The sequence below is a fragment of the Musca domestica genome, unplaced genomic scaffold (genome assembly GCF_030504385.1).
Source record: "Musca domestica strain aabys unplaced genomic scaffold, Musca_domestica.polishedcontigs.V.1.1 3, whole genome shotgun sequence".
NCBI lineage: Eukaryota > Metazoa > Arthropoda > Insecta > Diptera > Muscidae > Musca > Musca domestica.
Window position 1 is genome coordinate 17,325,463 of NW_026712299.1, and position 144,179 is coordinate 17,469,641.

General features: G+C 34.0%; 2 long non-coding RNA genes across 2 annotated transcripts in view; one reads left to right on the top strand and one right to left on the bottom strand.

Moving 5' to 3' along the window:
- Positions 1-42,598: 42,598 nt before the first annotated feature.
- LOC131803454 (uncharacterized) lies at positions 42,599-121,324 on the bottom strand. Its single transcript, XR_009342589.1, has 4 exons — positions 121,021-121,324; positions 44,690-45,003; positions 44,439-44,616; positions 42,599-42,716 (listed from the first exon to the last, which is right to left on the bottom strand). It is a non-coding gene; the product is annotated as an uncharacterized LOC131803454 (long non-coding RNA).
- Positions 121,325-128,502: 7,178 nt separating this feature from the next.
- LOC131803423 (uncharacterized) overlaps positions 128,503-144,179 on the top strand; it is a 16,427-nt gene continuing 750 nt past the window's right edge. Inside the window, exon 1 of the long non-coding RNA XR_009342567.1 lies at positions 128,503-129,507. This is a non-coding gene — a long non-coding RNA (uncharacterized LOC131803423). The remainder of the gene's footprint in view (positions 129,508-144,179) is intronic.

Here is a 144,179-nt window from a genome sequence, read left to right on the forward strand (position 1 = left end):
ACGAATAGAGACAATGCGACATTGTGAACAGAAAAACAGCAAATTTCATACAGTATAAGGAAAGCTATTTTAAAAGCTATAAACGAAACAAAATCCGTACTATTGGCAAAAATAGCTATGGCTTTTTTTGCAGCTGTTAAATTATTTTTTTCTCAAAAACCTCATATTTGTTGATACAAATGCCAAGGCTCATACACTTAGATTCATGCAAATTAGTAAATTCTATACAAATAAAAGATATTAAGTCGTTTGTGATTGTTCCTTCGGAAGAGGAACAATAACACAATCAAATAGAGAACACTGACGTTTTACCAATATATTTTTTCGTTATCATCCCAAGCTTCTATTCAATTAAAAAAAATATTTTAAATTTATCTTAATCATTTATGTATTCATATTTGTTTTCTTTTGCATCATACACATTGTAATGGTTTCTTGGATAATTTAAAATCAAATGAATTACAACCTAACATTTCGAATCCTCGTGAGGTATATTTTCTGCTTCCAAAGCTGTACGATACAGGTCCATGATTGGGTATAACTCACATACCTGATGATTTCCTGCATTCTAAAGTTTTATGCCCAAATTTCCAACGAAATCAGCTGTAATTTGATGAGTCCAGTTTACTTTAGTTAATATTAATTTTTCCGTTATCATCCACAGCTTCCATTCCATTAAAAAAAATATTTTAAATTTATCTTAATAATTTATATATTCATATTTGTTTTCTCTTGCATGCAACGTGTATGTGTGATCAGTTGGCTTTATCCTTTCACCTATGTTAACCATTGCAGTTGGTGTATTTTACAATCCGCCAATTTTTTGTAAAATTGTTTTCATTTGGAGGGATTTATTGTTGGGTAAATATTTTTCGAAATCTCTGCATATTTATTGTGTACAACACATGACACAGGCAGACAGAGAGGCCGACCAACAGACAGACATATGCCAAAGCTGTTGCCATGGTTGTCGAATTTTATACACACATAGTACATATGCAGACTGGTAGAGTGGCTGAAGGGATGCTTGATTAATATTTGTCCAGAACCATATTGACAATGGCGGATTGTCGCCAATTGCTGTCACATAAATTGTATTCGATATGAAAATGTAAACATTTTTGCAGATGAGCGCACATGTCAAAAATGTAACGTGTGCTGAGAAATTGTATTCATATCCTTCGAAGTGGAAATGCGGTACAATAAACGAATAACTTTACTGATAGATAGTTTCAATTTGAATAAGTGGTCAGGGGGTATACGTGTATGGAATTGACATATTGTTGTAAAAGTGTGACGTGGTATTGACGAGAATGGTGGTTTCCTTTGTGGGGAAGAATGTTAAATAAAAAGAGTGGAAAAATAATGAGGATTGGCCTTCTTTACTCCTTGTAAACATTACTGTCTTTTTTCACTAATAAATAAACGATGTTTTTATAAAAACTAGAATGGTTTATGAATTATATTTTCTTCAGTTCGTCGAATTGATTTTCCTAAAGAAGAAATGTTTTTTTGGAACTTTCTTCTTAATTAATATATATTTTTTAATTCACAACATTAATTGTTAAACAAAAAGTTAGCTCAGTTGACTTTGTCTACTAAAAATTCTCCAAATTGACCACAGGCTTGACATTTTCTGTAAAAAGTTCACAGCCTTGACTTTTTCTATAGAAAAAGTTCATTGGCTTTATTTTTGCCAAAATAAGTAAGACAACATTAAGTTCGACCGGGCCGAACTATTAATACCTTCCACCATTGGGTAAAAATGTTTTTATATAAAAGAACCTCAATTCAAACGTGTCCCACTTTAAACTACAAATACAAACATGACCGTTTGGATAATGCTATTAAACTTCCCAAAAAAAAAAAAAAAAATAACATAAAGTGGGTTAGGCGGTTATATCACGGAAGTATCAAAACGGAACCTCTATAGACAATTTTATGCTTCAAGGATTGTCATCTACCAAATCTTTTTAAACAGCAAATTTGGAACAATTTCGTGGGTAAATATGACTAGGATAATCAAAATACCGAATATAGGTGGGTATCGTTATATTTGCGCTATAGAAAAACGTGGACCTGAATATTTAATGTTCTGCCACCGAAGCTAGAACCCATTATGAAATACAAATACCATTTTTAAGACAAATCCGTTGAAAAATGTGGCAAAAATCATCAAAATAATGAATATTCAGAGGTGCCTATAGGAAAACGTGGATTAATACATACTATGTTCCGCAACAGGAGCTATAACCCATTACGAACTACAAATCCGTACAAAAATGTGGCAAAAATCATGAAAATACCGAATATCCGGAGGTACCGTTATATGGGTGCTATACAAAAACGTGAACCTATACATACAATGTTTCGCCAAACGAGCTAGAACTTATTATGACCCACAAATACCAATTTTAGACAAATCTATACAAAAACGTGGACCTACACCCATTAACCCACCACAACTTACAACTACCAATTTTTAGACAAATTCGTAAAAAAATATGTCAAAAATCCATACCATTACATGGCGGCTGTACAAAACGTGTATTTATATATCTCATTTTCAATACCTACCATCCTAGGCACAATACAAATTTTGAGTATGAACGTCAAATAATGTGGGCAGTATCGTTATTTCAACAGAGAGACAGACGGAGATCGTTAAATCGACTTAGAATTTTAAGTTGATCATGAATATATATGCTTTATGTAATCTACAATGAATATTTAGGGATGTTACCAACGGAATGACAAAGTTAATATACCTTCCTTTTCAAGGTGGAGGTATACAAATATTATTTAAAATGTTCACCTCATGAAGAATGTTTAAGAACCAGTGAGGTAATATTTATCATGATCACTTCTGACCTAAGCTTGATATAAATATTATATTATCAGTATAGACAAAAATATTGGGTTTTTTTAAAAAAATAATAAAAACCGTCATTGAGTTCCCGCCCTAAGGGATATTTTATTATTCAAAATATTAACGTTTTGAGGGGGATACAGGAATGAGTGGACCAATATTATATATTTTCAATCCTGACACATGTCTTATCTAAATATTATGTTGTACGTTTTTGATGTTTCATATTAGTAATTTTCTTCAATTTAAGGCGGAAGGTACAACGAAAAGTGGACCGATATGGTCCATCTTCGCTCTGGATCTACTGCTGATAGAAGTATTTGAACTCCATCTAGGTTTTGCGGTATAATATTTGGTTATGTTATGTTGGATCGAATCAAGAGTTATCAAGTAATAAATTCCCTTTTCAACCGTATTGTTAAGGGTACAAATTCTAATAATTCATATTCTATAAAATTTATTTTTTCTAAAAAAAAGTTTGGTGTATGGATATTTTCTGTTTTTTCCTGAATATAATATGAACATGATCTTAAATGTGCTTTCTTTAAATAATCCTTTTAGACCCCCACACTATTATGATTAATATATCAATATACAGGGTGAGATGAAAAAATTTCAACCAACTTGAAACTGCTGTCATTTCTAAGCCACTCGTTCAAGAGCTGTTAAAAGTATTCCAGTGACAGCTCATTATATTGTATGCAAGCGTACAAAAGCATTTTGCTGAGAATTTTTCCAGAAAATAAGTTATTTGTGATGGAATTCTAGCGTGATAGTGATGATAGTGTGATTTCTTTATAATTGGCTGGAAAACCACAAGTGGCTATCGTTAGAGCACTCCAGCATTTAAATGTTATCGCTCGTTACCGTAATACTGGTAGCGTAGCCCGACGTCAAGGAGTGGAAAAAAAGACGGAAGAAAATAGCAACATTAGCAGAAACGAAGCGACTTGATCGAAACCCACGTCGCAGAGGCCGAAAAATGGTTCGTGAACATATCGCAATATTCCATTTGGCAAATATTGAAAAATGAGCTCGGAGTAAAGCCATTGAAATTCCAAAAAGTGCAAAAGCTTACACCGCAACAGAAAGAAAATAGACTCAAAAGAGCTAAAGAGTTGCTTCGCTTGGCCGAAAGTGGTGAACTGCCGAATTTGGTTTTCTAAGATGAGAAAACATTCGTTGTCCAGCAGTTTGTAAACAAACAAAATGATCGTGTTTATTTGCCAAAGATGCCAGCTGAAAACGTGCAGCTTCTGTTGGCCACCAGAACTCAAGCGCCGGCCATGGTGATGGTGTGGGCCGCCATAACAGCCGATGGTCGCTCTCCGCTCGTATTAATCGACCGTGGCATCAAAATAAATGCCGAATATTATCGCGAAAATATTTTGGAGGTTTCATTAAAGCCTTGGGCACACAAACATTTTTGCCGCAGTCCTTGGACATTTCAACAGGACTCAACACCATCGCACTCAGCACGCACCAAACAAGAATGGTTACAAAATGAGGTTCCTCGTTTCATTTCCAGCGCACAATGGTCACCAAAATCTCCGGATACCAATTCATTGGGCTATTGTGTCTGGAGTATTGTGGAAAGCAAGGTTGGCACTAAAAAATACCAAATACCGGACGGACGGACAGACGAACGGACAGGGCTTAATCGTCTTAGAATTTTACGCTGATCAAGAATATATATACTTTGTTGGGTCTAAAATGATTATTTCGATGAGTTACAAACGGAATGGCGAACTTAATGTACCCTCCATTCTATGTATGGTGGAGGGTATAAAAATATAATTTTACAAGGTAACTTACGGACCAGTTGAAATTTAAATTTGTTTTACAACAACATGCTCAACGAACAGTACAACTTGAAAACAATGGCGCAAAATATGACTTACAAAAGATGCTTTTTCAGCAAAATGAAAACCGCATCAAAATACTGCCGAAACTTGCAGCACGTATTCCACTGCTACCGCAATAAGAAATTTTGAAATATGCTCAGATAACATCTTCCAAAACCATTAAAGGCATGTGTACAAACTATCCATGTCCAGGGATAAATGCGAACATTAACATGCCTGTTTCATGCAGTGTACATAACAAGCAATGAGAATTGCTAACTGACAACAAGTTTCTTTCAAAAACCAGCAAGCAGACATGCTTTCTTCGTCGTAAAACCCAAACAAACAAGCGTTTGTTTCAATGAAATGTCGTAGATTTCCGAAATGTCCAATTATAGTGACTTCTGAAGTTTAAGCATAACAAGCCAAACGCCATTGAGTTTTTAAGTAATTTATAATGGATACATAACTTAGGTTAGTTTGATTCAAAGAAATCGTCGATTTTATTACTGGAAACATTTTGTATTCGTCAAAATTAATGATTTGGACAGTCCTGGATTGTAAAAGTCATAACTGTTAACCACAAGGACAATGAATGAAAAATATTGCTGATGGCATAGCAAAACTCTTAAAGGCAATCAAGTGGACGCATTGGATTGATGATGAGAGAGACAGCAGGCAACAAAGCTAGTGTAGTGAAAACATACATTTTTTATAGAACCAGTAATAAAAGGTCAAAAATCGGGTGGGCCGACATATATGATACCCAACACCACTATGCATATTTAAAAGAGCTGCAAGTAACAAAAAAAAAAAAAGAAAACGTTTCTATTGGGAATTTACATAAAGTAGATCATACCAACTATAAACCTTTTTCGAATGTATGTGATGCCCTCAGAGGAGTTATAATTTGGAATCAGAAGGAACTAATATGTGCGAGTTGTATCGAACTCTGAAACAATTTCCATTAAATTTGACGGAGGCATCGAAGATATCGAAGAATATGGCGTTAGTTTAATAGAACTGGTTCCCTCTATATCTCATGCGAAACCTCTTTATCGAGGTTTTAAGAGGACGAACAATGCGTTTTGTATTTTTTGGGAAATGCTTTCGATTTGTTACTATTTAAACATTTATGCACGCGTTTTCTGTTTTCTTGTTTTCCAATTCCACTGGTGCACAATTTCCCTGTAAATATAATTTTCAATTCAATAACTTTCCATTAAAATCGCATGTTTTTTTAACCAGCTAGTGTTTTTTACAAGTTTTTTCTGTATCACATGTAAATAGGAATATACGATTACAACCACTGTTTCTTTATACCCTACCCTAAGGTATTATGCCTTTGTGCATTTGTTTGTAACAGGCAAAAGGAAACGAGATAGTTCCTTTTGATGATCTGATAGTTCCTTTTGATGATCTGCATAGAATCACATTGAGTCTAGAAGCTAGTATGCCAAATTTGATCGAAATCGGTTCAGATATAGCTATAGCTCCTATATATATTGTTCATCCGATTTTTCATATCAAATGCAGCTCAGAAATATCTTTGCCAAATTTTATCGGGATCGGTTCCGATTTGGATATAGCTCCCATATACATTTTTATCCGATTTCAAATTAATTGTGCACCAAATGGGCAATACAAGTCCGAATTTAAAAGATACATTTTAGTCCTTTGAACTTTAAATTATAATTATAATCATAGCGTGTATGATTGAATTCTCTCATAAAACTTTTAATTGTTACTTGGAGCTCTACTAAATTAGCAAAGTGGTGTAGGGTATCATAAAGTCGGCCCAGCCCGACTTTAAGACCTTCTTTACTGTTTATACCCTACAACACAATGTGTTGGGGGTATTATAAGTTTGATTGGGCCAAAAATTATGTAACACCTCGCAATGTTGGTTTCCCACATTGGAAAGTATATATGGATCTTCCTATCTCGCCGAGCTGAGTCGATCTATCTATGTATGTCCGTCTGTCCATGTTAATTTTTAATCACTCTACAGGTCGCAATTGTGGCCCGATCTTCACGAAATTTTGAATGGAGGTGGGGCTAGGATCAGGATAGAACCCTATTTTATTTGGAGATGATCGCATAATATTTAGGGGTCGAAATGGACCAAAAACTGAAAAAAATCCTGATTTTGCAGTTGTCCTACAGGTCGCAATTATGGACCAATCGTCGCGCAAATTAGGAAGGGGCTAGAGGTTCGGGCTGGACAGAAGCCTCACATTTTGATGGCCATCGGGTAATATTTAGTGGGTGAAAAAGACTATAACATTTGTGTTAAATAAAAGTCAAATTTCCATCAAACCGCGAATATTTTTAATCACGGCGAAAACATAAGTAGACGAACAGGTCAATTCTGACCGTTACGTAGATGCCGAAAGTAAATATATCGGATATATATAGCGAAATATATACAATGTGTATATACAAAGGAAAGGAATGTTAGATAGAATGCTTATATCTCAAGAATGGCTGGACCGATTTTGACAAATTTCGTCAATTCAGAATGCCCTCTTGACATAAAAGTATAAAATCTAAAAAAATCGCATAAAAATAAGTTAAAAATGATGTAAATTTAGATTTTGTAGTATTTTGTGACATTTTTTTTTATTTTTTCATATTTTTTATCGCATGCGATTTTTTCAATTTGACTTATAATATTAAGGTGTACATTTTGTAATATTTTTCCACCTTACAACACAGGTTTGGGATATTATATAAGTATTGCAAATATCGTCCGATCCTCACGAAAATTTTCACAAGGGTAGGGTTGGGCTCAGAAGGGCTAGGCCTATTGTTTTCAAAGATGTCCGGGGTTGAAATGGACCAACAACTAAGCATTTTCCTGATTTTGCAGCCGTTATAAAGGTCAAAAATAGAAACCAGAGGACTCGAAATCTCGCATAAAGTTATAGTTTTATGTGGAAAAATACCAGCATTACTTACAGGCGATATCCGAAATACACAAAAGGCGAACTTCAGGCTTGTTTATGCTGATTTCGTTGACGAATATCGTAGAGAAGCAAATGATATTGATGAGTCTCAATTTGGATATAAAAAGGGGTATCTTGCTTTTGGAGATGATCGTAAAATATTTTGGGGTTCAAATGAACCAAAAACCGAAAAAAATCCAGATCACACAATTGAAGACAATCGACACGCCTGAGAAGAAAGTTAAGGACAGCAAAGAATTCTAGCATTTTTGATGACCTCTGGATTATATTTAGCTTTAAAGTGGACCACACAACTAAAAGCACGACGGAGAGCGTACATATTGGCCTAATGTCCCTGGTGACATAATTTCAAAAGTGAAATTTTCCAAAATGGATTTGGACATAAATGGGCTTCTAACTTATTGTAGTGTTGTAGGGTATCACATGGTTGGCCCCGCACGACTATAGGCTTTGCTTACTTGTTTTTTTTTTTGTCTGCACATTTATGCATCCGCTTGCATTGTGCAACTGCGAAATATTCACGTTCTTTATGCGGAGCATATGATCCCACATTTTTATTGCCATTGTTGTCGGCGAATATTTGCCAAATGTGTTTTCTTCTTTGTTCGGGCATTACCAGTAACAACAAACTTCACTCATTTTTGGAAGAAAACCTTTTAATAGGTGGCAAAGTCAATGTTTGTATGCCGAACAACATTGTTTGCAATAGAAGCGGCAAACTGCCTAACAAACAAAATAGCTACAGTGCAAAATGTGAGAGTCCCTTATAAGGGACACTGCCCACTAATGGGTTAAGTTTCTGGCACAGGTTGTCCTTACAAAACTCGGCACTTTCTAGGTGTTCAAGGAGGGAGGACATGATTTTCGGCACATCTAAAAGGCGATACTAAGGCTAACGACAATAAATTGGATTTAAAAATTAAATTCACTTATATTTCATCATAACTCGACAAATTTGCTTTACGTTTTTCAGATCAGTATTTTGTATGCAGGCAGGCCCATCTTCGAAGGGCTACATCGTATAGCCCCTATATAACGGTACCACCCGATAATCGGTATTTTGATTATTTTAGCTACCTTTTTCAACGGAATTGTCTGAAAATCCACACACGGAGTTCCTTCTTAGTACCTTATCCCTGGAAAAGAATGTTCTATATAACTCCCACACAACGGTACTCTCCGATAATCGCTATTTTAATTTTAACGACATTTCTATCGGAATTGTTTCAAATTTCGAATTTAAAGTTCGTAATACATCTTAAATAGTTTTCAGTAAGAATATATTAAAAGAGATACTGTGACTTATTTTAAATACCCGAGAAACATATACTTACAATTATAAGCACGTGCGTTTTTCTTAAATCACGGATATTCACGTGTTGTCACACACGTCTTCAAAACTAGCTGCGAAATACAATACACAAGGGAAATAACAATCAAAATACAATGACACGGACGAACTATGTCGAAAGTACATAATCTTTACACTTGAAGATATGTTACAACTTAAAACCAGTAAAGAAAGACTTAACTAATTTAGTTGAGCTCCACATAACAATTAAAAGTTTTTATGGGAGAATTCAATCATACGCCCTATGATTATAATTATAATTTAAAAGTCAAAGGACTAAATATGCCGAAGCATTTGTATCTTCAAAATTCGTACTTATATTGCCCTTTTGGTGAAAAAATTAATTTGAAATCAGATAAGGATATATATGGGAGCCTTATCCAAATCTGAACCGATCTCGATAAAATTTGGCAAAGATATTTCTGAGCTGTATTCGATATATTTCCCTGAATATCGTTGTTACGGAGTGCATATTACGGCCGCGGAGGACAAAATACATGGACAGACGGACTGACATGCATAAATGAACTCAGAAAGTGATTCTATGCAGATCATCAAAAGGAACTGTGGGTCTATCCCGTTTCCTTTTGCCTGTTACAAACAAATTTAACTTTGATTCTGAGCATTTTAGAGGGTGAATGCGGCATTATGACTATGCTATTATGTTCAGTTTCATTCTGTGCTTAGTTGAAGTTTCTTCTATTCACCTTCCTTTCTATACAAGGTTTTTGCAGCATTATTTTAAAATATATCAGCTATCCTTCCATTTTCACATCCTTCATTAGGAAAATATTTAATTTAATCAACATTTTCAGAGCAATATCAGACTATTTTAGTTTTTAGGTCTTTTCGAAAATTGTTATTGATAGGGCGATATATTAGGACATTTTAGTTTTTTCAATTGTAGCCTAAGTACAAAAATTGCCATCCATTTTTTTCTCTCTTTAAAATTTTCCGTCTTGAACATGATTTTCTCGACTACTACAGATATTTTGATTGATTGAGCAAATACATACATCATCCAAATCTTAACACATGGACTTGACTGGGGTATTTATACCCTTTGTGCATTTGTTTGTAATATTGAAAAGGAAGCAAGATAGACCCATAGTTACTTTTGAGGATCGACATAGAATCACTTTCTGAGTTCATTTATGCATGTCCGTCCGTCTGTCCATGTATTCTTGTGCACAAAATGCAGGTCGCATATAGTATCCGATTAAGATGAAATTTTCCAAACAACATTTGTTTGGCCCAAGGACGAACCCTATTGAAATTGCAGATAATCGGTAAAAATTTAGGTATATCTCCCATATATAACTTCGTCCGATTTACATTTTATTGTGCACCAAACGTCTAATATTTGTCCAAATGGTATGGAATTTGACATTTACGACCGAATTGAGTCTAGAAGGTAGTATGTTAAATTTGGTGAAGATCGGTTCAGATATAGCTATAGCTCCCATATATATTACTCATCCGATTTGTTATATTTGTTACCCACAGCCGTAGTATGAACTCCGTAACAACGATATTCAGGGAAATATATCAAATACAGCTCAGAAATATCTTTGCCAAATTTTATCGGGATTGGTTCTGATTTGGATATGTCTCTAATATATATATATTTATCAGATGTTAAATTAATTATGCACCAAATGGGCAATACAAGTCCGAATTTAAAAGATACAAATGCTTCGGCATATTTAGTCCTTTGAACTTTGAACTTTAAATTATAATTATAATCATAGCGTGTATGATTGAATTCTCCTATAAAAACTTTTAATTGTTATGTGGAGTTCTACTAAATTAGCAAAGAGGTGTAGGTTATCATAAAGTCGGCCCCGCCCAACTTTAATACTTTCTTTACTGGTTTTTAGACAAGACTTAGGGAAAATTATGTATATTAAATCCTTCTAAAAGTAATACATACAATATAAAAAAACCTTGGTTATCTTTAATGGTCTAATAAAGAATACCTAATGGTATTCTAAAAATGTTGGCAGGAATTATATATCTTTAATTTTGTGGAGATAGTTATATGATGATAATTTTTTATAACTTTGGTAAATGTTTTGTGTAAAATTTTCATTTTTCGTCCTTTTTTATATGAATATCAACACCATATAACGGGTTCGAAGGGCCCTTATGCATGTATATTGTTACAAAATATATTTGTGAAGCACCAAATATCTACCAAGTTTATTGGCTTTTGGATATTTATGTATAGTTATCACTTGAATGACTAATATTTCCGTCAACAAATACTACTCACATTTGAATATTCATATTCATTATATATATATATATATATATATATATATATATATATATATATATATATATATATATATATATATATATATATACGTCCATGAAATTTAATGAAAAGCATTTTGATTTTCTTTAATTTTCCATATAACAGTTTTTGCTGATTTTAAATTAATATTCCAACGAAAAAACTGCATGTTAAACATAACTAACAGACTAAATAATTTACACATAGATAAACTACCCCAAAAATCCGTTTTGCATTTGTTTAACCAAAAAGTTTAAGCCATTTTATTTAACCAGCACCAGCTAAAATAATTTTATGTTGCTCATTTCAAAAATAGCAAATTTTTGTGAAACTCCATCTCTTTCTCCCTCTCAGTACATCATTGTCATAATTTTACATTCGTTCGTTTATACCACAACTGATGGATGCACTGTCAGGCTGCACCATCCATTATCTGAAGTCATGTTAATGTTGTAGCCTTAAAATTGTTTCATAAAAATACCCGGCGACCACCCAGTCTCCTTTTACATAAATCCAGTTTAAATGGTTGTCACCAGAAACAACAGCAGTGAATATAATGAGACCGTGCTTTTTGATTAGAATCGGGACATTGTTATGAATTGCAGATTTTAAAGTTTCACAGGGCATAAATCTGTTTGTGGTAAAGTTGTTTTACATATTTATTTATCCACATACATACGTGCAACGATGAAATTCCAAAATTCCATCTACTTACAAACGAAATGATAAAACGTATCTCAGATAAACGTTTCCTCAGATGTATTCTAGGTTCGCAGGATTATTGGTACTGAATCTGTATCATACTAATCCATGTTTTGATATAGGTCTGATATAACTGCACCTACAATTTTAAAGTGTTTTAGCTACAATTTTAAACTGAATTTTTATTAAATTGGCAGTTTGCGTTTCCTATATATAGGGAACTTCCTTCTAGAGAATGGTATATATAAGACCAATTTTGTTAAAGTTCCCATATAACTGTACCTTACCATATTCGGTATTTGGATAATTTAACAGAATTATTTCAAATTCGGAATTAACTGTTTGCCATGAGGGAAAATTGCCCGTGTGGATCTACGTCTTCGTATAGCCAAAATATAACGGTATCTTTTAATATTCTATATTTTAATGAATTTGGATACATTTTTAAAATAATTATCTCAAACTAGGTGTTCGGAGTTTGTAGAAGGCATTACCTGGAAAACTTTATCATTTTTTCAAAGACTTATTTACACTTTGCAAGTTTCTTAAAAATGGTGAAGGATACTTGCTTATATTTGTTTCATCAAAGCATTGCTCTGTCCTCACGGAATTTAGTATAGAGGTAAGTGGATCAGAATTAAAATCCATTGTTTTTGGAGAGGATCGAAAAATATAAGGAGGGTGGTGTGGACCAAAAACAGAAAAAAAGATTGCAAGGAAAATAACTTTAAGATAGGGCAGAATCCTTCAAATTTGGAAAGTCACAAGATACAATTTAGAGGGTGAACAATGACCATCGAAATGACCGAAATCATATGCACGTGAAGATCACATCTGGCCGGTATTGTATATATAGTAAAATATGTTTAACCTATATATATGTAGAAATTGATGTTATTTACTACTTTTATAATTCGAGAACGGCTGACCTGATTTTGACGACTATCACAAATTCAGAATAGTTTCTACGCAGAAAAAGACAAAAGCTAATCCGTTGATGACTGTTCCTTACGAAATTTTGCATGGAGGTAGGTTTAGGTTAAAAAAAACCTTTAATTTTTGGAAATGTTCGCAAGATACTTGGGAGATCAAATGCACCAATTTTTTTTCCAGATTTTGTACTCGCTCTAAAGCTAACAATTATAGACCAATCGACAAAATTGACCAATATTTTCTTTAAAATTCAAATATTGTTATATCTGTACATAAAAGTTGCATATCTGACCTATAAATTGAAGCGGATTTCGTACACTTATATAGACTAAAATCGGAGACATAGCCTGACGTTGTGATTTGTTAAATATGTGTGTATATGTACCAGATTTCCCTTCATTTAGTAAATTTTCAATCAAACACTTGCTACAAGTTTTTTTTATAAACTCAGATTTTAGTATAACCAAATGACAATTCAGAAATTATCACGAAATTGAAAGAACCGAATCGGTTGCAATGAAATATAAACAAAGACCTAAAATGGTAAAGACTAGACAAAATGCATTTTGAGCAAATGGTTTGTGTCTACAATACATAGAGTAACAGTTCATGGCAAAGACATGTTAATATAAAAACCACTATTACAGAAAAGGATAACAAATAAAAATTTGAAAAATCCAAAATTTTGGTTTCAAAATTCTATTCCATGGGCCTTTCCTCAAATTTGCATATTGCCTTAGCTGTTTAAATCAGTTAACATTGGTAACTATGTTGTTATGATATCGTAACAACAGAGGTATTTTCTCAGGGTTACCATATTTTGACTCTGTCTTGTCCTATCTTTACATCTCTATGTCTTTGATATAAATTGAAACAAAAATGTATTTCGAACTCATTTCAATTTAATCACTCAGGTAATCGTTTATATATGGGTAATAATTACATAAAACAAATATTAAACAAGTAAGCAAAGGCTATAGTCGTGCGGGGCCGACCATGTGTTACCCTACAACACCACAATATTTTAGAAGACCCCTTATATCCAGATCGATTTTGGAAGATTTGCTTTTGAAATTATGTGACGAGACATTGACCAGGGACATTTGCCCAATATTTAAGCACTGCGTCATACTGTTAATTGTTGTGGTCCATTTTCCATCCAAAATGCTAGAATCCTTCCCTGTCCTTACCTCTTGTGTGATCAGATTTTTTTCTGTTTTTGGATCATTTGAACTCCTACATATTTTGCGATCATCTCCAAAAGCAAGAGGCCCCTCTGTATCTCCAAATTTAGACTCATCTATATGATTTGCTTGTCTACGATATTTGGCTATATTCGTCAACGAAATCAGCATAAAAAAGCCATAAGTTCGACTTTTGTGTATTTCAAATATCGCCTGTAAGTAATGTTGGTATTTTTGCACACAAAAGTAGTGGTCCATTCCACTCGCTGTCCTAAACTCTAACTTCGTGCAAGATTTCGCGTCCTTTGGTTTCTATTTGTGACCTTTATATCGGCTGCAAAATCAGGAACATTTTTAGTTGTTGGTCCATTTCAACCACATCTTTAAAACCAATATGCCTAGCCCTTTTGAGCCTAACTCTGCACTTATGAAAATTTTCGTGAGAATTGGACGATAATTGCAATCTGTATATAATAACCCCAACCTGTGTTGTAAGGCGAAAAAATATTACAAAATGCACACCTTAATATTATAATTAAAAAAATCGCTTGCGATAAAAATATGAAAAAATAAAAAAATGTCACGAAATACTACAAAACCTATATTAATGTCATTATTGACATCTTTTTATACGATTTCAATTTCGTGAGGATCGGACAATAATGGCGACCTGTAGAGTGATTACAAATTAACATGGACAGACGTACAGACGGGCATACATAGCTAGATCGACTCAGCTCGGCGAGATAGGAAGATCCATATATACTTTCCTATGTGGGAAATCAATATTTCGTGGTGTTACATAGTTTTTGGCCCAATCAAACTTATAATACCCCCAACACATAGTGTTGTAGGGAATAAAAAATAGAATTTTACTATTTTTTCAGATTTGGTAGCTGAAGCCCGTTGCTTATTATTAAAACAAGTAACAAAAGGCTACAGTCGAGCGGGGCCGACCGTTGAATACCCTACAACACTATAATAAACGATACAGTTTATATAGGCGAGATACTCGAAAGAATTCCACAAGATATTGTGACAAATAATAAAAGAAAACCATCAGGTTTCGTTCTCTAATTTTCGAATAATAGCAACGTTAAATAATTTCCTCATTTCCAAGTTATTGGTAGATGTTGCTCCAAAGACCTATAATCTCTCAGAAGTGGCAAAAGAAACGCACACATTGAATATTTTTGGATGGCCATCCAAAACTGCTTGGCTTTTGCAATGTCCGGTAACCCCCATTCAAATGTGCCTGAGGATCGGGCGATAATTACAACCTGCTGACAATTTTACAGTTTTTTGGTCCATTTCAACCCCTAAACATTTGGCGATCATCTCCAAAAGAAATAGGGTTCTATTCTGACCCTAGCTCCACCTCCATTCTAAATTTCGTAAAGATCGAGCCATAATTGCGACCTGTAGAGTGATTACAAATTAACATGGACAGACGGACAGACGGACAGACGGACGGACGGACATACATAGCTAGATCGACTCAGCTCGGCGAGATAGGAATATCCATATATACTTTCCTATGTGGGAAACCAATATTTCGTGGTGTTACATAATTTTTGGCCCAATCAAACTTATAATACCCCTAACACATTGTGTTGTAGGGTTTAAAAAGGAATATATATGACATCGTTAAATTTAATATTGTATTTACTGGCAATTGCCATGAGAAGTGTGGCAATATGCTCTTGCTTCGGAATCAGGCATCAACCAGTAACAATAGCACAGATAATGTAGTGAAATGTAATTTTCGAGAAAATTTAATTTCAATTGAATATTTATGAATTGATTGTAATGGGAGAACTTCTGATTTGACCGTTGGTGCTGCTGCTTTCATATTTTTTTCGTCAACGAATTTTTCTTTGCCATGCTTGCTGTGTGGTCATAAAATTGAATATCCCTAATAATTCTATTGTTATTGATGTTATATTGTTATCATATTCAATTGATTTTGGAAGAAGAAATTTGTTGTTACGATTTTACAATGAAAGGATAATAGTTTTAAAATGGATGATTGGCTATGACGTTTTTTATAGGTATTTGTATCAAATATGAAATACAAATTCTTTACGAAATTGAATTTGTTCAACCTTTTACCCCCAATATTATTTTGGGTTTATATTACTTCCATATTTGCATATTCTTTCATATAATACTGGATGTATAGTAAATATGTGTACGAAATATTTGCTACTACACTCAGCTTAGGAAGAAAATATGAGATCCAAAAATATCAAATGTTTTCCAAATTACATTTTCCGAATAAAAATTTTCCTATATTAAAAAATTTGTAGAACAATAACTGTACAAGTGAGAAGAGAAACCAACCACTCTGTGTTGAGATCAGTTCCAAATCTCAATCCTGAGAAATAAAACACAACCGCTCGTTTGGGTTGCTGATTTAAATCTGATTTTATTTAAAAAATATTGTTCTTAACTGCTACAAAAACTAATCTAACTTAACCTACGCGCAGCCACACAATTGTTTTTATCTATTTTTAGATTTAAAAAGGGAACATAACATGGCTGCTTGTCCCTTCATTTAAGTGATCTTGGCTACCTACTGGCGCATCGACATTTGTGTGTGTGTGTGTCATGGACTTTATTATTTACACATTACCATATGCGACAGCGAACAAGATCACTGAATTGTACACATGTGATATTTTATGACTGCTGGGAAATTGATAATGTTGAAATATTTATTTTTAATTGTTAGATTTTCCCAGCACCTCAAACGCACACAAAAGGATGTCCAAAGTATTTTGTACAATAACATAAACTGATTTCCTTTAAATATTAAAATTAAGCCACAATTACATTGAATTGTGAACATGAGAAATAATCCTATTGTTGTTGATGATTCAAAATCTTGTTAGTATTTTCATTGTGTCCGTAAAAAAACATTCTATACTTTTGAGAGAACTATTGCATGACATCCTTATATTAAAACACACACATGTACATTTTTATATATTGGCATATTAAACCATCATCAACAAACTTTACAAAATTATTATTGAAATTTTCAGTCATACTAAAGTCTATTTAGTCGATAAAGATGTATTTGTTGCTTTTTACAAAACTGTCTTAAACTACACTTATCGCCCGCTTAAACTATATTTAACAGCATTCGTTCTCAACATCCTCGGTCCTCTATGTATTGTCTACGTGCTGCAAATGCGGTTAGAGGTCGGCGGAACTGCATTTCCTTGGTGATTTTAGTGTTCTTTGCATTTCCCTATCCATGGTTCATTGTTTGTTGTGTTTTTTTTTCGAACATGGTCGTAACCAGGGTATTTCCTAACCATTGCTATACCTACTTCCGCACGAATGAACGTTTTGTTTTATGCACCCTGTGGTTGTAAAGCTTTCATATGCAACAATGCTTTTACTCACACAGTAACAAACATATATACGAACATATGTGGGCATTAAGCGGAAATATAATTACATTGTAAAGTATGCATAAATATGCATACTAAAGGCAATATAAAGGCCACCTCAAATGTGGCTTTCTTAGAATGTTTATATTAATAATGACATAAATGTGAATTTATGCGAACGATTTTTCTCTACGTGAAATGGTAGCAAATGCAAGAGAATGAAAGAGTGCAAAGAACGTTATTACGCCACACCATAGAACTATAGCCCATTTTTAATTATTCTCAAAAGGCAAATTTGCTGATCAGCATTTCATTCCATTTCTGTTTTCTATAAATTTCACTTTAAGCAAGTAAGCATTTTGACCAGAAGCATTTGCCCAATATTTACGGACTCCATCGCTAATTGGTCTGGTCCATTTTACAGCTAAATATAATACAATGGTCACCAAAAGTGTTAGACTTCTTTCCTATCCTTAACTCTCTTCTTATGCAAAATTTCGTGTCGATTATTTTCAATTGTGTGATCAGAAAAATGTTTGTGTTTTTGGTTAATTTGAACCCCTATTTATTTTGCGATCATCTCCAAATGCAAAAGGCCACTCTGTATCTTCAAATTTAGACTCATCTATATGATTTGCTTGTCTACGATATTTGGCTATATTCGTCAACGAAATCAGCATAAAAAGCCCAAAGTTTGCCACTTGTGTATTTTGGATTTTTCCTGTAAGTTATTTTCAGCATTTCGGTAGAATGGAAAAATTGGTATTTTTTCACACAAAAGTAGTGGTCCATTCTGCACCGCTGTCCTAAACTCTAACTTTATGTTAGATTTCGTGTCCTTTGGTTTATATTTTTGACCTTTGTGACGGTTGTTGTTGGTCCATTTCAACACCTAAATATATTGCGGACATCTTTGAAAGCAAAAGGCGTAGCCCTTCTGAGCCTAACCCTACCTTTGTGAAAAATTTCGTGCGATTCGGACGATAATTACACTCTGTACATAATAACCGCAAGGTGTTGTAAGGTGAAAAAATATTACAAAATATACACTTCAATATTAAAAGTCAAATTAAAAAAATCGGATGCGATAAAAAATATGAAAAAAATGTCACAAAATACTACAAAATCTATATTAACATCATTATTGGCCTCTTTTTATGCGATTTTTTTAGATTTTATACTTTTATGCCAAAAGGACATTCTAAATTTACAAAATTTGTCAAGATCGCTCCAGCCATTCTGAAGATATAAGCATTCTGGCCAACATTCCCTTCCTTTGTATATATAAATTGTATATATTTCGCTATATACATCCGATATATTTACTATCGGCATCTACGTAACGGTCAGAATTGACCTGTTCGTCTATTTGTGATTTCGCCGGCTTTAAAAATATTAGCGGTTTAATGAAAAATTTGACTTTTTATCACAAATGCTATGGTATATTTCAACCACTAGATATAACCCGATGCCCATCAAAATTGGAAGGCTTCTGCCCAGCCCAAAGCTCTAGCGCCATACTAACTTCCGCGGCGATTGATCTACCTTTGCGACCTGTAGAGCAACTGCAAAAGCAGGAAATTTTTTAGTTTTTGGTCCATTTCAACACCTAAATACTATGCGATCATCTCCAAAAGAAATAGGGTTCTATTCTGAACTTAACCCCACCTACATGTTTAATTTCGTTAAGATCGGGCCACAATTGCGACCTGTAGAGTGATTACAAATTAACATGGACAGACTGACAGACGGACGGACGGACATACATAGCTAGATCGACTCAGATCGGCTAGATAGGAAGATCCATATATACTTTGACCTCTTTATATGCCTTATCGCTTATTGTTCATCTCGTTTCGATATCTCTTGTGGTTACGTGGTTTGCAATACTTGCAACATGGTTCTATAAAATGGTTATTATGTTCATACCAACTTATTTTCCTAACACACCAATTAATATACAGAAAAGTTCAAAACATTAACCCTATATGCATTTTTTCTGAAGCATTTATCAATATTCTGTCTATGTGTGTGCACATAATTGTTGGGTGTCAATAAGATATTTTATATTGTTCATATTATTTTCAACGACAAGGAGGCTTTGATGCAACACTAATATCATTCAACTGTGACAGGTTTTATATATTACTTATATATCTATGAACTCTCTGTATGCAGCTTGATCACTATCTCTTTACAATGATGCACTGTTACCAACTTCTAAGAGCGGCACAAAACAAAAATTAAATGAAAATATGTTCGAGAATCTTAACCTAACCCTACATAATTCGACTTAGAATGCATATTACAAACAAATACACAAACACATAATACCTTGCACTTTCATCTAATGAGGGACAGCATACAAAAGAAGATTTATATATAACCCAACCATAATGAATACAACCTATTATTGTTGTTCTTTTCCTTGTTATAATCCATTAAATTTTTTTTTTGTTTATAAAAATATCTAACCCATATTTAACAATTGAATAACAAATACATTTAAATATTTATGCGTTTCAAACTTATTAATAATTCAGATAATATAATCAATAGTCGTGCGGGACGACCATGTGATACCCAACAACACTACAATATGTTAGAAGCCCCATTATGTCCAAATCCATATTGGAAGTTTTCGCTTTTGAAATTAGGATTTTGTCCAGGGACATTTGCCCAATATTTATGCACTAGTTCGGGCTTTTAGTTGTTGTGGTCCATTTTACAGCTCAATATAATCCAATGGATATCCAAAATGCTGGAATTCTTCCCTGTCCTTAACTCTCTTCACAGGGGTGTCGATTGGCTTCAATTGTGTGATCGGAAAACCATTCCTGTTTTTGGTTAATTTAAACCCCTAAGTATTTTGCAATCATCTCCAAAAGCAAGAATCCCCTCTGTATCCCTAAATTTCGACTCATCTGTATGATTTGCTTGTCTACGATATTTGGCTATATTCGTCAACGAAATCTGCATAAAAAAGACAGAAGTTCGCCTTTTGTGTATTTCGGATATCGCCTGTAAGTAATGCTGGTATTTTTTCACACAAAATTAGTGGTCCATTCTACCCACTGTCCTAAACTCTAACTTTGTGCGAGATTTCGTGTCCTTTGGTTTCTATTTGTGACTTTTATAACGGCTTCAAAAACGGGAAAATTTTTAGTTGTTGGTCCATTTCAACCCCTATATATTGCGGACATCTTTGAAATCAATAGGACTAGGATCGGGCTATATTTGCAATACTTATATAATATCCCCAACCTGTGTTGTAAGGTGAAAAAATATTAGAAAATATTATAAGTCAAATTGAAAAAATCGCATGTGAAAAAAATATAAAAAATTACAAATATGTCACAAAATACTTCAAAATTTATATTAACATCATTATTGGCATATTTTTCTGGGATTTTTTTTTTTTTTTGATTTTAAACTTTTATGCCATGAGGGCATTCTGGATTTACAAAATTTGTCAAAATCGGTCCAGCCATTCTTGAGATATAAGAATTCTAACTAACATCCCCTTCCTTTGTATATACACATAGTATATATTTCGCTATATATAACCAATATATTTACTATCGGTATCTACGTAACGGTCAGAATTGACCTGTTCGTCTATTTGTGATTTCGCCGGGATTAAAAATATTCGCAGTTTAATAGAAAATTTCACTTTTATTTAACCCAAATGTTGTGGCCTATTTCACCCACTAAATATTACCCGATGACCATCAAAATTGGAAGGCCCAGCCCTAAGCTCTAGCTCCATGATTGGTCTTCTTCGATTGGTCTATAATGGCGACCTGTAGAACAACTGCAAAATCAGGAATTTTTTCAGTTTTTGGTCCATTTCAACCCCTAAATATTATGCGATTATCTCCAAAAGAAATAGGGTTTTATTCTGACCCTATCTCCATTTTAAATTTCGTGAAGATCGGGTCATAATTGCGACCTGTAGAGTGATTACAAATTAACAGGGACAGACGGACGGACGGACATACATAGCTAGATCGACTCACCTCGGCGTGGTAGGAAGATCCATATATAGTTTCCTATGTGTGAAACCAGTATTTCGTGGTGTTACATAATTTTTGGCCCAATCAAACTTATAATACCCCCAACACATAGTTATGTTGGAAAAAAAAATGATGTTAAAATTTGAAATGGGCGAATTTGCAAAAAATGGTCAATAATTTTGTACTCTATTAGGTAAATCGGATTCTATTTGTTTAAATATGTAGAACCTTATAATTAAATCAACCTTTAAATACATTCATAACTATTTAAAATAGATTCTGGCATTGTTGTTCTTTTTCTGTGGAATCTATAAATAAATATTTGTGTATTTTAAATTCATTAATAATTCTAATAATATAATCAATACTATATATTTAAACAATACCAAACAATACTGCAATTATATAATTATAAACCGTTGTGTACTAGAGCAAACAATTTGAATTTGAAATACTTTTGATATTTTAATAATTACTTGTATAGGGTGGTACAAAATAAATCGACAGAGAAAACTGAAGGCATGTAAAGAGATACAATATAAGGTATTGTAATCGTATTGGGAAAATGTATTATTATTATAAAATACATTAAAACTGGAACGAATAACGTACCCTATTAATATATTGCCTTGTGTTTCTTCTTCTACAAACATAATAAGGTCCGGTAATAAACTGAAAATTTCAAATTTAAATTTATATTGTCTTTACATTCAATCTCCTGGCTTGACATATTCCATGGCAATTAAGACTCACATCCTATAAAAAGATTAGCACAATAATAGCACTTTACTGCATAGCACCCTGTACACTATGATTTCAGCCCACACTAATTGCAATTTTTTAGTGTAAATATATCAATTAGTTCAATCGTCGCTATACATACACACATACATACTCAAATATATAATTATTGTTATTATGGCAAATTAAACCCATTGCCGTTTTAAAATCTGCAGCCACAAAATCTGGAAAATTATCATTCGCAGAAAATTTCATTATAATTATTCACCAAAAATCCTCCCCCACTAAACGATTTTTAATTACATTTTTCAACAAATTCAATAAACTTAGCTTTGCTTTTAATTTGATTCGATTTTTTCTGTGCGTCAACTGTATTATGCTGGTCACCTGCAGTATTGTATACCGCGATTTTCATTAGTTTTTGCTGTGTTTGATATTTAACCTATATTTGCAATCAGTTATTTATACGATTATAATAATACAATGTTAATTACACATTTGCAATGTCAGGCACACAGAAGCAATTGGATATATAAATACAAGCGATTGTTAAATAACTAATTCACCAAATATCAAATTAGGTATGTTTTTATTTACAACAAATAAATTAATTGCGACAATATCTGCCAATATTAAAATCATTAATTCTAATTTGTGTTGAATGTGTGTTAAATAACAAAATATTTCTTTGTTAATAAAGAAATGAGATGATTGACTCACTGACGGACTTCTCAATGTCCAGCTAAACGACTGAACCAAGAACCTTGAAAATGGATTTGATAATATGGGATTTTTGAAAATTCGTACATAAAGGGTAGAAAATAAACAAACGCGGGAGATATTTGTTCGGCACCATTATTAAACGCTCGGTAAGATCTATAGCTTTGACATTTTGTGTCGCCATCATGCGTAGGGGTAATGTAAGCTGGTCTTTTTGAAAACTCATACATCAAGTGTACAACAATTACTAAATGGTCAGTCCGTACTTCAAGGCTACAATATATGTTGGATACCAATATTAATATATGTAGTATACCAAATATGGCAACATTTATATAGTGAACAATTGACAAGAGGTAGCACTTTGAAATTTTCCATGAGGGTCACTCGGGGGGAGAAGTGAGTACATAAGATATAATAAATTTTGAAATTAGTGCTTTGAAAATTCAAAAGACTCTATAAGTTACATAATTCGTATTATGTGGGATGGAATAACCATGGGTTATTTAGAAATTGGTTTAGTGAGCTATCGGTAGGATATAGGACGTTGACAGAAAATGCAGAAACCCAAATTTAAATCTGACAAGAAAGCAAAGGCTATAGACTACAATATGTTAGAAGCCTCCTTATGTCCAAATCTATTTTGGAAGATTTCGCTTTTGAAATTATGTCACCTAGCACTGCCCAGATATTACCCTTAGCATTTTGACCAGGGACATTTGCCCAACATTTACGCACTCCGTCGTGCTGTTAGTTTTTGTGGTCCATTTTACAGCTAAATATAATCCAATGTTCATCCAAAATGCCAGAATTCTTCCCTGTGCTTAACTATGTTTTCAGGCGTGTCGATTGGTGTCAATTGTGTGATCAGGATTTTTTTTCCTGTTTTTGGTTCATTTGAACCCCTAAATATTTTGCGATCATCTCCAAAAGCAAGAGGCCCTCTGTATCTCCAAATTTAAACTCATCTATATGATTTGCTTGCCTACGATATTTGGCTATATTCGTCCACGACATCAGCATAAAAAAGTCAGAAGTTCGCCTATTGTGTATTTTGGATATCGCCTGTAAGTATTTTTTTTCACACAAAAGTAGTGGTCTATTCTACCCGTTGTCTTAAATTCTAATTTCATGCGAGATTTCGTGTCCTTTGGTTTCTATTTGTGACCTTTATAACGCCTGCAAAATCAGGAACATTTTGAGTTGCTGGTCCATTTCAACCCCTAAATATTTTGCGGACATCTTTGCAAACAATAGGCTTAGCCTTTCAGAGCCTTACCCTACCTTTGTGAAAAATTTCGTGAGGATCGAACGGTAATTGCAGTCTGTATAATATATAATAACCCCAACCTGTGTTGTAAAGTGAAAAAATATTACAAAATATACACTTCAATATTATAAGTCAAATTGAAAAAATCGCATGCGATAAAAAATATGAAAAATAAACCAGTAAGGAAAGTTCAAAAGTCGGGCGGGGCCGACTATATGATACCCTACACCACTATGCATATTTAGTAGAGCTCTCGTAAAAAGGTTTATACAGGGCATTTCAGAGCTCTATGAGATATTTGGTACAAAATCAAAATCTATCTAATTCTATCGTGCATTTTACGAACTATAGCTATCTCTGAGCCGGGTTTCTCCAAATTTTACGTATTAGCTTCTAGACTGGTGATTTGGGCTGATATTGACCATTTAGTGCACATTTAACCCGAAATCGGATGAAGATATATATGAGAGCTATATCCAAATCTGAACCGATTTCGATAAAATTACAAACAGCTATTTCTGGGCTGTATCTTATATCTGGTACCAAATATCATTCTTGTGGAGTGCATATTACGAATGTGAGAGGCTTAAACACCAAATCGGATGAAAGATATATATGGGAGCTATAGCTATATCTGAACCGATTTTCACTAAATTTGATATACTTGCTTCTAGGCCGAACTCGGTTGGGTGTGCCAAAATTCAGGTAATTTGGACTGATAGTGGACATTTGGTGCACATTTAACCCGAAATCGGATGAAGGTATATATGGGAGCTATAGCTGTTTCTGAACCGATTTTCTTCAAATTTGTTGTATTTGCTTTAAGGCTAATCTCGGTCACATTTGCCAAAATTCGGGCCATTTGGGCTGATATTGGCCATTTGGTGGTCAATTAACCCGAAATCGGATGAAGATATATATGGGAGCTATATCCAAATCTGAACCGATTTCGATAAAATTTAAAACAGCTATTTCTGTGCTCCATCTAATACCTGGTACCAAATATCACGGTTGTGGAGTGCATAGTAGGAATGTGAGGGACTTAAAAATCAAATCGGATGAAAGATATATATGGGAGCTATAGCTATATCTGAACCGATTTTCTCCAAATTTGATATACTTGCTTCTAGGCCGAACTCGGTTGGGTGTGCCAAAATTTAGGTAATTTGGACTGATAGTGGATATTTGGTGCACATTTAACCCGAAATCGGATGAATATATATATGGGAGCTATATCTAAATTTGATCCGATTCTCACCAATTTCAATAGGGTTCGTCCTTGGCCAAAAAAATATTGTTTGGAAAATTTCATCTCAATCGGATAATAAATGCGACCTGCATTTTGTTCACAAGAATACATGGACAGACGGACGGACGGACGGACGGACGGACGGACAGACGGACTGACATGCATAAATCGACTCAGAAAGTGATTCTATGAAGGTTCTCAAAAGTAACTATGGGTCTATCTCGTTTCCTTCTCCATGTTACAAACAAATGCACAAAGACATAATACCCTTACCACTATGTGGTGTAGGGTATAAAAAATATCACAAAATACTACAAAATCTAAATTTACATCATTATTGGCATCTTTTTATGCGATTTTTTTTAGATATTATACTTTTATGCCAAAATGGCATTCTAAATTGACAAAATTTGTCTAAATCGCTCCAGCCATTCTTGAGATATACGCATTATATGTAACATCCCCTTCCTTTCTAGATATACATAGTATACATTTCGCTATATATATATCCGATATCTTTACTATAGTCATCTATGTAACGGTCAGAATTGACCTGTTCGTCTATTCATGATTTCGCCGGGATTAAAAATATTGGCGGTTTAATGGAAAATTTGACTTTTATTTAGCACAAATGTTATGGTCTATTTCACCCTCTAAATATTAACCAATGACCACCAAAATTGGAAGACTTCTGCCCAACCCTAAGCTCTAGGCCCATTGTAAATTCGGCGTCGATTGGCCTATAATTGCGACCCGTAGAGCAACTGCAAAATCATGAAATTTTGCAGTTTTTGATCCATTTCAACCCTTAGATATTATGCGATCATCTCCAAAAGCAATAGGGTTCTATTCTGGTTCCAGCCCCACCCCCATTCTAAATTTCGTGAAGATCGGGCCATGATTGCGACCTGTAGAGTGATTACAAATTAACATGGACAGACGGACGGACGGACATACATAGCCAGATCGACTCAGCTCGCGAGATAGGAAGATCCATACATACTTTCCTATGTGGGAAACGCGAAGGTTTCCATGACTATCCACCTTTATTTCAGTATTGAAAAAATAAAATAACTTTAATGCTTCGAATTATTTTATACATTTTAGACCCCATAAAGTATAAATATTCTTGATCAGCATACAATTCTATGTCGCTTTAGCGCTGTCCATCTGCGGAAATCACTCTAGCTTCTGAACGAGGTGATATAAGTTGATAAAATCTTACTCTACCTTTTCTAAGTCTGTTTTTGGTATTACAAATGGGCAGTATAGGTCCAAGTTTTGGTATAGCAGATTAAAGTCTTTTGGTTGCTCTAGTCACAATGCTTACCCTAGTTTACTGAAAATTGGCAGTTTGTGTTCTTCTTGTACAACAGAACTGGAATTGGTGTAATGGTGATTTTAGCCACATTTTCTACCAAAATTATTTAAAATGGCTATAGGTACTAATTCTTATGAAGCAACTTACCGGTACATATCCACACCTTCGAAAGTCGTGTTCCTCCCAATGTTCAGTATTTTGGAGATTTTTGTTACATTTCTCAACAGAAATATCTCAAACTTGGTGTTTGCAGTTCATAACAGTCACCATATTTTCTGGTAGGTAATTGGCTGCAGAGGTCCAAGTTAAACTGTTACGCCTGATATCCGGATTTTTTAAAATTATAGCTTTTAATGATTTTCTTTATATTTTGCAAATTTCCGTCAAATGGTGAAGGGTATTAAAGATCGGCTCGGCCGAGCATAGCTAGTCTTTTACTTGAGTTTATACCCTACACCACATAGTGGTAAGGGTATTATATCTTTGTTCATTAGTTTGTAACATGGAGAAGGAATCGAGATAGACCCATAGTTCTTTTTGAAGATCTTCAAAAATCATTTTCTGAGTCAAATTAGGCATGTCAGTCCATGTCCATGTATTTTTGTGAACAAAATGCAGGTCGCATTTATTATCCGATTGAGATGAAACTTTCCAAACAATATTTGTTTGACCCAAGGACAAAGCCTATTGATATTGGTGAGAATCGGTTCAAATTTAGATATAGCTCCCATAAATATCTTCAATTAATTGTGCATTTGTTGCACCCAATATCAGTCCAAATAATATGAATTTTAGCACATCCGACCGAATTCAGTCTATAAGCAAATATATCAAAATTGGAAGAATCGGTTCAGATATAGCTTTAGGTCCCATATATATGTTTCATACTATTTGGTTGTAAAGTCCCTCACATAATATGCATTCTCTGCCAAATTTTATCTAGATTTCAGGTTTTTATATACTTTCGAGTTACATCTTTATCTGAATTTACGGTTGTTATGGACCATATATGTAATATCAGCCCAAATTGGATGGATTTTTTCATATTCAATTTTTTCATAAATACGTATAGTGGTGTAGGGTATAATATAGTAGGTCCCGCCCGACTTTTAACCTTTCCTTACTAATTTATTAATTTATTTTGGTAGTTCAGTTATTTTTTCCAATGTCTTGAAGGATTCCTTTAATTAATCCATTTTTGACTTTTTTGACCAATATTACAAAAAAACACGAAATTTTTCTATTTTAGCCCTAATAGTTTATAATACCACCTGAGAAAATACTTCGCATCTATATTGATTTACATGCTACATCCAGAACCAATAAAGTTCGAATTTTAGAACAAAAATAGTGTTTTGACTTTCAGCAATTTTGGTACGAATTTTGCAAAACACCTCATTTTCCACCACCTACCATCAACTTGACAATATTGGAATAACATTTGTTAAGGCTAATAACTTTTAAATTCGATGTCTTCTATCTTCAGAGACTTCTATTTTTTCAAGATTCAGTCAGCGTTCAATAATCTATGGAATAGATTTAAAAATTGTATTTTCTAAAGAAATAAGTATTTCTATACCCTACAGCACTATGTGTTGGGGGTATTATAAGTTTGATTGGGCCAAAAATTATGTAACACCTCGAAATATTGGTTTCCCACATAGGAAAGTATATATGGGTCTTCCTAGCTCGCCGAGCTGAGTCGATCTAGCTATATATGCCCGTCCGTCCGTCTGTCTATGTTAATTTGTAATCAAGTTGCAGTTCGCAATTATGAACCGATCTTCACGAAATCGAAAATGGAGGTGGGGTTAGGGTCAGAATAGAACCCTATTGTTTTTGGAGATGATCGCACGATATTTAGGGGTTGAAATTTCCTGATTTTGCAGTTGCTCTATAGGTCATAATTATGAACCAATCGACGCGAATATTTACATGGAGTTAATGTTTGGGACTGGGCCGAAACCTCCCAATTTAAGCGGCCATCGGACAATAATTAGCGGGTAAAATAGACCCTAACTTTTATGTTAGAATATAGGAAAATTTCCAATAAACCGCGAATATTTTTAATCCCAGCCAAATCACAAATACATTAAAAGATTACTTCTGACCATTAGGATGATGCTAATAGCCAAGAAATCGGATATATAGCAAAATAGGTACAATACATATGTAAAAGAATTGATCTTATTTATTCTGCTTATAAATCAAGAACTGCTGGGCCGATTTTCACAATTCACATCAATTCGTAATGGTCTCTTGCCAGAAAAGGAAAAAATCTAAGAGAATCGCGGGATAATATACGAATAAAAAAGTTATATCTTTTGTTTCGTTTTTTTTTTTTTTTCATTTTTGTCATATTTTTTTATCGCATGCGATTTTTTCAATTTGACTTACAATTTTAAATTTAAAATTTTAAATTTTCTAAATTTTTACACCCCCCAACACTACGTTTTGAGGGTATTATATGTATGTCGCAACTATCGCCCGATCCTCACGAATTTTTGCATGGGGGTGGGTCGGATTTGAAGCCCATTGTTCTTAGGATGTGCATTTAGAGGTTTAAATGGCTAAAAAATTAAAAATTTTTCTAATTTTGTAGTCGTTCTATAGGCCACAATTGAAAACTAATTGACACGGAATTTCTCATCGGAAAAGAGTTGAGGACAGAGAAGAAGCCTAGCATTTTGGATGACCATTGGATTATAGTTAGCTGTAAAATGGACCACAACTTTCGTGTGCAATTGTTTTGAATACTTTAAATAAATAAATATCGGCCAAATTCTCCGGGTCAAAAACCTAAGGGTAACCTCTGGGCAGGGCTCTTTTTCATTATTTCAAAAACTAAATCTTTCAAAATGGATTTGGATATAAAGGGACTTCGAATATATTGTAGTGTTGTAGGGTATCACGTAGTCGGCCCCGCACGACTATAGCCTTTGCTTACTTGTTTCCTTATGAAAACGTTTTTTTTTTTTACCAATTTTTGACCGCACTATGTTCAGGATGTAAACATGTCTAAGGATTACCATAATATATAATCCTCATGCTGTGCGAATTTTTTTGTGCCAATTTGCAAACCAATTGGAATATTTCTCTATTAAAATATATAATTTTATATGTAAATCCCAAAAATCAGATGCATAGTTTATTGTCCAAAAAATAATGCAAATCAATTTCCTACACACCTGATTTCAGAGATATGTTGACCACACAAACTTATATCTCCTTATTCCTACCAATCGCAAAGAATATGAGCTATTTCTACTGACATGTATAAACATAATCTACCTAATTGACATTTTGATTTGAGATAATCAATTAAAACAGAAGAAGAAGACTTCTGAGGATTTTTGCCATGTCAACAACGGTTTCAACGGCAGCTCACAATAACAACACAAATACGAATGAGCTGAAGATATTAAATCAACACCACAGATATTTTAGGAGATTTGCCATGAGACTAGAAGAGACTTATTCCACCGAAATGTCTGCAACGATGAAATGCACAAATGAATTAGCAGAAATGTCTGATGATGAACGATGATGGTATTGCGAAATAAATGGTGGAATTCATAATGAGCATACTCTGCAGTGACGACGATGGTAATTATGGTAGAATCTTAAGAAGATGTTGGTCATAGCAAAATGTAATCCATTACAGAATACATTTTGCAATTGTAATAAAAATTGGCGCACATTAATTCAAAAATGTTGTGGATATGCTTCATTTTATCTTTTGTTTGTATTGTACATAATTTAGTCTAAATTGTACTTTTTCCACTCCCCACCACAGGGTGGAAGGTATATTAATGTACGTATTCCATACGTACCTCATTGGGATAATCATTTAAAACATTAAGAATTATTCGTACTTTTAGTGAAAGTAAAACGCTAAGATGATATGTGCATCCATTCTGTTCTAATCACTCTATCTTTGGAGGGGTTAATGTAGATGATAAAATTTTGGAGCTAAGAACTAGATCGGTTCATATTTTGAGTCTTTACTGTACACATCTATGTTCTATATATGCCTCATTGCGGTAGGAGTGAACCTTTTCGACTGCCTGAGCATCATGTAAAAATTTAATTTCTTTAAAAATAAAAAAAAACTTGCAATATTTCTAGGGATCGAAACTTACTTAGGTGGTAATCGTCGAACCACCTATGCGTTGCCCACTTTGATTTGATTAAAATTTCAATAACTTTCTACACTAAATCTCTATTGTATGTAGAGCTTATACTCATACATCTGATACATCTGACCCTCTCTTTAACTAGTAGGCTAAATTAATGCGTTAACAAGTACAAATATTACATTAAAGCTGGACATTACAAACTATACAGGGTGTGATGATAAAACTGCAATTGACTTCAGACTGCTGTCATTTCTAAGCCACTTGTCGACAGCTGTTAAAATTATTCCAGTGACAGTTCATTATATTGTTTACAAAAGCATTTTGGTGAGTATGTTCCAGAAAAAACAAGTAAAAAAGCAGTAAGTTCGGCCGGGCCGAACTTTTAATACCCTCCACCATTTGCAACGAATTTGGAAATTTTCAAAAAATAAAGTCCTTAAAAAATTCTGTTAAAATTTTAAAAATACCGAATATAGCCGTTATATTGGGGTCTATACGACGTGGACATACATATGCATTGTTTGTCATAAGCCATTACCATACTCAAATTCGAAACTGCACCCGCACCGACAATTTTCTGTCACAGACTGTAGTTCCCATAACGAACTTCAAATACCAAATTTTAAACAATTCCGGTTAATAATGTCGCTAAAATCATCAAAATACCGAACACAGCGAGGTGCCGTTATATGGGGGCTATACGAAGACGTGGACCTGCACAGACAATTTTCAGTGTCTCATACCCTCGCTCGTTACCGTGATAGTGGTAGCGTAGCCCGTCGTCAAGGAAGCAGAAATGGTTCGAAAAGAAAAGAAGCGACTTGATTTAAACCCGCTTCGCAGTGACCAAAAAATGTCTCGTGAGCTGAACATATCGCAATATTCCATTTGGTAAATATTGAAAAATGAGCTAGGGGTAAAGCCATTGAAATACCAAAAAGTTCAAGAACTTACTACGCTTGACTGAAAGTGGTGAACTGCCGAATTCGGGTTTTCTCCGGTGAGAAAACATTAGTTGTCCAGCAATTTGTAAACAAACAAAATGATCGTGTTTACTTGCCAATGAACTGAAAATGTACACCTTCGGTTGGATACGAGAACTCAAGCGCCGGCCATGGTGATGATGTGGGCCGCCATAACAGCCGATGGTCGCTCTCCGCTTTATTAATCGACCGTGGCAACAGAATAAATGCAAAATATTACAGCGAAAATATTCTGGAGGGTGTATTAAAGCCTTGGACACGCAAACATTTTGGCCGCAGACCTTGGACATTCCAACAGGACTCAGCACCATCGCACTCAGTACGCCAACGCCACCCAAGAATGGTTACAAAATGAGGTTCCCCGCGTGTGATGGTTTCATTGGCCGTTTGGCCGTGCAATGGTGACCAATTCGAACGAATCTAAACTTATTCTAAAATTTGATGCTATTTCCGACATTTTTTGCTTTCTTTCAATAAAATTTAAAAAAAATAAAAATTATGGCGTTTGAAATTGTTGCAGTTTTTTTATCTCACCCTGTATATCTATAGCCCCGATATAGATTTTATAATACAATCCTTTTCGAGATCATATCATGCTTTCTGTAGCAATATTATTTGGTACTTTAGGTACAAAAACCTCCCTCAAATTTGGTGGAAAGCGATTCAGAGTTGGATATACCTCCCATATATTGGTTGACTCTGAGTCCAAATTATACCTGCTCGAAAACCATAATACCATTTCAGAAATGGTTCAAAGTTCTTATGACTTACTTATTTCCAATGTTGTTACGGGTAAATCTACAAATATTTATAGTGGTGTAGGGAATCATATAGTCGGTCGGAAATCAACCTAAACTTATTCTAATTAATTAATGAAAATTTCTTGTATTATAAATTTGAGCATTAACCAATTACTAATACTTCAGCTTTGATTAGTAATTAACTCTCTGAAAAAATAAAAATATCCCTTTAAAAACCAACATTTGTGTTTGTATAATACTCTTATTTAAAAATGGAAAATATTAATTAACATTTCAAATACAAAACATAGCGGAATTACATCCATCATTAAACAAGTAAGCAAAGGCTACAGTCGAGCGGGGCCGAACGTTGAATACCCTACAACACTATAATAAACAATACTGTTTATATAGGCGAGATATTCGAAAGAATTCCACAAGATATTGTGACAAATTGTAAAAGAAAACCATCAGGTTTCGTTCTCTAATTTTCGAATAATAGCAACTTAAACTAATTTGTTCATTTCCAATTTATTGGTAGATGTTGCACGCAAATGGTCTTCCTAGATCTGGAACCATTATTTCCCAAAGACCTATAATCTCTCAGAAGTGGCAAAAGATTATCATTTATTATTGGTTTTTGACTGAAACGCATCTATATGAGATACAGACATTTGACTATATTCTTCAACGAAATCGGCGTTATCGAAATAGTCAGAAGTGTGTCTTTCCTGCATTTGTGAATTCTCCAAAATGTCACTGGAATGGACATTTTCGTATTTTGTCTACAAAAGTTGGCAAACTATTTCACACATTAAATAATTTTGGATGGCCATCCAAAACTGCTTGGCTTTTGCAATGTCCGGTAACTCTTATTCAAATGTGCGTAAGGATCGGGCGATAATTACGAACTGTCAGCAGTTTTTTGGTCCATTGAAATATATGGCGATCATCTCCAAAATGAGTAGGCTTCTATTCTGACCCATGCAAAAGTTCGTAAGGATCAGGCCATAAATGCGATCTGTATATGATATCCTGATATCCTAACTACTTAGTTTTGTTAGCTGTAGAAATATTACCAAATGTTTAATTCAAATTTAAAATATGCCAAAAATATGACAAAATTGAAAAAATATGAGAAAATTTACAAAATCAATATTTTCATCTTTAGAAAGATATTTTTATGCGACTTTTTAGGCGTTTTTTCTTTTCTGCCAAGAGGCCATTCAGAATTAATGAGAACTGTCGAAATCAGTTCAGCCGTTCTCGACATAAAATAGATCTTTCAAGCATATCTTCTTTGATAGACATATATACCGCACATATTTTGCTATATGTCCGATTTGTTGGATCTTAACATCAATGTAAAGATCAGAAGTAAACTTGTCATGGCTTTGTGATTTCGCCGGGATTTAAAATATTCGCGGTTTAATGAAAAATTTTGAATTTTTTCAACAAAAAATATATGGTCCATTTTAGCCGCTGAATATTATCCGATGACCACCCAAATTGGTAGGCTTCTTCCCCGCCCTAAACTCTAGCTACATGCGAAATTCCGTGTCGATTGGTCTATAATTGCGACCTGTATAGCTACTGCAAAATCCGACAGTTTTTCAGTATTTGGTCCATTTCAACCCCTAAACATTTGGCGATCATCTCCAAAAGAAATAGGGTTCTATTCTGACATTAACCCCACCGACATTTTAAATTTCGTGAAGATCGGGCCATAATTGCGACCTGTAGAGTGATTACAAATTAACATGGACAGACGGACAGACGGACGGACGGACATACATAGCTAGATCGACTCAGCTCGGCGAGCTAGGAAGATCCATAAATACTTTCCTATGTGGGAAATCAATATTTCGTGGTGTTACATAATTTTTGGCCCAATCAAACTTATAATACCCCCAACACATAGTGTTGTAGGGTATAAAAAGATTATTTGGACACAACAAAATCAACACTTACACATATTGCTATTACATTTACAATTTAATTTGCTATAGTTTACAAATGTCAAAAATCATGTAGGCACTAATAATACATTATTTATTGCAAGAATGAGCACGGGATACATGTTCCAGCTTGGCAATTATCCGGTATAAAGGAAATAAAAATCAATGGTTCAGTTTTGATTAGAAATTAACGTTCGTTCAAATAAAAAACTTTGTATATAATACCATACTATATTTCTGGAAAAATATTTATTTATAAAATGAAAATATTAATTAAAATATCAAATCTGTATGTTACTAAATTTCATCCATCATTAGAAAAATTTTTCGGCACATTAAACCACACACGCATATATTTCTATTACATTTTCAATTTAATGTACATAATTGGAGAAAAATGAAAGTCCTGTAGTCACTAGTAACTCAACGAATTTTTATTTGATGACAAAATAGGACTATCGTGGAATACATGTTCCAACTTCGTATATATAGAGGATACACACGAATTGTTGACATAAAAATATAATCTAGAAATTATCCCCACCCCCATACTAGATGTTTGCCGTGCTTCCTGCTACTGCTGTTGTCGCCACCATCATCATTACGGCTTTCCGCTTTGATTGATACAATGTCTATCGTAGTTTTTCTGTTACAATCAGGACAGCCGTGGGTGTGCGCATGGAGCTATGACCATAACCTACATCAACATTGTGCGAATGAGTTTGAATGAATTTTTACTTGGGACACAGATTTGACTAAATGTGTGCAAATATAGTCGACAGTGGATGCACTGTATATATCTCATGGACACGAGGCGAGTTTATGTGATTCCGATTTATTATTTGAGAAACTAGAGGACTTCCTAGACGAACGACGGGTATTTCGTCCATAAATCTCCAAAAGGAGAAAAATGAGATCATTCATTGTAAGACCAGAAACAAACTTCAAAGGAGTGTCGTCTTAAAAGCTGTTAAAGGAGTGTTTTCGTAAGAGCTGACAAATGATTTTCCACATAGATAATCGAAAAACCACATTTAAACCCCGGTATATCTCTGCCTTATTATACCAATCCTACATGTAATGTTGAACATATTATCCCCTACATTACAGCTCCCTATGAATTAATTCCCAGATTGACAAACATTTGAATGCTGAAAGCTGTGTGTTAAACGGATACGATTGTGTCATGTCACAATCATCGATCCATCCAGCCACACATGTCAGCCTTCGCATTTAGAACTAAGCGTTGATGACATCGTTAATAGAACGACAGGCTGGCAGGCAGGCAAATAACCAAAAATGACACCCTCACCGCAGAACCTCATGTGTCAACACAGGCACTCGCACACATACAAACATCTATACAAATAATTATGCAAACGCATTCAAATTTCACGGTTGTCGATGGAAGAATTGCGCATTTAAACACGAATTTTCAGTTCAATTATGTTGCATATTCCCCACTTGCAAATGGGTGGAAAGGGTTATCACAGTAGTTATTTTTTGTAATCAAAGATAAAAACTCTGACAGTTCTTCTAAAAATAACCTAATAATCCAGAATAGTCCTTTGTAAAAATAAAACAAGTAAAAACAAGTAAGCAGAGGCTATAGTCGTGCGGGGCCGACCATGTGATACCCTACAACACTACAATATGTTAGAAGCCTTTTTATGTCTAAATCCATTTTGGAAGATTTCGCTTTTGAAATTATGTCTCGGAGCACTGCCCAGATATTACCCTTAGCATTTTTACCAGGGACATTTGCCCAATATTTACGCACTCCGCTGTTAGTTGTTGTGGTTCATCTTACAACTAAATATAATCCAATAGTCATCCAAAATCCTAGAATTCTCCCCTGTCCCTAAGTCTCTTCTCAGGCGTGTCGATTGGCTTCAATTGTGTGATCAGGACATTTTTTGGTTTTGGTTCATTTGAACCCCTAAATACTTTGCGATCATCTCCAAGTGAAAGAGACCCCTCTGTATCTTCAAATTTAGACTCATCTATATGATTTGCTTATCTACGATGTTCGCCTTTTGTGTATTTCGGATTACATATGTAAGCAATATTGGTATTTTTTCACACATTCTACCCGCTGTCCTAAACTCTAACTTCATGCGAGATTTCGTGTCCCTTTGTTTCTATTTGTGACCTTTATAATGGCTGAAAAATCCGGAACATGTTTAGTTGTTGGTCCATTTCAACCCCCAAATATATGGCGGACATATTTAAAAAGAATTGGCCTAGCTCTTCGAAGCCTAACCCTACCCCTATGGAAATTTTCATGAGGATCGGACGATAATTGCAGATGAATATAATAACCCCAACCTGTGCTGTGAGGTGAAAAAAATATTACAAAATATACACTTCAATATTATGAGTTAAAATGAAAAAATCGCATGGGATAAAAAATATGAAAAAATAAAAAAAAAAATCACAAAATAGTACAAAATCTATATTAATATCATTATTGATACCTTTTTACGCGATTTTTTTTTTAGATTTTATTCCTATATGTCAAGAGGGCATTCTGAATTGACAAAATTTGTCAAAATCGGCCCAGCCATTCTTGAGATATAAGCATTCTAACTAACATCCCCTTCCTTTGTATGTACACATTGTATATATTTCGCTATAAATATCAGATATATTTACTAGCGACATCTATGAAACGGTCAGAATTGACCTGTTCGTCTATTTGTGATTTCGCCGGCATTAAAAATATTCGCGGTTTAATGGAAAATTTGACTTTTATTTAAAACAAATGTTGTGGCCTATTTCACCCACTAAATATTAACCGATGACCATCAAAATTGGAAAGCTTCTGCCCAGCCCTAAGCTCTAGCCCCATGATAAATTTCGCTTTGATTGGTCTATAATTGCGACCTGTAGAGCAACTGCAAAATCCGGCAATTTTTCAGTATTTGGTCCATTTCAACACTTAAACATTATGCGATCATCTCCAGAAGCAATAGGGTTCTATTCTGGCCCAAACCCCACCTCCATTCTAAATTTCGTGAAGATCGGGTAATAATTGGGACCTGTAGAGTGATTACAAATTAACATGGACAGACGGACAGGCGGACGGATCGACTCAGCTCGGCGAGATAGGAAGATCCATATATACTTTCCTATGTGGGAAGCCAATATTTCGAGGTGTTACATAATCTTTGGCCCAATCAAACTTATAATACCCCCAACACATAGTGTTGTAGGGTATAAAAACGAGAAACCACATTTAAAACCCGGTATATCTCTGTCTTATTATACCAATCCTACATGTAATGTTGAACATACTATCCTCTACATTAACGCTCCCTATGAATTAAGTCCCACATTGACAAACATTTGAATGCTGAAAGCTATCTGTTAAGCGGATAAGTTTATGTCATGTCACATTAATCGATCCATCCAGCCACACATGTCAGCCTTCGCATTTAGAACTAAGCGTTGATGACATCGTTAATAGGACGACAGGCTGGCAGGCAGGCAAATAACCAAAAATGACACCCTCACCACAGAACCTCATGTGTCAACACAGGCACTCGCACACATACAAACATCTATACAAATAATTATGCAAACGCATTCAAATTTCACGGTTGTCGATGGAAGAATTGCGCATTTAAACACGAATTTTCAGTTCAATTATGTTGCATATTCCCCACTTGCAAATGGGTGGAAAGGGTTATTACAGAAGTCATCAAAATTCCGAATATATGGACGTACCGTTATATTGGGGCTATACGAAGACGTGGATCTGCTCGGACAATTTTCTGCCATAGGCTGTAGCACCCATTACGAACTTCAAATACCAAATACCATTTCCGGTGAATAATGTCGCTTAAATCACCAAAATAACGAACGTGGACCCATTTTCAATACAAAGGTCCTGCAGACATAATACACACTTGAGTAAAATTTTATCAACCAACTAGAAGCTAGAGTGATTTCCACAGACGGACAGGCGGATAGACGATAGAGGGTATAAAAAATCCAACGACTATATCGCTGATGCTTAAAAGAAGCACAATCTTAGCTTTAAAACTATTTTGAAAACATGTTTGAAAAATCCACAATTACATTTCTTAAAAAAACAAGTAAGCAAAGGCTATAGTCGTGCGGTGTCGACCATGTGATACCCTACAACACTACAATATGTTCGAAGTCCCCTTATATCCAAATCCATTTTGAAAGATTTCGTTTTTTAAATAATGTCAAAGAGCCCTAGTTTTTTGGCCCAGAGAATTTGGCAAAAGTTGTTAAAGTACTCCAATGGTCATCCAGAATGCTAGGCTTCTTCCCTGTCCTTAACACTCTTCCCATGTGAAATTCCGTGTCGATTACTTTCAATTGTGGCCTATAGAGCGACTACAAAATTAGAAAAATTAAATATTTTTTAGTCCATTTGCACCTTTAAATGTACATCTTAAGAACAATAGACTTTAATTATGACCCTAACCCAAACCCCATGCCAAATTTCGTGAAGATCGGACGATAATTGCGACATGCATATAATACCCTCAAAACATATTGTTGGGGGAATTACTGTCCGATGACCACCCAAATTGGTAGGTTTCTGTCCACTCCTAAACTGTAACTCCATGTAAATTTTCGGGTCGATTGGTTCATAATTGTGACATATAGAGCAACTGCAAAATCAGGAAAATTTTCTGTTTTTGGTCCATTTTAACCCAAAATATCGTGCGATCATCTCCAAAAACAATAAGGTTCTATTCTGACCATAACCCCACCTCCATTTTCAATTTCGTGAAGATCGGGCCATAATTGCGACCTGTAGAGTGATTACAAATTAACATGGACAGACGGACGGACGGACATACATAGCTAGATCGACTCAGCTCGGCTAGCTAGGAAGACCCATATATACTTTCCTATGTGGGAAACCAATATTTCGTGGTGTTACATAATTTTTGGCCCAATCAAAGTTATAATACCCCCAACACATAATGTTGTAGGGTATAAATATGTTTTAAATTAATTACATGTTTTAAATTTTCAGTTATATCTAATAGACCATGAAAAGAGCTCTTTTGAATGGAAAAATATGCGTATACATACTTTCATAACCCTCTTCTCAGTCTCTGTTTTCTATGTAAATATTCAACAATCAATGTCCATTTGTAATCTGACATATGTGTTATCGTTGCACCGCCTCCTAGGATCCTGCGTTCATATCGAACCCGCCTGCAACTTGGTTTCTAGATAATGATAATGACTTTCTGGTTTTTACATAATTTGATTTTGTTCGAAACATGGGACCCATATTCAGCTTCCCTTTCAACACACATTCCAGGACTTATAAATGACAAGTGATTGATGAATGTTTGCAGCGTTTTTGTCGAATGTCAATCATGCAGCCACATACATACGGCTGTAATGTCAACACCACCACCACCACTAAAGAATTGGAATCGATTGTAGGTTCATGTAGTCGGTACAAAATATAAATTCGCCAACATAAATGCATCAATTTTATATGATTGGAAACATTTTTATGCCATGAATATTGCTGTATTCAGACATTTTCAGTATAATTCTTCTATATGAAATAATATACCTTAAATTAATTTTTAAATTTTATCCTATACTCAGAATAAATTGTAAATTATAATTTTTTTTCCAAGAACATCAGAAGTATAATAAGGAATTTTAAATGACTTTTAAAGCGATAGTCCTGATTTTTGCAAATGTTCATCTGAAAACTGTCAGAGCTACAATCGTATGTTTTTAGTCGTCTTTTATACCCTCAGTCACATGGCTTGAGAGTATCAGTTGATACTGCCAAAACGTGCCTCATCGAAATAACAATTTTAGACCCTAGGTCTCTTTGGCTCAAATCTGTTTCAGTACATTTGGAGTCGATCTAGCGATGTCCGTACGTGTGTCTGTCTGTCAGGCTGACTGGCTGGCTGGTGCAGACGATAACTCTCAAAGGGAGTATCGATTAGGTCCAAACTTGATACATCGTAATATTATTAAAGGGAAAGGATAATCCGATTTTGCTCCAACTTTGCAAATTCAAATATTTGCATCAGTACTAAATCGGGTGCGAAACTGAGTAATATCGCTCCACTCCATCGAGTATCTTTCCCACAAATGGTCAAAATTTCCGATTGTCTTCAAATTAAATACACCACAATATTAGGTGTGTCTGGTTACTTTTCCAGCAGGAATTGTCCAGCAACTTCTTTCTGAGAGAGTAAGGTAGTTTTATTCTCTTTTGCAAGGAAAATGCGAAAAGTAAACAGACGCTATTCCTGCAGAAGCTTGCAACCAATCAGCTGATTTGTCAAAACAAACCAATTTGTCCCCCATAAGGAGAATTAAAACAAAGGAACCAATACTAATTTTACAAGTTTTTTAAAAAAAAATGTTGGAAATAGTCTTATTACACATTAACATTTAAGTTTTTCACATTTTGTAAAGTTGTTCTCTAAAAACAATTAGTCTTGCTAATTCCAAAACAATATTTTCAAATTAAAATCACAAAAAGAAATAACAACCAGTAAGGAAAGCTCAAAAGTCGGGCGGGGCCGACTATATGATACCCTACACCACTATGCATATTTAGTAGAGCTCTCGTAAAAAGGTTTATACAGGGAATTTTAGAGCTCTATGAGATATTTGGTACAAAATCAAAATCTATATAATTCTATAGTGCATTTTACGAACTATAGCTATCTCTGAACCGGGTTTCTCCAAATTTGACGTATTAGCTTCTGGACTGAATTCGGTCTTATGTACGAAAATTCATGCCATTTGGGTTGATATAGGCCATTTGATGCACAATTAACACGAAATCGGATGAAGATATATATGGGAGGCATATCCAAATCGGAACAGATTTTAATAAAATTAAAATCAACTATTTTTGGGCTTTATCTGATATCTGGAACCAAATATCATTCCTGTGGAGTGCATATTACGAATGTGAGGGACTTAAAGACCAAATCGGATGAAAGATATATATGGGAGCTATAGCTATATCTGAACCGGTTTTTACTAAAATTGGTGTACTTGCTTCTAAGCTCGTTTCTGTCGCATTTGCCAAAATTGATGCTATTACGGCCATTTGGTGGTCAATCACCAGAAATCGGATGAAGATATATATGGGAGCTATATCCAAATCTGAACCGATTTCGATAAAATTTAAAACAGCTATTCCTGTGCTCCATCTAATACCTGGTACCAAATATCACGGTTGTGGAGTGCATAGTAGGAATGTGAGGGACTTAAAGATCAAATCGGATGAAAGATATATATGGGAGCTATAGCTATATCTGAACCGATTTTCTCCAAATTTAATATACTTGCTTCTAGGCCGAACTCGGTTGGGTGTGCCAAAATTCAGGTCATTTGGACTGATAGTGGACATTTGGTGCACATTTAACCCGAAATCGGATGAAGATATATATGGGAGCTATATCTAAATTTGATCCGATTCTCACCAATTTCAATAGGGTTCGTCCTTGGCCCAAAAAAAATTTTGTTTGGAAAATTTCATCTCAATCGGATAGTAAATGCGACCTGCATTTTGTTCACAAGAATACATGGACAGACGGACGGACGGACAGACGGACTGACATGCATAAATCGACTCAGAAAGTGATTCTATGAAGGTTCTCAAAAGTAACTATGGGTCTATCTCGTTTCCTTCTCCATGTTACAAACAAATGCACAAAGACATAATACCCTTACCACTATGTGGTGTAGGGTATAAAAACCCAACTTCATCTTATACCAAAAGTGATCTACACATCAAACTTGGTTTCTTATATAATCGAATATTTGATCTATTATTCTGACGTTATTAATAAATTCCAAAACTGACTCCATTCGACGAATATATATATAGACATCTCTCATTACAAAGATAAAAAAGGCACAGAGTTTTATTTTTATTTTAACTTTATTTCATTAATTATTTTCTACATATACTCTCAGTGTTCGCCATCATATGTCACATTTGTTCCACTCATCCTTGGTAGTCAAAATTGGGAACTCTAAAACAAATCAGAAACAGAAAACTTAAATTAGTACCATATAAATAAGCAAAAATATTTTATAAATTTGTTTATACGAATACTTTTAAAAAAATAATGTAAATCATTGTTATACTATCATTTTATTTCATCTTTTATTATTTTAGTGGGTAAAATATTGAAAATTTCTTCGTTTTTGATAAAAATTATTATTGTTTATTCATGGCATTTTAAAGTCCCCAACTATTTTCTCTTACTCAGCTTAACCAAACTCCAAACTTATTCAAATTTAATTTTCAGTAGTAATTTAATTGTAATTTCACCACTAAAGCAATTTGATATGCCACCCATATCCCGCTTATTTATACACGAAATTTTTTATACTTATTCCCAATTAGCACTTTACATATTTGGTATTCATACATTTACACCTTTTATTAATGTTTGCCGCCTACCTTTCGGCAACAAATACAGACCACAGTAAACATTTTGATATATGGCGTTGTGATTATGGAATTTCATTTAAACATTTTGATATCGGGTAAGTGTACCAGTAGTCGGCACTTTTAGGATTTTCAATTTTTCAATCTTTCAACACTCTGAGTGAAATCTTTCAATTGCAGAAAAATAAAGTTGTTCAGATTCCAAATTTTGTTTAGTTTTCGAAATAATAAATAAAAATTGAATTTTTTTTTACTAAATTGGCAAAATTTGCAATTTTACTAAAATAGTAGTTTTTTGCCAGTAGTCGGCAACATTTTCCAATGCTCGGTATGTCCATTTGCCAGTAGTCGGCATATGGTATTTCAGTAAAAAAAAATATTATTTTGTATATTTTTTATTTCAAACAGTATAAAACAATGCTATATTACTAATTCACAGTTTAATCCAGAATTTGAAATTAATCTCGTTTTTAAATAGTGTTTTATTTAATTTTCATTACCTTCAGTAAAGTATGGATTTTCAGTTAAAATAAAAATGAGATTTAATAAAAAGAGAAAAAATTACCATTCTTATATTTGGAATTTGTGAATTGATATTTTTCCATTAGATAGCCAGAATTTTTTTTAAATGCCACCGCTATCTGAAACGTCAAATTGCTGATGTAAAAAACCTCCTTAATTTAGAAAAGTTAGTCAAAAAGCACAAATAAAAGCAACTACCGACTCGAAACTATTTTTTAATTGAGTAGTTTTTGGATCATTTTTTAATATTTATCACAAGTTTTAGTGAAATTGGTCAAAAATTATATTTTTCTAGTAATCGGCACCCCCTGGCGACTACTGGCAAATCTCTTTTTTTCTGTTCCTAATGTCGGCATTAAATAATATAACAGAAAAATGCTTAATTTGTATATTTTTGAGTTATAAAATGATCTTTAGACTATTATTTACTTTAATAAAATATTTCTGATTCCAAAAGTATTAAATTTAATTTACTTAAATCGATTATTAAGTTGACGCCACCACTAATTTTTTCTTTACAAACAAGCACTATCGCACGCGTTGGAAGACACTCACTGACAAAAACCGTTATTCGCTCGTAATAAATGATCGGAGGTAATTGTTTTTTACAAAAAGGGAGCAGAGAACACTGTTGACGTTTTTTTTTTTTTTGTTTTTTAAGTTTAAATTTCAAAACTGACGACTACTGGGACATGCCGAACTTGGGCACACTTACCCTATGGCGTTGTGATTATGGAATTTCATTTAATACATTTTAATGTAATCTTTATCCACTTACCTTCTCGAAAAATTTTGCCCTTGTGACCCATTAGACAGTCAAGTTCACATCCGTTGACCAAAAGCACACTTCTCGATTCCTGCACACATGTATTGTTGAACCTGTAACAATTTTTTTGTATGTTGGGCATATAATGAACCATACCAAGCTACTGGCAAATGCAGTTGTGTGAGGAGGACTGGGGAGAGAAAGAAGAAAGGTCTCGAATAAATTACTGCAAAATTATTTCAATGTTCGTCGTCTGAACTTACATAAATGTTGATCCATACTGAAAACAGGCACCATCATGCTGATATGAATGTCAATGACTTTCACGGCATCCTCCAACCTGTATTTCATACTAGTAGCTTAACTAGTCTTAAGATGTACCTCGTGTATGCAGACTTGGAAACATGTTTGCATTTGGGGAGAATATCGAAATTGGAAATATCATGGCCACACAAAAATAAAATGAGTAAACCAACCATACGATATAGCACACATTGGACCCTTATAGATATAGAGACATTTGTATTACCATCCTTTTTACTGGCTTCAATGTTGTCGGAAAACATCTAATAAATCTCTGTAATAAGAATATATAAAATAAAAATTAATTAAAACAAGTAAGCAAAGGCTACAGTCGAGCGGGGCCGACCGTTGAATACCCTACAACACTATAATAAACTATACAGTTTATATAGGCGAGATACACGAAAGAATTCCACAAGATATTGTGACAAATAATAAAAGAAAACCATCAGGTTTCGTTCTCTAATTTTCGAATAATAGCAACTTTAACTAATTTGCTCATTTCCAATTTATTAGTAGATGTTGCACGCAAACGGCCTTCTTAGATCTGGAACCAATATTTCCCAAAGACCTATAATCTCTCAGAAGTGACAGAAGATTAACATTTATTATTGGTTTTTGACTGAAACGCATCTACATGAGATACAGACATTTGACTATATTCTTCAACGGAATCTGCGTTAACGAAATAGCCAGAAGTGTGTCTTTTCTGTATTTGTGAATTCTGCAAAAAGTCACTGGAATGGACATTTTCGTATTTTGTCTACAAAAGTTGGCAAACTATTTCATACATTGAATATTTTTGGATGGCCATCCAAAACTGCTTGGCTTTTGCAATGTCCGGTAATCCCCATTCAAATGTGGGTGAGGATCGGGCAATAATTACGAACTGCTGACAATTATGCATTTTTTGGTCCATTTCAACCCCTAAATATGTGGCAATTATCTCCAAAAAGAGTAGGCTTCTATTCTGGCCCTCATCTGATCCCCATGCAAAATTTCTCTAGGATCGGGCCATAAATGCGATCTGTATATGATATCCTAACTACTTAGTTTTGTTAGCTGTAGAAATATTAACAAATGTTTAATTCAAAATTAAAATATGCCAAAAATATGACAAAATTGAAAAATTATGAGAAAATTTTACAAAATCAATATTTTTATCTTTAGAGAGATATTTTTATGCGATTTTTTTAAGATGTTTTTTCTTTCCTGACAAGAGGCCATTCTGAATTAATGAGAACTGTCGAAATCAGTTCAGCCGTTCTCGACATATAAGAGATCTTTCAAGCATATCTTCTTTGATAGACATATATATCGCACATATTTTGCTATATATCCGATTAGATGGATGTTAACATCAATGTAAAGATCAGAAGTAACCTTGTCATGGCTTTGTGATTTCGCCGGGATTTAAAATATTCGCGGTTTAATGAAAAATTTTGAATTTTTTCAACACAAAAGATATGGTCTATTTTACCCGCTAAATATTATCCGATGATCACCAAAATTGGTAGGCTTCTTCCCCGCCCTAAACTCTAGCTACATGCGCGTCGATTGGTCTATAATTGCGACCTTTATAGCTACTGCAAAATCCGACATTTTTTCAGTTTTTGGTCTATTTCGACCCCTAAATATTATGCGATCATCTCCAAAAGAAATAGGGTTCTATTCTGACCCTACCCCCACCTCCATTCTAAATTTCGTGAAGATCGGGCCATAATTGCGACCTGTAGAGTGATTACAAATTAACATGGACAGACAGACGGACAGACGGACGGACGGACATACATAGCTAGATCGACTCAGCTCGGCGAGCTAGGAAGATCCATATATACTTTTCTATATGGGAAACCAATATTTCGAGGTGTTACATAAATTCTGGCCCAATTAAACTTATAATACCACCAACACATAGTGTTGTAGGGTATAATTATAAATATGAAAAAAGCAATCAATTAAACATATTTTAATGTCAATACATATTTAAATTTTGGGCACAACGGAATTTATCTCCAGCAACTTCCAAACATTAAGAGAAAGCATATGACTCGAACGAGCGAGAATCAAGCCACACGCAAAGCAAAAACTTAAAACGTACTACAACATTGACTAACGCATCAGCTAAAGAAAGATCCGGAACATTCCATCATAAACTTTTATGACATCTCTATACATAATTCCCGTCTAACCATCTATATCTGGCGATCTGAGTGTCCTATAGAAAGCTGTAGGGTCACCCACCACCGATTGTTAAATTGATTCTGTTTTGGTTGTTTGCAATTACAACAGTTATAGCTAAATTCAGTTTGCGTTTACTCCTGTTCTCCTGCTGCCGGTCTTTATGTTCCTAGTTAAGGCAGTCATGCAGTTTACGGATATATATTTATCGTACATATCCCTCGTATAAATTCACTTTTTTCTGTTATTACTATTGCTTTTGAGTGTATGTGTGTACAGGGTTGCCCATATTCGACGGACCTTTGGGCCCATTCCAATCGACGAGGCTTGTCCGCAGGCGTTTTTGGGATGTTCTTGGGGACCTCTCAACACTGGCTCGTACGGCAGTGATATTCTCGGCCGATCGCCTTGGTCGACTTTTATATGGCCTCTTCGGATTAGAAAGAGCCTTACCAGTCGAACATTTTTCGTATAAACGCTTAATGGTGTTCTTAGAAGGCGCATTTCTCACATTTTTTTCACAATTGACTTCTTCTGTTGAATGTAAATTTCAACTATTTCAGAGCGCTCGCGTGGCGTGTATTGGTTCATGGTAAAAAACTGCTTGGACTGACGCTTCAAACGCGGTATATCATTAAGCGATGTGACATCTCTGTCAGAAGTTATGGCGTTGCCAGATGTACATGTTCACCTTCGGGCTCCGTTTGAAGGATGCACCACCATGGTTTCACGGATAAATTCAGAATTACCTTCTTTTTGTAATAGGAAAGAAAATTTTCTCATGCTTTCACTGTCATTAAGAAAATCTGCTAGTTCTAGTGGAAACTGATTCTTTTCTGAGAGTAGGAAGAATAGAATTCCTAGTCTCAATAAAGAGTGAGTTTTGGTGGCGGCCAAGTGGTAGGTATTAGGCGCACATTTCTATCAGGTATTACTCAGCACAATTTTTGCAATATCTTTTACTAGCCTCCACATAATTCGACCTAAGCCCATTCCAATTTGTGGCATTTTTTTATTTTCTACTATTTTTCAGTTCATCCATTTATATTAACCATTCATGTTTTATGAGTTTATTTGTGTTTTTTTTATCTACCATTCCTTCTTGTGGTAGTTCGTTTCATCGGCCCTCGAGTAAAAGTTATTGTGATATTTTTTATTAGAAGTCCCTATCCTCAATGAACTTTATTCGTTATTGGGGTCATTTATTAGATAACGGCAAGAACAAATTGAAAACAAGTAAGCAAAGGCTACAGTCGAGCGGGGCCGACCGTTGAATACCCTACAACACTATAATAAATGATACAGTTTATGTAGGCCATATACTCGAAAGAATTCCACAAGATATTGTGACAAATAATAAAAGAAAATCATCAGGTTCCGTTCTCTAGTTTTCGAATAATAGCAACTTAAACTAATTTGCTCATTTCCGATTTATTGGTAGATGTTGTACGTAAATGGTCTTCCTAGATCTGGAACCAATATTTCCCAAAGACCTATAATATCTCAGAAGAGGCAAAAGATTAACATTTATTATTGGTTTTTGACTGAAACGCATCTATATGAGATACAGACATTTGACTATATTCTTCAACGAAATCAGCCTTAACGAAATAGTCAGAAGTGTGTCTTTCCTGCATTTGTGAATTCTCCAAAAAGACACTGGAATGGATATTTTCGTATTTTGTCTACAAAAGTTGGCAAACTATTTCACACATTGAATATTTTTGGATGGCCATCCAAAACTATTTGGCTTTTGCAATGTCCGGTAACCTCCATTCAAATGCGCGTGAGGATCGGGCGATAATTACGACTTGCTGACAATTTTGCAGTTTTTTTTTTTTGTCAATTTCAACCCCTAAATATATGGCGATTATCTCCAAAAAGAGTAGGCTTCTATTCTGACCCTCATCTTATCCCCATGCAAAACTTCGTAAGGATCGGGCCATAAATGCGATCTGTATACGATATCCTGATATCCTAACTACTTAGTTTTGTTAGCTGTAGACATATTAACAAATGTTTAATTCAAAATTAAAATATGCCAAAAATATGACAAAATTGAAAAATTATGAGAAAATTTTACAAAATCAATATTTTATCTTTAGAGAGATATTTTTATGCGATTTTTTTAAGATGTTTTTTCTTTCCTGTCAAGAGGCCATTCTGAATTAATGAGAAATGTCGAAATCAGTTCAGCAGTTCTCGACACATAAGAGATCTTTCAATCATATCTTCTTTGATAGACATATATATCGCACATATTTTGCTATATATCCGATTAGATGGATGTTAACATCAATGTAAAGATCAGAAGTAACCTTGTCATGGCTTTGTGATTTCGCCGGGATTTAAAATATTCGCGGTTTAATGAAAAATTTTGAATTTTTTCAACACAAAAGATATGGTCTATTTTACCCGCTAAATATTATCCGATGACCACCCAAATTGGTAGGCTTCTTCCCCGCCCTAAACTCTAGCTACATGCGAAATTCCGCGTCGATTGGTCTATAATTGCGACCTGTATAGCTACTGCAAAATCCGACATTTTTTTAGTATTTGGTCCATTTCAACACCTAAACATTTGGCGACCATCTCCAAAAGAAATAGGCATCTATTCTGACCCTAACCCCACATTGGTGCAAAATTTCGTATGGATCGGGTCATAATTGCGACCTGTAGCGTGATGATTTTTCAAAATGAGATATCTGTGTCCGAATTGCAAACCAATGAATCAAACAACCAACATTCACGGACACACACTCACACAAACAACCAAAAAAGTAACCAGCCATTTGGTAGACAAAAAGTCGGCAGCAGAGAAAATGTGACCACAAATACTATTAACACCTGTGCCAAGTTAAAAAATGAAACATACTTAAAATAATTGCCAGTTGTTTGGTCACTTGTGCTGATAATGTTGTTCCCTTTGGGGATCAACATTGTTGCCAACATGAACTCCGAAAACCCACTATCATTGCAATCTCTATCATCATCAAGCCACAATTACCACTGCCATCCAGCTCATGGATGTCGTTGGCTATCGGTTAGTTGGTTGGTCTGCTGGCTCAACCAGCCTTTGGGCTAAATGATCAAAATAACCGGAATAAAGCCATGCCCAGGGCCATTATTATTAGGCGATAATAATGTTAAATGCGGGCTCTCTGTCGGGACATGCATTGGCCCTGCTTATGCTTGCTTATCTAAAATAACTAAACCTCTATAAATACATACACACATAATAATAAATTTAGAGGTCATATATTTTGATATCTATCAATCTGTATCGCTAACTCGCTATGTATGTATCTGTGTCTATGTAAATTATCGACGTAATTTTAAATAAACACTTCAAATAGCCATCTAGACGGTTTATTGAAATTGACTAAATTGACAGAGAATTGAATAATAATTGACATTTGGTTTGGGGTAATTTCAATTTTGAGTATTTCTACGGTTCGGTTGGTTTCATAAATCATTTTTTGATTCACTACAAAGTTTTTTAAGGGATTTTTACAGTTATTTGATTATTTAAAGAATTTTTGAGCCCAGTGATGGCTGAGCCGTTGTTGATTTTGTAAAAAAACTATTGAACTCATTTACAGCGTAGACGTTTGAAATATATATTTACTAGCTGGCCCGGTCCGCGTTGCCGGCCCGTAGTTTTTGTCTATTATGCATAAATTCCCAAGCATAATTATTCACAGATATGACTGATATAAGTGTTCACGTACAGGTCGATTTAAAGTGTTTTAAAATACCTGTACCCATTTTTAACCAGTGGGCTTCAATATTTAAACCGTGGGCTTCAACTGTGTGGATGTGCTATACAAATCTATTAAAAAGTATATATCAATCTTATCGCCATATAAGGGATCAAATTAATTTTTAATATGGTAAAAATCGTAGCAAAATCTTCCAGTCAAATGAGCAGTAATTTGGAATTTGCTGTATTTTGTATACTACATAATTGAGGGCTGAATGTTTTAAGAATAGCCAAAGTTAATTACTTTTTTAAACCCATTAGCAACTTAGATTGTGCATTAGAGTCCTCATAAGTCCCCCTAACCATGTCAGTCTGTTTGTCCGCCAAAAGGTGGACTTGAGAGGGTATTATAACATGGATAAAAATTCTAAAATTTGTAGATATGTTGAAATTTTAGTGTAAGATTTTCACCCCCCTAATACGCATTATTAGCCAAATTCTTTGAAATGTGGTTAAATTAGGAGGTACCTTCTTTATATGGGCACTACTCCGAAACATCGACCTACATTGAAAACTTTCTTCTACCCCTTATAATCCAAGATGACAAATAGAGGCCAAATCAAAAATATAGCAGAACAATATAGCATGTCATAGCATTTCGCGTGATTTAAATAAGTAAAAATTGTTTTATCCACCTCATAATTGAGGGCAGAATGATAAGATGGGAATTAATTTTATTTGCCATTTAAATTGTAAGTTGGAGACCCCTTAAAGTCCATATTTTCATCATAGGATAATTCAATGATGATTAAACAAATATTCGGTCCCGTGGTACTTTCTTATATTTGTAATTTCTTCATGTTTCCACAATTTATTTCATATGGATGCACATCCCAAATCTACGTTCCCAACCAATATTCTCTTGGGGGTTAAAAATTCAATAGAATACAAAATTTTCTTTTCTGACCACACATTAGATGTGAAAGTGGACTTGGGGATACTCCAATGTGGGGACTTTACTTAAATAAATTCCTATGTGGCAATTATCTGTATGATGGTTCCCTACCCCAGGGTGGCATAAATAAAATTTTTTAGCCAAATCAATTGATGAATTTGGTCAATACCAATATGGGCCCTACTCTGAAAATTTCAAATTTTATGCGAAGAGGTTATCTACCTCCTTAGAAACAAAAATGTCAAATAAGGGCCAAAAAATGAAAAAAGTGGCCGGCCAAGACCCCAAAAATAACTTAAATCATAGATGGTTATATAAATATGAAATCGGGTTGTTCCCTTATCCGTGAGTTATGATCGATATAAAGACCTGCAAAAGTGATTTTAGGTATTTTGAATGTTTGGGAAGAATTTCTGGAAGGATATAAAACCTTTTCTTACTAAAAGTCCCATTCGCTCTACTATTTTGCACCTTTTATTTCAATATTGGAATATTACTTATTATTCTCCCAAAGAATTTTGCATTTTGAGCTCTCATTTGACGGATCATTGTCACGCTTTGAAATGAGCCCCATTAAGCTTTTTCGGTCATTTTTGTTTGTTTAAATGTGTTCGCATCTTTCAGCTAACCCACGATGTAGGCCCTGGAGTTGTTAACATCCTATTTCGCACTTATTTAATTTTTTTAGTGGAAAATTATTCTTTATTTTGTTCACAAAAAATCCACTGAATTAAATATGATAATACAAATTGAAAAAAAAAATTGACAAAAAAAAGAATAACAAATTTAAAAAGTCTTCAACTTTTTCTCTGATCTTTTACAGCAAATGTTTTAAGATCCTTCCTTACAAAGTTTGTCAATAGAATGTACTATTACTTTAAAATTCGATTCCATTGAAAATGTTTTTTTGATTTTTGCAATGAGATCTCTTTTTCATGATTTTTCAGCGATTTAGAAAAAGTAATTATCTTTTAACTTTGGTGTGACCGCGTTAAATTATTTCGATATCACCTATTCCGTTTCGCCACCACATAATTCGCTACTACACTTCCATGTAACCCGCCATCAATTTCAGTTCTCAAGAAATCAAGTCAATTAAATAAATTGGTATAAATATTCGAATTCAAAAATAAAATATAAAAAAAACACTACAAATGTACATTAGAAAAAAGTAAGTCAAAATGGAAAAAAATCATGCAAAATAAAACATTACTATTGTACATTTGAAAAGTCAAAATGAAAATGTTAATATATCACATTTTTACGCGATTTTTTTGGATATTATCCTTTTCGGAGAGTAGACAACTCCGAATTTGTGTGAATCGTTAAAATTAATCCAGCGGTTCTTAAGTTATAAGCGTAGTAACTAACACAACTTACATTTATATATATAGATTATATACTAAAAACATGCCAGAAAATCGATTAGAAAATGCACCCATAATCTACGATAGTTTACCACTGTGTCTATGTAAAATTCACACTTATTAAATGGAATGCGGCCTGGAAAAATCCCTTAAAGGATACAAGATCCAATATAAATCAAAGATGGAGGAACAGGATTCGTACTTTAAAATCTATATATATAAATGTAAGTTGTGTTAGTTACTACGCTTATAACTTAAGAACCGCTGGATTAATTTTAACGATTCACACAAATTCGGAGTTGTCTACTCTCCGAAAAGGATAATATCCAAAAAAATCGCGTAAAAATGTGATATATTAACATTTTCATTTTGACTTTTCAAATGTACAATAGTAATGTTTTATTTTGCATGATTTTTTTCCATTTTGACTTACTTTTTTCTAATGTACATTTGTAGTGTTTTTTTTATATTTTATTTTTGAATTCGAATATTTATACCAATTTATTTAATTGACTTGATTTCTTGAGAACTGAAATTGATGGCGGGTTACATGGAAGTGTAGTAGCGAATTATGTGGTGGCGAAACGGAATAGATGATATCGAAATAATTTAACGCGGTCACACCAAAGTTAAAAGATAATTACTTTTTCTAAATCGCTGAAAAATCATGAAAAAGAGATCTCATTGCAAAAATCAAAAAAACATTTTCAATGGAATCGAATTTTAAAGTAATAGTACATTCTATTGACAAACTTTGTAAGGAAGGATCTTAAAACATTTGCTGTAAAAGATCAGAGAAAAAGTTGAAGACTTTTTAAATTTGTTATTCTTTTTTTTTTGTCAATTTTTTTTTTCAATTTGTATTATCATATTGAATTCAGTGGATTTTTTGTGAACAAAATAAAGAATAATTTTTCACTAAAAAAATTAAATAAGTGCGAAATAGGATGTTAACAACTCCAGGGCCTACATCGTGGGTTAGCTGAAAGATGCGAACACATTTAAACAAACAAAAATGACCGAAAAAGCTTAATGTGGCTCATTTCAAAGCGTGACAATGATCCGTCAAATGAGAGCTCAAAATGCAAAATTCTTTGGGAGAATAATAAGTAATATTCCAATATTGAAATAAAAGGTGCAAAATAGTAGAGCGAATGGGACTTTTAGTAAGAAAAGGTTTTATATCCTTCCAGAAATTCTTCCCAAACATTCAAAATACCTAAAATCACTTTTGCAGGTCTTTATATCGATCATAACTCATGGATAAGGGAACAACCCGATTTCATATTTATATAACCATCTATGATTTAAGTTATTTTGGGGGTCTTGGCCGGCCACTTTTTTCATTTTTTGGCCCTTATTTGACATTTTTGTTTCTAAGGAGGTAGATAACCTCTTCGCATAAAATTTGAAATTTTCAGAGTAGGGCCCATATTGGTATTGACCAAATTCATCAATTGATTTGGCTAAAAAATTTTATTTATGCCACCCTGGGGTAGGGAACCATCATACAGATAATTGCCACATAGGAATTTATTTAAGTAAAGTCCCCACATTGGAGTATCCCCAAGTCCACTTTCACATCTAATGTGTGGTCAGAAAAGAAAATTTTGTATTCTATTGAATTTTTAACCCCCAAGAGAATATTGGTTGGGAACGTAGATTTGAGATGTGCATCCATATGAAATAAATTGTGGAAACATGAAGAAATTACAAATATAAGAAAGTACCACGGGACCGAATATTTGTTTAATCATCATTGAATTATCCTATGATGAAAATATGGACTTTAAGGGGTCTCCAACTTACAATTTAAATGGCAAATAAAATTAATTCCCATCTTATCATTCTGCCCTCAATTATGAGGTGGATAAAACAATTTTTACTTATTTAAATCACGCGAAATGCTATGACATGCTATATTGTTCTGCTATATTTTTGATTTGGCCTCTATTTGTCATCTTGGATTATAAGGGGTAGAAGAAAGTTTTCAATGTAGGTCGATGTTTCGGAGTAGTGCCCATATAAAGAAGGTACCTCCTAATTTAACCACATTTCAAAGAATTTGGCTAATAATGCGTATTAGGGGGGTGAAAATCTTACACTAAAATTTCAACATATCTACAAATTTTAGAATTTTTATCCATGTTATAATACCCTCTCAAGTCCACCTTTTGGCGGACAAACAGACTGACATGGTTAGGGGGACTTATGAGGACTCTAATGCACAATCTAAGTTGCTAATGGGTTTAAAAAAGTAATTAACTTTGGCTATTCTTAAAACATTCAGCCCTCAATTATGTAGTATACAAAATACAGCAAATTCCAAATTACTGCTCATTTGACTGGAAGATTTTGCTACGATTTTTACCATATTAAAAATTAATTTGATCCCTTATATGGCGATAAGATTGATATATACTTTTTAATAGATTTGTATAGCACATCCACACAGTTGAAGCCCACGGTTTAAATATTGAAGCCCACTGGTCAAAAATGGGTACAGGTATTTTAAAACACTTTAAATCGACCTGTACGTGAACACTTATATCAGTCATATCTGTGAATAATTATGCTTGGGAATTTATGCATAATAGACAAAAACTACGGGCCGGCAACGCGGACCGGGCCAGCTAGTACTTCATAAATCCTTAAGTTTGGACAAGCGAATATCCGGTCGACACATTTTGTAAAATATTCTTTAACAATTTCTCGCTGTAGAAAAGAATGTTTAATCTACAAAATAAGAATCTAAGACCAAAACATCCGCTGCAAATATTTTATGAAAAAATCAATTTATGGACCGGAACATTCCTTCAAGAAAAGCTTTCAAATGGTCTAGAATATGGTCTTTCGTAATAACTTAAATAATTCACAATTATGAACTGGAATATGGTCATATTATTCAAATTCCACAATTCTTTTGCGGCATATCGTTTTTTCCATAAAGACCTCAATTATCATTCAGATAATTATTTGGAATTGTTATACCCTACAACACCACAAAAATTATGTAAAACCTCGAAATATTGGTTTCTCACATATGAAAGTCTATATGGATCTTCCTATCTCGCCGAGCTGAGTCGATCTAGCTATGTATGTCAGTCCGTCTGTCCGTCCGTCTGTCCGTCCTTCCATGTTAATTTGTAATCACTCTGCAGGTCGCAATTATGATCCGATCCTCACGAAATTGAAAATGGAGGTGAAGATATGGCCAGAATAGAACACTATTGCTTTTTAGATGATTGCATAATATTTAGGGGTTGAAATGGACCAAAAACTGAAAAATTTCCTGATTTTGCAGTTGCTCTACAGGTCGCAATTATAGACCAATCGAAGCGGAAGTTAGCATGGGGCTAGAGCTTAGGGCTGGGGAGAAATGAATGAATGAGAATGAGAATGCTTATATCTCAAGAATGGCTGGACCTATTTTGACAAATTTTGTCAATTCAGAATGCCCTTTTGGCATAAAAAAAAATCTAAAAAAAAAAATCTAAAAAAAATCACTTAAAAAGATGCGAAGAATGATATTCATATAGATTTTGTAGTATTTTGTGACATATTTTTATTTTTTCATATTTTTTATCGCATGCGATTTTGTCACTTTGACTTAAAATATTGAATTGTATATTTTGTAATACTTTTTCACTTTGCAACACAGGATGGGGTTGTTATCCGATCGTCCGATCCTCGCGGAAATTTTCACAAATGTAGGGTTAGGCTGAGAAGGGATAGGCCTATTATTTTCAAAGATGTCCGCAATATATTTAGGGGTTGAAATGGACCAACAACTAAAAATGTTCCTGATTTTTCAGGCGTTATAAAGGTCGCAAATAGAAACCAAAGAACAAGAAATCTCGCATGAAGTTAGAGTTTGCGACAGCGGGTACAATGGACCACTACTTTTGTGAGACAACATTACTTACAGGCGATATCTGAAATACACAGAAGGCAAATTCTGGCTTATTATGCTGATTTCGTTGACGAATAGACATGCAAATCTTATATATGAGTATAAATTTGGAGATATAGAAGGCATCTTGCTTTTGGAGATGATCGCGACATATTAAGGGGTTCAAATGAACCAAAAACAGAAAAAAATCCTGGTCACACAATTGAAGCCAATTGACATGCCTGAGAAGAGAGTTAAGGACAGGGAAGAATTCTAGCATTTTGGATGACCATTGGATTATATTTAGCTGTAAAATAGACAACAATAACTAACAGTACGACGGAGGGCGAAAACATTGGGCAAATGTTCCTGGTCATTTCAAAAGCGATATGATTCAAAAGCGAAATCTTCCAAAATGGATTTAGACATAAGGGAGCTTCTAACATATTGTAGTGTTGCAGGGTATCACATGGTCGGCCCTGTACGACTATAGCCTTTGCTTACTTGTTTTTAAATACATTTCACTAGAATATGGTCACTTCAGATTTAAGAAAAAAGCAAAAAATCTATTATAATGAATCGGAGCATTACTTTAAGAAATTCCTCCAAAAATCCACGATTACCGAAGAGAGTAATGATTTAAGAATTACTTTAACAAATCCACAATTTTAGACCGATATATGGATGCTAAAATTTCTTAAAAAAATCCACGATTTTAGCTTAAAATATGGTTTCAAATAATGTTCTGTGGGTTTCTTAATAGTATTTAATCATTTCTTATCAAAGTCCGTTCGTTTCAGGATAGAACAAACCTACATCTTCATAATCTGTATAATCATATAATTTGTCGTCATGAACCTTTGCAACATTAACAAGTTTATTTCACGCGCGCTGTCTCTCTCCACCTGTCTCGCTTTAATGACTGTCATAGTTTTTCTTTAAACTTTTTCCGTTGCAACCAATTTCGGACTGATTTTAACGACTGATTTTAACGATTCACACAAATTCGGAATTGTCTCCTCTCCGAATATATCCAAAAAATCGCGTAAAAATGTGATATATTAACATTTTCATTTTGACTTTTGAAATGTACAATAGTAATGTTTTATTTTGCATGACTTTTTTCCATTTTGACTTATTTTTTCTAATGTACATTTGTAGTATTTTTATACCCTACAACACTATGTGTTGGGGGTATTATAAGTTTGATTGGGCCAAAAATTATGTAACACCTCGAAATATTGGTTTCCCACATAGGAAAGTATATATGGATCTTCCTAGCTCGCCGAGCTGAGTCGATCTAGCTATGTATGTCCGTCCGTCCGTCTGTCCGTCTGTCCGTCTGTCCGTCTGTCCATGTTAATTTGTAATCACTCTACAGGTCGCAATTATGGCCCGATCTTCACGAAATTTAGAATGGAAGTGGGGCTAGGGTCAGAATAGAACCCTATTTCTTTTGGAGATGATCGCAAAATATTTAGGGGTTGAAATGGACCAAATACTGAAAAATTTCTTGATTTTCCAGTTGCTCTACAGGTCGCAGTTATAGACCAATCGACACGGAATTTCGCATGTAGCTAGAGTTTAGGGCGGGGAAGAAGCCTACCAATTTGGGTGGTCATCGGGTAAAATTTAGAGAGCAAAATAGACCATATCTTTTGTGTTGAAAAAAAGCAACATTTTTCATTACAGTTCTCATTAATTCAGAATGGCCTCTTGGCAGGAAAGAAAAAACGTCTAAAAAATCGCATAAAAATATCTCTCTAAAGATGAAAATATTGATTTTGTAAATTTTCTCATATTTTTTTCAATTTTGTCATATTTTTGGCATATTTTCATTTTGAATTAAACATTTGGTAATATTTCTACAGCTAACAAAACTAAGTAGTTAGGATATCAGGATATCATATACAGATCGCATTTATGGCTCGATCCTTACGAAATTTTGCATGGGAATAAGATGAGGGTCAGAATAGAAGCCTACTCTTTTTGGAGATGATCGCCATATATTTAGGGGTTGAAATGGACCAAAAAACTGCAAAATTGTCAGCAGGTTGTAATTATCGCCCGATCCTCACGCACATTTGAATGAGGCTTACCGGACATTGCAAAAGCCAAGCAGTTTTGGATGACCATCCAAAAATATTCAATGTGTGAAATAGTTTGCCAACTTTTGTAGAAAAACACGAAAATGTCCATTCCAGTGACTTTTTGGAGAATTCACAAATACAGGAAAGACGCACTTCTGACTATTGCGTTAACGCTGATTTCGATGAAGAATATAGTTAAATGTCTGTATCTCATATAGATGCGTTTCAGTCAAAAACCAATAATAAATTTTAATCTTTTGCCACTTCTGAGAGATTATAGGTCTTTGGAAAATATTGGTTCCAGATCTAGGAAGACCATTTACGTGCAACATCTTCCAATAAATTGGAAATGAGCAAATTAGTTAAAGTTGCTATTATTCGAAAATTAGAGAACCAAACCTGGTGGTTTTCCTTTATTATTTGTCACAATGTCTTGTGGAATTCTTTTGAGTATCTCGCCTATATAATCTGTATCGTTTATTATAGTGTTGTAGGGTATTCAACGGTCGGCCCCGCTCGACTGTAGCCTTTGCTTACTTGTTTATATTTTATTTTTGAATTCGAATATTAATACCAATTAATTTAATTGACTTGATTTCTTGAGAACTGAAATTGATGGCAGCTTACATGGAAGTGATAGAATAGATGATATCGAAATAATTTAACCAAAGTTAAAAGATAACTACTTTTTCAAAATCGCTAAAAAATCACGAAAAAGAGATCTCATTGCAATCTCAAATCGGAAAAAATCGAAAAAAAATTCGACGGAATCGAATTTTAAAATAATAGTACATTCTATTGACAAAATTTGTAAGGATCTTTAAACATTTGCTGTAAAAAATCAGCGAACAAGTTGAAGATTTTTTAAATTTGTTATTCATCTTTTGTCAATTTTTTTTCAATTTGTATTATCATATTGAGAGCTCAAAATGCAAAATTATTTGGGAGTACAATCAGTAGAATACCAAGTTTAAAGGGTGCAAAATAGTAGAGAGAAACAAACATTTTTGATTCTGATTTTACCATATTTCAAAAGATTTTGCTAAAAATGTCAAAAATGTCAACATATCTACAAATTTTAGAATTTTCTCCATGTAATAGTACCCCCCAATTCCACCTTTTGGCGGACAAACAGAACGACATGATTAGGGGGACTTATGAGAACTCTAATGCACAATCTGAGGTACTATTGGGTTTAAAAAAAGTAATTAACTTCTTAACAAAATACAATAAATTCCAAATTACTGCTCATTTGACTGGAGAATTTTGCTACGATTTTTACCATACTAAAAATTAATTTGATCCCTTACATGGGGATAAGATTGATATATAATTTTTAATAGATTTGTATAGCACATCCACACGTTTAAAGCCCACGGTTTAAATATTGAATCCCACTGCTTAAATATGGGTACAGCTATTTTCAAACACTTTTAATCGACCAGTACGTGGACACTTATATCAGTCATATCTGTGAATAATTAAGCTTGGACAAATATGCATAATAGACAAAAACTACTACAAAAACTTTATAATCTGAGGAACTAATTCTAAAAAAAGAAGTGCTAAAGTCCTCATCCAAAGTCATTTTTTCTCAACATAGAAATTTCGGAGAGGTTTTGTTGTGTTTATGAAAGAAGTATTAGCGTTATATTAAAACAATAGGAAATACTTAAGACGTTGTCAATTAAGTAATGTTTGTATACCCCCTGTGGTCACATATCCATAAAAAATATTATTTCCAAATCGCCAAAAAAAAACTTTTGAATTATGTCCATTACAGAGTCATTGCCCCCTGTATTTTTTGGTGAACTGCAAATGTCTTTCTTTATTTGCAAATTGGAAAATAATTGAATCCTAATAATAAGTTCGATCAGGGACCGAAAAAAGCAAACCTCTAATAAACTTGCCAATACTTTTTTTGCCTTTCAACTTTACTTTTGGCATTCCAGTTGACGGGGTGGATAGCGGCTAACAGGAATTATCAAACTACTTAACCACAAACAGAAGAATAAACAAATGATATTTGAACTAATCTCGAGCTTTAGCCTTTGAATTGATTTTCTTATTTTTCAATAAAAAGTAAATATATCAAGAAAGCTAAAGTGAAGAAGTGAAAGTCTCAAGCTAATTTGATTAGAGGGAAACACAGAAATAAGAAGAAACAAATGTAAAAATCCTTTCTTATCGAAAGTTAAGAAAACAACTTAAGTAGGTAGCAAGCAAATTAACCAAGTTGAAGTAACAAATCCCATTGATTTCCAATGACCCTAGAGAAGGCACAATAATGGTATTGATTTGGATGTGAATGTAGAAAGTTTTCCTTTAATTTTCTCGTATTTTCTTAAAGAAAATTAAGGATTTCTATTCCTTTAAGATTTACAAGTTTTGTTTAATAATGATGTAGTCTAGTATGGGCTTGGTATTTTATTGAAAATCTTTATCTATGGACCATTAGATACGCTTTGAATTTTCCTACTATAGTTAGCCTTAATATGTGACTTTTATTTACAGATATTTTTTTACATTCCTTAATTTTTTTTAATCATCTACTCATCTTTTTTTAATCATCTAATATGTTTTATGAAAGAAGACATTCGAAAGGTGCGTTATTTAAAGCACCTTAACACTCTCGAACTAGTCTTTCATTTAGAGACTTTTTATAGGGAATCTTTTTAAAATCATTTATAACACCTTCATAAGATCTACCGTAGAAAAGCCAAATGTAAAAAAGAAGACTTTTTAAAGATCTTTCATAAATAGAAGAGAACTACTATATGATAAAAGACATTCAAGAGGATTTTATATAAATAAGTTCTGTCAATAGGTCTTCCGTGGAATCGAAGAAGCTAACAAGGTCTTCTATAGAAAAATATAATATATGGTATTGAGGATATTTAAGTTCGAATCTTGAAGGTGTAGAAATTTTAAATCTTTGAAACTTTGAAGATACCTCTGTGCCTATAAGCCAATGTGTGCACCTCCGTTTCCGTTTGACACATACACGAATTGATCCTATTTATGCATTCATCTCAACACATATGCTCCCTCAGTCATGAAACCAAACAACAATTGTCAAACAAGTCCAGGAGGAGTGCGAACAAAAAAAAAGTACTTCAGCTAAATTTGCAACTTTCCCACCTTTATTTGTATGCAAAATTTATGCCGATGTTGTTATACTTGATGTTGTCTTTGTTTGTTAACTATTTGACCATTCAGGTTAACCAAACATTTGAAATGGAGTTTGTTGGTTTACGCCTCGAACATCAAACTAAAAATGGCCAGGTGCATTGAAAATATTTACACAAGAAGAACCCGGAGGGTGCAACAGGACCAAGGCAAACAAACAAACAATCCTTTTCTTTGTCTGTTTGCTTGCCACGCTATACTGACATGGGGATTTTCGGTGTTTTGTTCAATTGTGTTTTATGTTAGAACTGTGTGACTCTGTGTGTGTAATTTTGGCTAAATATTTCTGTGTGTTTATGGAATGATTTTTGCTCAAAGTTTAATTAAAACGTGCAAAACAGCGGCAATATATTCTCTCTTTTTGGAACGTTTCATATCACTCCTTTCCTTTCATCTTTCTACCATTTATGTTCTTCAAAGTTTTTTGTTGAAGTGTAAATGTGTTTCAAGGGTGTGTGAATTGGAAAAATTTGCTGAATGAAAAGTTTTTGTTGGCTACATCAACTTCGCTTCATAATCCCCCAAAAATGTGTCGCGCCAGTTTGTAGTTTGGTACCTTGGCTGAAGTCTATCTCCCTAGGTGCGTTTAGATGTATTTTGTTCATTCATATTAAACATGGTGAGGAGTTTTGTAATAAAGGTAATATTTGTCTACAAAAGTCCTTTCATACGTATTTTATATTAGAACCTTTATAAATTATTCAGGAAATCTGTAGAGATGACACTCTATTCTAGAGGACGTTAATGTGTTGGCTATATGAAGGCAATTTAATGACAATATTTTCATGATCTATCGAGGATGTTTCGTTGATATATCCAAGATACGTCGAACATCTGTCGAAGAGCAACCGATGATATTTCGGCAAAAAAATCTATCATTTATAGGAAATGTATCGCTCCATAATCTATCTATGGATTTTCATTTGTGAAGTTCTTTTATTTATATATAGACGATCCTTCGACAAATGATCCACCATTCATTGACAACTTATGTAAAATATTCTAGAATCTGGCAACAATCAACTAAAGAGCAATCGAAGATTTAAGTGAAACTCAAAGACGATATATCTATCGATGATCTATCGAATACTTCCATATGAACCAACAATTACCTACAGAAAATCTATTTACTACTCATATACTATCTTTCACAAACTTATTGTCGATATTCTTTGGAGTCGATCTAGCGATGTCCGTCCGTCTGTCTGTCTGGCTGGCTGGTGCGCACGATAACTCTTAAAGGGAGTATCCGATTTGGTCCAAACTTGGTACATCGTAATATTGTTGTCAAACTTAGATCGAGTTCGGAGATGGGCAATACCGGTCCACTCCTTCTGGTACCTCCCACACAAAACGTCCAAATTTTCAAAAAATATATTTTTTGCACAGAAAGAGAAACGATAATCCGATTTTGCTCCAACTTTGCAAATCCTAATATTTAAGTCAGTGCTAGGTCACGTGTGAAAATGAACAATATCGGTCCACTCCATCAAGCACCTTCCCCACATATGGTCAAAATTTTGAATAATTACAACTCTCATAAAATGTGATCTAAGAGTTCCATTGTCTTCAAATTTCACATATCGCAGTATTTATATTAACGCAAGGTCTGGTGTTAAGACGGAATATATCGGTCTGCTACTTCTGGTACCTCCCCCAAACAAGGTCAAATTTTTCAAAAAAAACAAAAAAATCTTTTTTTCTGCACAGAGAGAAGCGATAATCCGGGTTTGCTCCAACTTGGCAAATCCAATATTTTCGTCAGTTCTAAGCCAGGTACAAAAATGGATAATATCGGTCTACTCCATCAAGTACCTCCCCCACAAAGGGTAAAAATTTTGAATAATTATAAGACTTATAAAATATGATGTAAGAATCCGATAATCTTAAAATTCCACACATCCCAATATTTTCATAAACCCAAGATCTGGTGTTAAGATGGAATATATTGCTCTACTCCTTCTGGTACCTCCCCCACAAAAGGTCGAAATTTTGAATATCCATTAAGCTCATAAAATGCGAAATTAACATCGGATTCCATTTAGATTTGACACATCTGAATATTTCTATCAACACAGGATCTGTTAAAAAATACGGTAGAAATCGGTCCATTCCTCCTGCTACCTCCCTCACAAAGGGTTAAAGTTTTGACTAACCAAAACTTTTATAAAATCCGAATAAGCATCAGGTTCTCTTTATATTTCACACATCCCAATATTTCCACTAACAAAAGATCCGTTGTGAAGATGGGATATATCGTTCCACTCCTTCTGGCACCTCCCCACAAAGGCTCAATATTTTGAATATCCATGAAGCTCATAAAAAGCAAAATTGACATCCGATTCTATTCAAGATTTGGTACATCCCAAAATTTCCATTTACACAACACAGTCCAAACCTCTCACGTAGTGTTTATATCATACTTGTTCAGGTCCGACATGAAATGGCCAAAATTGGCCAATTCCTTCGGAACCAACTGCAAAAGGTCTATTCATGTGAATAATCATAACAGAAGTCAAAATGTTTTTAAATAATCGAACATTGTCTGAGGGTATACATCTGTCCGCAAAACCGATACTTTTTTCCTTGTTTTTTTGTCAATTCGCCATAAATGGATTTCGATGGATCATCTATTTTCGACGAATGGTCAAAAAATTAGGGAAGTTAGTAAAACATTGCCGCTATGGATTTTCGAATATATCCTGCAAAGAAAAATTTTTAAAACTATTGCATAGTAACAACACTCAAACGAGGACTATACAATGATGGAAATATTAAAACTACTCTCATGTGCCCAATGTGGAATTACTACACGCACGCCAACAAATAAACACACATACATCAGACGGAAAATAGAATCTAGGAAAAGTCATAAATCTTTTGTGGAGTAAAAAACATCAACAAATACTACTATAACTACGACACACACCCTTCAACTTATGAGAGCTTTTCCAATTGTCGTAGTTGTTGCTATTTATGGTGGTGTTGCAGCCAAACAACGCCAACTACTACAGAAACCACATCGTAAGTTTCAAATCAAATAGAACAGTTTATGCATTCATCCATTCTTTCTTTCACTCAACAAGTTTCAGACTGCTAGTAAAGCTAAAAATACATCAAAAATAAGACCCCTACATCTTTTAAAGTTTTAACAGCCGGGGAAAACAACAAACCAAATAGTCAAAAGACAACGGCTTCTATACTCGCCAAAGCTATGTTTGGTGCTGCTGTGTCTGGGAAAATTATTTTTTTGATTGACAAATTAATTTTACTTCAAAACTATAAAACTTAAGCTATACTATCGTTTCAAAAGAACTTTCATGTATTTAAAGATACGTTGGAAAATTATTTATCAACATATTTCACCGAGATTTATTGCCAAAATAAAGAAGACTTTATCATAAAATGCTAAAAAATATTTCCATTGAAAATACATGATTAACTCCTTCAATTACATATCAACGATGTTTCAGATATTAACTTTGATCTATTGGAAAAATATCGTTGATTTCTGTCTGTCGACCATCTTTCAACACCTTTCAAAGACATTTCGATTATCAAAGGATAATCGAAATGTCTTTGAAAGGTGTTGAAAGATTTTATGATTTATCAAAGATTTAAGATTTTATGTTTAATCAAAGATTTATGGATGATCTCCCGATGACCTATTGACGATCTAAAAATCTTCATTTCAGCGGGCTGAATTATCTATAAGAATAAAATTATTAGTTCCTGAAGACTGATATTTTTATGATCTCACCATTCATAGTATGGAGCGTATATTAAGTTCGTCATTCCGTTTGTAACTCATCGAAATAATAATTTTATACCCAACAAAGTATATATATTTTGATCAGCGTAAAATTCTTAGAGGATTTAGCCCTGTCCTCCCGTCCGTCTGTTACAATCAAGCTATTTTTTCACCCGATTTTTTTATACCCTACACCACATAGTGGTAAGGGTATTATGTCTTTGTGCTATGGTTTGTAACATGAAGAAGGAAGCGAGATAGACCCATAGTTACTTTTGAGAATCTATATAGAGTCACTTTCTGAGTTGATTTATGCATGTCAGTCCGTCCGTCCGTCCGTCCGTCCTCAGAAATACATTTGCTAAATTTTATCGAGATCGGTTTAGATATCTCCCATATATAACTTCGGCAGATTTACCTTTTATTGTGTACCAAACGTCTAATATTTGCCCAAATGGGATGAAATTTGGTACTTACGACAGAGTAGAGTCTAGAATATCAAATTTGGTGAAGATCGGTTCAGATATAGCTATAGCTCCCATATATATTGTTCATCCGATTTGTAGTATTTGTTACCAAATCCGTAACAACGATATTAAGGGAAATATATCAAATTAGGCCTGAAAATAAGTATGCAAAATTTGATCGAAATCGGTTCAGATATAGCTATAGCTCCCATATATATGGTTCATCCGATTTGTTATTTTTGTCCTCCGCAGCCGTAATATGCACTCTGTAACAACAATATTTGGGGAAATATATCAAATGCAGCTCAGAAATATCTTTGCCAAGTTTTATCGAGATCGGTTCAGATTTGGATATAGCTCCCATATATCCGATTTCTTTAACCGATTTCAAATTAATTGTGCACCAAATGGGCAATACAAGTCCGAATTTAAAAGATACAATTGCTTCGGCATATTTAGTCCTTTGAACTTTAAATTATAATTTTAATCATAGCGTGTATGATTGAATTTTCCCATAAAATCTTTTAATTGTTATGTGGAGCTCTACTAAATTAGCAAAGTGGTGTAGGGTATCAAAAAGTCGGCCCCGCCCGACTTTAGGACTTTCTTTACTGGTATTTTTTAAATTTTTCAAGATTCTTCCAAATGGTGGAGGGTATAAAAAGTTCGGCCTAGCTAACTTGCAGCTTTTTTATTTGATCTTCACTAAACCAAACTTTGTTTTTATAAAACCAACAATAATGGGACTAAGTCTGACTATTTTAAAAGAAGAAGGTAACTACGGTATCCTAAATAAAATACTATCCCAGTTTGTATCTGTAGAAAAAATGTTATTCGACAGAAAAAATTAGCAATATCTACGGATGTATTTTTTTCTGTAGAAAAAATTCTTCAATACTGAGAACAAATTCCTGAATCACTAATAAATAATTCCTCCTTTCGAAAAAGTTCCTCCGGACCTGGGGATTGATTTTTAATTGTAGAAAATAAAATATATATTTTTTTTTAAATTCAGAGAAAAAAATCGTAAATCCCGAGGATTTATTTTGCCAACTTTTTTTTACCGAAAAATCGCTCTGGCTCTTAGTTTTAATAGTTTTTATAGAAAATTCCTTACCATCATATGGATTTCGTTCCCTGATCACCCTCCCTCACTACAAATTTTCTTAGTTTTTCGTTGAATGTGTATTGATATATAAAGTCACACACTCCGTACATTTTTTGTCGGATCACATAATATATCATAACTTTGGAAAAGTACAACTTTTCTTTTGCGATTCCTCTTCTTGCTGCTATTGTTATTTTGTTTCTCCTTACCAAATTGAGGGTCATATTTTACACCCGAGTCGTTGGGGTTTGTTGTTGTTGTTGTAATGTTAGCTAATTTGATGTCGTTGTTTACCCTCCGAAAGGAAGAGTTCAAAGTTTTTTACTTTTTTTGTTTCTTTTCACGTGATAAACGATTGAAACTTTATTTTTGTAAACAAATTCATATTTTGTTTATGTTGCTTGTTTGTTTTTATTATGGGAGAAAAGGGGGGTTATGCTCGATTTGTAGTCTTTAATCTGTAAACAAGATCTTTGAGTTAGATGGATAGATGTGGGAAACTTACATTTGTAAGAGTTTTTCTGTAAGAATTAATTGGTTTTAATTTGAATTTAGTTCCCTACTTTAGGTAAAAAGAACTTGGAAGGAAGACCGCATTTATATCGAAGAGGATTAACATTTAAAAAAAAGACCTACGAACGGCTCTGAAATTATTCAGTCAATAGTTTGTAAAATCTTAATTTACATCGACTTTTGGTATCTAAGAGTCTAGAAGTAGAATTCGACTTTTGCTTGCGATAAGAATTGCAAAGTGGACCTTCCACAGTAAATGTGTACCATATCTGAGTTATTTCTTTCTCGATCGCTCAACACAAATTGTTTACATTTTCGCAAATCTTATTTAATGTTTATCCAAAAATAGAATTCCTTGAAAGATACAACACATACACTCACATGCACAGCTGTCTGGGACTCTGGGCCTTAAATATGCTATGGACAATCATCAAAGAAACTATTCCATCACCCCACTTAGCGTCATCTTAGAGGAAAAGGATCTTTCAAATGCACGCTCTTAGCTCGATATTTATTACATGCTTTTTGAACAAATAAACTTCGTAACACAGTGTTTCTTTGTCTACATTGAAGGAATGAAAAACTGAAGCATTCTTATTTCTTGTCTATTAAAAGAAATTCAATCTCAAATCCATTGCTTTTGATATTTAACACAAACTTCCCCTTGGGCAAACTCAAAATTTTATTTTAAATATGTAATTAATTTATCTTTTGTGAAAGGTTTTCAGTTTCCAATTTAAAAGCATTGTTTAAAGACACTTAAATTAAATCGAAATCAAAAACTTGTCACGAGAGTGATTTGTAGTGCCAATTTTCATCAATAGCCTAACATGACCTTTAAATTCCATCCAAGCCAATGCAAGCCATAAAAAATGTCGACCTTGTTCGACACACAAATGTATCCATTTTAATTAGTTTACCATAAAAACGTGCAATGAGAATATTGTTTGAAAAAAGACACTTAAAGACGGGCGGGGCCGACTTTATGATACCCTACACCACTTTGCTAATTTAGTAGAGCTCCACATAAAAATTAAAAGTTTTTATGGGAGAATTCAATCATACACGCTATGATTATAATTATAATTTAAAGTTGAAAGGACTAAATATGCCGAAGCATTTGTATATTTTAAATTCGGACTTGTATTGCCCATTTGGTGCAAAATTAATTTGAAATCCGATAAAGATATATATGGGAGCTATATCCAAATTTGAGACGATCTCGATAAAATTTGGCAAAGCTATTTCTGAGCTGTTTTTGATATATTTCCCCAAATATTGTTGTTACGGGGGGCATATTAGGGCTGTGGGTAACAAATACAACAAATCGGATGAACAGTATATATGGGAGCTATAGCTATATCTGAACCGATCTTCACCAAATTTGACATACTAGCTTCTAAACTAAATTCGATACTAGGTGCCAAATTCCATCCCATTTGGACAAATATTAGACGTTTGGTGCACAATATAAAGTAAATCGGACGAAGTTATGTATGGGAGCTATATCCAAATCTGAACCGATCTCGATAAAATTTGGCACATCTATTTCTGGGCTGTATTTGATATATTTCCCCAAATATTGTTGTTGCAGAGTGCATATTACGGCTGCGGAGGAGAAAAATAACAAAACGGATGAACAATATATATGGGAGCTATAGCTATATCTGAACCGATTTCGATAAAATTTGGCATACTTATTTTCAGGCCTAATTTGGTTGTATGTGCACAATTTCATACTATTGGGGCTAATATTACACGTTTGGTGCACAATAAGAGGCAAATCGGACGAAGATATATATGGGAGCTATATCTAAATTATTATCTCCAATTTCCCTACTGAAATTGGGCCAAACAAATGATTTGTGCAAAATTTCATCTGGATAGGGCAATAAATGCGAACTGTACTTTGTTTACAAAAATACATGGACAGACGGACGGACGGACAGACGGACGGACATGCATAAATCGACTCAGATTGTGATTCTATGCAGATCATCAAAAGGAATTATGGGTCTATCTCGTTTCCTTTTGCCTGTTACAAACAAATGCACAAAGACATAACACCTTGACCACCTTGTGGTGTAGGGTATAAAAATAAACAAGCCGAACGTTTCAATACCATCCACCTTAGGGTAAAGGAAACATTTGACCCACAAATACTAATTTTTAGACATATCCTTGGCAAAAATCATCAAAATACCGAATATCGGGAGGTACCGCTATATGGGGCTGTACAAAAACGTGGACCTACACATACAATGTTTCGCCACCGGAGCTAGAATCCATTATGACCCACAAATACCGATTTTTACGAAATATAAAATTTTAGACATTTTTAGACATGGGCCTATACAGAAGTAGAATCAATACCAAAGTCGGAAAATTTCCTTTGGAACAAATGTGTGGCGATGAGCCTTTTCATGACAATATTAAATATTATATTTCGTAACTTTATCCCATAAATTCAGGATAAGTTCCAACAAATCTTTTAAAATAATCTTAAAATCTTGATAATCGTAGCAACATAAACGGTGACTGTAGCTGAGATATTTATTCGAAACACTCACCTGCTTCCAAGGCGTAGAGCTTGTTTCTTGTTTTCGTAACAAGTAAGAAAAGTCTATAGACGCGCGGGGCCGACTATGTTATACCCTACAACACTACAATATGTTAGAAGCCCCCTTATGTCTAAATCCATATTTGAAGATTTCGCTTTTGAAATTAGGATTTTGACTAGGGACATTTGCCCAACATTTATGCGCTCCGTCGGGCTGTTAGTTGTTGTAGTCCATTTTACAGATAAATATAATCCAATGGTCCTCCAAAATGCTTGAATTCTTCCCTGTCCTTAACTCTCTTCACAGCCGTGTCGATTGGCTTCAATTGTGTGATCGGGAAAACATTTCTGTTTTTGGTTAATTTGAACCCCTAAATATTTTGCAATCATCTCTAGAAGCAAGAAGCCCCTCTGTATCTCCAAATTTAGACTAATCTATCAGAAATTCGCCTTTTGTGTGTGTAAGTAATGCTGGTACTTTTTCACACAAAATTAGTGGTCCATTGTACCCGCTATCCTAACTCTAACTTATGCGAGATTTCGTGTCCTTTGGTTTCTATTTGTGACATTTATAACGGCTGCAAAATCAGGAAAATTTTTAGTTGTTGGTCCATTTCAACCCCCTAATATGTTGCGGACATCTTTGAAAACAATAGACCTAGCCCTACCCTAGGCTTCTGCCCAGCCCTAAGCTTTAGACCCATGCTAACTTCCGCGTCTATTGGTCTACAATTGCAACCTGTAGATCAACTGCAAAATCAGGAAATTTTTCATTTCAACCCCTAAATATTATGCGATCATCTCCAAAAGAAATAGGGTTCTATTCTGACCGTAGCCCCACCTCCATTCTAAATTTCGTGAAAATCGGGCCACAATTGCGACCTATAGAGTGATTACAAATTAACATGGACAGACGGGCAGACGGACATACATAGCTAGATCGACTCAGCTCGGCGAGATAGGAAGATCCGTATGTACTTTCCTATGTGGGAAACCAATATTTCTTGGTGTTACATAATTTTTGGCCCAATCAAACTTATAATACCCCCAAAACTTAGTGTTGTAGGGTATAAAAAACTATATATTTGTTTTAAAAGCTATATATTTTCATTCACGACAGAATGAACTTTTGCCCAAATATTTCATACAATCGTGGCTAAAAAAACAAAAGTATTGAATGTTTTCCCATTCTGTCCAGAATCCATTAAATGGACCAATACAGTCGTTCCTTCACCGCAGGTCACAAATCATATTCATATTCAGATAGATGGGAGTCTGATATCTGTGAAAGTATTAAATTATAAATGCATAACGATACACCGGTCTGAATAAAAAATTCATTGGTTTAAATGAATGAATTACATTTTTTTAACCGAGGTCTTTCCCTCAACCGGAGGAGTCGGCTTTATTCCTAGCAACGGTGTCAAATGAAAATGGAAAATTTATAGGATTTGTTGGGGTTTCATTGTGGAGTTGGTTGGGGTGTCATTCGTTATTTGGTAAATGTAGTTGTGAGTGTAGTGGTCGATGGGGTTTCTTTATTTTTTATATCTGTTTTGTTTTTATATTTGCATTTGCAAATTGCATGGTGCTGCTGCAGTATCGGAGAGCAGTATTAAACCCTATTGAAATATTCATAGTTTATTATTACTTGCAGCTTACTATATAAAATTTACACCTCTTTTGTTGAGTTTAATTTCTTGGGTTCTTAACTTGGGAAATTGGGTTCTGTTTCTGTGAAAAAAGGCAAGAACAAAAAACTACAATTTTAACTGTTACTTTTCATTCACCATCCACAACAATTTTGCTATAGAGGAATATTTATTGTCGTTCCGCTTGTAACTCATCGGTAAAATCATTTGAGACCCTTTAACGCCATAAAATTCTAAGATGATTTGGACATGACTACCCATTTGTCCGCCTACATTTCCATTGGTGGTAATATTTTCAAACTGTTGAAAATATCGATATAATCACTTAAAATTGCACCAAAATCAATATCCATAATAAATCAATCAAAAATGGGACACATCAGTTCACCAACCCAATCCAATCTATATATATAAAAGAAAGTTGTGTTAGTTACTACGCTTATAACTCAAGAATCGCTGATCTGATTTTAACGATTCATACAAATTCGGAATTGTCTTTTTTCCGAAAAGGATAATATTAAAAAAAATCGTCTAAAAATGTAATATTTTAACATTTTCATTTTGACTTTTGAAATGTACAATAGTAATGTTTTATTTTGCATGATTTTTTTCCATTTTGACTTACATTTTTCTATGTATATTTGTAGTGTTTTTTATATTTTACTAGCTGGCCCGGTCCGCGTTGCCGGCCCGTAGTTTTTGTCTATTATGCATACTTGTCAAAGCATAATTATTCAAAGATATGAATGTTATAAATGTTCACGTACTGGTCGATTAGTTTTTAATTTTTAGTCAAATGAGCAGTAATTTGGAATTTACTGTACTTTGTACACCTCATAATCGAGGGCTAATTGATGTAAGAATAGCCAAAGTTAATTACTTTTTAAACCCATTGTGCATTAGAGTCCTCATAAATCCCCCCTTACCATGTCGGTCTGTTTGTCCGCCAAAAGGTGGACTTGAGGGGGTACTATTACATGGAGAAAATTCTTAAATTTGTAGATATGTTGAAATTTTTGTGTAAGATTTTCACCCCCCCAAATACACATTTTTAGCCAAATCCTTTGAAATATGGTAAAATGCGAAACATCGACCTACATTGAAAACTTTCTTCACCCCTTATAATCCAAGATGACAAATAGAGGCCAAATCGAAAATATAGTAGAACAACATAGCATGTCAAACTGAAAAAAATCACATGATTTAAATAAGTAAAAATAGTTTTATCCACCTCATAATTGAGGTCAGACTGATTTCAGAATAGTCAAATATAATTACTATTTTACATCCATTACCGTAATATGGGAACTAATTTTATTTGTCATTTAAATTGTAAATTGGAGACCCCATAAAGTCCATATTTTTCATTATAGTATAATTCAATGACGATTCAACAAATATTCGGTCCCTTGCTACTTTCTTATATTTGTAATTTCTTCATGTTTTCACAATAAATTTCATATAGATGTATATCCCAAATCTACGTCCCCAACAAATTCAATAGAATACAAATTTTTCTTTTCTGACCACACATTAGGTGTGAAAGTGGACTTGGGGATACTCCAATGTGGGGACTTTACATGAATAAATTTCTATGTGCAATTATCTGTACGATGGTTCCTTACCCCAGTGTAGCATAAATAAAATTTTTTAGTGGGCCCTACTTAGAAAGAAAGATGCCAAATAAGGGCCAAAAATAGAAGAAAGTGGCGAAGACTTCAAAAATGGCTTAAATCATACGATGGTTATTTATGATCGATATCATGACCTGCAAAAGCGATTTAAGGTATCTTAAATGTTCAGGAAGCATTTTTGGAAGGATAGAAATCCTTTTCTTACTAAAAGTCCCATTCGCTCTACTATTTTGCACCCTTTATATTTGGTATTTTACTGATTGTACTCCCAAAAATTTTTGCATTTTGAGCTCTCATTGGACGGATTATTGTCACATGAAAGAAGTAGGGCCACGCTTTGAAATAAGCCCCATTAGTCTTTTTTGGTCATTTTTGTTTGTTTAAATGTTTGCGCATCTTCCAGCTGAAGCACGATGTAAGACCTGGAGTTGAAAGGTAGATGTCAGTTTCCATCGTATTTCGCACTTATTTCATTTTTTTGGTGAAAATTGTATATAGTGAAAAATTTATTTTGTTCACAAAAAATCCACTGAATTCAATATGATATTACAAATTGAAAAAAATTGACAAAAGAAGAATAACAAATTGAAAAAATCTTCAACTTGTTCGCTGATTTTTTACAGCAACCTTTTTAAAGATCCTTACAAAGTTTGTCAATAGAATGTACTTTTATTTTAAAATTTTATTCCATTGGAAATTTTTTTCGATATTTTCAAATTGTTGCAATGAGATCTCTTTTTTCGTGATTTTTTTTAACGATTTTGAAAAAGTAATTATCTTTTAACTTTGGTGCGACCGCATTAAATTATTTCGGTATCATCTATTCCGTTTCGCCACGACATAATTCGGTACTACACTTCCATGTAACCCGCCATCAATTTCAGTTCTCAAGAAATCAAGTCAATTAAATAAATTGGTATAAATATTCGAATTCAAAAATAAAAAATATAAAAAACAATACAAATGTACATTAGAAAAAAGTAAATCAAAATGGAAAAAATCATGCAAAATAAAACATTACTATTGTACATTTCAAAAGTCAAAATGAAAATGTTAACATATCACATTTTACGCGATTTTTTTGGATATTATCCTTTTCGGATAAGATACAATTCCGAATTTGTATGAATCATTAAAATCAGTTCAGCGGTTCTTAAGTTATAAGCGTAGTAACTAACACAACTTTCATTTATATATATAGATTTTTGAATTCGAGTATTAATACTAATTTATTTAATTGACTCGATTTCTTGAGAACTGAAATTGAAGCCGGGTTACATTGAAGTGTAGTACCGAATTATGTGGTAGCGAAACGAAATAGATGTTATCGAAATAATTTAACGCGGTCACACCAAAGTTAAGTCAAAATCGCTAAAAAATCATGAAAAAAGTGATACATTGCAAAAATTATTATATCGGGAAAAAATCGAAAAAAAATTCAATGAAAATAAAATAATTGTACGTTGACTTACTTCTTTCATATGACAATAATCCGTCCAATGAGAACTCAAAATGCAATTCATTGGAACTGCAATCAGGGTGCAAAATTATAGAATGAATTAGACATTTAGGAAAAAAGAAAGAAATTCTTCCTAAACTTTCAAAATACCTTAAATCGCTTTTGCAGGTCATGATATATGACCCCCGGATAAGGGTACAACCCTATTTCAAGTATAGTTTACATTCTACCATATTTTACTCATACTCATTTTAGCAAAAGTTGGTAATTTGAAAAGAAACCATCCTCGCAAAAAATGCTCACGTTTTGGTATAACCATCATATAATTTAAGCTATGTTCGGGATCTTCGTTTTTTTTTTTTTTCATTTTTTAGGCCTTTATTTGGCATCTTTGTTTCTAAGGTGTAAAAAATCTATTCTCATAATACTTTCAATTTTCGGAATAGAGTCTATCTTGGTCTTGACCACATTCATCAATTGATATGGCTAAAAAATTGTATTTAGGCTACTCTGGGGTAGAGAATCGTCGTACAGATAGGCATTTATTTCCACATAGGCATTTATTTGAGTATAGTTCCCAGAATAGTGTACCCACAAATCCACTTTCCTAACCAATGTTTGGGAAAAAAAGAAAATTTGATATACTATTGAATTGGAAACTCCCAAAAGAATATTGGTTGTGAACGTAGATGTGGGATGTACGTCTTACGGTGATGGGTGTAAAAGAGCCATTATCTTTTACTATTTTGAAATCATTCCGCCCTCAATTATGACGTGGACAAAACTAAATACCACACAGAACGGTATTCTTAACATTGGAAATACAAATTCCAAATAACAGTTAATTTGAATGGAAAATGTTGGTAAGCTCCTTACAATGCCAACAATTGAGCTGAGTTTTCACATGGGGCTATTATCTATACCATATGGTTTTAAATATTCAATTATAGCCTAAGGCTGAAAAATAAGATCAGATAATATCTAAAACAGACGGTAGGTGATTATCTATTATAAATTTTGCCATGAATGTTTATTTCTATTTAGAAATTACTATGGAGTTATTTTACTTAAAATAAAAATTGTGACGCTTACATAATACAGATCTGTGTTCTATAATGCTTTAAAAAATATGCATTAAAGACTAAAAGTAGGGGCCGGCAACGCGGACCGGGCCAGCTAGTTTTAAATAATTTTAATATTTTGTCAATGTTAGAGTACGAAATTGGCTATAATTTGTTATTTGAAATTTATAAACGTTTATGTAACCCTAGTTCAAATACAAATATTTCCCCGAATATCGTTACTACGGAGTCCATATTACGGATTTGCAGGACAAATTCAACAAATCGGATGAATAATATATATGGCAGTATAGCTATATCAGATCCAGTTTCCACCGAATTTGGTAAGTACCAAATTCCATCCCATTCCCCCAAATATTGTTTTTACAGAGGGCATATTACGGCTGCGGAGGACAAAAATAACAAATTGCATGAACAATATATATGGGGGCTATAGCTATATCTGAACCGATTTCGATCAAATTTGGCATACTTTTTTTCAGCCCTAATTTGGTAGTATGTGCAAAATTCCATACTATTCGGGCTGATATTACACGTTTGGTGCACAATAAAGGGCAAATCGGACGAAGATATATATGGCAGCTATATCTTAATTTTAAGATAATTTTTATCTAGATAATAGGGTTCGTCCTTGGGCCAAACAAATGATTTGTGCAAAATTTCATCTGGATCGGGTAATAAATGCTAACTGTACTTTGGTTACAAAAATATATGGACAGACGGACGGACATGCATAAATCGGCTCAGAATGTGATTCTATGCAGATCATCAAAAGGAACTATGGGTCTATCTCGTTTCCTTTTGCTTGTTACAAATAAATGCACAAAGACATAATAATCTGACCAATTTGAGGTGTAGGGTTTAAATACAAATCGTATTTATGTCTTCACTTCCCAACGGATATAATAATTACAATATAATTCACACATTTTGATATACTTCGAACTTTTAATTTTTAAGGGTTTAAAAATATGCGGAAATTGTTGTTTTGTAATCAATTCGTCAATTTGTTATTTTTTCCAAATATGAGGTGGAGAATATCAAAGGTTATTGTCGGCGGTTTTAGCCTAGGTTTCTATGGACAAAACCCGTTCTAGGAAAGTTTAACTCGATTTAGCCATACCCACCTGCCTGTGCGCACTCTAACTCTCGAGAGGAGTACACCGTTATTGTTTTACCAACTTTAAACATTCACCAATGTTTCAAACTGTCTAACTTTTTAAGTTATTTGTAAAAATTCTACTCACTTAAACCGGATAGTTAATCATTCGGAATTTCATTATTATTGTATGTAAATAATATACCACATCCCTATACCAAGCAAAAAGAATTATTATAACCCCATGCATAAATAGTTCCCCGAAATGTATAGCCTTTCCAAAATATTTTTTATTTAATTTTATGTAAGTTCTGGGGAATTTGTTCGACAACACAACGCCTTAACATCGATGTGTGTTTCCCGAAAAATAAAAATATTCTTTAGAAATTGAATGCCAGTCATCATATTTGTGAGATCCTTTGTTTGCACATATTTCAAAACATATTTGCTGTATCACCAAACTCTTTCAATGTATTGAGGAAGGACAATAAAGGGAGATGGCGGTCGGTATGCAGCTTGTAAGGTAGGCAGCAATAAATGTGGAAATTTTGTTCTATTGAAAGCTTTTATGGATTTTCTGCGGAAAGTCATTTTAGTCTAAGAACTCGAAGCATATTGTTTTGTTTTGAGCGGTAAACGGAATTATTGTTTACTTTCTGTTTTTTACAAGGCAAGGTAAGTGAATCATTAATCATATCAACAAATTTTATTGTCATCACAGGTGTTGTGGGGGATAGTAGAGGGATTTTTTTTTTCGAAGTAATTTTGGTTTTGTACAAGATTTACAAAAAATTAATGTTACTCGTTGCGAAGTAGTGTTATTAGCCTGGGTTGTTGGAAATTCCTACTCTAACGGTACATATAGTACGAAATAGTACTTAATGTGTTAGCCGATAGTTCAATTATTCGTATAAGTTATGAGTTTCTTAGAGTCTGTTATTTTGTCTCTTGTGCATTTGTTTGTAATATGGGGAAGGAAGCGAGATAGACCCACTTTTACTTTTGAGGATCTTGTCAGTCCGTCCGTCAATGTCCATGTATTTTTATCAACAAAATGCAGGTCGCATTTATTATCCGGTTGAGATGACATTTTCCAAGCAATTTATTTTGTCCAATGAAGAATTAAATTAAAATGTGGCACATCCGACCGAAGCAAGATTTAGAAGCAAGATCATCAAATTTGGAGAAATTTGGTTCAGCTATAGCTCCCATATATATTTCAATCGATTTGGGGTTTAAATGGGAATCAATTGCTTGTCCTTGAAAAATATTCTAAAAAACCCACTCTTACAGTTTTTGAATAAATATTCATCACAAATAGTTCTTAAAACAACACTCTTAAACAATCCATGATAGTAGATAACAAGTAAAAAAACATTAAGTTCGGCCGGGCCAAACTTTTAATACCCTACACCTTAGGGTAAAGGAAACATTAGAAGAAATGTGGTAAAAACCATTAAAATACCAAATATAGGGAGGTACCGTTATATGGGGGCTATACCAAATCGTGGACCTACACATGCAGTGTTTCGCCAAAGGAGCTGGAACCCATTATGACCTACAAATACCAATTTTCAGACAAATGCGTGAAAAAATGTGGCATAAATCATCAAAATACAGAATATCGGGAGGTACCGTTATATGGGGACTATATCAAAACTTGGACCTATACATACAATGTTTCGCCACACGAACTAGGACCCATTATGACCCACAAATACCAATTTTTAGACAAATGCGTGAAAAAATGTGGCATAAATCATCAAAATACAGAATATCGGGAGGTACCGTTATATGGGGACTATATCAAAACGTGGACCTATACATGCAATATTTCGCAACACACACAGGGACCCGTTATGACCTACAAATACCAATTTTCAAACAAATCCGTGAAAAAATGTGGCATAAATCATCAAAATACCGAATATCGGGAGGAACCGTTATATGGGGACTATACCAGAACGTGGACCGATATATCTCATTTTCAACACCAACCATCCTAGACACAATACAAATTGCTCTGCTAAATTTTGGCGCTCTACGTCAACTAATGTGGGCTGTATCTTGATTTCAACAGACAGACAGACAGATAGACGGACAGATAGACAGACGGACATCATTAAATCGACTTAGATTTTTATGCTGATTATGAATATATATACTATATGGGGTCTACGACGAATATTTAAGGATGTTACAAACGGAATAACAAAGTTAATATACCCTCCTTTCCATATTGCCAAAAAATTCTTAGAAATCCACGATTGTTCTTGAAAAAGTATTCTCAACAATATTCAAAAATTAAAAACCAGTAAGGAAAGCTCAAAAGTCGGGCGGGGCCGACTATATGATACCCTACACCACTATGCATATTTAGTAGAGTTCTCGTAAGAAGGTTTATACAGGGCATTTCAGAGCTCTATGAGATATTTGGTACAAAATCAAAATCTATCTAATTCTATCGTGCATTTTACGAACTATAGCTATCTCTGAACCGGGTTTCTCCAAATTTTACGTATTAGCTTCTAGACTGGTGGAGTGAATATTACGAATGTATGGGACTAAAACTCTAAATCGGATGAAACATATATATGGTTGCTATATCTATATCTGAACCGATTTTCACTAAATTTGATATACTTGCTTCTAGGCTGAATTTGGTCCGATGTACTAAAATTCAGTCGATTTGGACTTATATCGGCCATTTGGTGCACAATTAACCCGAAATCGGATGAAGATATATATGAGAGCTATATCCAAATCTGAACCGATTTCGATAAAATTACAAACAGCTATTTCTGGGCTGTATCTTATATCTGGTACCAAATATCACGGTTGTGGAGTGCATATTACGAATGTGAGAGGCTTAAACACCAAATCGGATGAAAGATATATATGGGAGCTATAGCTATATCTGAACCGATTTTCTCCAAATTTGATACACTTGCTTCTAGGCCGAACTCGGTTAGGTGTGCCAAAATTCATGTAATTTGGGCTGATGTTGGCCATTTGGTGGTCAATTAACCCGAAATCGGATGAAGATATATATGGGAGCTATATCCAAATCTGAACCGATTTCGATAAAATTACAAACAGCTATTTCTGGGCTGTATCTTATATCTGGTACCAAATATCACGGTTGTGGAGTGCATATTACGAATGTGAGAGGCTTAAACACCAAATCGGATGAAAGATATATATGGGAGCTATATATATGATATACTTGCTTCTAGGCCGAACTCGGTTGGGTGTGCCAAAATTCAGGTAATTTGGACTGATAGTGGGTATTTGGTGCACATTTAACCCGAAATCGGATGAAGATATATATGGGAGCTATATCTCAATTTGATCCGATTCTCACCAATTTCAATAGGGTTCGTCCTTGGGCCAAAAAAATATTGTTTGGAAAATTTCATCTCAATCGGATAATAAATGCGACCTGCATTTTGTTCACAAGAATACATGGACAGACGGACGGACGGACGGACGGACGGACGGACAGACGGACTGACATGCATAAATCGACTCAGAAAGTGATTCTATGAAGGTTCTCAAAAGTAACTATGGGTCTATCTCGTTTCCTTCTCCATGTTACAAACAAATGCACAAAGACATAATACCCTTACCACTATGTGGTGTAGGGTATAACAAAGGTTCTTATGAAGATGTCATTACATACCTAACCCTCTGTTAAGCATTGCTAATTTTCTCCTAAATAAGCGTTGTTTCTATAAAAACTACAGTAATAAGATTGAGCTTGATTATTTTACAACAACAAAAATGTCCTTGTAGAAACATTACTAAAATGTATGTCTTTATGATTTTCATTGTTAAATTATAGAGCAAACTGTGGATGTTTGACATATCCAAATATTCTTAAACAAAACTACGGCAATAGCTCTTCAATGATACATTCTTAAGAGAAAATAAAAAGAAAAGTTATTATACCTATTAGCTATGAAATTGCATCCATATTTCCAAAAATATTTCTAGCAAGTCCTGCAACCATAGTTTATAGTTCATCATGAATATAAGATAACCACAAATGTTGTATTATTTCTACAAAAAAAACATTTCCTACTTCAAAGAACATATACTACATACATTCATTCGTATGTGCAACTTATCAGTTTTATAAATGGGACACGTTAATTTTAAGTACTTTGCCACTTTTGGTATTGTCTTACCTGGGGTTTCTTCATTAAAATAGCCCTCTTTTTGAGGTAGCTTCATTCCTTTGTTTCATTGTGAAAAAGTTTGGTTCTTGCCATTGTTGGAAGTTGACAAATTAATCTGAAGTTGTTGCAAAATTCAAACAAAAAACTATTGTGCTGTGAGTGGTGGAGGTAAAAATGTTATTTCGGAAAGTAATTGTTTTTGTTTTGTTTGGTGTTACATAAACAATTGTACGACCCTTTTTTCTGTTTTCTGTTGGGAAACGAATGTTCTCTGAATTTTCTTTTTGTGGTGCGTTTCACTTTAATTTTGTAGCATTGGATGAGTGAGATATTGGCGGCATGCTTTCCGCAAAAGAAGAAAAAAAAGCTTTGGGCGATCTTTTTGTTAGGCATGCTGTAGTAATAGAAAGAGGGATAAGAACGTTCTTTGCAAACATTCTGAATTTCTGTTAAGTTACTGTAGAGTAACATAAGAAGTTCATGCTGAGAAGTAATACGATTCTGATGATGGAAAATTACAGTTCAATATGTAAATTAAAAGAAAACTGTTACTCGCAAAAAATAAATATAATATACTAAGGAAAGTACGGACTGATAGAATATACTTGTAAAAATCAACTAGAAAATCAGAAAAAAGCCATCATACGATTACGAACTATATTTATATGTAAAAGTCAGATTCAGTGATAAAGGCGCATACAAAACAGGACAACCGCTTAATAGTTGTTGTGTGCTTTGGCAGAAAATTCTAATTACATAGTTTTTCATTTTTGGAGTCAAGTCCAAGTTGTTTTACAACGGCCCAGGCGTCGATTCTGTTTTGGGCGTTAGATTGTTTTCTTTATTTAACAAGACTTCCAAACGTGAAGCTGGAGAAGTCATATTATTATCGGCCTGCCCTTTTGTAGCTTTGGTTTTATTAATTACACTTCCATATCTAAGTTTAGACATTTTCTATTACAGGGGGTAATCAGACAGCAAAATTTGAAACATTACCTAACACAGCGAATTAAACTGGTCTAGACAATGAATTTTTAATACTGGTTTATCATTTGTAAACAGTGTGAAAGACTATCAAATATCTTTGGATAAGCCAAGATAAGTTTGCAGAATTCAATTAGGTTGCCATGACTACAAACAGCTCAAATTTGCTAGTGATTAAAGAAAAGTGGACATTGTTCATCAAAAAATAAATTTTCACTGTTTTCGAGAAAGTTCCTTAAAATTAAGTAATTTTATAATTAATCATTTAGTAAAATGTCCTTGATTTGGGTCATTTATAAAAGTTACAAATGACAATGACCTCGACTGGGTTTTTATTTATATTCACTTTATTTTTCGCTTTCAATATCCTTGGGTGGTGCGATGACAACGGTTTTGATTTTTATACCCTACACCACAAGGTTGTCAGGGTATTATGTCTTTGTGCATTTGTTTGTAACAGGCAAAAGGAAACGAGATAGATCCATAGTTCCTTTTGATGATCTGCATAGAATCACATTCTGAGTCGATTTATGCATGTCCGTCCGTCCGTCCGTCTGTCCATGTATTTTTGTAAACAAAATACAGTTCGGATTTATTGCCCTATCCAGATGAAATTTTGCACAAATCATTTGTTTGGCCCAAGGACGAAACCTATTGAAATTGGAGATAAACGGTCAAAATTTAGTTATAGCTCCCATATATATATTTTCGTACGATTTGTTTTTAATTGTGCACCAAACGTGTAATATCAGTCCGAATAGTATGGAATTTTGCACGTACGATCAGATTGGACCTGAAAATAGGTATGCCAAATTTGATCGAAATCGGTTCAGATATAGCTATAGCTCCCATATATACTGTTCATTCGATTTGTCATATTTGTTACCCACAGCCCTAATATGCACTCCGCAACAACGATATTCAGGGAAATATATCAAATACAGCTCAGAAATATCTTTGCCAAATTTTTTCAAGATCGGTTTAGATTTGGATATAGCTCCCATATATATTTTTATCCGATTTCAAATTAATTGTGCACCAAATGGACAATACAAGTCCGTATTTAAAAGATACAAATGCTTCGGCATATTTAGTCCTTTGAAATTTAAATTATAATTATAATCATAGCGTGTATGATTGAATTCTCCCATAAAAATTTTTAATTGTTATGCGTAGTTCTACTAAATTAGCAAAGTGGTGTAGGGTATCATAAAGTCGGCCCGCCCTGCTTTAAGACTTTCTTTACTGGTTCAGAATAAATTTTGGTTCAGAGGAATTTGTGTTCTTTTTCGATTTTCTTTATTTTGGTTAGAGAAAACGAACAAAAAACCGCTGGTATTGAATTCAATTACCATAAATGGTTGGGGGAAAACAAATTGAAATTCATCTACATATATGTTTTATGGGTATTGGTGTTGTAGAGACAAAAATGAGAGCAACATTTTTTAAAATGCCATTTGTTTTTCTACAGATGAATAACTATTTGGTGTAATGTAAGTTGTGTTAGTTACTACGCTTATAACTAAAGATCCGCTGATCCGATTTTAACGATTCATACAAATTCGGAATTGTCTCTTTTCCGAAAAGGATAATATTCAAAAAAATCGCGTAAAAATGTGATATATTAACATTTTCATTTTGACTTTTGAAATGTACAATAGTAATGTTTTATTTTGCATGATTTTTTTCCATTTTGACTTACTTTTTTCTAATGTACATTTGTAGTGTTTTTTTTATATATTTTTTAATTCGAATATAAATACCAATTTATTTAATTGACTTGATTTCTTGAGAACTGAAATTGATGGCGGGTTGTATGGAAGTCAGTCAAATGATATCGAAATAACTTAACGCGGTTAGACCAATGTTAAAAGATAATTACTTTTTCAAAATCGCTAAAAAACACGATAAAAGAGATCTCATGGCAAAAATTCTCAAATCGGGAAAAATCGAAAAAAAAAAATTCAATGGAAATTGACTAGATATGGAAATAATCCATCCAATGAGAACTTAAAATGCAAAATTCATTGGGACTGCAACCAGTGAAATACCGAATATGAAGAGCACTGTTATATGCGAACTATATAAAATAGTGGAGCAAATTGAAAATTTGGAAAGAAAAGGATACATTTCCTCGGAAAATTCTTCCGAAACCTTAAAAGTAACCTTAACTCCCATGAAACGTTATACGGTGACTATGCGCTATCATCAGTAGTCAGTTTGGTTGGTACATAACAATCCCAAAAAGGGGGGGATCAAACGTTTTAGGGTCCATTTTAGTTTAACCAAACACAAAGGGCCTCAAATATTTTGCTCTATACTTCGCAAAAGTTACCATAGAGTTTTAAATTTTTCCTAGGGGTTTCATGAATAATCAGTTGTTCAAAATATATATCAGATGTATATTAAATGTTGGTAATTTGAGATTTTAAGAAGAACAACACATTTTTTCAAATAATTATAAGAATAGAACCATGCTTTGGTATAACCCTTATATGTGGACCTATTTCTTTCATATTACAATAATCCGCCCAATGAGAACTCAAAATGCAATTCATTGGAATTGCAATCAGTGAAATACTGAATATAAAGGGTGCAAAATGGTAGAGCGAATTGGACATTTAGGAAAAAAAACTTTCAAGATATCTTAAATCGCTTTTGCAGGTCACGATATATGACCCCCGGATAAGGGTACACTCTTTTTTCAAGTATAGTTTACATTTTAACCATATTTTACTCATACGCATTTTAGCAAAAGTTGGTAATTTGAGAAGAAACCATCCTCGCAAAAAATGATCACGTTTTGGTATAACCATTATATAATTTAAGCTATATTCGGGGTTTTAGACATTTTTCTTTCATTTTTCAGGCCTTTATTTGGCATCTTTGTTTCTACGGGTGTAAAAAACCTCTTCTCATAATATTTTGACTTTTGGAGTAGAGTCCATCTTGGTCTTGATCACATTCATCAATTGATTTGGCTAAAAAATTGTATTTAGGCTACTCTGGGGTAGAGAATCGTCTTACAGATAATTGTCCACATAGGCATTTATTTGAGTATAGTTCCCACATTAGTGTACCTGCAAATCCACTTTCCTAACCAATGTTTGGTCAGAAAAAAAAATTTGGTATACTATTGAATTTTTAACTCTCAAGTGAATATTGGCTGGGAACGTAGATGTGGGATGTACGTCTACATGCTTTGAACTCCGAAATATCAAATTGTGGCAGAAACATGAAAAAATCACGAATATTAGTCGATTGAGGTCTATTGTGTTATCAGGAAATTTTGTTCTGTTTTTGCTTCATTTGAACCCTACGTATTTTGCGGTCATCTCCAAGAGGCCCCTTTGTATCTCCAAATTTATACTCATCTATATGATTTGCTTGCTTACGATGTTTGACCATATTAGTCAACTAAATCAGCATAAAAAAGCCAGAAGTTCGCCGCAAAAGTTCTTATTTTTTCACACAAAAGTAGTGGTCCAAAACTCTAACTTTATGCGAGATTTCATGTCGTTTGGTTTCTATTGTGACCTTTATAACGGCTGCACAATTAGGAAAATTTTTAGTTGTTGGTCCATTTTAACCCCTAAATATATTGCGGACATTTTTGAAAGCAATAGGCCTAGCCCGTCTAAGCCCAACCCCACCCTTGTGAAAATTTTCGTGAGGATCGGACGATAATTGCAATCTGTAATGTGGTTAGAGCTTAGGGCTGGGCAAAAGCCTTCCAATTTTGATGGCCATCGGGTAATATTTAGTGGGTGAAAAAGGCCACAACATTTGTGTTAAATAAAAGTAAAATTTTCCATTAAACCGCAAATATTTTTAATCCCGGCGAAATCACAAATAGGCGAACCGGTCAATTCTGACCGTTACGTAGATGCCGATAATAAATATATCGGTTATATATAGCGAAATATATACAATGTGTATATACAAAGGAAGGGGATGTTAGTTAGAATACTTATATCTCAAGATAGGCTGAACCGATTTTGACAAATTTTGTCAATTCAGAATGCCCTCCTGCCATTAAAGTATAAAATCTAAAAAAAAAACGTAGAAAAATATGCCAATAATAATTTTAATTTAGATTTTGTAGTATTTTGTGACACATTTTTTATATTTTCATATTTTTTATCGCATGCGGTTTTTTCAATTTGACTTATAATATCGAAGTGTATATTTTGTAATATTTTTTAACCTTACAACACAGGTTGGGGATATTATATAAGTATTGCAAATATTGTCCGATCCTTACGAAAATTTTCACAAGGGTAGGGTTGGGCTCAGAAGGGCTAGGCCTATTGTTTTCAAAGATGTCCGCAATATATTAGGAGTTGAAATGGACCAACAAATAAAAATTTTCCTGATTTTGCAGCCGTTTGCAACGCGCACAAAGTTAGAGTTTAGGACAGCGGGTTCAATGTACCACTAATTTTGTGTGAAAAAATACCAGCATTACTCACAGGCGATATCCGAAATACATAAGATGCTAACTTCTGGCTTTTTTATGCTGATTTCGTTGACGAATATAGCCAAATATCGTAGACAAGCAAATCATATAGATCAGTCTAAATTTGGTGATACTTTCTTCTTGTTTTTGGATATGATTGCAAAATATTTAGGGGTTCAAATTAACCAAAAACAGAAATGTTTTTCCGATCACACAATTGAAGCCAATCGACACGCCTGTGAAAAGAGTTAAGGACTGGGAAGAATTCCAGCATTTTGGATGACCATTGAATTATATTTAGCTGTAAAATGGACCACAACAACAAACAGCACGATTAAGTGCGTAAATATTGGGCAAATATTCCTGTTCAAAATGCAAAGGGTAATATGTGGGCAGTGCTCCGTGACATAATTTCAAAAGCGAAATCTTCCAAAATGGATATATATTGTAGTGTTGTAGGGTATCACATGGTCGGCCCCGCAAGGCAATAGCCTTTGCTTACTTGTTTTAGGAATTTAAATGAATAACCGAGTATATACAGGGTTGCCCATATTCGACGGACCCATCTGGCAACGCCATAACTTTTGAGAGAGATGTCATATCGCTTAATGACATACCGCGTTTGAAGCGTCAGTCCAAGCAGATTTTTACCATGAACCAATACACGCCACGCGAGCGCTCTGAAATAGTTGAAATTTACAAGAAGTCAATTGTGAAAACTCAATGTGCTTTTAAAACATTAAAAAGTGTGAGAAGTGCGCCTTCTAAGAACACCATTAAGCGTTTATACGAAAACTTTTCGACTGGTAAGGCTCTTTCAACGTTATCGAACTCGTTCATATACTTTTGTATTCAAATTGTTTATTTCAACTCTTATTAAAAGTAAACCAACAAGCATAGCAAACTACAAATATCGAACATTCAATGACACACGCACACACACTCTCTTAAGTATTGTATCTCCCTGTACCCCACCTAAGATTTTCTGGTATTTTTCTCAGTACCATTGTTGGTAGTTCCTCAAAGTATGCCATGGGAAACTCTAAACTATTTTGTATTGCTACACAGAACCATAACATATGGAACAAGAAAATCACAGTACTGGTGGCTAAAAGAAGGAAGGTGTATATTTGTTTCTTTTGTCTTGCACGCACATCCCGATGAATGTGAAAATAAGTGTTGTGTTATATGTTGTTGACGAGGGCGATAAGCAATGTTGGAAACATCAATTGAAAAGAGAGTGCATTTTGTAACTTAGAAGCCTTGGAACAACATTATTTTATGACCTATTTCTATTTTGATTTCATTTCATTCAATTTTAATCTAATCAATGAATTTCATCTGTAAATATTTCATTTCCACCTACCAATCATGAATACAACTCATATTTGAATTTTATAAGTTAACTGCCTAAAATACAACCCAGTACATAATTTTAGTTGCTACTATTAACAGCAACCCTACAATAATATTACACAAGGCCCTACTATCGCTTCTCATAAGTAGCAAGTAAGCTCTTGAAGATCAAATAAAATTACTCATTCCTTTAGCGAACATTGAGCACTAAGTATCAAATCTGGCTTCATAGAAGTGCAAGAAAGAATACAAAGTGATTCAAACACAGCTAAAGAGAATAAAGTGAAGTATTGTCATCGTAAATTCAACATCTGGTGTTTTATTGTATGAGGCCATACAATCTCCGCTCGCTAACCGTTTCATAATGAATTTTAAAAGTCATATACATGAAAAGTTTTTAATTTTCAAGTAAGGACATCTTCCACAGATATGTCTTGCCATATTTTAAATTCAACTAGGTTATTGAAATCAGAGGCACTTTTTTGAAGCGGTTTAATATTCAGACCAATTGTTTTTAATCACATTCAAAATTACATATTTATAATATTTCGTTTTATGCTTCAAACCAATAGGACAATTCAAATATACTAGCCTCATATTCTGAACGCATTGACCGGTATATATGTTAAGTTCACTTTCCTTTATTGAATAAATGAAGAAAATACGTAACAGAGAACTTCGAGCACGTAACATGTGAAAAAAGTTTCTTTCTATTTCCATTTTCCTTTTTCTCGTATTCTTCTTTTTCAAAACAATCCTTCAGCAAAAGTGTTAAGGACAAATTTTCGAAAACATAAAACTATGCTAGCTAGACAAATGTACTTGAATTTTGCTATTTTATAATTTTCAAAGGATGCAAAGGCTGTATACCAACAAGGAGCAGGACGAGATAAAGAATATGAAAAAAAAGAACGACAACCACAAAAACTCCTCAATGGAATTTGTTTTTTAAGAACTAAGTGGTTTTTAGCAGTCGTTGTGTGAATTGTTGTTAGTTTCTAATTTGCCAATGCTCCGGCCAACCAACAAGTGAAGAAAAAAAGTACCCCACTCTCAAAATGAAAACAGTGGTCGTTTGTGTGTTGCGTTTTTTTTTTTAATTTATAATCTTAATTAAATAAGTATGATGAATTTGATATATAAAACTAAAAAAAAAGTATATTAAGCCTACATTATGGCTTTAATTGATTTATGATGGATATATAAAAAGAGATACTATCCAATCCTCATCAATGTTGCACAGGTAGAAAATATTTTGAAAGATTTGGTGGGTATATTAACTTTGTCATTCCGTTTGTAACATCCCTAAATATTCGTCGTAGACACAATAAAGCATATATATTTACGATCAGCATAAAATTTTAAGTCGGTCTAATGATAGCCGTCTATCCGCCTGTTTTTTTGAATTCACGATACAGCCCACATTATTTGACGTAGAGCAGAACAATTTGTATTGTGCCTTGAATGGTTGTCATTGAAAATGAGATATATCGGTCAGCGATTTGGTATAGCCGCTATATAACGGTACCTCCCGATATTCAATATTTTGATGATTTTCGCAACATTTATTCACGAATTTGTCTAAAAATGGGTATTTGTAGGTAATAATAGGTTCTAGCTACTGTGAGGAAACAGTGTGTTTATAGGTCCACGTTTTTGTATAGCCGCAATATAACGGTGCCTCCGGATATTCAATATTTTGATGATTTTCGCCACATTTTTTCACGGATTTGTCTAAAAATTGGTATTTGTAGTTCATAATGCATTGCAGCTCCGTGGCGGAAAATAGTATTAATACAGATATAACGGTATCACTCGATATTCGGTATTTTGATGATTTTTGCCACATTTTTTACGGATTTGTCTAAAAATTAGTCTTTGTAGGTCGTAACGGGCTCTAGCTCGTATGGCGAAATATTGTATGTATAGGTCCACGTTTTGGCGTAGCCCCCATTTAACGATACCTCCCGATATTCGGTATTTTGATGATTTTTTGCCAAATTTTCCCACGAATATGTCTAAAAACCAGTAAGGAAAGCTCAAAAGTCGGGCGGGGCCGACTATATGATACCCTACACCCTAAAAAGGTTAATACAGGGCATTTCAGAGCTCAATGAGATATTTGGTACAAAATCAAAATCTATCTAATTCTATCGTGCATTTTACGAACTATAGCTATCTCTGAACCGGGTTTCTCCAAATTTGACGTATTAGCTTCTAGACTGAATTCGGTCTTATGTACGAAAATTCAGGTGATTTGGGCTGATATTGGCCATTTGATGCACAATTAACACGAAATCGGATGAAGATATATATGGGAGCTATATCTAAATTTGATCCGATTCTCACCAATTTCAATAGGGTTCGTCCTTGGGCCAAAAAAATATTGTTTGGAAAATTTCATCTCAATCGGATAATAAATGCGACCTGCATTTTGTTCACAAGAATACATGGACAGACGGACGGACAGACGGACTGACATGCATAAATCGACTCAGAAAGTGATTCTATGAAGGTTCTCAAAAGTAACTATGGGTCTATCTCGTTTCCTTCTCCATGTTACAAACAAATGCACAAAGACATAATACCCTTACCACTATGTGGTGTAGAGTATAAAAATTGGTAATGGGTTCTACCTCGTATGGCGAAACATTGTATGTATTAGTCCACGTTTTGGTATAGCCCTCATATAACCTTACCTGCCGATATTCGATATTTTGATGATTGTTACCACATTTTCCTAAAAATTGCTATTTGTAGTTCATAATGGATTCTAGCCCGGTAACAGAACATTGAATATTTAGTTCCACGTTTTCCTATAGCGCACATATAACGATACCCGCCGATATTCGGTATTTCGATAATCCTAGTCACATTTAACCACATTATTGTTTCAAATTTGGTATTTTAGAAGATTTGATAGATGGAAATCTTAGAAGTATATAATTGTCTATAGGGGTTTCAGTTTTTCTATGGTCCCATATAACGGCCTGACTCACTTTATGTTTTTTTGATAAGGTTAACTGCCTTATCCAAACGGTCTTATAAGTATCTGAAGTTTAAAGTGTAACACACTTGAATTCAGATATATAAAATATAAAATAAAATTATATAAAAATGATTCCTTTACCCTGAGTTGGAGGGTATGAAAAGTTCGGTCCAGCTAAAATTAATGTTTTTTCATTTGTTTATATTTTTCGGCTTTTTTTGATTTCGAAATCAATATATTATAAGTACAAATAATGTGTTTACGTTCTTATTCATTATTTGTTACAGCCAAAACGTCCCACATCCGTTTCAGGGCAATTCTAGCTGATCGAGCGGAATGGTGCACACGATAACTCTCGAATGGTGTATGTGGTTGTCCCAAACTTGGTACATCTTAATACTATCAAAGTTTGATCGAGTTCGGATATGGTGATAGTTCAAACATGGTGCGTCGCAATTTATGTCAGACTTATGAACGGACAGGCTGGATGTAAAAATCTATCTGTAAAAGCAACTGATACTTTTTATCTTGTTTTGTGTTTAAACACGTTTTCGTTCTAAGCCAAAATCTCCTTAATTACTCATTTTTTAAGGAGAGCGTTAAAGGATGAAATATTGTAGATAATCATTTTGTTTGTTTACAAACTGCTGGACAACGAATGTTTCCTCATCGGAGAAAACCAAATTCGGCAGTTCACCACTTTCGGCCAAGCGAAGCAACTCTTTAGCTCTTTTGAGTCTATTTTCTTTCTGTTGCGGTGTAAGTTCTGGCATTTTTGGAATTTTAATAGCTAAACCCCGAGCTCATTTTTTAATATTTGCCGATATGTTCAGCTCACTAGCCATTTTCGGCCACTGCGACGCTGGTTTGTATCAAGACGCTTCTTTTCCGTCCACTTCCTTGACGTCGGGCTACGCTACCAGTATCCCGATACTGAACGATGGTACGAGACAAAAAGATTTATTCAGATGCTGGAGTGCTCTAACGATAGTCACTTCCGCAAGCGGAGCTGAAACCCAGTACGATCTAGAAATACCATTAAAAAAATCCGTGAAAAAATTTGGCCAAAATCATCAAAATACCGAATAAAGAGAGGTACCGATATATTGGTTTATACGAAAATGCGGATTGATATACCTACTAGTCATCCTAGACACAATACAAATAAAATCGACTAAGAATTTTATGCTGATTATAAATGTATATACTTTATGGGGCCTACGACGAATATTTAGGGATGTTACAAACAGAATGACGAATTTTTTATATCCTCCTTTTCAAGGTGGAGGGTATAAAAATATACACTGAATTGAATTCAGATCCAACATTTCTAGAGAGCGAAGTTATAATGATATGAAGGCAGCAACATATTGTGCAAGGCAAAGTACACTGCTGCAATATTTATTCATTGCTCTTGGCATATTATGAACTTATATATAAATTCTACTTCAAAGGTATAGAATTTCGAAATATATTTTCCATTATCTAGGATATATTTCGGTTCTCACTTCCAAAGTGACAGCTATCTAAATATCGGGCAAACGAAAATAACACTTCCTATTCGAAACCCCTATACCATGTCCAAAATACTACACTTGTTGAAAAATTCTCATCAATCGGTCAAAGATTGTGACCTGTTAAGCAACTGAAAAATTAGGAAACATTTTGTGTTTTTATCTCCTGAATATATTTTGAAAATAACGAAATTTCATGAGAATAGTGAATTTAACATAGACGGTCAATACGACGGATACATATATCTAGATCGACTAGGCACTTTCTTGGAAACCTCCAGTTTCAAATATCGCTCTGGTTTTAAGTGCATCCGATTTGAGTAAAAATTAGCTATGTCTGACTACAAGCGACTAGCATATAACCCTCTACCATGTTACTGCCAAGTTGCACTAAAGCCTGAATGTGCATTCTTGAATAATGACATTTGATTTACTTCATAATTTATACGACATTTAGCACATTACTGAAAGTCACAGATCCTTTTAGTTGATACAACATCGGTTAAAAATTTGTTATTAAGTTCAGATCTATATCACAACGGATATTCAATTCATAAAGAAAATTTAATACTTCCGTTCTCTTCCTACCATTGTCCATAACTACAAGGCATAAGGTATGCTTATTTTCTTAGCTTCTTTTTATTGAAATTTTCAAGAAAACATATACTTACCTATTCCATTTTCCCTTTTAGTTTTCCTCATTGTAGTTTACTGAATTTCTTTAAAATAATCTCCTATGCAAAGACATGCTACTTTGCTAACAAAAAAAAAAAAAAAAAAACAAAAAAAAAAAACAGTAAGGAAAGCCAAAAGTCGGGCGGGACCGACTATATGATACCCTACACCACTATGCATATTTAGTAGAACTCTCGTAAAAAGGTTTATACAGGGCATTTCAGAGCTCTATGATATTTGGTACAAAATCAAAATCTATCTAATTCTATCGTGCATTTTACGAACTATAGCTATCTCTGAACAGGGTTTCTCCAAATTTTACGTATTAGCTTCTAGACTGAATTCGGTCTTATGTACGAAAATTCAGGTGATTTGGGCTGATATTGACCATTTAGTGCACATTTAACCCGAAATCGGATGAAGATATATATGGGAGCTATATCCAAATCTGAAACGATTTCGATAAAATTTAAAACAGCTATTCCTGTGCTCCATCTAATACCTGGTACCAAATATCACGGTTGTGGAGTGAATATTACGAATGTATGGGACTAAAACACTAAATCGGATGAAACATATATATGGTTGCTATATCTATATCTGAACCGATTTTCACTAAATTTGATATACTTGCTTCTAGGCTGAATTTGGTCCGATGTACTAAAATTCAGTCCATTTCGACTTATATCGACCATTTGGTGCACAATTAACCCGAAATCGGATGAAGATATATATGGGAGCTCTATCCAAATCTGAACCGATTTCGATAAAATTACAAACAGCTATTACTGGGCTGTATCTTATATCTAGTACCAAATATCATTCTTGTGGAGTGCATATTACGAATGTGAGAGGCTTAAACACCAAATCGGATAAAACATATATATGGGAGCTATAGCTGTTTCTGAACCGATTTTCTCCAAATTTGTTGCATTTGCTTTAAGGCTAATCTCGGTCACATGTGCCAAAATTCGGGCCATTTGGGCTGATATTGGCCATTTGGTGGTCAATTAACCCGAAATCGGATGAAGATATATATGGGAGCTATATCTAAATCTGAACCGACTTCGATAAAATTTAAAGCAGCTATTTCTGTGCTCCATCTAATACCTGGTACCAAATATCACGGTTGTGGAGTGCATAGTAGGAATGTGAGGGACTTAAAGATCAAATCGGATGAAAGATATATATGGAAGCTATAGCTATATCTGAACCGATTTTCTCCAAATTTGATATACTTGCTTCTAGGCCGAACTCGGTTGGGTGTGCCAAAATTCAGCTAATTTGGATTGATAGTGGACATTTGGTGCACATTTAACCCGAAATCGGATGAAGATATATATGGGAGCTATATCTAAATTTGATCCGATTCTCACCAATTTAAATAGGGTTCGTCCTTGGGCCAAAAAAATATTGTTTGGAAAATTTCATCTCAATCGGATAATAAATGCGACCTGCATTTTGTTCACAAGAATACATGGACAGACGGACAGACGGACTGACATGCATAAATCGACTCAGAAAGTGATTCTATGAAGGTTCTCAAAAGTAACTATGGGTCTATCTCGTTTCCTTCTCCATGTTACAAACAAATGCACAAAGACATAATACCCTTACCACTATGTGGTGTAGGGTATAAAAATAAGAACAAAAATTTAAACTGAACTAGAAAGAGAAAAAATGACAAAAATGACATTCCGGTGTCAGTGTTTATATATGCCCGAGGAAAATACCAATCATCCCTACTGGGTTGAGACTATCAAAGATGATATTGTATAGCAAGGAGTTCTAACGACTACTTACAAACATACATCAACGAGTGAAAATGAAAAGCCTTATATTGTAATGTTGGGTGGATGGATGTCGGGCAGTGCTAATGTCGACAGTGAAAATGCTTGCTTAGTAAATGACATTACTAACCTAAATATAGTAACATTCCAGTCATATCATATCTTGTTTTAACATGTGTATATGGGAGATTAAGAAAACGACCGAACAGAGTGTCAGCTAGATAGTCATTCGAACATTCATTCATGTTCATCTGCTTTCCGTGCAACTAACAACACTATGTGTTAGGGGTATTATAAGTTTGATTGGGCCAAAAATGATGTAACACCCCGAAATATTGGTTTCCCACATAGGAAAGTATATATGGATCTTTCTATCTCGCCGAGCTGAGTCGATCTAGCTATGTATGTCCGTCCGTCCGTCTGTCCATGTTAATTTGTAATCACTCTACAGGTCGCAATTATAGTCCGATCTTCACGAAATTTAGAATGGAGGTGGGGCTAGGGTCAGAATCGAACCCTATTTCTTTTGGAGATGTTTGCATAATATTTAGGGGTTGAAATGGACCAAAAACTGAAAAAAATCCTGATTTTGCAGTTGCCCTACATGTCGCAATTATAGACCAATCAAAGCGGAAGTTAGCATGGGGCTAGAGCTTAGGACTCGGCAGAAGCCTTCCAATTTTGATAGTCATCGGGTAATATTTAGTGAGTGAAGTAGGTCACAACATTTGTGTTAAATAAAAGGCCATTAAACTGCGAACATTTTAATCCCGGCAAAATCACACATAGACGAACAGGTCAATTCTGACCGTAACGTAGATGCCGATAATAAATATATCGGTTATATATAGCGAAATATATACAATGTGTATATACGAAGGAAGGAGATGTTAGTTAGAATGCTAATATCTCAAGAATGGCTGGACCGATTTTGACAAATTTTGTCAATTCAGAATGCCCTCTTGACATAAAAGTATAAAATCTAAAAAAATCGCAGAAAAATATGCCAACAAAGATGTTAATATAGATTTTTTAGTATTTTGTGACATATTTTTATTTTTTCATATTTTTTATCGAATGCGATTTTTTTAATTTGACTTATAATATTTTGTAATATTTTTCACCTGTGTTGTAAACAGGTTGGGAATTTTATATAAGTATTGCAAATATTGTCCGATCCTCACAAAAATGTTCATAAGGGTAGGGTTGGACTCAGAAAGGCTGGGCCTACTGTTTTCAAAGATGTCCGCAATATATCAGGGGTTGAAATGGAACAACAACTAAAAAATTTCCTGATTTTGCAGCCGTTATAAAGGTCACAAGTAGAAACCAGAGATCACGAAATCTCGCATGAAGTTAGAGTTTGGGACAGCGGGTACAATGGACCACTACTTTTGTGTGAAAAAGGACCAGCATTGCTTACAGGCTATATCCGAAACATACAGATGCCAAACTTCTGTCTTTTTTATGCTGATTTCGTTGAAAAATATAGCCAAATATCGTAGACAAGCAAATCCTATAGATGAGTCTAAATTTGGATATACAGAGGGGCCTCATGCTTTTAGAGGTGATCGCAAAATATTAGGGGTTCAAATGAACCAAAAACAGAAAAATTTTCCTGATCACACTTGAAGCCAATCGACACTGAGAAGAGAGTCAAGGACTTGAAAAATTCTAGCATTTTGGATGACCATTGGATTATATTTAGCTGTAACTAACAGCACGACGAAATGCGTAAATATTGGGCAAATGTCCCTGGTTAAAATGCTAAGGGTAATATCTGGGCAGTGCTCCGTGACATAATTTTAAAAGCGAAATCTTGCAAAATGGATTTGGACATAAGGCCCCTTATATATTGTAGTGTTGTAGGGTATCACATGGTCGGCCCGCACGACTATAGCCTTTGCTTACTTGTTTTTTTTTTTTTAATTTTATATTTGTTGTTGTATTTTCCTGAGACAGACAACTTGTCTCTCAAATATTTTAACCACTTAAATGCGAAATGAAAGACAACAATTGCCAAGTACTTGAAGGAATTACAGCTCAATTTCTTTACTACAATTACAAGCTCAATTATTTACAATAACAGCATTTTTGCCGTGCAATGTTGATTTTCTTCTTTCTCCTTCCGCCCAACCACTAATTCATCTCTTGTAAGTATTGCGACGTGAAACACTTTTATTGAATTAAAAAAAAATTATAAATTAGCCCAATTTTGATTTATGTCTAGGATCATCATTGAATAATAACGTCAAAGGTGTTGGGGTCATGGGGGAATAATAAAAAAATAATATAGTCTTAACTCTTGAAGTATATTATAAATTATAAAAACAAGAACAATGTAGCGAAAGACTGACGTATTAAAAATTTAAATAATTATAAAATTTCAAATTCGAAAAAAAGTGAATTAACTTCTTTGTTATGTTTCCTCAATCACATTTTCATGCAAGATCTAATGCGGTATTACTTTGCAATGAGTTTTTATACCCTACACCACAAGGTGGTCAGGGTATTATGTCTTTGTGCATTTGTTTGTAACAGGCAAAAGGAAACGAGATAGACCCATAGTTCCTTTTGATGATCTGCATAGAATCACATTCTGAGTCGATTTATGCATGTCCGTCCGTCCGTCCGTCTGTCCATGTATTTTTGTAAACAAAGTACAGTTCGCATTTATTGCCCTATCCAGATGAAATTTTGCACAAATCATTTGTTTGGCCCAAGGACGAATCCTATTGAAATTTGAGATAATCGGTCAAAATGTAGATATAGCTCCCATATATATCTTCGTCCGATTTGTCTTTTATTGTGCACCAAACCTGCAATATCAGTCCGGATAGTATGGAATTTTGCACATACGATCAGATTGGACCTGAAAATAGTTATGCCAAATTTGATCGAAATCGGTTCAGATATAGCTATAGCTACCATATATATTGTTCATCCGATTTGTTCTATTTGTTACCCACAGCCGTAATATGCACTCCGTAACAACGATATTCAGGGAACTATATCAAATACAGCTCAGAAATATCTTTGCCAAATTTGATCGAGATCGGTTCAGATTTGGATATAGCTCCCATATATATTTTTATCCGATTTCAAATTAATTATGCACCAAATGGGCAATACAAGTCCGAATTTAAAAGATACAAATGCTTCGGCATATTTAGTCCTTTGAACTTTAAATTATAATTATAATCATAGCGTGTATGATTGAATTTTCCCATAAAAACTTTTAATTGTTATGTGGAGCTCAACTAAATTAGGAAAGTGGTGTAGGGTATCATAAAATTTGTGTGAATTTGTGAGAATTAATTTAAATTATAATATAATTTAAAGTCCAGAGGCATTTTTGACTTTTCAATTCGGGCTTGTATTACCCATTTGATGCACAATTAACTTGAAAACGGATAAATATATATATGGAAGCTATATCCAAATCTGAACCGATTTCGATAACATTTCAGCAGTATTTGATATATTTCCCCGACTGCAGTTGTTACGTACATTGTTACTTTTAAGAAATCGGATGAACATTAGATATGGGAGTTATAGCTATATCTGCACCGATTTTGGCATACTTATTACTAGACTCAATTTAGTCGTAAGTGTCAAATTCCATCCCATTTGGTCTAATATTACAATACCCTGAACACCTGGTGGTGTAGGGTATAATAAATTAATGTATTTAATTCTTAACATATTTCTCTATTGAAGAATTGGAAAACTGACCAAAAGTTCAGAAAGATCATATCAGAAAATCTCACAAATCAACAACGTTATAAAAGTGCCACATGTTGTGCCTCACAAAAATACCGTGCAAGTGGATCCAAACCACAAAAATTATTTCATTTGTTACTTTCAACAAATTAAACATTTCGATGTTGTTGAATCTCTCCAAAAATTTTAATTTGTAATTTTTCACATTGAAATCAAATATTTGTACTAAACTCACATAAATTCCAAATTAGGTCGATTATTGGCCTATATCTGCTTTAAACAGATTAATTGCAGCCAATAGGAAATTAATTCTACATTGCAAATTAATGAGAATGCAAATGGAAGTGGAGTCATAAATTCCTCAGTACTCCGTTTGCTTGTGCGTTACTTTATGTATTGTCCGGAAATCATCAACTATGTCATGTTTTACGACTGTGATAACATTTCATAAGATTGCGTATCTACAGAAAGGGATTAATGTCGGCTGCGTCGACAAAAATTTTATGGGTTATAAATTTCACAACTTTATCCCATCCTTTGCTCACGCAGCAGACGCCAAGCGACATAACATCTTGAATATTAATCCTTTATTCGTATTGTGAGTAGCTTTAGGATTACTAAAATGGCTTTAGAACACAAGTGTTTGTGAGTGTTTATATTAAGAAGCTCAATACTCACTTCTATTTAGGATTTTCCGTTTAAGGGATTTTCTACAATAAGTCATATCAACATGAAATAGTAGAGTAGTAGAAAAGTAGTATGACTTTCAAAGAAGGAGAATAGTTGCGGTTAATGCAAAGGGCTGCAGGGTGATTATAGTCAAAGTTGTTTGTTGTTTGGAAAATGGGCAGGGATAGGTAGAGGGAATATCCTTACGCATATTGTGTATGAAATACAAGAAAATGTGGTAGATTATGATTTTTAAATGTTAATATTAATTAAATGTTAACATTATTAGTATTCAAACAAAAGGAAAACATCTAAAATATAGTAAAACGTTCCAAAATTATCATTCACAAATTTTTTAAACATATGATTTAACCTAATATTTGCTTTGAGAAAATATAAAAAAAATAAAACTTTTCTAAATATATGCTGCTGCATATAAGACATGGCTCTAAAACACTACGTTCTAGTTATTGATTATTTTATCCTTCTTATAAAAGTTAATCGATAATCTTCTTTTATTTCCAAACTTTTGCAGATTCTATTTTATGGTTTTCATGCCACGTGCTCTCTTATAAAAGTTTTTATGTCATATTTTCCTTATGGATTTTATGTTATCCGTTACTTTGTATATTGCAGATAATGTTCCTTGTGTCAAATTTAATCTGCATATGCCATTCATGTTGCAGTTTGCTAGATATTTTTAAATCTTTGCTATGGAAGATGACAGCATGTGAGGTCATATAAAGGATGTTAAAACTGAGAGACAAAAACAACACTCAAAAACCAAGTGGCAATTACTTTAAGAACTTTTAAATCAAGAGTAAAATAAAACCAGTAAGGAAAGCTCAAAAGTCGGGCGGGGCCGACTATATGATACCCTACACCACTATGCATATTTAGTAGAGCTCTCGTAAAAAGGTTTATACAGAGCATTTCAGAGCTCTATGAGATATTTGGTACAAAATCAATATCTATCTAATTCTATCGTGCATTTTACGAACTATAGCTATATCTGAACCGATTTTCACCAAGTTTGATGTATTTGATTCTAGGCTGAATTCGGTCAGATTTGCCAAAACCCAGGACATTTGGGCTGATATTGGACATTTGGTGCGCAATCAACACGAAATTTTATGAATATATATATAGGAGGTATATCCAAATCTGAACCGATATTTGTAAAACTGAAAAAGAAGATATTTCTTGGCTGCATCTTATACCAAATATTATTCTTGTATCGTACATTTTTCGAATTTGAGGGACTTAAAGTACAAATCGGATGAAAGGTATATATAGGAGCTATAGCTGTATCCGACCGATTTTCACTAAATTTGATGTACCAATATTAGCCATTTGCTGCACATTTAATCCGAAATCGGATGAAGATATATTTGGGAGCTATAGCTATATCTGAAACGACTTCTACTAAAATTGGTGTCCTTGCCTCTAGGCTGAATTTGGCCAGATATGCCAAAATTCATGCCATTTCGGTTGATATTGGCCATTTGTTGCACAATTAACTCGAAATCGAATGAAGATACATATGGGAGCTATATCCAAATCTGAACAGATTTTGAGAAAATTAAAATCGACTACTTTTGGGCTTTATCTGATATCTGGTACCAAATATCATTCCTGTGAAGAGTATGCTATGCTATACTATATCCAAATCTGAACAGATTTTTATAAAATCAAAATCGACCATTTTTGGGCTTTATCTGATATCTGGTACCAAATATCATTTCTGTGAAGAGTATATTACGAATGTAAGGGACTTAAAGAGCAAATCGGATGAAACATATATATGGAGCTAGAGCTATATCTGAACCGATTTTTACTAAAATGTGTGTACTTGCTTATAGGCTGGTTTCGGTCGGATTTGCCAAAATTCATGCCATTTGGGCTGATATTGGCCATTTGATGCACAATTAACACGAAATCGGATGAAGATATATATGGGAGCTCTATCCAAATCTGAACCGATTTCGATAAAATTACAAACAGCTATTTCTGGGCTGTACCTTATATCTGGTACCAAATATCACGGTTGTGGAGTGAACATTACGAATGTAAGGGACTAAAACACTAAATCGGATGAAACATATATATGGTTGCTATATCTATATCTGAACCGATTTTCACTAAATTTGATATACTTGCTTCTAGGCTGAATTTGGTCCGATGTACTAAAATTCAGTCCATTTGGACTTATATCGGCCATTTGGAGCACAATTAACCCGAAATCGGATGAAGATATATATGGGAGCTATATCCAAATCTGAACCGATTTTCTCCAAATTTGTTGTATTTACTTTAAGGCTAATCTCGGTCACATGTGCCAAAATTCGGGCCATTTGGGCTGATATTGGCCATTTGGTGGTCAATTAACCCGAAATCGGATGAAGATATATATGGGAGCTATATCCAAATCTGAACCGATTTCGATAAAATTTAAAATAGCTATTTCTGTGCTCCATCTAATACCTGGTACCAAATATCACGGTTGTGGAGTGCATAGTAGGAATGTGAGGGACTTAAAGATCAAATCAGATGAAAGATATATATGGTATATATCTGAACCGATTTTCTCCAAATTTGATATACTTGCTTCTAGGCCGAACCCGGTTGGGTGTGCCAAAATTCAGGTAATTTGGACTGATAGTGGACATTTGGTGCTCATTTAACCCGAAATCGGATGAAGATATATATGGGAGCTATATCTAAATTTGATCCGATTCTCACCGATTTCAATAGGGTTCGTCCTTGGGCCAAAAAAATATTGTTTGGAAAATTTCATCTCAATCGGATAATAAATGCGACCTGCATTTTGTTCACAAGAATACATGGACAGACGGACGGACGGACGGACGGACGGACGGACGGACAGACGGACGGACATGCATAAATCGACTCAGAAAGTGATTCTATGAAGGTTCTCAAAAGTAACTATGGGTCTATCTCGTTTCCTTCTCCATGTTACAAACAAATGCACAAAGACATAATACCCTTACCACTATGTGGTGTAGGGTATAAACACGTTAAAAAGTATCTCTCGGTTCTGCCGACAGACGTATACCATCAACCAAAGTTCGATTATTTAAATATAATTTTACTTCTGTTATGATTATTCAAACTCTTGACCCTCTATGGAATGGGTTCTGAAGGAATGGGCCAATATTGTCAAATTCATATCGGACCTAAATAATTTTGCTATAAGTACAGAGTGAGATAAAATAAGTAAGCAAAGGCTATGGTCATGCGGGATCGACTATGTTATACCCTAAAACACTTCATATGTTAGAAGCCCCTTATGTCCAAATCCATATTGGATTTCGCTTTTGAAATTAGTATTTTGACTAGGGACATTTGCCCAACATTTATGCACTCCGTCGGGCTGTTATTGTTGTAGTTCATTTTACAGCTAAATATAATCCAATGGTCATCCAAAATACTAGATTCCTTCCCTGTCCTTAACTCTTTTCACAGGCGTGTCGATTGGCTTCAATTGTGTGATCAAGAAAAACATTTCTGTTTTTGGTTAATTTGAACCCCTAAATATTTTGCAATCATCTCCAAAAGCAAGAAGTCCCTCTGTATCTCCAAATTTAGACTCTACGATATTTGGCTATACTCGTCAACGAAATCAGCATAAAAAAGCCAGAAGTTCGCATTTTGTGTACTTCGGATATCGCCGGTAAGTAATGTTGGTATTTTTTCACACAAAAATGGTGGTCCATTCCACCCGCCGTCCTATACTCTAGCTTCATGCGAGATTTGGTGTCCTTTGGTTTCCATTTGTGACCTTTATAACGTATGCAAAATAACGAACATTTTTGTTGTTGGTCCATTTCAACCCCTAAATATATTGCGGGATTCTTTGAAAACAATAGGCCTAGCATTTCTGAGCCTTACCCTACTCTTGTGAAAATTTTCGTGATAATCGGACGATAATTGCAATCTGTACATAATAGCCCCAACCTGTGTTGTAAGGTGAAAAAAATATTACCAAATGTACACCTCAATATTATAAGTCAAATTGAAAATATCGCATGCGATAAAAAATACGAAAAAATAAAAAAAAATTGACAAAATCTATATTAACATAATTATTGGCTTCTTTTTATGCGATTCTTTTAGATTTTATTCTTTTATGCCAAGGGGGCGTTTTGAATTGACAAAATTTGTCAAAATCGGTCCAGCCATTCTTCAGATATAAGCATTGTAGCCAACATCCCCTTCCTTTGTATATATACATTGTATATATTTCGCTATATATATCCGATATATTTACTATCGGCATCTACGTAACGGTCAGGAGTGACCTCTTCGTCTATTTGTAATTTCGCCGGGATTAAAAATATTGCCGGTTTAATGAAAAATTTGACTTTTATTTAACACAAATGTTATGGTCTATTTCACCCACTATATGACCACCAAAATTGGAAGACTTCTGCCCAGCCCTAAGCTCCAGGTCCATGCTAAATTCGGCCTGTAGAGCAACTGCAAAATCATGAAATTTTTCAGTTTTTGGTCCATTTCGACCCCTAGATACTATGCGATCATCTCCAAAAGCAATAGGGTTCTATTCTGACCTTAACCCCACCTACATTCTAAATTTCGTGAAGATCAGGCCATAATTGCGACGTGTAGAGTGATTACAAATTAACATGGACAGACGGACAGATGGACGGACGGACATACTTAGCTAGATCGACTCAGCTCGTCGAGATAGGAAGATCCATATATACTTTCCTATATGGGAAACCAATATTTCGAGGTGTTACATAATTTTTGGCCCAATCAATCACACATAGTGTTGTAGGATATACGAATTAAGAAAATAAGCCAAACTTTTGCTCAGATCTTTTGTCTGCAGGTAACTCAAGTTCAAAGATGTGCTACCTTGGTCCACGATATTGTTAGCCCCCATATAACGGTACCCCCGATATTCGATTTTAGCCAAAGTTTTAATGAATTTGTCTGAAAATCCACACAAGGAGTTCCTTCTTAGTACTTTACCTTCTGGAAGAAAATCTTCTTCTCTTCTTCTTCTATATCTATAAAAGAGGAAAATGTTTGTACGTTGGTTTTTTTGTTTGTTTGTAATTTATGGACTCAAAAACCGCTGAACAGATTTTCCTAAAAATTTCCAAGTATACTACAACATGGCCTGAAAGTAACATAGGATATATATATTTTTTTATTTCCGCTCGGATCTGGAGATATAGCATCAGAATCGGAGGTGCCTCCCAAAAATTTGGATTTTATATGCAAATATCTTTTGATCGATTACAGATACATTCTCCAAATTTGGAATAAATGACGGGATTTGATTAGAGAATATATTTGTCATTTTATATGGAAATCGGTTGAGATTTGGATATAGCTCCCATATATATTTTTGGCCGATTAAATTTGGTACAAAAACAAATTTGGCAAATTATATTGAAATCGGTTGAGGTTTGGGTACATTTCCCATATATATTATTCGGCCGATCTCATGAATGTAGTGCACCAAACACCATATGTATGTCCTATTCCAATGAAATTCAGAATGTGTGGCGGAATTTGGATACAATAATAAATTTGACAAATTAATTAGAAATCGGTTAAAATTTGGATATAGCTCCCATATATATTCTCGGCCGATTTCACACATTTTATGCACCAAAAACGGTATGTACCTTCAATTTCAATGAAATAGGGAAGGTGTGACGGAATTTGTTGTAAATGTAAATTTTGTCAAATTATATTGAAATCATTTCAGATTGGAATATGATTTTATTAAAAAGCATTGACCCACAACGCCTTTGCAATGGTATAAGGCTAACAGTAAACAAGTTAATAGCTGTAAGTTCGGCCGGGCCGAACTTTAAATGTCCACCACCATTAGGAACCTCCATACTATGGTGGAGAGTATAAAACTACACAAAAATTTAATTGAGGGTATGATTATTACTGTAAAGTGTGTTGCTACCTCGAATTCTCTAATTTCAACAGTAATGCCTTTCAATTAAAAAGATTGCAGTTACCGGCACGCTTGGCATTTGCTATGAAATTAATAAATCCAAAGGACAATCCCTTCGTGTATGCGGACTAAATTTAGCATGTTCCTGCTTTTCTTATGGTCAGCTGTTCCTGGCATGTTCACGCGTTATAATAATAACGGTTTTGAACCAACAAATATTCATATATAAAATTTTGAATGCATATAAAAGCGAAAGGAGTAGCCAAGCGCTTCGGGTTCAGCTAGTTGTCTATATAGGACCACCATATCGTATATACCCCTTGCAACTGTATTCCCCGATATTTACTATTTGGATGATTTTAGCGACATTTTTTACTGGAATTGTTCCAAATTTCGTATTTAAAGTTCGTATTGGGTGCCTCGTCCTATGACGAATTGCGTATGCCTGTCCAGATCCTCGTATAGCCTTCATATAATGGCTTTCCTTTGAGCGATATTTTTCAACGGATTTTTTGGAAATTTTTCAAGTTCCTTCAAAATGGTGGAGGGTATTAAAAGTTCGATCGGCCGAACTTAGCTGATTTTTTACTTGTTAATATAAAAAAGCCTATAATATGCTTGCAAAACATTTTGCGGATGAAATTAACCAAAAACTATTTATCCTGAGTTTTTCAGTCCCTATAAGTGACAGTTATGAACCATGGCAGAAGCCATCATTTTGGATGGTAATCGGACAGTATTATCGTATGAACTGAACCACAGCTTGTGTAAAAATACTAAATATGGTTTCAAGTATTAGTTTGAATTGCATAGCATTTCATTGCATTGTACGGCTTAAATAGAGAGGATGTACCACGACATTTTGCATGGAATAGGAATGTGATATTATTCCAAGAATGAAATAGACTAGAAACATATATATGCATGAAATGTTTCTATTGGGGACTTATTTTGTTGAAAACCTTGAAATTGATACATTTAAAAAAAAACCCTCACAATCGAAAACGAACTTTCATATTTTTAATGATATTTAAGTCGTCCAATTTTTCGATACCAATATCTTGACAAATTTTTTCGTTATAGCCAAAAGAAACTTTATAACGCAAATTATAGCGTTGTTGAATCACATGTACCGTCCGACTAATTGTATTCAGATGCATTTTCCAATTGAGGGTTGTGTAGAAGTCATAAATTTGAAAAAAATGTGTAAAAAAAAGACATTTATTTACATTTATTTTAATTCGGAAATATATTAGGTTGAATATTATCCCACCCCCAGTTTTGATCGAAGCCAACTTCTTCTTTCTTAGACTTTAATAATATTGGTACATTTTTGGAAAGCTAATTACAATAATTAACATTTTCCTTTAAGAATAATAAACAAGGAAGTCTAACTTTAAATTAAAATGTTTTCATATTTTTAGTCTTCCGCTTGGTCTGCTTCCTTTTCTTAGTTTTTCGACGTATTTGCATATTACTCGCCCTAAATTAGTTTTAGACCTAAGAAATGTTTCAAATGAAATACAGTGGGGTTTGTTTGGAAAAAATCATAAATTGAGATTACTTTAATAAATTCGGATCGGGACTACAGTGGCACATAAATTATATACAATTTATTTTGCACATTAAGGCTTTTCTTTATTAATGACAATATTTGTATTCTTGAAAAATTTCTGCTAATTAATGCAGATGACACTTGTATGCTGTCATTAGTTATAAATGATAACTAAGTGCTGTTGTTTATGAAATGTTTGCGGTTGGGATAAATTTTACTAATGTCATAAACATTGATTTATAACATAATTTTCGGATTGTGGATAGCATCTTATTAAATACTCCTGCCACAGTGACCACTGAAAAGTAATGGTCACAAGAAAATATAAATTCTAAAGAATTTGACTAGGAACAGCAGTAACAACGACAAAATTTGTATTGCCATACCTCTAAAATACGTTTTATGCGTTAAACAGTTCACGGCGACGAAGAGAACTTTGTAGAGAGTGTATCTTGTTAATTCGCTACAATAAAATGAACAAAAATGACCCAAAATGAGGGACGAGGAAATGCGAGAAAAAAATAAAAATTTCTAAAAGAAAAAAATATAAAAGATGCGGAGAAGCTAAATGGAAAAGACATAATGAAGGCAACAGTAACAGAAGCATAAGTAGTGGCAGTAGCAGCAGTAATAACGGAAAGATGAAAGCGGACAGCGAGTACAATATTGAATCTGCCCAAGTAATTGTGCATAATTCATAATTAAATTAAAAACTTAACCAAGTGTATGAGAATGGCTAAATGCTTCCACTTAGTGCGAACATGAAATAAACAGCAGCAATCACTGCGACAACATGACAAGAGTAATGGCTATGACAATGGTGAAGACGATAACGACGATGAGTTAACGGCAAATAACAAAGGCTGTTGGAGACGTTGGCATTTAACAGCTATAGTTGATGTTTTGGTTGAAAGTAGGATTGAAAATATCTGGAGACTTTATAGAGGATCAGAAGTTCAGAAAAGAACTTAAGCTTTAACAGTCTTCCTAGTGAAGCCAAAGGGCCAAAAGGAATCTGCATAGACGAGCTGAAGACAAAAGGACCTGAAGACAGATGGAGTATTCATTGGTGCCGTGTCATTTTCTTCACCCAACATCACTGACCCCAATATCAACATTTAAAATTTCCAATTCCATTTGTTCACTCAAAAATTGTACTAAATTAAGGACCGTTCAGTACTGCTCTTACACTTAGTACATATTTCCTAAGCCGCCTCCTCATATCAACCCGACTTTTCAAACATATTTCTTATACCAAATGTCAAGGTTTTAGCTTCGTCCACATACTTTCAAATGGAATCAAATTTAGTACTTTTACTACACATATAGTTCGAATATTGAAATAAAACCCCTTTGGTGTCATGGATTACAATCCATCATCAACAATTTTAAGAAGTCTATGTCGTGTAGCTGTGTCGGTTTTTAAACTGTCGGTACATAAACTTTTTCTTGTTTCTGTTTTTCTTTATTTATAATTCAATGTATGTTTGTATTATTGTATTTGTGTATTGCGTTCATACATGAATCTCTATATCCTGTGGAAAATGTGTGGTTTATATTTAGCTGACCAATAAACATTCACATTCGGTAGAGCTTTCAGTTCCTGCCTTTCTCTTTCTTGGCAAGGACCTACGTTTTTGTGCTTCAAGAGCGAGGAGGTTTATGCACGTGTCCATGCGTATGTGTGTTTCTATACATTTGCTATTGGAATTTTCTTGGTATTCGCTTAGCCAACCGCCTTTATAGGATATTTAAATGCTTTTGTTACGGAAGTTGATGCAGATTTTGTCCTTCACAAGATATTACCTATTTTTGAATTTAAGCTAAAATTTCATGAAAACCCCGATTTAAAGATGTCTATCCTGTCTTTTACCTCTTACGGTTTTCCTGTAGTGACATTTTAAAAGAATTTATATCCATTTGTTTCAGTGGGCAGGAAAGTAAATGAGATCAACAGTTTATGTATATTTCGTGGTCATTAAACTATAATTCCTCATTTATATGTATATTTAAAATATATTTCAATATTAGCCTTGCATGAACTTAAATTGGAATCTTCGAGACCAAGTAGCAACATGTCATAAAAACAACCGACATTTTCTTATCATATTTTCTATAAAAAAATTAATAAAAATTTCAAGATTCCCAAATTTCAGAATTCTATCAAAATGTAATAATGAATATATATGTATATATATTCCTCAAAGTATTTTTAAAATCACAAAGACTTAAAAAACTATATTTTTGAAAACGTAATCAGCTACTAGGGAATTGAATGGTATTAGTTTTCAAATAAAAGTAAAATCTTCAACAAAAAACCAGTAAGGAAAGCTCAAAAGTCGGGCGGGGCCGACTATATGATACCCTACACCACTATGCATATTTAGTAGAGCTCTCGTAAAAAGGTTTATACAGTGCATTTCAGAGCTCTATGAGATATTTGGTACAAAATCAAAATCTATCTAATTCTATCTAATTCTATAGCTATCTCTGAACCGGGGTTCTCCAAATTTTACGTATTAGCTTCTAGACTGAATTCGGTCTTATGTACGAAAATTCAGGTGATTTGGGCTGATATTGACCATTTAGTGCACATTTAACCCTAAATCGGATGAAGATATATATGGGAGCTATATTCAAATCTGAACCGATTTCGATAAAATTTAAAACAGCTATTCCTGTGCTTCATCTAATACCTGGTACCAAATATCAGGGTTGTGGAGTGAATATTACGAATGTATGAGTATGCTATGTTATATTCAAATCTGAACAGATATTGATAAAATTAAAATCGACTATTTTTGGGCTTTATCTGATATCTGGTACCAAATATCATTCCTGTGAAGAGTATATTACGAATGTAAGGGACTTAAAGAGCAAATCGGATGAAACATATATATGGTTGCTATATCTATATCTGAACCGATTTTCACTAAATTTGATATACTTGATTTTAGGCTGAATTTGGTCCGATGTACTAAAATTCAGTCCATTTGGACTTATATCGGCCATTTGGTGGCCAATTATCCCGAAATCGGATGAAGATATATATGGGAGCTATATCCAAATCTGAACCGATTTCGATAAAATTACAAACAGCTATTTCTGGGCTGTATCTTATATCTGGTACCAAATATCATTCTTGTGGAGTGCATATTACGAATGTGAGAGGCTTAAACACCAAATCGGATAAAACATATATATGGGAGCTATAGCTGTTCCTGAACCGATTTTCTCCAAATTTGTTGTATTTGCTTTAAGGATAATCTCGGTCACATGTGCCAAAATTCGGGCCATTTGGGCTGATATTGGCCATTTGGTGGTCAATTAACCCGAAATCGGATGAAGATATATATGGGAGCTATATCCAAATCTGAACCGATTTCGATAAAATTTAAAACAGCTATTTCTGTGCTCCATCTAATACCTGGTACCAAATATCACGGTTGTGGAGTGCATAGTAGGAATGTTAGGGACTTAAAGATCAAATCGGATGAAAGATATATATGGGAGCTATAGCTATATCTGAACCGATTTTCTCCAAATTTGATATACTTGCTTCTAGGCCGAACTCGGTTGGGTGTGCCAAAATTCAGGTAATTTGGACTGATAGTGGACATTTGGTGCACATTTAACCCGAAATCGGATGAAAATATATATGGGAGCTATATCTAAATTTGATCCGTTTCTCACCAATTTCAATAGGGTTCGTCCTTGGGCCAAAAAAATATTGTTTGGAAAATTTCATCTCAATCGGATAATAAATGCGACCTGCATTTTGTTCACAAGAATACATGGACAGACGGACGGACGGACGGACAGACGGACGGACATGCATAAATCGACTCAGAAAGTGATTCTATGAAGGTTCTCAAAAGTAACAATGGGTCTAACTCGTTTCCTTCTCCATGTTACAAACAAATGCACAAAGACATAATACCCTTACAACTATGTGGTGTAGGGTATAAAAATCAATATTTTTGTGTATATATATGAATTAAGATCATATTTTTAATGTGTTAATCAATTTCCATGTACGCGTTTTGTTATGTATAATGAAAAATTCATAATGGCAATTAATATAGGTGTTCACGTTGGCATTAAATGGATGATGACGAAAGAACAACATTCAGTTACTCATCATATTTGCACAATTATAAAACCGCAAATGTTCTTTTAGCGTTTCCGCGGAAAAACGGTTGGTATGAAACATTTAATGTTAATGGGAAAATTAAATATCATATTCGTTTTTTATTTTTGTTAAACAAGTGGTATTACAGTGCCTTTATCTTTAACCGCATATGTGAGTTAAATTGTACAGAACAAAAATACAAAACATATTTTTTTGCTGTAATTCCTTATTTAAACCTCACACACACCCAACCATGCTTAACATGAATCATATGCCCTATATACTACATACATATGTTAGTTTCTGTAGAGAAGTAAATAACAGAAATGTAAACATTTCAGTCCGAGGCAAACATGAATTTATATTAGACTTACTATTCCTCATCCTGTTTGGTTGTTTTTGTGTGTGTGCAATTTTTTTTAAGTTCAGAAAAAAAACTAATAAAAATGTTACAACGAGAAAAAGTGAAATGCACATAGACACTCATACAAGGCGTACTTAGCTCAACGGTGGCTTACTTGCTTACTTACTTACTTAAACGTTTCAATTAAAAATTCAAACAATGATACAAAGGAATTCAATGTATGTTATTATGCTCCTTATTATTTTATATTCTTCTTTGCTTTTAATTCCAAAAAAAATATATATATTTAATACACAAACGGGCATTTCCATGTTAATCTTGGAGTTATGAAGTTAAGTTTAGGTCGGGATAGGTTAAGTTTGGCAACGACTATTACTGTTTTATCTTTCAGGACATGTCGGTAATACATAAAGAACGAGTAAAAAAAGCTGTAAGTTTGGCAATGAGTTTGGCAATTAAAAAAAAAAAAATAAATAAAATAATAATATAAAATACAAAAAAAAATCTGTTACTTCTGTTAAAAAATAAAAAAATTAATTTTGTTAAAATTTTAAAAATACCGAATGTAACCCTTATATTAGGGTCGACGTGGCAACTTTTGCCATAAGCCATTCAATATTCAAACAAAAATCTATCGGTGAATAATGTAGCTAAATCATCAAAATACCGAATATAAAGAGATACCATTATATAGGGGCTATACCAAAACGTGGACCTGCACAGACAATTTTCTGTCATAGGCTGTAATATCCATTACAAACTTCAAATATGGTGGCCGTTTTAAGGTGGCTATACGAAGACGTGAACCTGCACATACAATTTCCTGTCATAACCTGTAGTATCCATTACGAACTCTAAATGCCAAATTTGAAACAATTACGGTGAATAATGTCGCTATAATCATCACAATACCGAATGTCGGGAGGTACCGCTATATATGGGCTATACCAAAACGTGGACCTAAATTGGTCCATATACCAAAAGTCCTGCAGACATAATATACATTTGAGTAAAATTTTATCATACTACTTCATTTCGTTTCGTTCCACAGACGGACAGATGGACGGACATCGGTAAATCGACATGGAATTGTATGCTGATCAATAATATATTTACTTTGTGGGGTCCAGAATGTATATTTCGAGGTGTTACAAACGGAATGACAAACTTAATATACCCTCCATACTGTGGTGGAGGGTATGGAAAGAAGAAGAACGTAATACAGAAGTTACCTAAACTTGTACTATTATGGCGATTAATTAATGTGTTCACCCATTTTAAAATAGAATTTGAAAATTGAAGCCAATTGGATTAGACTAAGCTGAAAAAAGTACTTCAGTATGTTGAATAGATATTTATTTGAAGATAACTAAACCATTCCATTTACTAAATCATCTCATAAATACTTCTGGCAACATTTAACTATCTCAACTGATTTTAGTATTTAAGGATAAAGTTCTTACCACAAATGGAGGACGGACGTGTTTACATTGTCTAAGAATATTATGCCGGTCAAGAATACGCAATGTATTTGTCGGAGCTGAAATGATTATATATCCTACATTGTATGGTGAAGGGCATATATATATATACAATATTGAATTAAATTTAGATTTTACTTCCATCCGATAATTCTTGTACTTTTTATTTATACACCATTAATCTTGCAAAATTTTAGAACTAAGTGCTACACCAAAAAATGTTCTTTTTGTACAACTCGTTCACTAAATAACAGTGCTACAATAATAAATTCATACATTTTTTAAAATCTTTTCAAACTATTTTCTTTGTTTCTATACCAAAAATTATGTAACTCCTCGAAATATTGGTTTCCCACAAAGGAAAGTATATATTCCTATCCCAACGAGCTGAGTTGATTTAGCTATGTATGTTCGTCCGTCCGTCTGTCCATGTTAATTTGTAATTACTCTACAGGTCGCAATTATGGCCCGATCTTGACGACATTTAGAATGGAGGTGGTACTAATATAAATAGATAAAAAGATGCCAAAAATGATGTTGATTTTGGTTTTTTTAGTATTTTATGACATTTTTTATATTTTTTATCGCATGCGATTTTTTCAATATGACTTATAATATTTTTCATGCCAAAAAATGTACTCAATAAATCCATTATTTTCTACTAGGTTTTTTTCTATTTGTATATTTATTCAATTAGTTAAATCTTGGATGGTACCCAAAAAATAGTGTTTTATTTTATTTTTGACATTTTGGGTCTATTTTGGGTATTTAGGTATGCTCAAATATTTTGTGTTTTTCTACTACAGTTGTTATAAATTTAAGTAAATAAATAAATCAATAAATAAATTTTGTACCATTCATAAAGTGTTTCATACATCAATGTTATACAGTGCATACAGATACTGATACAGATACGAAATACAATTCGTGGTATGTGTAAAACTGCTATGTGTACACACGGATGGCTACATTTGTAAATATAGACATAGTACGAGTATTTATGTTATTCCCAATGTTGGAATTAGTAATTTCTCACAACTCAACACACTTACATACAAACGCTTATCTGGCTGAGTATCTTTGTAGATTCAAGCGATGATATTGGCGGTGGAACGCACAGATTTGAAGGCTTTTTAGATTGGCCTTGGTATAATAATTTAAAGCGCTGCTGCTATGAATGCAATGAATATAGACGGGTTTAGTTTTTTCTTCTATCGTGTAATAAAAGCCCGTGAAACGCTACGAGTACTGGTATTTGTAGTTTAAAGTGGAACACGTTTGTATTCAGATTTTTTTATATAAAAATGTTTTCTTTACCCAAAGGTGGAGGGTATTAATAGTTCGGGCTAGCCGAACTTAAGGTTGTCTTACTAATTCTAATAAACCCCTTAATAATGTTGGTGTATCAAAGTGTACTATATATTTTATTATAAAACACAATTTCTTCCATCCTATATCATACATGTACTTTAAATAACAACAGTGTCCCTGCTGTGGCCCTGCCATTAAAAAAAATTCGCAATCATTAAAATATTTTCTTTCTTTTTTCAACTTGACAACCAAATGAATAAAAATGCAATTCATACCAAGTTTGTTTTTCTATCTCTTTTGTGTGGAATATACTTTAGGGCATTTTTGTTCCTTTCTTGTCTGAATACATGTACTTAAGGTTATAACAAGTGCAAAAAATAAAGATTAATCGTTTTATTTTATTTAGTCACATAAACACAGAAAACATAAATGTATTGCCAAAGGAATTATTTTTGGCATACATAAATGTCGTAAATGACGATATGTAATTTTTTAAATATTTCATTGTCAAACAAGTGTACAAGGTTATTATATCACGGAATATATAATTGTGGTACACATAATTAAAGACTTCTCTCTGGAAATTGGCTATATTATTATTTTGCATGCTTGAGAAAAAATGTATTAAGGTTTGGAAATCTCTTCCTTAGATCTATAGTGATTAATCTTAAATATCAATTGCTGTTTTTTACTAAGATTCTATTGTTTTTAAAGAAAAGAACAAACTTTTTTAAAACACTTTGTATGCAGCCTCAACAATACAAATGGTCTCCAATATTTTGTGCTAAATGTCAGAAAAGAGTACTATAGGGTAATGTTAATCTATATCATAGTTCGGTACACCAGTTTCTACACGTATGATTAATTTTATATATATTGTGTATCATTCATACCCAGAGTTTTTATACAAACTACCTCACTTCATGGAACCAGTTAAGGAACTAGTTCGATCAATAGAACAAGATTGGCACAACTCTAGGCAATACTGTTTTTGATGAAAGAATAAAGATTTTTAACTATAAACCAGTAAAGAAAGTCTTAAAGTCGGACGGGGCCGACTTTACGATACCCTACACCACGTTGCTAATTTAGTAGAGCTGCGTATAACAATTAAAAGTTTTTATGGGGGAATTCAATTATACACGCTACGATTATAATTATAATTTAAAGTTCAAAGGACTAAATATGCCGAAGCAAATTCGGAGTTGTATTTCCCATTTGGTGCACAATTAATTTGAAATCGGATAAAAAAAATATATGGGATCTATATCCAAATCGGAACCGATCTCGATTAAATTTGGCAAAGATATTTCTGAGCTGTATTTGATATATTTCCCTGAATATCGTGGTTACGGAGTGCATATTACGGCTGTGGGTAACAAATATGACAAACCGGATGAACAGTATATATGGGAGCTATAGCTGTATCTGAACCGATCTTCACCAAATTTGACATACTAGCTTCTAGACTCAATTCGGTCGAAAGTGCCAAATTTCATCAAATTTGGGCAAATATTAGACGTTTGGTGCACAATCAAAAGTAAATCGGACGAAGTTATATATGGGAGCTATATTCAAATCTGAACCGATATCGATAAAATTTAGCAAATGTATTTCTGAGCTGTATTTGATATATTTTTCCAAATATTGTTGTTACAGAGTGCATATTACGGCTGCGGAGGACAAAAATAACAAATCGGATGAACAATATATATGGGAGCTATAGCTATATCTGAACCGATTTCGATCAAATTTGGCATGCTTATTTTCAGATCCAATCTGATCGTACGTGCAAAATTCCATAGTATTCGGACTGATTTTACACGTTTGGTGCACAATAAAAGGCAAATCGGACGAAGATATATATGGGAGCTATATCTACATTTTGACCGATTATCTCAAATTTCAATAGGATTCGTCCTTGGGCCAAACCAATGATTTGTGCAAAATTTCATCTGGATAGGGCAATAAATGCGAACTGTACTTTGTTTACAAAAATACATGGACAGACGGACGGACGGACGGACGGACGGACGGACGGACGGACATGCATAAATCGACTCAGAATGTGATTCTATGCAGATCATCAAAAGGAACTATGGGTCTATCTCGTTTCCTTTTGCCTGTTACAAACAAATGCACAAAGACATAATACCCTGACCACCTTGTGGTGTAGGGTATAAAAATGTCTAAAATATTTTTTCCGAATATAATAAAAATTACGAATACCCAAAAAAAATCGCAGTCAATGAAAATAAGTACTTCGACAAAGTTCTAATTCGATTAAACTATTTTCGCCTGTTTGTCTCTTGTAATACCGAACAAATCTTTCACGAATACGCTTACGAAAAAATAGTGATAGAAGGCCATGTGAACAGTATTTTGTTAGCAGACAAGACCAGATGTTCAATATTTTAAGGATTTAATCCACATTTTATAACAGAATTGTTTAAAACTTGATATTTAGAGTTTAGTTACGTATTTCTTTAACTCCCATGGTACCTCCCGATATTTGGTATTTTTACTATTGTAGCAACATTTCCTAAGTATGGTGTTTCATCTATCTATATACATAAAAGAAAGTTGTGTTAGTTACTACGCTTATAACTCAAGAACCGCTGCTATGATTTTAACGATTTAGACAATTTTGGAATTGTCTCTTGGCGGAAAAGGATAATAACAAATCGCGTAAAAATGGGAAATTTAAACGTTTTCATTTTGACTTTTGAAATATACAATAGTAATGTTTTATCTTGCATGATTTCTTTTCATTATACCCTCCACCTTGGAAAGGAGGGTATATTAACTTTGTCATTCCGTTTGTAACATCCTTAAATATTCGTCTTAGACCCCATAAAGTAAATATATTCATAATCAGCATAAAATTCTAAGTCGATTTAACGATTTCCGTCTGTCTGTCTTTCCATCTGTCTGTCTGTTGAAATCACGATACAGCCCACATTATTTGACGTAGAGCGCCAAAATTTAGTAGAGCTATTTGCATTGTGTCTAGGATGGTTGGTATTGAAAATGAGATATATCGGTTCACGTTCTGGTATAGTCCCCATATAACGGTACCTCCCGATATTCGGTATTTTGATGAATTATGCCACATTTTTTTCACGAATTTGTCTGAAAATTGGTATTTGTTGGTCATAATGGGTTCTAGCTCCGGTGGCGAAACATTGCATGTATGGGTCCATGATTTGGTATAGCCCCCATATAACAGTACCTCCCGATATTCGGTATTTTGATGGTTTTTGCCACACTTTTTCACTGAATTGTCCAAAAATTGGTATTTGTGGGTCATAATGGGTCTTAGTTTGTGTGGCGAAACATTGTAATTATAGGTCCACGTTTTGGTATAGCCCCCATATAAAGGTACCTGGTATTTGTAAGTCATAACGGGTCCCTGAGCGTGTGGCAAAACATTGCATGTATAGGTCCACTTTGTGGTATAGCCCCCATATAAAGGTACCTCCCGATATTCGGTATTTTAGTTCTTTTGCCACATTTTTTCACTGATTTGTCTAAAAATTGGTATTTGTGGGTCATAATGGGTCCTAGTTCGTGTGGCGAAACATTGTAATTATAGGTCCACGTTTTGGTGTAGCCCCCATATAACGGTACCTCCCGATATTCAGCATTTTAATGGTTTTTGCCACATTGCTTCTAATGTTTCTTTTACCCTAAGGTGGAGGGTATTAAAAGTTTGGCCCGGGCGAACTTAATGTTTTTTTACTTGTTTTGACTTACTATTTTCGAATGTACATTTGTAGTTTTTTTGTTTTTGAATTCTAATATGACGTGTCTTTTGGGGTGTTAAAAGTGGCAACGGAAGAAAACTGGTATTTATAGATTTTATGTAGATTTCAAACTATCCGAATAAAATCATTTCAGAAGAGGATAAGCTATGAAAAAAAATCTATTTTTAATGTGTACGTACGGTTTATTCAATTCAATTAACTTTGTTTAATTGTCTCGATTTCTAGAGAATTGAAATTGCAGGCGGGCTACATAGAATGTAGTACCGAATCATGTGGTGGCGAAACTGAGTAGATGATGTCCAAAGGATAATTACTTTTTCAAAATCACTGATAAATTACAAAAAAGCACACCTCAATGCAAAAATTTTATAATCGGGAAAAAATCGAGAAAAAAAATGTCAATGGGATCGAATTTCAAAATTATAGTACGTTCTATTGACAAACTTCGTAAGGACTTTTAAACATTTTCTATAAAAAATCAGCGAACAAGTTGAAGGTTTTTTTTCTTTTTTTAAATGAGTCCGCAATACAATGTTAAATGGCGATCTTTCATGTCTAAGATTGGCATCTAGCTTTAAACTCCAGGACCTACATCGTGCTTCAGCTGGAAGATACAAACAGATTTAACAAACAAAATTGACCGACAAAGCGTTATGGGCTCATTTCAAAACGTGGACCTATTTCTTTCATATGACAATAATCCGTCCAATGAGAATTCAAAATGCAAAATTCATTGAGACTGCAATTGGTGAAATTTATATCCTTCCAGAAATGTTTCCTAATTTTCAAAATACCTTAAATCGATTTTGCAGGTTAAGCTATGGGTCATAACCCTCGGATAAGGGTACAATCCGGTATCAAGTATATTTTAAATTTTAACTATATTTTTAAAACTAATTTCGGCAAATGATGGCAGTAATTTGCGAAGAAACCATCCTTGCAAAAACCTATCATGGTTTGGTATCACCATCATGATTTAAGATATTTTCGGGGTCTTGGCCATTTTTCAGTCGATGGCTGAAAAATAAGATCAGGCTATTCAAAATATCTAAAACCGACGGTAGGTGAACATCAATTATAATTTTTGCATGAATATTTATTTCTATTTCGAAATTACTATAGAGTTATTACTTATAATAACAAGTAAAAAAGCTGTAAGTTCGGCCAGGCCGAACTTTTAATACCCTCCACCATTTGGTACAAATTTGGCGATTTCAAAAAAAAAAAAAAAATAAATAAATAAATAAATAAAATCCGTGAAAAATTCTGTTAAAATCTTAAAAATACCGAATGCCTATAAGACGACGTTGACCTGCATAGGCAACTTGTGTCATAAGTTATTATAATATTTACAGGCGAAACTTGAAGAAAAATCTGTTTATGATGTAGCTAAAATCATCAAAATGCCGAATATAGGGGATACTGTTATATGGGGGGCTACTCGAAGACATGGAGCTGCACAGACAATTTTCTGACATGGGCTGAACTATCCATTACGAACTTCACATGCCAAATTTTAAACAATTCCGGAGAATAATGTCGCTAAAATCATCAAAATACCGAATATCGGGAGGTACCGTTATATGGGGGCTATATGATAACATGGACCTACATGGCCCATTTACGAACTTAACCTGCCTACTGGAAAAATATACATGTGTGCAATATTTTAGCCTTATATCTCAATTTGTTCGAAAGATACCGTGATTACAACAGACAGACAGACGGGCAGACAGACGGACAGACAGACAGACGGACAGACAGACAGACGGACATGGCTAAATCGTCTTAGAATTTTACGCTGATCAAGAATATATATACTTTGTTGGGTCTGACATGAGTATTTCGATGAGTTACAAACGGAATGACAAAATTAATATACCCTCCATAGTATGGTGGAGGGTATAAAAATTGTGCCGCTTACATAAGTCAGATCTGAGATTTATTAAAATTAAAAATTGGCATAAAAGACTTAAAGTACGGGTCGACAACGCGGACCGGTCCTGATAGTATTTTATATTTGAAGTTCGCAATAGGCGCCATCCTTAGTAGCAAATAACTTTCTTTACAAGTTCTCGTCTCTTTACTCACCAAAATATTTTTCGGGTCATTATCCTTTGGCTATCCATTTCTGAGTATATTTTTGAACGCTATTTACAATAATGTTAAAATATCAATATATTAACAATATTCATTATTTTCTTTGTATTTCGCTGTTGTTGGTTTGTTTTTTATTTTGCCATATAAACGTTAAGACAAAAATATATAAAAGAAATAGAGAAAAATAAATATCAACTTTCCTCAATTACAATTACTTAGTAAAATTAATGAATAGCCAACTTATTTTTATTACAACTAAAATTGGAAAATATATTTCCGGATAATTGTATATCATTAATTCATTCGTATTACCACCAAAATTGTTAGCAGCGGCAGAAATGACTACATTCCTACATACAAATACTTTTAAGGTCACTCCTACAATCTGACGTGGTAAAGTGCGTAAAAATGCCTGTGGACTTAAAACAGTTTCCTTAACATGTTTGTAATTGTGGAATGGTCATTAATATTGTCGGCAAATTAATTTTTTAAAATGATGTTTAATGGATATAAATATTTTAATTAAATCCTTAGAAGCATTTTAATATAATCCGTTTTTAAATTTTCCAACCTTTTTGAAGCCTTCTAGTTTGGATATGAAATCAACAATATAATACCAGAAAATTAGGTTAATTTTCTCTTAAATTAGTTTTTTATATGTCGCTGTTTTTATCCACTTGGCGGTTGTGTTCTTCTTAAATTACGCCCTTTAATTTGCATTCCCCGAAAAAGGTGTTGTTGACAATATCCATTTACTTCATTTACAATTTCGCTTTACCGGTTCCATATAAAAACTGTTGTCAAGATTATGATTCACTTTATATTGGGTTACCGTCTGTCGCTTTAAATTTTGAAACACGACCGTTGGCAATCAGTGCTCGCCATTAACTACTGCGTCAAGGCTGCAACATTGTGTTAGTTAACCTCTGTTAACGGTATGTCCTCTCCGGGCCATGAGCAATAGAATCATCGTAGTTGTTCTTTTATATTTATGCCAACCTTAACATGGCCATGTTGTGCAACAGAAAACAACACACAAATAACATTTTTCCTACCAAAATGCACTTGATAACATTTTCTCTCAAAATTCTTGTTCTCTCTATTTTATAAATAAAGGTGAGTTTGTTTACAATACGCATGATCCGATTAGATTTTACCGGTTTGTTTACATTTTTTCGTATTGTTGTTTTTTTTTTATACAGGGGAACTATTATGCCGGTATTATTATTCACATTGCAAATTATCACAAACAACTTAAAAAGTGTGGGAGAAACATAAATTTGTTTTAACTGAGAGAACATATATCAAATGCTTTCTCTTCAGTAACGTTAAAGAGAGCCATATTTTAATTAAATTACAACTGCTTATAAATTCATATACGAGTAGCTACCAAAACTTGTTCAACTATTCATCACATTTTTAAAAGTTATTTATTAATAACTGTTTACTTTTAGAACTAATAATCAATTAAGTTTCCTCGTCCAAAAGGTCCAAAAGTTGTTTTCTACAATTATGTCTGTAATTTTTAAATGTATACCCTACAACACTATGTGTTGGGGGTATTATAAGTTTGATTGGGCCAAAAATTATGTAACACCACGAAATATTGGTTTCCCACATTGGAAAACATATATGGATCTTCCTATCTCGCTGAGCTGAGTCGAACTAGCTATGTATGTCCGTCCGTCCATCTGTCCATGTTAATTTGTAATCACTCTACAGGTCGCAATTATGGCCTGATCTTCACGAAATTTAGAATGGAGGTCGGGTTAGAGCCAGAATAGAACCCTATTTATTTTGGAGATGATTAGGGGTTGAAATGGACCAAAAACTAAAAAGATTCCTGATTTTGCAGTTGCTCTACAGGTCGCAATTATAGACCAATCAAAGCGGAAGTTAGCATGGAGCTAGAGCTTAGGGCTGGGCAGAAGCCTTCCAATTTTCATGGTCATCGGGTAATATCTAGTGGGTGAAATAGGCTACAACATTTGTGCTAAATAAAAGTCAAATTTGCTATTAAGCCGCGAATATTTTAAATCCCGGCGAAATCACAAATAGACGAATAGGTCAATTCTGACCGTTACGTAGATGCCGGTATTAATATATCGGATATATATAGCGAAATATATACAATGAGTATATACAAAGGAAGGGGATGTTAGTAAGAATGATATATTTTTTCACCTTACAACACAGGTTGGGGTTATTGTATACAGATTGCAATTATCGTCCGATCTTCACGACAATTTTCATAAGGGTAAGGTTAGACTCAGAAGGGCCAGGCCTATTTTTTCAAAGATGTCCACAATATATTTAGGGGTTAAAATTGACCAACAACTAAAAATGTTCCTGATTTTGCAGCCGCTATAAAGATCACAAATATAAACTAATGAACACAAAATCTCGTATGAAGTTAGAGTTAAGGACAGCGGGTAGAATGGACCACTACTTTTGTATGAAAAAATACCAACATTACTTACAGGCGATATCCGAAATACACAAAATGCGAACTTGTGGCTTTTTTATTCTGACTTCGTTAACGTATATAGCCAAATATAGTAGATAAGCATATCATATAGATGAGTCTAAATTTGGAAGTACAGAGGGGCCTCTTACTTTTGCAAAATATTTAGGGTTTCAAATGAAGCAAAAGCAGAAAAAAATTCGTAATTAGACAATTGAAGCAAATCGACACGTCTGAGAAGAGAGTTAAGGACAGAGAATAATTCTAGTATTTTGGATGACCATTGAATTATATTTAGCTGTAAAATGGACCACACAACTAAAAGCACGACGGTGCACATAAATATTGGGCAAATGTCCCTGGTGACATAATTTCAAAAGCGAAATCTTCCAAAATCGATCTGGATATAGGGTGCTTCTAACATATTGTAGTGTTGTAGGGTATCACATGGTCGGCCCCGCACGACTATAGCCTTTGCTTACTTGTTTTAAAATTTGATAACAATTTAATTTTGATCATAGCAATATTTTTTGTATGATTAATATGGAAAGTTATTATGTTCCTAGTTGGGGCCCCGAAATGGTTTCGGTATGAATTTCTGCTTACGTTACTGCCATACAGCCATAGAATGGAGATTATAATTTATAGGTAATAAATATGTATTTTTGTCTGCTTTTAGACCAAACATTTTGAAAATCCTGGAAATATTGGCGGTAGGCCAAATACAGACCTAATCAGGACCGAATCCTCCCTTCCACGGAATCAGGGTCACAATAGAAACCTATCATTTCTGGAAATTATCGGAAAATATTTAAAGGAAAAAATTAATTATTTTTCAGATTCAGATTTCAGGAGCTACTGTACTCCATAGGTCACAAATATTAAACTATGGACTCCGATTTTTGCATCATTTAAGAATCTATATCTATAAAAGAGGAAAATGTTTGTATGTTTGTTTGTTTGTAATTTATGGACTCGAAAACCGCTGAACAGATTTTCCTGAAAATTTCCATGTATACTGCAACATCGCCTGAAAGTAAAATAGGCTATATACATTTTTGAAATTCCACTTGGAACTGGATATATAGCATCAGAATCGGATGTACCTCCCAAAAATTTAGATTTTATGTGCACATATCTATTTATCGATTACAGATACAGTCTCCAAATTTGGAATGCCTAACGGAATTTGGAACAAAAGTAAATTTGCCAAATTATATTGAAATCGGTTCAGATTTAGATATAGCTCCCATATATGTTTCCGACCAATTTCGTTCATTTGATGTCTCAAACACGATATGAATGTTCGATTCCAATGAAATTTGGAAGTTTTGATGGGATTTGATCCGAAAATAAATTTGTCAAATTATATTGAAGTCGGTTCAGATTTGGATATAGCTCCCATATACATTTTCGGCCGATTTCATGTATTTGGTGCAACAAACACGATATGTATGTCCAATTTTAATGAAATTTGGAATGTGTGACGGGATTTTGATTAGAAAATAAATTAGTCAAATTCTATTAAAATTGGTTCAGATTTGGATATAGCTCTCATATATATTTTCGATCGATTTCATGTATTTTATGCACCATACACGATATGTATGTTCGATTCCAAAGAAATTTGGAATATGTGACGGGATTTTGATTAGAAAATAAATTAGTCAAATTATATAAAAATCGGTTCAGATTTGGATATAGCTCCCATACATATTTTCCGCCGATTTCACATATTTGATGCACAAAACACGATACATATTTCCGATTCCAATGAAATTCGGTATGAGTGACTAAATTTGGTACAAAAATAAATTTGACAAATTATATTCAAATACGCTCAGATTTGATTATAACTCCCATATATATTCTCGACCAATTTCACATATTTGATGCACCCAAAGCGAGAGAGACGAAATCTGGCACCAGAAAAAGTTGCCAAATTATATTGAAATCGGTTGAAGTTTGGGTATAGCTAACGTATATATTTCGGCCGATTTCATACATGTTATGCACCAAACACGATATATATGACCGTTTCCAATGAAATTCTGATTGTGTGGCGGAATTTGGTTACAATAATAAATGTGATAAATTAATTGGAAATTAGTTAAGATTTGGATATAGCAACCATATATATATTGTCGGCCGATTTCACATATTTGACGCACCAATTTCAATGAAATATGAAAGGTGTGGCGGAATTTGGTGTAAAAGTATTTTTTTGTAAATTATATTTAAATCGGATCAGATTGGGATATGATTTTAATAAGAACCATTGACCCACAACGCCTTCGGCTAACACTAAAAAACAACACAACCCGTAATTTGAAATACGCTTATTACGAGGAAGTATGTTGCCACTCAACTTCAAAAAATTGCAGTTTCCTGCACAATTATTAGAAGATTACTAATCCTTTTATTTACAAAGAATAACCAGTAAGGAAAGACAGAAGTCGGGCGGTCCACACTTTATGATACCCAACACCACTATGATTTTTGGTAGAGTCACGTGTAGCGAATAAACATTTATATTGGAAATTTAGATGTAAATTTTGTATTTAGGCTTTACAGCGGTTTAAAATTGATATAGGTTAAAACTAACCTATAAAAGCTATATCTTAATCGATTTCCACAAAACCTGACTGAGGTAAATTTATTTATTTGTGACCTTTCTATCCAAATAGCAAAATAGTTAAATATAAAATTGAATGAAGCTACTTCATCGGATCTGAAGTGGCATTCTCTATGTATTTTTTACATCAAATTAGAAAATATATATGCGAGACATATTTAAATCTGAACCAATCTCCTCAAAACTCGCAAAACTTATTTTCCGGACGTACCAAAAATTTGAACTGGAAATCCTTGTTATGGGGTACATTTTTTGGATTTGGGTGACTTAGATATATATTGGAGCTATAGCCATATTTGAGCCGAACCTAACTTGACTGATATTACACACTTAACGTATAATACTAATAAAAACAGAAAACACTATGGGGCTATATCCAAATCTGGTCCGATTATCACCAATTTCAATAGCGTTCGTCCTTGGTTGATTTGTTATGGTACAATAGTCTGTTATTAAAAATCCATTTAATAACATATTTCCTAAATTATCTTCTATTAATATTTCCAGGCAAAATTGAGAATTTCGAACATGAAACAAAAAATATTGGCATATAATATTTTTTGTGTCGTGTTCGAAATTCTCAATTTTGCCTGCTGGTATGCAAAATCAAAATTAAGTTCATAGAATCTAAGGCAACATCCTACCCAAATTCCCTCCAAACGAGGCTATTTAAAATTCAAAATGCCTTCACATCAAGTTTTCGGAAATTGACTATATTGAAATTGCTCTCAATGTTCTCTATGTGTGCCATGTTGAATAGAGATTACAGCAAAAGCCAAACATCAAAATCTCATACGCAACACATGCCCAGCCGCAAGAAATTAACAACTTTGGCAGCTTTCGGCCATTATAAAACCAAAATTCAAAACACTTTGCATATAAATGTCTCAATTTAAAATCAAACTTAATCTGCATTTGTTGTTGAATGTTGTTTCGATTCTGCAGGTAAAAAACATTTTTATGCTTAGCATGGAATGTGTTGGGAATAGTAGATAGAGTCGCAAGCAACACAGTTCCAATTATCATTATTGGGATGGTCGTCGACATCATCATGGAAACAAAAGACTAAAAGAGCTAGAGAGTTAACTGAAGTATTGCCAAATGGTTTGTTGTTTGTAAAAGCAATGAGGAAAAAGGAGGACAAAACAATAAAAAAAGTAAGCAAAGACTATAGTCGTGCGGGGCCGACTATGTTATACCCTACAACACTACAATATGTTAGAAGCCCCCTTATGTCCAAATCCATATTGGAAGATTTCGCTTTTGAAATTAGGATTTTGACTAGGGACATTTGCCCCACATTTATGCACTCCGTCGGACTGTTAGTTGTTGTAGTCCATTTTACAGCTAAATATAATCCAGTGGTCATCTAAAATGCAAGAATTCTTCCCAGTCCTTAACTCTCTTCACAGGCGTGTCGATTGGCTTCAATTGTGTGAATGCAAAAACATTTCTGTTTTTTGTTAATTTGAACCCCTAAATATGTTGCAATCATCTCCAAAAGCAAGAAGCCCCTCTGTATCTTAAAATTTAGACTCATCTATATGATTTGCTTGTCTACGATATTTGGCTATATTCGTCAACGAAATCAGCATATTTCAACCCCTAATATATTGCGGACATCTTTGAAAACAATAGGCCTAGCCCTTCTGAGTCCAACCCTACCCTTGTGAAAATTTTCGTGAGGATCGGACCATATTTGCAATACTTATATAATATCCCCAACCTGTGTTGTAAGGTGAAAATATAAAAAAGTCAAATTGAAAAAATCGCATGCGATAAAAAATACGAAAAAATAAAATAATGTCACAAAATACTACAAAATCTATATTAACATCATTATTGGCATATTTTTATGCAATTTTTTAGATTTTATACTTTTATGTCAAGAGGGCCTTCTGAATTGACAAAATTTGTCAAAATCGGTCCAGCCATTCTTGAGATATAAGCATTATAACTAGCATCCCCTTCCTTTGTATACACACATTGTATATATTTCGCTATATAGAACCGATATATTTACTATCGGTATCTACGTAACGTTCAGAATTAACCTGTTGGTCTATTTGTGATATCGCCGGGATTAAAAATATTGGCGGTTTAATGGAAAATTTGACTTTTATTTAACACAAATGTATAGTCTTTTTCACCCACTAAATGTTACCCGATGACCATCAAAATTGGAAGGCTTCTGCCCAGCCCGAAGCTCTAGCCCCATGCGAATTTCCGCTTCGATTGGTCGATAATTGTGACTTGTAGAACAACTAGAAAATCAGGAAATTTTTCAGTTTTTGGTCCATTTCAACCCCTAAATTTTATGCGATCATCTCCAAAAGAAATAGGGTTCTATTCTGACCATAACCCTACCTCCATTTTTAATTTTGTAAGGATCGGGCTATAATTGCGACCTGTAGAGTGATTACAAATTAACATGGACTGACGGACAGACGAACGGACGGACATACATGGCTAGATCGACTCAGCTCGGCGAGATAGGAAGATCCATATATACTTTCCTATGTGGGAAACCAATATTTCAAGGTGTTACATAATTTTTGGCCCAATCAAACTTATAATATCCCCAACACATAGTGTTGTAGGGCATAAAAAAGATTCTAAAACTTGTTGTAAGCACGTTTGAGCATTATTCGTAACCACAGAACCGGGAAGGAATGGTAGAAATTATCATACTAGGATAGGCATATTAGATCAGACAAGTTGAGGTGGCATTATCAATGGTTTTAATGAAAAACTATCGTGTGCACCATCCAGACAGACAGATGGACGGACACCCTTAGATCGACTCCAAATGTTCTGAAACGGATTTGGTCCAAAGGTATCTGGGGTCTAAAGCCGTTATTTCGATGAAACACTTCTTGGCCATATCAAATGATATATATCCTAAACACTTGGTTTGAATAAAACCAAACTGCCAAAGAAAACCCTGAAACAGTTGTAAAATTTTAATGTCAAAATAAAACTTACAAAATTCTTTTACCGTTTGATTGAAAGTTCTTTGGCCAGCAATAGCAAAACCGCCAACGATTTCAGTTTAAAGAGAGAACGATGACAAATATATATTCACACAGCTCAATAGTTTCTCCATAAAATTTTAGCCGCCTCAGACGACAGACAATTGCTGTGAAAGAAAAAGTGTGATTCAATTTGCTGTGGCTGAAAAGGAGGATAGCAGAGACAAACAAACAAGAGCAAACAGCAAGAGCAAATTTCATGTTTACATCGACGTAAACAAAGGTATCAACAACAGCATCAATAACAATAGCTACAGCTTCTGGCCAAGTATCATACGCAGCAATGGCATCCACTCAGAGCACAACAAAAACAATTATGAGCAAAAGTATTTCATCGGCAGGTGCTGGTGGTAGTGGTCTAGGTGGAATTCCTGCAAACACAACATGGTACCACTATCAACTACAATAACGTCAGCAGCAGCGACATCAGCAACAAATGCAATGGCCACAGTTACCTCAGATCTAGGTATTTTATGCTTCCAACAATGCAATGTGAAAGTTTCTTGTTTTATATTTGTCCACAATGTAAACGACATTGGACCCAGATTCCAGTGCGGGCGGTGGTGGTTTTAGCGGTCTTGCAAACAAACGAAACAATTCCAAGAAATTGATTCCAGCTACAAATAATGCCCAAATGGTCACTACCAAAGAACATTACGCCCACCATCATGGACATGATGTTCATAATGACACTAAAAGTGATAATCATGATGATGATCAATGGCATAATGGAAATGGCCAACAACATCTGGCCTCAATGTATCAAGACAATAATGATGATGAAGATGACCGAAATGGTGATAAAACTAAAATTACTGCGTTTGTCACATTATGGACAGCCACTTCTTGCCATTTCGTTTCGTTTGCCTTATCCGTTTGTTCGGGCCAGTCATCATTCCTGTGCTATAGTCTTACGTCACACTACAGGTGATTTTCCATTTCTGTACTTTCTTTGTGTTTTCTTTCTTTATATTAACATTCCACACATTTTACCTCCCTCTTGATTTTTTTATACCCTCCACCATACTATGGAGGGTATATTAATTTTGTCATTTCGTTTGTAACTCCTCGAAATACTCATGTCGGACCCAACAAAGTATATATATTCTTGATCAGCGTAAAATTCTAAGACGATTTAGCCATGTCCGTCTGTCTGTCTGTCTGTCTGTCCGTCTGTCTGTCTGTTGTAATCACGCTATCTTTCGTATGAATTGAGATAGATGGCTAAAATTTTGCACACATGTTTATTTTTCCAATAGACAGGTTAAGTTTGTAAATGGGCCATGTAGGTCCACGTTTTCATATAGCCCCCATATAACGGTACCTCCCTATATATTATTTTGATGATTTTAGCGACATTATTCACGGGAATTGTTTCAAATTTGGCATTTGAAGTTCAAAATGGATACTACACCCTAAGACGGAAAATTGTCTGTGCAGGTCCACGTCTTCGTATAGCCCCCATATAACGGTACCTCCCGATATTCGTTATTTCGATGATTTTAGCAACATTATTCACGGGAATTGTTTCAAATTTGGTATTTGAAGTTCAAAATGGATACTACACCCTAAGACAGAAAATTTTCTGTGCAGGTCCACGTCTTCATATAGCCCCCATATAACGGTACCTCCCTATATTCGGTATTTTGATGATTTTAGCAACATTATTCACCGGAATTGTTTCAAAATTGGTATTTGAAGTTCGTTATGGGAAGTACAGTCTGTGACAGAATATTGTCTGTGCGGGTCCAGGTCTTCGTATAGGCCCCATATATCAGTACCTCCCTATATTCGGTATTTTGACGATTTTAGGTACAATACCCACCGAAATTGTTTGAGATGTGGTATTTGAAGTTCGTAATGGATGCTACAGCCTGTTACAGAAAATTGTCTATGCTGGTCCAGGTCTTCACACAGCTCCGATATAACGGCACCTCCTTATATACGATATTTTGATGATTTTAGCTACATTATTCACTGTTTATTTTAAGTTTCGAATTTGAATATGGTAATGGTATGTATGTCCACGTCGTATAGACCCCAATATAACGGCTATATTCGGTATTTTTAAAATTTTAACAGAATTTTTTAAGGATTTTATTTTTTAAAAATTTTCAAATTCGTTGCAAATGGTGGAGGGTATTAAAAGTTCGGCCCGGCCGAACTTACTGCTTTTTAACTTGTTTGTTATTGAATATGTTTTTCATTTTATTTCCCATGGCGGGAAATCCACACTTAAATCAATTATATTTTTGAACATAATTGTCCTTTTCTCCCTGCCGTTTGTTCTTTCATTATCTCTCTCCCTCTCATATTTCCTTTTGTAAAGGATTTTTTCGATGTGTATTTTTGTGCGCCTTCTCCATTCGGTGATTATAATAATACCACGGATTTGCATATTGCTGTGGCAACATCGATCGGTTGTGTTGTCACCGCACAGCCAATATGTCAGATTGGTGGCTATGTCTATTGGTGGGTGATGCACGATTAACGCATTAATTAATAATAAATCATCGAAATATGATGCGAAAACGGACAAGATAAGTCCACTTCATCAAGTACCTCCCCCACAAAGGGTCAAAATTTTGAATAATTACAACTCTTATAAAATGTGATATAAGAGTCCGATTATCTTCAAGTTTCACATATCCCAATAATTTTATTGACCCAAGGTCTGGTGCCAAGATGGAATATATCGGTCCATTCCTTCTGGTACCTCCCCCACAAAAGGTCGAAATTTTCAAAAAATATTTTTTGCACAGAAAGAGAAGCGATCATCTGATTTTGCTCCAACTTTGAAAATCCTAATATTTGCGTCAATGCTAGGTCAGGTGCGAAAATTGTCAATATCGGTCCACTCCATCAAGTACCTCCCCCACAAGGAGCCAACATTTTGAATAATTACAACTCTTATAAACCAGTAAAGAAAGTCCGGGGCCTGAATATCGTGGGTATGCACTCGTTGGAGTGCATATTAAGGCTGTGGGTAACAAATATCACAAATCGGATGAACAGTATATATGGGAGCTATAGCTATATCTGAACCGATCTTCACCAAATTTGACATACTAGCTCAATTCGGTCGTAAATGCCAAATTTCATCCAATTTGGCCAAATATTAGACGTTTGGTGCATAATCAAAGGTAAATCGGACGAAGTTATATATGGGAGCTATATTCAAATTTGAACCGATCTCGATAAAATTTAGCAAATGTATTTCTGAGCTGTATTTGATATATTTCCCCAAATATTGTTGTTACAGGGTGAATATTACGGCTGCGGAGGACAAAAATAGCAAATCGGATGAACAATATATATGGGGGCTATAGCTATATCTGAACCGATTTCGATCAAATTTGGCATACTTATTTTCGGGTCCAATCTGATCTTACGTGCAAAATTCCATACAATTCGGACCGATATTACACGTTTGGTGCACAATAAAAAGCAAATCGGACGAAGATATATATGGGAGCTATATCTAAATTTTGACCAATTATATCCAATTTCAATAAGGTTCGTCCTTGGGCCAAACAAATGATTTGTGCAAAATTTCATCTGGATAGGACAATAAATGCGAACTGTACTTTGTTTACAAAATTACATGGACCGACGGACGGACATGCATAACTCGACTCAGAATGTGATTCTATGCATATCATCAAAACGAACTATGGGTCTATCTCGTTTCCTTTTGCCTATTACAAACAAATGCACAAAGACATAATACCCTGACCACCTTGTGGTGTAGGGTATAATTATGATGTAAGAGTCCGATTGTCTTCAAATTTCACACATTCCAATAATTTTATAAACCGAAAATCTGGTGTTAGGGTGGAAAATATCGGAACCTCCTCCATAGAGGCTAAAAATTTTAAATATTCACGAAGCTCATAAAAAGCGAAATGAACATTCCATTCAAGGCTTGGTATATCTCAATTTTTCCATCAACACATGATCTTTTATAAAAATGTATAGATCGGACCATTTCTTTTGCTACCTGGCCCAAATAGGGTTCAAGATTATGAAAAACAAAATGATTAAGGAAAGCGAAATTTCATACATACAAACACTTTTCCTAATACAATATCTGTTGTGCACATGATATATATCTGTGAACCCCTTCTGGTACCTCACTCACAAAGGGTCACAATTTTCAATACTTTTATCTGTAATAACTTCTGAAACGAGTCAGCGATTCTTCACAACTTGTTATATCTAACTGTATCTCTCTATTATTATACCAATGGTTTTATATGTATAAGATGAAGCATGAAAATAGAATACTTCGGTCGACTATGTCTGGTACCTCACGCACATGTTAACATTTTCTAAAAATTACTTTATATGTCATATAAAGTAAAGGAAGTAACTAATACGGATCAAACCTGGCACGTCGCAATATTTATATAATTTTTATTAGGTTCGATACGAAATGACCAATATTGGCACATTCCTTTGGAACCTACGGGTTAAACATTTCAATAATATAACAGAAGTCAAAATATTTTTAAAATATCGTACATTGCCTGAGGGTATACATCTGTCGGCAAAACCAGAAGATACTTTTTAACTTGTTTTTTTTTTTTTCTTTTACATATTTTATTTCATTTAATTTATTTCACATTCGCGTGCAGTGATTCTCTTGCTAGATACATCAATGGTGTCTCGTTCCTACCTTGTATTTGTGATGACAAATCCAACAAAAATAAGAAGCACTTAAAATTTTTATTAGGTTTCCCAAAGGATTTCCATGATTATTGTTTACTTTATAGAGTTGGAAGTAGTAGTTATAGGTACGAGTTTCTTTACTTTGTTATAAAAAAGTATATAAAATGTGCTACATTTATGTGTAGTAGATGTATGTATGTATTTTTGAAGAATAAATATAAATATCCCGAATAATGTTTTGGTTGTGGAAGTATCAATATTGTGAATTGCCTCGGGTATACGACCGATATTCTTAAAAAGTTGACTGGCGCTGATAAGAACTGATGGAAAAGTAAAAACTTCAAAAAATGGTTCTTAGTCCCACTTTTTAATGTACCCATGGTTATAAGCCCTCATATGATCTCTTCTAAAACTATATTGGTTATCTGTTTGTTTTTCTTCCAAGATGAGCTTAAGGTTCTGAAATTTGTCATGAAAAGAAAAGTCATATTATTACCTATTCAGCATTAGAGTGCCTATTTTCAAACAGAGGTAAAATTTTATAATGTCAAATTTACATTGAAAGTATCTAAAAATTGCAAATACTATTTCAGTTTTGATTGGAATGCTTAGAATTTATGATACAGTTCTCGGCTATTACATAGAGTACCAGAGACAAAATATGTTTAAATACGTGTACAATTAATTTTAACATATCTAAGTTTTTAAGTAATCATCTTCAAGAGAATTGTAAAGACCATATAATTTATATTATAAACAAGTAAGCAAAGGCTATAGTCATGCGGGGCCGACCATATGATACCCTACAACACTGCAATACGTAAGAAGCCCCTTATATCCATATCGATTTTGGAAGATTTCGCTTTTGAAATTATGTCACAGAGCACTGACCTGACCAGGGACATTTGCCCAATATTTAAGCACTCCGTCATACTGTTAGTCGTCGTGGTCCATTTTCCATCCTTCCCTGTCCTTAACTCTCTTCTCAGGCGTATCGATTGGCTTCAATTGTGTAATTAGGATTTTTTTCTGTTTTTGATTCATTTGAACCTCTAAATATTTTGGGATTATCTCAAAAGCAAGAGGCCCTTCTGTATCTCTAAACTTAGACTCATCTGTATGATTTGCTTGTCGCAATATTTGGATATATTCTTCAACGAAATCAAAATAAAAAATTCCGGTTTTTGTGTATTTCGGATATCGCCTGTAAGTAATTTTTTTACACAAAAGTAGTGGTCCATTCTACTCGCTGTCCTAAACTCTTACTTCGTGCGAGATCTCGTGTCCTTTGGTTTCTATTTGTTGCTTTTATAACGGCTGGAAAATAAGGAAAATTTTTAGTTGTTGGTCCATTTCCACCCCCAAACATATCGCGGACATCTTTTAAACCTATAGGCCTATCCTTTCTGAGCCTTACCCTACCCTTGTGAAAATTTTCGTGAGGATCGGATAATAATTGCAATCTATATATAACCCCAACCTGTGCTGTAAGGTGAAAAAATATTACAAAATGTACACCTCAATATTATAAGTCAAATTGAAAAAATTGCATGCGATAAAAAATATGAAAAAACAAAAATATGTCACAAAATTCTACAACATCTGTATAAACATCATTATTCACATATTTTTTTTTTTTAGATTTTATACTTTTATGCCAAGAGGGTATTCTAAATTGACAAAATTTGTCAAAATCGGTCCAGCCATTTTTGAGATATGAGCATTTGAGCTAAAATCCCCTTTCTTTGTGTATATATATTGTATATATATCCGATATATTTACTATCGCCATCGACATAATGGTCAGAAGTGACCCGTTCGTCTATTTGTGGTTTCATCGGGATTAAAAATATTCGCGGTTTAATGGAAAATTTGACTTTTATTTAACACAAATGTTATGGTCTATTTCACCCACTAAATATTACCCAATGACCATCAAAATTGGAAGACTTCCATAATTGCGACTTGTAGAGCAACTGCAAAATCAGGAAATTTTTCTGTTTTGGTCCATTTCAACCCCTAAATATTATGCGATCATCTCCAAAAGAAATAGGGTTCTATTCTGACCCTAGTCCCACCTCCAGACGGATAGACGGACAGACGGACGGACGGACATACATAGCTAGATCGACTCAGCTCGGCGAGATAGGAAGATCCATATATACTTTCCTATGTGGGAAATCAATATTTCGAGGTGTTACATAATTTTAGGCCCAATCAAACTTATGTTACCCCCAACACATAGTGTTGTAGGGTATAAAAATAGTTATTTTTAAAAAAGATGGTGCTACGAAAAACATAAAAATACCATCTGAATCACAAGTTATAAAAATTTAAATGAAGCACCATATCAGAATGCTAATCTACTAATATTTGAATTAAAAGAAAACATTGCTTAAAATGCAGCACGTCTTAGAATAATTTTGGAAATACCAATAAGTTCATTAAATGTAATTTATCTGTAAAATCTTCAAGATATTTAAACGACATTTTGAACTCATTAACATTTAAATTATTTATTAAACACACAGACATCTGGGATTGATGCAAAGAGATTCAGAAAAACATGCACATTTACACTCCTGAGCTTGTATCCCCCGAATCAAATTGCTTTCTTGATGTATAAAATTACAAAATTTTTGCACCTCATTAAAAGGATTTTACCGCATTAATATATGTTACTGTCACTTGACTTCAGCTGAGAGATGATTGGAAAGTAAAGCTGGATGTTAGTTGGAAAAGAAAAACAAACAAAATGAAAAACGCAAAGAAAAGATAATTGAAAATTCAAATAATTGTCAACATTTCCATAAAGCAACGTGACTTGCAAATACATAGAGCTGAAGACTCGTTGGCATAATACTACCGCATATTCTCTAAAGGTTGATTATATTTATTTTCAATCGAACATACCCTAAGGAATAGGGATATTTTTTTTATCAAGAAAAAAAAAATACAAATGAGAAGTAAATACATCGATAAAGACAATCTGTCTCTTCAGTAGTAATGCTTAAGACAAGCACGTTTTTTATTCTGCAGCATAATCATTGAAATTGTACTGCGTGATGGTTGAATGTGTTTTTTTTTTTTTTAAAGTATTCGTTTAAATTGTGCAATGAAATTTCGGGTGGAATAGACAACTTGTTTCTGGTACAAATATTTTTGATGAACGAATTCATAACGATTAATAAAACTTCAGTAAATTAAGGCCAAAGTCGGGCCGGTTTTTTGATGCCCTACATCACTTTGAACATATAGTAGAGCTGCATATAATAAATAAACGTTCTTATGGGAGGATTTGAATGCGAATTATGGCTTTAAAGCATAATTGACGGAGGCATTTGTGTCAGAACCGATATTCATCAAAACCATCCTATTTGACAGTATTTTACGGATGTGAGAGGGTAAAATACAAAATCGGATAAAACATATATGTGAGGCCAATTGATACACTTTCTTCCAGGCTTAATTCGTTCGTATGTGCCAAAATACATTCAATTGGGGCTTATATTAACCATATGGTGCAAAATACACTTGAAGTAGAGTAAAGATATATATCGGAGCTATATCCAAATCTGAACCGATCTTGATAAAACTTGACAAAAAATCTGAGCTCTATAGTTTTTGTTTTTACAAAAAAAAAAAAAAAAAACGGGCTCAAGCTAGGCTATTTTGCAAAACACAGGCGCTAATTTCTTGTTCTATGAAAATCTGGAATAAAAACTATCAAATGCGACAAATATCATCTGAAAAATTTTATAAAGAAATAATTTTCATTTCAGATTTTCATGGAAAGAAAATCCAGCCTCAGGTTTTAAATTCTTTGATGTAACTTTGTGAGATTTGGAAAATGTACACAAGGAAAATATCATTACTATGATCAGCGAGGTTTCAATAATACCACTTAAACTTTTATCAACTACCTAAGTGTGACATTACAATATTGTAGGAGTTAACGATGTTTAATACTTTTTCTTTATTTTATACAGGAAAATTATATTATTGATATCTACAACTTTTCGACAATCGAAACTTAAAAAACTGCCAAACAGACCATCTTTGTGACAGATTCCTGTGAATAAAATTCAAATTGTCAATAATAATCTAAACTCTAAACGATGCACATTATATATTATCCTCAACACATTTATCCTTATAGACATGACACATATACATAAAAACAATCACACATATACGTTCATTCACAATCACATATTATAATCACGGCATTTCTCACACCATAAACAATTATTTAAAGAATATTTTACATGAGCTATTGTAGTTTATTCAGCTGTAATAATTGTAGTTGTAAAGTGTTAATGCTCGAATAATCTGTGTTGAAAGCAAATGTGAATGCCACAAAATTGCTATAACCAAGAGTAGAAGCAGAGAGCAGACTAATTTCTTTGGAAATGGCACAGAACAGTGAGCAAAGACAAACACAAATTCGCAAGAATGCCAAACATTTAATTCTAATGAAATCTCAACAGAAATTCTTTAAAGCACGAAGAGACATTTCATAGACATTATTGAGACAAGGATACAAAGGACAAGTGGATAAAAAAACCAGTAAGGAAAGCTCAAAAGTCGGGCGGGGCCGACTATATGATACCCTACACCACTATGCATATTTAGTAGAGCTCTCGTAAAAAGGTTTATACAGGGCATTTCAGAGCTCTATGAGATATTTGGTACAAAATCAAAATCTATCTAATTCTATCGTGCATTTTATGAACTATAGCTATCTCTGAACCGGGTTTCTCCAAATTTGACGTGTTAGCTTCTAGACTGAATTCGGTCTTATGTACGAAAATTCAGGTGATTTGGGCTGATATTGACCATTTAGTGCACAATTAACCTGAAATCGATAGAATAATGTGAAGAGTATGCTATGTTATATCCAAATCTGAACAGATATTGATAAAATTAAAATCGACTATTTTTGGGCTTTATCTGATATCTGGTACCAAATATCATTCCTGTGAAGAGTATATTACGAATGTAAGGGACTTAAAGAGCAAATCGGATGAAACATATATATGGGAGCTAGAGCTATATCTGAACCGATTTTTACTAAAATTGGTGTACGTGCTTCTAAGCTGGTTTCGGTCGGATTTGCCAAAATTGATGCCATTACGGCCATTTGGTGGTCACTCACCCGAAATCGGATGAAGATATATATGCCAGCTATATCCAAATCTGAACCGATTTCGATAAAATTTAAAAAAGCTATTTCTGTGCTCCATCTAATACCTGGTACCAAATATCACGGTTGTGGAGTGAATATTACGAATGTAAGGGGCTAAAACACTAAATCGGATGAAACATATATATGCTATATCTATAACTGAACCGATTTTCACTAAATTTGATATACTTGCTTCTAGGCTGAATTTGGTCCGATGTACTAAAATTCAGTCCATTTGGACTTATATCGGCCATTTGGTGCACAATTAACCCGAAATCGGATAAAGATATATATGGGAGCTATATCCAAATCTGAACCGATTTCGATAAAATTTAAAACAGCTATTTCTGTTCTCCATCTAATACCTGGTACCAAATATCACGGTTGTGGAGTGCATGTTACGAATGTGATAGGCTTAAACACCAAATCGGATAAAACATATATATGGGAGCTATAGCTGTTTCTGAACCGATTTTCTCCAAATTTGTTGTATTTGCTTTAAGGCTAATCTCGGTCACATATGCCAAAATTCGGACCATTTGGGCTGATATTGGCCATTTGGTGGTCAATTAACCCGAAATCGGATGAAGATATATATGGAAGCTATATCCAAATCTGAACCGATTTCGATAAAATTTAAAACAGCTATTTCTGTGCTCCATCTAATACCTGGTACCAAATATCACGGTTGTGGAGTGCATAGTACGAATGTGAGGGACTAAAAGATCAAATCGGATGAAAGATATATATGGGAGCTATAGCTATATCTGAACCGATTTTCTCCAAATTTGATATACTTGCTTCTAGGCCGATCTCGGTTTGGTGTGCCAAAATTCAGGTAATTTGGACTGATAGTGGACATTTGGTGCACATTTAACACGTAATCGGATGAGCTATATCTAAATTTGATCCGATTCTCACCAATTTCAAAAGGGTTCGTCCTTGGGCCAAAAAAATATTGTTTGGAAAATTTCATCTCAATCGGATAATAAATGCGACCTGCATTTTGTTCACAAGAATACATGGACAGACGGACGGACGGACGGACAGACGGACTGACATGCATAAATCGACTCAGAAAGTGATTCTATGAAGGTTCTCAAAAGTAACTATGGGTCTATCTCGTTTCCTTCTCCATGTTACAAACAAATGCACAAAGACATAATACCCTTACCACTATGTGGTGTAGGGTATAAAAACAGGCAAACATTTTATATAAACAAATACTTAAACATTTTTGAGGTTTCCATTGAAATATTTGCTTGGGGGAATAAAGTCTTAATATAGCAACCAAAGACATTATAAATATACAATTAAAAGGGAGATACTTAAGAACATGAAAAAAGTAAATAATCTGCTTTCTATCCGCTGGTTTATTTACATAAGTTTGTATTATTAGTAAAAGGTTTGATCTTTAGACGTTTTTTAATTTATTAGGCTTCATTGGTGCCATTCACTTTATCTATAGATTTAAGAAATACTCAACACTCGTACATCCTTCCCCCCCTAAGGGACTGAATGTAGGGAAAAGTAATCATGTTAACATGTTCAACAAACTGTATTGACAGCTCAATTACTGATGAGGTGCGGGCTTTAAGCATCTTTCATACCTTCTTTCTTTTGCTGAATTTATTTTTTATCCTTTGGTGTTTTTGCGGTTTGAAAAATAATTTACAGTTAAAATTACCCCATAAGAAAAAGTCCCATCTGCTGCATACATACCTTCTCACATATATAGAAATGTGCGTGAAAGGAATTTGCCTGAAGTTGATTTTAAATAATGAATGTAACTACAAGGTGTAAAAAATTCTTCATACACACATAGTTAGTTTAAATGGTTCTTGCAAGGAATAAAACAGAAAGCATCGATTATATCTTTGGGAGTGGATGCATGCTGTTAATTCCTTTAGGGCTGTTTTTTACATTGTAAAATAAATGTTTGTCCGCCCTTGGAAAATCGAAAATTTATCTTGGCCATAGACGTTTTTTTAATAACCCTGTTTTCAAAAAGTATGTTTGTATTTTCAAATTCACTCAAAGAATATATTAGCATTGAATGTCTCTTGATAGTGCGTCTTAACAATCTTCTTTTGGAGACTTCTAATCTGGAGTTACTAGTTAATGAAAATTTATTATTACCGTTACGAACCCTAAATAAATCAGTCGGGCGGGGCTGAGTATATGATACCCTTCACCACTGTGTATATTTAGTAGAGCTCCCGTAACAAAAGCATTTATTTCAAGTAGATCATTCCACTTATCAATATTTGGCTTTAGAGCAGATATGGTTTGCTATAGAGTGAATGACATCACTTGGAGAAGGATTATATTAAAAATATATATATCGTAGCCGAGTTGCACAAAATGGAAACGTACGTCCCGAAATTCACTTCATTTGGGCTGATATTTGCCATTATTTGCACAATAATCTTGAAATCTGATTAACCTAGCTATATCCAAATTTAAGCCGTTGTCGATACAATTTGGCAAAAGTATTTCCAAGCTTTATAAGATATCTGGTACAAATATCATTGTTGCGCAATGTGTATTACGCTAATGAGGGACTTTAACCCCCGCTATATAGGGATATACAAAAATGTGGACCTATACATACAATGTTTTGCTGACGGAGCTAGAACCTATTAGAACCAACAAATTCCAATTTTTAGAAAAATCCGTGAAAAAATGTGACAAAAACCATCAAAATACCAAATATCGGGAGATACCGTTATATGGGGCTATACCAAAGCGTGGACCTATACATACAATGTTTCGCCACATGAACTAGGACCGATTATTACCTACAAATACCAATTCTCAGTCAAAGCCGTCAGAAAATGTGGCAAAAATCATCAAAATACCGAATATCGGGAGGTACCCTTATATTGGGACTATACCAAAACATGGACCTATACATGCAATGTTTCGCCACCAGAGAAAGAACCCATTATGACCAAAAAAATACCAAATTTTAGAAAAATCCATGTAAAAATGTGACAAAAATCATCAAAATACCGAATATTGGTAGGTACCGTTATATGGGGGCTATACCAAAGCGTGAGTCTATGCATACAATGCTTCCCTACACGAACTAGGACCCATTATGACCAACAAATACCAATTTTCAGACAAATCCGTTAAAAAGTGTGGCAAAAATCATCAAAATACCGAATATCTGGAGGTACCGTTATATGGGGGCTACATCAAAGCGTGGGCCTATGCATACAATGCTTCGCCACACGAACTAGGACCCATTATGACTAACAAATACCAAATTTTTTGACAAATCCGTAAAAAATGTGGGAAAAATCATAAAAATACCGAATATCGGGAGGTACCGTTATATGGAGACTACACAAAACGATATATCCCATTTTCAATACCATCCTATATATCTCATTTTCAATACCAACAATCCTAGACACAATACAAATTTTTCTGCTAAATTTTGACGCTCTACGTCAAATAATGTGGCCTGTATCGTGATTTCAATAGACAGACGGACAGACAGGCAGACAGACGGACAGACAGACGGACATTAAATTAAATCGACTTAGAATTTTATGCTGATTATGAATATATATACTTTGTGGTATCTACGACGAATATTTAGGGATGTTATAAAAGGAAAGACAAAGTTAATATACCCTCCTTTCCAAAGTGAAGGGTACAAAAATGAATATATTCGTAATCGCAATAATTACATATTAGATAACATTCTTAATTATGGACTTACATAATTTCTTTGCCATTTTCGCTCATGCTTCTCATATGTACAATTAGCCAGCGTTTCCCATTTATGTTAACTTGTCATTTTAAAGCGACTTGGATTTTGTTTTCTGCTATGAAGTTTTCCTTACAGACCTCTATTGTTTGCAGATGTTTTTCATGAAGTTCGTATTAAGTTCTTTTAGCGTTTTTTATTCTTCTTTCAACTTTTTGTTTCGAAGAAGAGAGGAAGCGAAAAAGCATGAGTTATTACAACTTTTGGAGAGAAAGACAATAATAAATCCTGACAGCAGTTGGTCGTAACCTTTTCTTGCTCCATTTGCATTTACTTGGCATTTCCTTTCTTTGTGGAATTTCGTGGGCTTTAAGTGAACATTTTTTTGTCGTTTCCTCTTTTAGACAAAAATGAAATTATGTCATTTCCTATGTTTGCTGCTTGTAGTTTAGTAAATGACAAAATGCTATTTAAATTAAAGTCATATTCATGCGTAAAGTTTTGCTGCTAAAAATTGTTGCTGTTGGAAAATTTCAAAATATTCATGCGTAAAGTTTTGCTGGTAAAAATTGTTGCTGTTGGAAAATTAAACCTATTTCCCATCTCTTTTTAATTTTAACTGGCTTATGTTATAATTTAATCACACATTATTAAAACTACCCAGTGCAAAACTATTTTATTCTTTCAGGAAAAAAATCGATACTAATAAAATATTCTTCTTGTGTTTCGCCATTCTAGGTAATTAAGAGATATCTCCATTGTAATTTTTTAAAATATTTGAACTATGTACCCCAATATCTGCATTTCTAATCAAAAGGGTTTCATGTATACAAAAACTTTACTTCCTAAAGAAGAACTTTACTTGGGAAAAAGGAACTAAAATATGGGTATATACTCCTCTGAATCGATTTCTATTAAATTTGCGGGCCACTTTTGACTGAACCGATATTCATATTCAAAATCCAACCTTTTTGATGAAGATATGTATGGGAGCTATTCTATTCTGTATCGGGTACGGGTGTGAGGGACTAAAATACAAAATCTGATGAAACATATAAATGAGGCCTATGGCTAACTCTTAATTTATATACATCAAATTAATACCCTTTCTACCTTTCTATTCGGGCTTATATTAGCCATTCGGTGCGCAATAAACTTGAAAAAGGATAAAGATATATATGGGTGCTATATCCAACGTTAACCGATGTCAATAAATTTCGCAAAGGTATTTCTCAGCTTTATTTGATATATTTTCTGGAATATCATTGTTACGGAATGCATATTACAGCCGTGGAGGACAAAAATTTGATATTTTTGATTTCGTTTAAATTGTTAAATACAAATCGGACGAAGTTATATGTGGGATCTATATATAATCGGTAAATTTTTAGATATACCTCCCATATATATCTTCGTCCGATTTGCCTTTTATTGTGCACCAAATGTGTAATATCAGCCCGAATAGTATGGAATTTTGCACATACAACTCAATTAGGCCTGAAAATAAGTATGCCAAATTTGATCGAAATCGGTTCAGATATAGCTATAGCTCTCATATATATTGTTCATCCGATTTGCTATTTTTGTCCTCCGCAGCCGTAATATTCACCCTGTAACAACAATATTTGGGGAAATACATCAAATGCAGCTCAGAAATACCTTTGCTAAATTTTATCGAGATCGGTTCAGATTTGGATATACCTCCCATATATAACTTCGTCCGATTTACCTTTTATTGTGCACCAAACGCCTAATATTTGTCCAAATGGGATGGAATTTGACATTTACGACAGAATTGAGTCTAGAAGTATGTCAAATTTGGTGAAGATCGTTTCAGATATAGCTATAGCTCCCATATATACTGTTCACCCGATTTGTTATATCCGTTACCCACAGCCGTAATATGCACTCCGTAACAATATTCAGATGTATTCAGTATATCAAATACAGCTTAGAAATATCGTTGCCAAATTTTATCGAGATCGGCCCCGATTTGGATATAGCTCCCATATTTAT